The sequence below is a fragment of the Neopsephotus bourkii genome, unplaced genomic scaffold (assembly GCF_033783945.1).
Source record: "Neopsephotus bourkii isolate Nb327-2 ecotype Australia unplaced genomic scaffold, CSIRO-AGI_Nbou_v1 NB_399, whole genome shotgun sequence".
Classification (NCBI taxonomy): Eukaryota; Metazoa; Chordata; class Aves; order Psittaciformes; family Psittacidae; genus Neopsephotus; species Neopsephotus bourkii.
The window spans coordinates 45648-189826 of NW_026900903.1; the positions used below are offsets into that span (position 1 = coordinate 45648).

Consider the following 144179-nt stretch of genomic DNA (forward strand, 5'->3'; position numbering starts at 1 on the left):
AGCCAGCAGCAGCTCAAAGTAGCCAGTGCTGTATGTGCCACCAGCACCATCACAACCAGGGAGGACCCTAGACCACTCACACAGCTCAGCTCTCAGCAGAAGGCAACATTTAGCTCCTTCAGCTGTGCCACCAATGCTCCCTGGCTCCCTTGGGAGAAAGATGATACCCCTCCCCAAGCCTCCAATAGCTGCTCACACCAAGCTGATGCAATCAGCATGCTCACCTTGATAAGGAGTATTTTAGGCAGAAACCACTCTAGTTATGGGGTTACATCACTATGCAGCACAGTTATATCCTCTGCTCCCAGTCTATCTTCTGCAAAAGGTCTTTATGCTGATCTGTTGTGGCTGTCCGTTGCATATCCCAAAGGAGACAAGAGCTGCCAGCTAGCATTAAGCTGCCTCACAGCCAGTGGTGGTCATGTGGGGAGATGAGAAGATTCAGGGCTAGCTAGATTTAGTCATAAGATAATTCTGGTATTTGTGATCATATGTCTGTGATGGGCATTACTCAGAGGTACAAGCAGTGCCAAAAGGAGAGAGATCAAGACTATTGCAAAGCCCAAAACAATAAAAATAAATCTGAGTTTGGGGAAGAACATGCACACATTTCATCTTTGCCTAGACATGACTCATCAGTACTCTCCTCTCTATGCAGCCCAAAAAGCTGCCCCAGTGCTTCTCTCCCTCCTCTGGCCTCTCCCCTCTTCACTTACAAACTGCATTGAGCCACGGCTTAATAGCTGTATCACTTAGCTGGGCATATCGTGCATAATAATTCAAGGACTACCATTACACTACTGTTGAATAACTTTTTGTCTGCAAATCAGGATGCAATTGGATTAGCTTTCAGTGTCTGACCTCATGGCCACACTACCCACCCACTTAGAAATACTGCTTCATTTTCACTATAACGTTGATGCAACAGGGAATTACAACCATTTTATAGAGGCACAGAGTGATTAAGCTGTTTGCTCAGTCAGCGGCAGAGTCCACAGCTGAAGTCGTAAAATCTAAAATTCCACAACCCAAAAAATAGTGTCATCCATTGTCTGTCTTTTTGATAACTCTGATGCTATATGGGAGAGTTTCCTAGGGTGGTCATGTTCCACTGCTTCTCTCTGGCAGAAATGACCATTTCCCAGATTTGCAAATAGTAGAACAAGAGAAAAGAAATATTATAGAAGAGCTTTAAGCGTAAGAAAAAACTGCAGACTGATTACACAATAAAACCGCAGGGGATTATACAAACAAGTACCACATTGTATACAGTGAAGCAGAAAGGAAATAGTTTGTGTATGAAGGAAAAATACTTCAGAAGTACAGCTATGGTCAGAGAACTACAAGTAACTTTATTTAAAGGTATTTATCAGAAGTCTGACTAAGAGATTTTGATTACCCTGAAGATATGATTTTAGTGGAATTTCCACACTCCTCTAGCTTTTTAAAAGTAGTCCTCAGCAGGAAACTAAGAAGAGAGGCAGACCTTTGAGTGTATTCTCATTACCTCAAACTTTCCCACATTTCAGTCTCACCCCTGACAGTACATGCTGTTCTATAAGATATCTCCTACTTCAGATGAACAAGATGCTAACTCACTGTATGCCTTTCATCTCAGAAGAGCAAGTTTAAGCACCCAGACAACACCCAGTTGTCAATCTTAACCATGAAGAAGCTATTTTCTACAAAGAAATACATTAAAAGTGGGCCAGAAGGATCGTTTTCCAAATATACAGGATGTAACTTGAAGACTCCCACTGTTGTACCACATCCAAGGAAAAAAATTTCTCTTCCTCCTGTTCACTTTACAATTAGAAACCATATGATATGAGAAGAAGTTACACATGAACCATATAATTTCAAAGTAACTAGAGTATACACAGAAGGGTTTCAATGCTCTTTCCATTCCTTATGCTGTATACAGATGTGTTTCTCAGGGATTTGATCCAAATAATTTTACCTATATTTTGAAGAGGCTAACGTTTTGTTTCCATGTAATTAGTATTTAAAAAAAAATTAAAAATTACACCATTTTGAATTGTAGAATAGCTACATGACAGAAAAATGGTTTTCTGACCATTTATAGATTCTATTTTTTTGACAGATCTGTCATTTTAAGGTAGTTATTACTGCACTTAGGTTTTATAAGGTGATACATTAAGTTAAACACTGTGTTACAGTGAACAGCGTCACTGTTGAATAGAATTCAGTTTAGCCTGGCTGATCTCTAGCGATTCAGGGAGATAAGCTCATTATAACTTCAACAACGAAACCGTAGATCACATGAAAGAACAAAAACAAAAGGAAGATTTAGCTGGTGTGTCAGGAAAAACTGCTATAAGAATACAGAATAACTGCATTACATTGTTCAGAACAACGAGAAAATAACAAAGGAAAAATACCGTTCTCTACCAGAAGAAATATTCTTTTTAGGATATTTTAATGGGTTAAGAGCAAGAGGAAAAAAGCATTTAGTTTACAGCTCGCATTTGTAATTTGACATCAGGCATTTCAGTATTTTCCTGCCTTCCATACAGAAAACCCATAGGAAAAAGTCAGTTGTAAATGATACAGTTTTTCTCTCTCACACAATTTAGAAACTCTGAGAAATGCCACTGCCTACAGTGGATGCTGTTAGGGCCATACTTCACCACTGCCACGCTGAACTTCCTGCTCAAACCAGAAAAGGACACCACTCTCTCCTTTTTGACAACACAGCAACCAAAGAATAGTTTTCTCTTCCTCCCTCTGGCTGGTCTCTTTCTCACACAGACACTTCTCTTGCCCATGACACAAACTAGTGAGAAAGATCTCATGTCGAGGGGCAGTTCACAAATGAAGCTGCGCTAATGGACAGGTCTTGGTGCTTGGGCACTAGCTTGTTTCTTTTTCCATAGGGAGATCAACATACTCTTATTGTACAGTTTCCTTCACTTTCATCAGAGAAGTGCTTGCAGGTTTCAAACACACACATACGCATGTCTCCCACAACCCATTTTAAAACAATAATTTGTCTTTTAGTCTTGGATCTTTAATGTAACATTTTGATTTTTTAGGTAAAAGCAGCCTGCGATGCTGTAACTATAGACCTTAGATGTCCTCGGGAAATTCAAAGTGCTTTAGCTAAGCTGTTCTTAGTTTCAGTAACGTGGGTGTTTGGAATTAGCACTTGTCACATTTATCTTATGTTAGAGTGGTTACAAATGCATTGCTGAAACCATGACACTTTAAGAAGCTGCCAGCATACATTAGTACTACCTAGCATGTTAGCTGTGAATCTCAAAGCATGCTACAGAAGATGGCAAGCAACATGCCATTTAGCAGACAGAAAAGAGTGAGAGACAGTGTAGTGCAACTGCCTGCCAGAGGCAGCCCAGGAAGAAAGGTTCCTGGCCACTGCAAGTGGGGCTGATAACATCGTGAACAAGGATGCTCCCTGCCTGCCTGCCAGCAAACCTTCAGAAACACCTTGCATGCATCCGAAAAGCAAGGTTTCCATACCATGTTATGGAAGTTCAACTCTTGCTACTGCAAAAGAGAAAAGTCAAGGCAGAGGACTCCCTATATGAACGCATTTCCACAGATTGGCCTTCTCTTAAAATGTTTTTCCAGTTGATTTTTCACTAGGAGCGCTTTTCAATTCCAGCACCCTCCCATGTCATATTTTGAGACTCCACTCAAACCCAATCCCACTGCCAAAACCACTAGAAACCCTTCAATTTTATACCTGCAAATCAAAGTAACTAAAATGTTCTCCCATATGAAAATGACAGTAACCATTTTAAGCCACAATGTATTTATTTAGCAGATGATTACAACCAAACTGGCTTTTAGTCAATCTAGTCTGCTGTGCCATACCATATCTTCTTTCACTAGAGCAAATGGAAGCTTTTTTTAGTGAGCATGCAGTCTAATCTCTAGCACTGATAAAACACAGGTTAAGCAGCAGACAGAATAAAAAAAAAAAAAAGCATATTTAAACATTGTTTTGATAGAACACAAGAAGAGTAGTTTATGCCCATTTAGACATGGGTGGCAAAAATAGGACTATAGTTTTCGAAAGTCAACCTCTTTTTAGATTTTTATTTCAAAGCATCTCAGCGAGAAGGCTATGGCTATTTCAACTGCAGCTTTCAAGAAATAAATCTGTGAAGCATAACTGGATATCCAGAGCTGAAATTCTTGTCTACTTACAGTAGGAAGTAAATTCATAGCATGCACAGAGGACCATGCTTATGCAGTTTTGAATCCCTGTACATCTGACATGTTTGAAGGATACTCAAGAGGCATCTTGGGAGAGGACCACAGCACTATCTAACATCTTTATACATATGTGTGCCTCAGTACCACTTTTTCTGTCTCATCAACACCTCAACATTTGCTAAGGTTGGAGTAGGGATTGGTGTGACACAGCATAGGCTTTCTGTTGCCCATTCTTTCCAAGTCTTTTTTTAAGAGCTGACTCATGATGCTTTGGCCATATAACATGGTTTAAAAGTAGCTGGAGTGAGAAACAAAATCCTGATTTGCATACCAGGGTACAGAACTCAAAAACACTCTAAGACCTACTTTTGAATTGTTGGACTTTCATGAAAATGGAAGTGTTCAAAACAGAACTTGCACTTCCCCCTGAAAATTACCAAATCTAGTGGAAGGAAGAAGAAAGAAGCAAGAATGAGATACACTTTTAAAGGACAAAACCCCCCCAAAACCAAATAAACTATATTTTAAAATATATTTCATAATGATATTATATGGGGCTTCTAGATTGAAGATTTCATGCTCATATTCTCCTGTATAGATCAGTCTTCTCAGTTAGACCAAGTTCTCCTGTAGCGCGTGACTTGTAGCTCACAATGTCTGTGCTCTCCTTCCTGCTCTCCCCCGTGAAGCCCAGACAGGACTTGCAAGCACTGGAAAGAAAAGGAAACTCAGGACTTATAGGACTATAGAATCTCAGAATAAAAAGAATTGTATTTCCAACAACAAAAATAGATTTCCTGTGGACAACAAGCTTCTTGCCAAAAATTCAGAGTTTCATTTAGCCTTAGTTACAACCTTTTTATTGGTAGATAGCCAGCAGCTATTCTAAGCAAAATTCTGCAATTAATTATTACAACAACAAATAACAAATTATCTATTTAGATACTGATATGAAAGCAATATACACTTCTAAAGGAATTACTTTACAAATGAGCAGGTTAATATATTTCTTGTACTATAATTTTCAATTTGCCAGCCTGACAGATAACACACATGGAGAGAAAATTATGAATTTTGGTGTCCCGAGTAATTGTTGCCCCTTTATATTTACTGTACGTAGACACAAGTGCATGGAAAAAGTATAAACATTGTAAAGCACATTTAAAATTCACAGTCACATATTAATTTAGTATTAATAATATTTAGTATTTCATATTAACATTAACTGTCAAGAAGTGGTGAAGCTATGTATCAATATTTGTATCTGTGCATTGGTAAACTTATGCATTTCCTACAAGGTTAAAGGCTTTTTGTTTTGATTTACATCATGTAACTAATTTCTTTCAAAACTGTGAGAAACTGGCAATAATGCTATAATTTTTGGCTAAGAAAGGAACTGCATAATTGCATAGAGGAAGAAATGAAAAAAAATAAAGATAAAAATGTTATATTCAAAGGTTTTAATGGCACCTAAGATGGTCCTCAAGCCATTCCATGCTTAAATGTATTAAAAAAAAAAAGAAAGAGAAAAAAAAAACAAACAACAAAAAACCCCAAAGAAGTATTCAAAAGGACAGTATAGGATTATTTATTCCAGCAAACACAGAAGCTCATAGGCATCTTATTCCCTGTGCTAATATTTGGAAAACACTGAATTTGAGAAGCAATTCAATTCTTAAAGCCCTTTACATCTTTTTAAGACAGAGGAGGAGTAAGGAAGGGAAATTTCAGTCAGCAACATGACCCATATAAAAGAAATATAGCAGGTAAAATTACTGAAATGATACTCCAGGGATTACTATAGTGAATAGATGTTGGAATTTTTTCTTAGAGGACCAGGGTTTAGAAAAAGTGGTTCCAGGCTCACAGAATAACATTCACACTACTCTCAGAGCTACTCCTTTTTTTTTTCTCTATGCCCCAAATCGAGTTCTATAGAAATGCTCAACTTTTCACTTCTAGTTTCTCCTTTATACTCAGGGTTGCTGTCCTCCTAATCTTTTTTTCCTCACCAGGTTTTTTTTCAAATACTACTAGACACAATTAGTAAGAAATTATTAAAGTTGGAAGCATTTATTCACAGTGAAACGACAAATCTACCCAATCTACTCATCACCACAAAAGGAAAAAAAAAAAAAAAAAGGAGGAAATTAAAACATAATTATGTGCACTTTGCCAAAAATAGCTTTTTTGGCACAAAACCACAAAAACATGCTTTCTTTAAAAAAATAAAAAAAAAAAATAAGTACATACTTTCCACTGAAGGTTAGCTTTTTAAATTACAAAAAAATTCAGTCAGCTCCTACCAGTGTCAAAAGACGAAAAAACGCCTAATAAAAATTCCCCAAAAAACCCACATGAATCAAAAAACTTGACATGTAAAACAGCAAAGTAGCCAACAGCAATCACACTCTTGCAAGTTTCTTCCTTCTGACTGCATAAAGAAACCTAATCCTTTCCCAAATGTCCTTTCTTCTCCTTCAGCTCTCCTCGTTCACTTCCTTTTCCTCAGCCATTAGTTCCAGCTCAAACCCATTTAAACAAGCTTGGGGTAGGTTGCAGAAGTCACACCAGAGCTTACTGCCTTCAGATACATAGCTACGACAAGGTGAGCCTCTTTTTGTTTAGATTATTTTCAAAGCTTCAGCTTTCAGCTGGAAAGTAAGATGGATGGCAACAATAAGGGTGACCCTTTATTCATCTTTTCCCCTTTATTAAGCCCTTCTTCAGTGCTGGTGAAGAGATGCATACAGGAAAGGAAGCTTTGTACCACATGGCTATTCTCCCTGGGTAGGCAGCAGCTCAAAGCCAATGAAATCAACAAAAAGTGGCAGACACTGAATTTCATCTTTCTGGCTTTTCTGGCCTCTGGAAGGGGTGTTCAGCAAGACTCTGGTCACCTCCATTTTCCCTGCTCCTCACTAACTTCCAGTCAAGCTCTTCCCACTTGCAGTAGAGCAGTTTCTAGGCCCTGTAACTTTCTTCTGTTCTTTCACCTCCCACATGAAGCAGCAGCAGTCATATAACAACTATGTTAAAAAAAAAATTTTCAGATTAGGAATAGTAAATTGAAGTATCTACATAGTTCACACTCATGTTGATGCTGGAAGTGCCACCCTCCTAGCTTGCTTTCAGTTATCATTAAATACAACCTATCAGGTCACTTTTCCATTGGTTGCAATAATAAAATTTTAGTATGTTATTTTCATTATTTAAAATACTGAATTTATTTCTGGTGTTATTTTGCCTTGCAGCTAAAAAAGCAAACACAATCACTGCCATTGTTCGCAAATTATTACATATGTATTTGACGAGAACAGTTCTTGCCTTTGCCTTGTACTGTCTTCAATGAGAAGTACAGTTGCAACTAGCAAAAGACTTGAGAAAGCAGAGCTGTATCCGTCCACCTTTAGAAAAACAGATTTAAAGTAGCACTGATGCAGTTCAGCTTCCCTTCTGGAGGCTGACAGCTATGTAAGACGCCTTTCAACACAGTGAGAACAAGTATTTCCCCTCCTCGCTCGTACGGAGTAACCTGGAGATGTAATTTATGATGAATTCACAAACAAACCGGTCAATGGTTCAGTGCAAACCAAACATAAGTAGACACATTTCTAAACCTGTCCGTCATGCTGCTTACACAATCTGTTGATCCATTGAACAAATATATGTTGAAAGATTAGGCGGGAGTTGACTGCCATTCAGTAAGATAAATGTAGACTAGACTAATTTTCTGCCTGACTTAACACTTAAGGATTTGTATTAAAGGGGAGGAGGAGGGAATTCCAGCCACCTAGGTCTTCAGAATGAGATTACCCTGCCAAGGACCTCACACAGAGATCCCTACCAGCTCTCTTTCACATACTGAACCATCTGTTTTCTGAATAAAATTGCAAAGCAAGTGAACTGGTACTCAAGGAGCACTAATTCTGGTTATTCAGATTTTTTTTTCTTGGCAGAAGAGAAAAAAAAGCAGACAGATGAAGTTGTATGAGGTACAGTTGTAAGTTAAAAGTGCTAGCTGTGCCGTCATGGTCTTTGTTATATGTTTTTTTCACAAAAGAGTCGCAGGCTACCGAGCCAGAGAGAAAAACTGAAGACCATTAAGTGGGGAAAAGCATTCATGTTACCTAGGCCATCCACTGGCATATTCTAAACCTTGTCTCTGCTCCTTCTTAGTGACAGTCCCCTCTGAAAGCAGCTTCAATGCATGCACGTTTTCACAAGCTTACAAAAAACATCCCTCCACCCAGTGTCCAGATTTTGCATCCCACATGCTTTCAGGAATGTGTCTTTCTAGCAGCCTATACCAGGTGTCTATCTTGTGCTCTTAGATCTCCTGGCAAAGATAAGTTACTCAGCATCTCAGAGCCTTCTATCCCACGACAACTGAAATGCACTTGTAAAGATTTTGGGACAAGTGATAATTTTCTAAGCATCATAATTCTAACCTGTAAACTCTTGCTCCATTTCTCACGTAAGACAAGATTTGACAGAAGCAGGTTGGATATATATAATTATTACATAACCCCTTGTCCTGCTCTTGGACCAACACTGGCATGTTCCCTTGATATTTTGCTACCTCACAAATAAGAACAGACATCTTGTATGCCCCAGTGCCTATTTCTCTTATGTTACAGAAAGTTGCTCTTTCAAAATTATCTTTTTTTTTTCTCTAGAAAGTAGCACTTAGAATGCTAAAACATGCTTAACCTAGGTCACCTCTCCACCCTTCCAGTTTGTTTAATTTACTGCTTCTAAAGCAGATCCTGTAGCCTTTAGCATAGGATGCCTTTCTGTTTGTTTGTTTCAATAAATGGAGGCCAATGGAGTGCTGATCCCTACCGGACACTGCTGTAACACTGAAAGCAGCACCGCATTAAAATACGCAAACCTACTGCATACCAGATACAGACTAAACACTCCAAACATTACTCCGGTTGATTGCATCTCCCTGATTCATCTGCAAATAGTAGTCTCTGCATATTTAAGTCCAAATTCATCCTAGAAATTGAAGCATTTTAGAAAGCACAGGTAATTTTGCTTAACCACCTAAAACATACGATAACAAAGGCAACCATACTTACTTTTTTAATACATCTGGTATTACTACAGTACTCCTACCCCACCTCATAATCTGTTCATCCTTTGACATTTGACTCACTGTTGTGAAATCATGCACATAACAGATAGCTTATGTGGTCGCAGGTACTATTGTGCTTTATTTTCCAGCTGTGTTTCTACAACACAATGCAATTCTGCAACAGAAATTGATCAGACTTTGGCCTGTTACTGGGCTGTGAAGAGTCTGATGCTCCACTGTGAAGAGATGATGCTCCACTGCATTACTATTATGATGCATATGGGGAAATGTAACTTTGCATCTGGTATATTCAAGGGCATTCAGAAAAATAGTAGAGGCCAACAATCAAGAGTTTGAAATGGATGGACAGACACCTTCAGAAGACATGTTTTACACCTGCTGCAATTGTTTTGACAAGGAGAATACAACTCTTGTTTCCAGCACTCAACAGCTTTTGTTAGAATTCGATCTACTTAATTAATTAAGCAAATGGAAACTTAATCCTATGATTTCCAAATTATATATATTTATTTGATGCTTTGTCAATGAATGAATTCAAATTAGATAGTTCAGAGGACATGATCAATTTAAATGTCACACCCCTCGCAAGAAATACTTCCTTATAATGAAACAAAGATCAGAAGAAAAAACATACAATCTTTGTCTCCTTCCCATATGAAGATCGGCTGAGAAAGTTAGGGCTGTTCAGCCTGGAGAAGAGAAGGCTGCATGGAGACCTCATAGCAGCCTTACAGTATCTGAAGGGGGCCTATAGGGATGCTGGGGATGGACTCTTCCTTAGGGACTGTAGTGACAGGACAAGGGGTAATGGGTTAAAACGTAAGCAGGGGAAGTTTAGATTGGATATAAGGAGGAAATTCTTTCCTGTTAGGGTGCTGAGGCACTGGAATGGGTTGCCCAAGGAGGTTGTGAATGCTCTGTCCCTGGCAGTGTTCAAGGCCAGGCGGGACGAGGTGTGATATCACCTTGGGTAATATGGTTTAGAGCGAGGTGTCCCTGCACATGGCAGGGGGGTTGGAACTTGATGATCTTAAGGTCCTTTCCAACCCTAACTGTTCTATGATTCTATGGTGCGTTAGATGACATCAGTCGACTTACTCATGTCAGTACTTCTCCCATAAACACAGAGAATAGTCATACTATTTATTGCAAGCAACTTAAGACAATGAAGTAGCAGTATGATACTATTTACAGACTGAAAACTGCTCACTATAGGACCATTTCTCATTGTAAACGGGCAGAGTTCAGTTCCTTCATCTTTCAGGAAGTATAAAATAGAAGGATTAAAGCTAGTTTTATTTTTAAAGTGACAGAAAAAAAAAACAACAAACAAACCAAAACCCCCAAAAATACAAAGTAGTGAACACCCAGAACTGTCCTTTCTATACTGTTCTTTCCCAAGTTTAAAAATAGACAAAATAGACACTGTCCCTTTACAGATAAGTCAGTGAGTATCTTATTATTGTCCCTGTATCTGTTTTTTCTGTTTCATTAGAAAATCGATTTCCTGGATTCTCAGAAAAGTTGCTATCAGAAAAGATCAGTAAAACTATCAGAAAAGATCAGTAAATAACACCTACTGCTCTTCCATAAGACATCTGGTGCAAAGTGCTGGTGGGTTTGGGTTTTGTTGGGTTTTTTACTCAAATATTTTTTTTTTACATCACTAGTCATAAGTATTAGAGTTTCTTTAAGGCTTTAATTCTATAAGAAATAATTTGTATAAAAACGGTTTATTTAGGGTCTCAGAATTGCTTCATCTTTAACCTACTTTGATTGAACAACTAAAGAGCAACACCTGTCCTAAATTTGGGGTAGTTTAGCCAATCTTTGAAACAAATAAAATAAAAAAAAAAGCAAACAAGCAGAATAGCATATGAAGAAACATTCTGGAAACATAGGTAGTCAGAGATATCTAGTTAATTAGCAATAATGTTTCTTATTCAGTAAATAACCCACCCATGATAAGAACAAGGCAGATACCCTGCCTGAATACATTAAAACTACAGCTCCTTGTTATTCAAACATCTAGATAAATTCAAGACAAAAACAGTGTATTAAATACTGTCCTGGGTTCAGCAGTAGCAGTCATTTTTCTCCTTCTTAGTAGCTGATACAGTGCTGTGGTTTTCACTTGGAACAGCACTGATAACACTGATGTTTTAAGTTTCTGCTCATTAATGTTTACTCTGACCAAGGACTTTTCTGAGTCTCATGCTCTGCCAGGGAGGAGGGGAAGCCTGGAGGAAACAGAGACAGGACACCTGACCCAAACTGACCAAAGAGGTATTCCATACCACAGCACGTCATGCCCGGTATATAAATGGGGGGCAGTTACCGGGAAGGGTTAGATCACTGCTCAGGTGGGGCTGGGTATCAGTCTGCGGGTGGTGAGCAGTTATATTCTCTTCCCTTGTTATTTCCCTTATCATTATTATTATTGGTGGTAGCAGCAGTGGGTTTGTGTTATACCTTAGTTACTGGACTGTTCTTATCTCAACCCGTGGGAGTTACGTTCTTTTGATTCTCCTCCCCACCTCTATGGCAGTGGGGGGGTGAAGGCAGGGGGAGTAAGCAAGCGGCTGTGAGGTTCTGGGTTGCCGGCTTGGCTTAAACTACGCCACTACTCCTAGATAACCTAAGCATTAATTATCATAGGCTTAATAAAAAATAAAATACAAAAAAATACAAAGGGGAAAGAGAAGGGGTGATGTATGGGAAAGAAGGAGAGATAGAGAGGAAGGGGGGAGAGGGAGAGAGAAGAGAAAAATGGAAAGAATTGTTCAACAGTTTAAACCTTTCAGGAAAAAACTCCAAACAAAACAAAACAAAAACCCAAGCAAAAACCAAAAGAAAACCAAACCAAACCAAAACCAAGCAACCAAACAAAAAGTCCCCAAACAAATAGGCAGTTGAGATTAGTTTGGCAGTCCCAGGCTTTTTAACCTAGCAGCTAAATTTATACTAGAAAAGAAAGTTACAATATGGTTCTAATGAATTCACTAGAGACAGTTTTTATTTTAAAGAAAATAAACTTGACCATCTGGATTAAGTTATGGCAGATTGCTGAGTATTTTTCTTCCTTCAGTCCCACGTATATGTCTAGCGACATCATATTTGGCACAGCAGTGACCTGTGATAGGCTCCATGGCTCTTTTGAAAGTCTGCTGGTACCTGCTCCAAACTTAGGAAGTCAAATTGTAATCATCATGATAAATGACAGCCAAAGAAAGCTTCATTTGGTATTTTCATAAGCTTAAGATAGCCACTACCATTACTCTCTCTTTTTCTGATGCCATAACATGTACTCAGCAAGCAGCAGCTACAGACAGCCAAGTCAGTCTATGAGACCAGTTAGTTACTATCTAGTGCTTTACAGCAAAAAGAAAAAAACAACAAAACAAATCCAAGACAAAATGAGTACCTGCCCATAAGACCCCTGTTATTCATAAGCTCCTAGGAGTGCAAAATATGCATAGCTCAGAACTTACTTGAATTTAACACACTTCCTCCACTCTTCTCAAGTTAGATGCATGTTCCAGTTTTAATCCCTACTCACCTGAAAGGAGGAACAGACAAGCTACATTTTTTATATTAGAATCAAAAAACAACAAACATGGAAACCAACAAATAAAAGTATGCAGACAGTACATAAGAAGTGGTGAGTGGGAAAAAGAAGGTTCAAAGGCTACTGAAGTAGCTCAGTGCTGCATTCAGCACAAGGTACTTTCACCAAGCTCAACAAATTTATGTACAACTTACACGCGGATCAGACTCATCTCCAAAAAAATCCTTTAATTCTCCTTCCTGCAATTAGCAGATGAGTTTGCTGAAAGCAGGAATTTTACAAGCACTATCTTACACTGTACTACACAAAGATTTTGAAGGTTCAAACACACTTAAATGCAACTTTTCAACTAAAAGAACTCCTGTTTTGAAACACGGGAAGTTAAGACTTAAAGTTTTGTCCAGAGAGGGAATCCCACAGTGTTTTAAAATATCTGATTCAGCAGAAGGTAAGCAGCAGCATTAATAATACATTTATTATGTCTTGAGAACATAGCACAGGTCACCCCTGCTTTCTGTTTACACTGCAGTGACCCCTGAAGCTTCTAGAGCAATTTGTTCAGCTGTGTATACAAGCCACATTATGTGATGCATTTCATCTGGTAGGTGACATTTTATCTTATCATCAATATCCACACACAGTTTTTGATCACATTATAGTGAAAGAAGCAGCGTTTCTGCTCACAAGAATTTTGCCTTACAACTGATAACTAACAAATACAATCTGTGTATCTCAATGCCATGGTAGAGTATATGGTGTCTAATTGGCCTTCACAACAGATTGAGATTACAATTGGCTGAAACATGAGTAGGAGGAAAAGAGTGCTCTTAGGATCTTCTCTGGTCCATCACACTGCATCTGGACACATGTGCATACCTAACAGCACGGACAGTAGAGCTGAGTACTCCCAGCTCTTCCCCAGTAAGTATGCCCAGAGGAAGATGGTTATGAAAAGGTTGCTATCCTTTTGAATCCACATTTTGTACTATTGCCACTAGTCAAGCTTATTCCAGCACATACAATGTTCCTGTGACTGTTCAGGTTATACAAAGAACATTTAGGAGAATTAGGACACAATAACAGCACATAAAGCTTTCTACAGCTTTTACAGTTCAACCAGAAGTAAGTCCTCCATAAATTCAGTGCTGCATGCAAATGCCGCACTTGCAGTTAAGAAGTCATCTCAGCTGCTGCATGGGAAGGAGTGATTCATATACAGAAGAGCTTTAACAGTTCTCAAGGATGGAAAACACAATGGTATTTTTAAGGTATAAATTCCTTCCTCATCTAATGAAAGGGAAAAAAAAAAAAAGAAAACCATGACAAGATTTTGCAGCCCACTCAAGACTGAGTCATGTCCATGGAGAAGTTAAAATTACCATTTATTCTTTTTCCCCCACATAAGGTTGTCTTTTCCAGCTCCTCTCATCCCAGCCAGCTACCACCTGCATTGCTGTTTCCCCATGTCCATCTAAGCTACTCTCCTTCTACTTCATCTCATTTATCTTCTGCCACCCATGTGAGTTATCACTTGTCCCACTCTAGTACATGAGAAATACATACTAAGAACTGAGCAAGGACTGCAAGTGGAACAACGAAGAGGAGGAAAACAGCCTCTTTTCTCTGAAAGAGCGCTAGTCAGAAGGAATAGCCCACAAATCACTCTGCCTCATCAAATTTCTCCAACTCCATTTAAAAAAAACCCAAATCAACCAACCAAAACCAACTAAAACCCAAAACCAAACCAACACAACCCCCCAACCAAACAAGCCAAAAAAACCAAACAACCCATACCTCATAATGAGAATTGTTAGGCACTGCAGCATGCTCTCCAGAAAACCTGTGATATGTCCATTCTTCTAGTTACGCAAAATTCAAATGGACGAGTCCCAAGCAACCCAGCCTAACTTTGAATATGGCCCTATCTGAGCAAATGTTGTGCAAGACGATCCCTTCTGACCTGAATTTTATTCAGTGATCATATAAAAGACACAGACTTCCTGAGACTTTCCAAGCTATATCAGTAACATTGATAAGAACCAGCTTTGTGGGAAGAGGAGCTGGCAGGAGGTCAGAAGCCTTTATGATAAACATCTACATAAGGGTTACGGTTCCTCCTTGTTTTTACTGAAGTTACTCTTTTACATGAATAGGGACTAGGAAGTAAGAAGAAATGAAGCTCGAGGCCTACACTAAATATTTTATGGGCAATTTTTAGGAGACAATACAAGAGAAGCTTCTGAAAAATAACTAGATTTTAGCAAAGGCTGATGCAGATGTATAATTGAGGAGACCTATGGTGGATGTGCATGTGTCAAGCTTCACTTGGTAGAGCAAGGAAGTCTGGTACCTTAAGAGAAAGGTTTTTTTTTGCGGTTGGTTGTTAGTTTGTAGTTTTTGTTTTGGTGTGTTTTTTTTTCCCCATTAGATTTCCTGCTGGATGTCTGAATTGATAGTTATGAGACAGCCTCCTTCCATCCGCAGCAGGAAATCAAGCACATATTGATTGCACAACATGACATTCATTGCAAAGCTAACAGAAACAACAAAACAGCTTCTTCCTCCAGTACAAGAAGATACTGAACACTGTAGCCTCTTAAACTGCCAAGCCCAGCAGACTGGGATTTAATACTACTTCCAACTAGTTTCATCCAGAGAGATCAGTCCTGGTTTACCAATTTGTGCAGAATAGCCCAGCAGCCCAAACTGCTCATCACACTGGTTCCTCAGGACTGGATAAGAAATAGAAAATCGCTTATGTTCAATCCCAAAACAAAGATCAAAAGGAAAAAAAAAATAGAAGAGATGTTAGGCAGGCCTTTCAAATGCTCCCCATCTCCATTTAGAGGCATTCAGAAAGGAAATGCTAGCTTTAAAAAGCTCAAAACTGCAACAGAAAATAAATCAGTGAAAGTAAGATCAAATTAAAGTTCTTCTAGAAGAGGAAACTTGATTGCTGTGGGATATTCAGACAATTGTTCAGAGCTGAAGCTGTTTTTTTTGTCTAAGTGCTGTTTTCTTTCATTTTGCTTTTGTAACATGAATTTTTTCACATTGGCGTAGAAGCAAGTTACCTCCCAAGGAGCTGGAGAGACAGTCAAATAACTGGCAATGTTTTACTTTTGACTGAATGTCTTGCTTGAGGCGTATTTTCAGGCTTTGGATGAAAGCATGGGAAATTGCTGTGATAACCCTCAGACTTTAAAGTAGTGGTGTAGTGGGGAAGACACTTCGCTATAGCACAGATTGTGGAACATTTCAAAGCAACATAGCAGAAAATTATTCTGTTCCTGCAGAAGATTCTGTTACTCTATATGAGATTAACAAAACACACACAAATATAAAACCCACTTTTAAGGATTTCTATAGTACCAGCCCTAGAAAACCAACAGTGATTTTGAATGATACCTGCAGTTTTCTGTGTTCTTTGCCAGTTTGCAAAGATTAGAGAGCAAGGAATATTCAGTAGGACTGCTAAAGCATTTTATACTTTTTTTTGGAGATAAATGGCATACAATGTTCAGCATTTTGACACTGGCCTGTATTAGTTCCTAACAGGAACTCTTAATGGTGCATTGTACTCGCCCATGCTGCAAAAGGCAGTGGCTTCACCTGGGCAAATACCTTCTCCATTCCTGTCCTATATCCAGGTTCCAAAGTCTCCAGCATGACTCATCAAGAGTTAATCATCAACATATTTTGCACTGGAAATTTTCAGTCTTTTCTAGATATGATGTTCCTGAACAGGAAGGTGAAATTCCTTACAAGCAAGGTGCTTTCCTGTGAACAGAGAGAAGGACCTCTGGTGGTACTTATATACAGCTTATTTTCATTAGAACAATTTCAAGCAAGCTAGCTCAAACCAGAACATTAAGGTCTCTGCCAAAAGTACATTACATTTTAACCACAGTGGTTAGCCACCACCTGGTTGGATAAAACCATTTCTCAGGACTTATCAAACATGCAGATAAACATTTGCTTTTATATTTGCTCTTTCACTGCCTTCTTTCCTGAGGGTACTAAGAAAAAACTCAGAACAACCAACAGTGTGTTCTGGCCTCCCTGTGCTTCGTTCAGTAACACAAAAGTAATATTTCACCCAGATCTCTTCAATCGAGTATAAAGTCTTGGCTTACCTTTCTGGTGTTACATCTTTGTTGCTGCTTGAATGCGCTACATCTAATGTATTTCCATTTCCTCTGTAAATGGAAAAGTCTTCCCTGCTTGCAGAAAAATAATGTTCCTTTCCAATCCACAGTCACCTTCCTTTCCAGTAAACAAGACCCAGATAAAGCAGTTCTTCGCCCTGGCTGAAGAGAGGCAGCAGAGCCAGGGTGTGCAATTCTTTCCCCTCAGGTGCATCAAATCTGCTGCAGGCAGCTTGCTGCAGGGAGGCGAGGAAGATGAGAAGTTCACTGTTAATTTAGTGGACACCCCACAGGTGGAAGCAGCCACAAGCCAAACACTTGATGTCACCTCAAGAACCCCTTTCTTCCAGGACTTTTTTCTTCACTTGCCCCCTCACTTGCTTGACCACCTTGGACAAGCCCAGACCCAAATGAGCGTTTAGTGATGGAACCATAAATTATTTATTCATATATTTGTTAGCTCATTCTCATTCACAATAACTTTATCTATACTACATCTTGTGATCCAAATTTTCCACTGCCCACACCACCTCCCTGAATTTCCTCTGACAACCCTTCTCCTAGCAGGGCCCACATGCCAGTTGCCCTTCTTCAGCTCCCCATTCCTCGGCTCCTTGCCTAGCATCCAACCCCCTTCCTAGCAGCACAGGGGCTGGCTGGGTAAGCTGGTACCCCACCCACCCTACCCTGCTGCTTCACCCTAAAGTCCCTGACATTACTGGGGGTCCCACCAGAACATGACCTAGCGCCTCCAAACCATTGTTGGCAATGTCCTTGAGCCTACCTTCTTCACCGGTCTCTCCTGCCTCAGGGCCAAGAGCTAATGAGAAAAACCTAGTCAAATGGGAGGCTTTGCTCTTCATCTTCCCCCCCTTCCTCCCTATTCCAACCTGTCTCTGACCCCATCATGGCACCAAAAGCCTTAAGGGCTGTGATAATGCTATATGCCTGTTTAGTGCCTTTTTATAAGCAGAAGGCTGAATCTTTATGAGGATATAAAAAGCTTTAGGATATTTTTGGTTAACAGGACCTAACACTAGAGGATTTTGTCTCATAGTGGCAAATAGTGAGTACTAGGTTGGTTTACTCTCAGCTGGAGTACCAGAAAGGTACAGTGCAGGAGAAAGGATAGTTTGGTAGAGCCCATCAATGCTCAGATCAACTATTTCATAAAATAATAAACACCAAGTGAAAAACTTTGATGGAGAAGCTGAAAAAAAATGTGAATAGTTTGAATGACCATGAATATGCCTGCAGGTACAACAAACTATCCACTGTTTAAAAATCTTTGCTAAGGCTAGGAAAAATGACACCAGCAAAACATTTGATATTCAGCAGCATACTGCAGTAAATTGGAACCATTTTAAGACATTTTGAATGTTGCAAATCTGAACAAAGGCAAAACAAGTTGCATTTTCCTAGCATAGCAAGTGAGAAGAGTTAGGAAGACAAAAAAAAAAACAAAACAAAAACACACCAACCAACCAAAAAACCCAACCCAAATCAGGCTGATTAAAGAACTCAGATTTTGCTTTTCTGATGTGTTATTGGCTGTATTTATGCAATATGAAAAACAGCCTGACCAAACTCAGACTGATCCAAACTTAGATATTGACAACAAACTCTTTTTAATTACAGAAAAAGAAAGCAAACGCAGCTTAGTGTCCTGTCTTTCACTGGAGCTCATGAGCTGTTACAGGATGAAGGGTGCTACTTATGGCTTGCACACCTTTCCCAGTAATTAAGTTTTGGCTGAAAACTCATTTGTCCAAACTAATTTTTCCCCACTAACTCTCTCTTAAAACATCCACTATCTACAGCAGCATTTGGTGCAGTTCAAATCCCTTACATCCCAGTCTGAATTTTTGTTCTTTCCATAACAAAGCTAGAGCTTGCAACTTCAAATTTAAAACAAGAAGCATCTGCTTTTTGTAGTAGAATGATTTGTTACCTCCTTTCTCTATGCAGAATAACGGGTTTGGCCTCATTAGCCAGGAGTAGGCATGCAATAACAGTGTTCACATCACATCAGCAAGGAGATATTAATTCCTGGATACTCTGTCACACAATTGTCTGTGTTTGTTACAAAAGAAGGTAAACTCAGTGATTAGCCAGGGCAGATTTTGTGTCCTATAAAACGGACAGATTTTGTGCACCCTTTAAATGTTCTTTGCTCACCTCAATATAGGTATTGCACTATACAAAAGCCCCTGCGTTTGTTACTAAATGGAAAGGTTTATTTTGAGTATGCAATTAGTATTTAATTGGGAGATGAACAGCTACTGCAAATACAGAACAAAGGCTAAAGCATAGCTCTTCTGTTCCTGTATTTTTCTTCTACAAGATACATGGCACTAAGCTGTGTAACTTCCATAAAAGGTGCTATAACTAATCTAGAAAGACAATTCTTCAAAATATCAGCACTTCAGATAGACATAAGTGAGCATGTAAAAGAATTCAAAATGGGGGTCCAGAGACCCCTATAACATGAAGTGCTCTTGATCCCCTTCATCTGTGCTTTGAACTATGAGTAGTAGCTGTTTTGCCATGCTCCCCTATCCTCAGCACCTCTGCCCTCAACTCCATCAGGCAGGCCACTAATTTTCCCTCAGTTGTGTGAGTGTTAATAAGCCTTGTCAGCTCATTAACATCAGTGGACACTAATACAGTAAGAAATGAACATACTGATTTCACTGAGATCCCTGGGCAGCCACCAGTTACCGACAGTTCTCAGCTGAGTATGAAAACAGCAATGTTTTTGATTGCAAAATGACTTTTTCCCTGCTGCTGCTCCCTCTCCCCTCACTCACTTCTGATCAATACATCATTCTGATTCACACACACATCTTCCTCAAAAGACTCCAAACCAACTCAGTACAATTGCAAGCTCGAAGAAAATGCTGGCATTTATTTTTTATGTTGCAAACTAATTATACGTATCTCCTCTCTCAGGATTCAAGAAAATGTTGATTTTAATTGAAACTCAGGTAAAGAATAAGATTGGAAAGGTAGCTCTAGTAGAAATGACAGAGGGTGAAACTTACTGTATATCACACCATGAAGAAGACACGGGAATTTGTTTAAACAAGACAGAGGTGAGTCTGAGTCCTAGCAGCAAAGAATTTAATGCTAAAACCCATGAAAACTAATGGGTGTCCCATGACCTTTACACTCAACAGTTACAGTATAAATCAGCTCAATTTCACCATAACTGCTCCAAAATCAAATGTTTATTATGGACATACACACGGAATAACATAACCAATGCTCCTACTCTGACCAAGGGTAGACCAAGCAGACGCAATTAACAATTTTTTTTTTTGAGATTAGCTTCATAAATTACCTTTCATTTTTCTCACTAAACGTTTGCATTTCATATGTACTAACGTCATTAAAAAAAGACAGAGTAGCTTTTGGTGACCTGCACAATGAATTTCTGGATAAAGCTCTAACATTTCCCATCTTGCAATAAGGAGACAGGGACAGCAAAACGTACGACTAAAGCTTAAGCTTCCTGGAGCAGGCTGACTACAAGCATAGCTAGGATAGTAATTTGTACCCTCCTTCAACCACACATAATACAGTCTTTATTCAGCAAATAGCAAAGTCGTTTCACACCATGCCAAAGGTCAGCTTCTGCTGTATTAATAACTGCTCTGGGAGGATCAGTGTTGTGCTATCCTACATTTTTTCCAGCGCCTGGAGATGCAATTTCCTACAATCTGCAGGCAATTTCCCACCAATTTTCTTGGGGAGCTAATAGGCTGTGACAGGAGATGGAGCTAGAAAGCAGCAGGCAGCTTCAGAAAAGACAAATTGCATCTCTGCCACCTAACCGGGCAATCTAGGAAGACAGAGTTTATAGCTTTGTAGTGTTATTGGGCCCCATGCTAACAGCAAATCATTCAAGCTGCTATGTGAATTTCATATTCTTCTCCTTCTAAATTTGTTATCACCACATATCACTTTGTAGCACTTTTTCTACAAATGACAGTTAAACACGGATAATGTATGATTACTAGTTTAACTGCCTTTTAACTAGACAAGCCTTGCTAAATGCTATTCACACTTAAGAGAAATATACAGTCTGTCAAACAGTGAAATTTTAGATTACTTTCATACTTGTCAAGGTACAAAGCAGATGCTTACAGAAAGGGACTGATTTGTAAGCTACATTCAAATCAATCACACAGTGCAAACTATGGGAATATTTTAAAAAGTCACTACAGTGAGCACACCTATTGTGCTAAGAATGTCCCACTGATCTTACATAATACAAAATGAAAGCGTGAAAAAAAGGCACCAAATATAATGCTAAGTTCTCCTATTCTAGTAGTGCTTGAAACCTAAAAAAGTTAAAGTGAACAGTCTACAATCAGTTCAAAAACATCCATGAAACCATTTATCTTACAAATTTAAAATTACTTTAGTAAAAAAGAAAGTTACTAAAACTAGTAAAGCTATAAGAATGTATCACCATATCCACTTGAATGGAAACAGATTTAAAGCTGCTAACCCTCACCTAAGACACATTAAAAAAAAAAAAAAATCAATGAATTAAAGATTATTCAAAGGCACATAACACCAGCAACTACTGCAAGTTGTATCTGTCACTGTACTTCCCCTATTACAGCAAACCCGGGTATAAATACTGTAAACACATTCTAGTACTGAACCCCATATATCTGTATGTTTTTCTTCAGTACATAGAAAAACAAGTTTCTGAAAGCATGGGGATTATTAAAAACAATCACCAATACTAATGAAATTATTATAATTAGAAAAATCTGCAAGGTTAATATTTTCCTTTCCTCCCCACAAAGAATAAATTAGGTAGAGCAAAACCAATCCCATCTAAATTACTGCTGTCCACTGGGAGACAAAATTAATACTGAGAGATATAAAATTTTACTATAATTCAACCTTAGGGATTTTTTTTAATTACTTAAGTAATGAAAAAACGTAAAATTACAATTAACAAAGTGTTGAAATATTCTAACATGCATTTTGAAGTTCTCACATCTAAACCACTTGTCATTAATATCCCCATTTCATATTTGTGGTTTTCAGCAAGTTGTAGCTCAATAAAATACTGAAGAACCACACAGAATTATAAAATAGAGTACCAGGTCAATAACTTGCACTCAATAAAGAAGTGTCTACACAAACAAAAAAAAACTATGAAAACCATTCAAACCCAAGAAGTACTTCCTTAAAGAGATTCACTGATAAAAACACAAGAGTATCAAGACTCTAGAATCTTGAATTTAACAAGTAACAATTAATTTCTCTATCGAATTCTGATGTACACATTCAAAACCTCAGTGATATCATAGATTAGCAAATATTCACTCAACTGCTGTCAGAACTACACATCTCACCTAATTAACAATCAAAAAGACAGAGAAAGGTAGAAGTATTATGCATGTATACTGCATTAAAACATCTCTAAAGGATAATACATATGCATGAGGAAACATGGGGGAGCGTAGCAGTAAACTGGTCCCTGTATGGAAACTTGTTCTAGGAAGTAAATTTAATGTGTCAACAAAATTGAATCAGTCCAAAGTTTTGCCACATGCATGGCATGCTAAGCAAATACCAAACTGACATTAAGGACTTAACAGCAGTGTTTGGATGAGTCATCAACAACAAATATTTTGAATTTTCAAAGCCATCAGATTGTACATTTACTTGAAATTTAATTAAGAAAATACTCAGGTCTAACTGAAAAAAAAAAAAAAAAACCCAAAGCAAAACAAACAAAAGAAAAACAAAACAGAACAAAAAAAAACCACCAAAAAACAAAACCAACCAACAAACCCAAACAATAGCTGATAATCTTTTAAGAATAAAGTGAAGCTTCACTGCTCTCCAAAACATCTTTTTCTAGCAAAGCACAAAATAAACATTATTAGCTTACCATAACTGCAGCCAATTTTTTAAGTAATGGGGTAATCCACTTGGATTGTTGTAAGGAAGTGGCACAAAGACTGTGACGTGAAACAGATGGATTTTATTTTTAACAAATTAGGCTCACTACCAGGAAATTAACAAGTGATTTCTAAGTTTCCTAACACTATGGGTTAACTTTCATTTATGACCCCTTCTTTCTGCTTGTTAACCTTTTTAAGATGCTATTAAAACCAGACCTTGAAGGAAAACCAGCATTTATTATTTGCAGTTACAAACCATCATCTCAATTTTTTATACTAATGCCAGAGTATACAAAACAAATAACTTAACAGTATGTTTGATTACTTAATCTCCAAACTATGTGGTATCTTCACCTCTAATTCTTGGCAGAAAACAGAAATAGAAGTGAGGTTCAAGAGGTACTATACCTTTGTATTATGAACATAGCAAAGGCAATCCTCGCCAAGCTCTATGCAAAAGCAACTGCCTAGTGTGCCTTGCAGCATTTCTTCTATGAATTAACATAGCTTTAGGAGAAAAGGTCTCAAAATTTAAGTTTTACCTCAGAAGAATTTTTCTACCACTTCAGAATTTTTCTATGGAGAGTCAACTACACTGATCAGTAATTCCACATAAAATTAAAGTATGAGTATGGAACAATGATGCTATCTATCTTATATTTGGGCTCTGGCCTTGGTAAGGAAAATTATTACAACAGATGCTGGCTGATACCTATGCAGCTATCCACTAGAAGATTCAATCACCAACAGACTTGTTATCAACAAAATTCTTACTAATGCACGAGCCAGAAAGGGCACAGCCTGTCATTCAGCTTTGACTGAACTGTAGGAACTAGCAACAACAACAACAAAAAAAAAACAACAAAACAAACCCAACCAAACCACCCCCCCCCCCGCAAAACAAACAAATAAACAAAAAAAACCCACCCCCAAACAAAAAAACCCAAACCAATCACACCCCCCTCCCCAAAATAACACAAACTCAAAATTTTGCCTAGATTTGAAAATGGTAACCAATAACATTGGACCCCACATCACCAATTTGTTGCTTGTCAGTTTTCTGAGAATAGCACTTTAGTTCCAAGGAAACACAAATTCAGTGCTCCCCAGAATTAATATATCTTAGAAGCAATAGGTTATTTTGATATACAGCGTCTTTCACAACAGTCTGCCTGCTGAAGGCAATCATTCATTCATTCATTCCTCTTTCCTTTGGTGTTTTCTTGGCTTATTCAATTCATAGATGTTTTTAATTATGTATGAAGAAAAAAAAAAATAAATCTACCCCCCCCCGAAAAAAAATAAAGGAAAAATAAAAACAAAACAAGCCACACCCATGTGCTTAAAGCATGTTCAAAGCACAGGTTCTGCTCATTTAGAAAATGTTGAGTGAGCAAGCTCTCCTCCTATACAGTTGAACACGAATTTTGATTGAGTAAACTTCCCAGAAATGTCAGTAAAGTAGTCTCACAAGGCAAATTTTTAAAGCACCCAGTTTCTACACGTCTGTTTTCCCCTACAAAATCTACCATGCTGCACTAAGCACTTAAGCTGCAATCAGACATCTGGGAGCATATTGCTATCAATTGCTGGAAAGCTGATCTTGAGCTACAGAAAATACTGGGTAATGGGAAATACTGAAAACTGGCTGTGATTTAACTCTCTTTCCTCTTGGGATTAGATGACTGCTTATGGATGTCAAATAAATGCTCTCTACCACCTCCAATACACATCTCAAGTGTCATTGAATTACTATGCAGAAACACCTGAACAACTTGATGGGGACATGTCAGTGAAATATGCCATCATACTGGAAGCTCATTCTAGGTGAATTTTGCAGTTTAGATAGATGAAATCTAAAATGTATGTGTGTGCATGTTCCCACCCTTGTCCCCCCACATGTATTCCATGCCATGAACCCTTTGTTTTGGTGTTCACTGGGTCCTACTCTGATCTGCTTCGTCTTTCCTATTCTGTGGTGAAAGAACTCTCTGGAAGGACACCGTAACTCAAGTCTTGCATAGACCTACATTCTCACATTCTTTCTACACACTTGTGATTAAGAAAAAAAAAAAAACAACAAAACAAAACCAAACAAAATCCTTTGAAGAGACAGCACAGTTGGAGTAGGCACAGCTTCTCCAGTGAAGTGGCTTAACAGCTAAACAATTTATCAGTAGTGTTAAATCTGAATTCAGTACTCTTCCTTAGCCTGGAAACAATAAATTCCACCCTTCTTAGCTGCTAAAATGGTTGAAGCTCCTCACCAACTCAAAATTGTACCAATACAATAGAAAATATGAAGGAGTACTTTAACCAGATTACGTGATCCCGCAGGCTCACAAGTGCAGCAGCCTTTCACAAAAAGCCCTAAACCAAAACCAAGCAACCAAATAGCAAACAGCTGGTCAACCTGAGTTTAACTTACTTGAGTCAGTTAAGACACTTCTGAAAATTCTACCTGCACCACCAACGGAAAACTGTGACAGAAAAATTATGGTCAATTGTTTATACACAAAAGTACGCATATGATCAGATGGTAGATTTTATTTTGATGTCTGCATTAAAAAATAACACTATTTTAACAGTCTATGCACTTCATATTTGTTTCATGCTCCCTCCTCCCTTTAATGGAACAAAAGCTTTTCAAATGCCAAACAACTATGAAAGAATTAATGCAGATAAAAATTCTCTCTCAAGGCTTGTGGGTTAATGTGAGGATCCTTGCTTGGAACTATAATCAAAGAGGTATTCTGACATAGACAAATGCATTGTGTGGAATAGTATCATGATTTTTCTGAGCAACTGATTTATAAAAGGTTATGCCTGCTGCACATAAACAAAATATATATATTACAGCTGGCAAAGGATTTTGTTCAGTTGAACTGTTATTACCACAAATCTCCTTTTCATCAGTTACTGTCTGCACTGACATCTAGTACATCATTTGTAAAGACTCCCTGCTTCTATCTGGCACTAGTGTTTGCCAGACCTGCATTCAAGTATCTCTGAAGAGTGAGGGCCACCCAGAAAACAAATACTGTCCCAGGAAGGGTCTAATCAAAGGAATCTTTCAGGATTGTAATTAAATTGACACACACACACACACACAGAGATTAGCTACCTGCACCATAGTTATTGATGTACCTCTTTTTTCCATGTGCTTTTCCTAGTGCCTTTTCTGTTAATGCTGGTCTGGGTTGGTCTGCTTCTTCATTCAATATGCAGTTATTTTTGTCCATTACTTTACACAGGACTGAAAGAACTTACGGAAGTTTTAAGCTCTATTAGTTTTAAATATTGTATGTAACAGCATAGACCAACATGCCAAAATTTCACCAAATGTATCTTTTCATTAAAAATTACATCTCCTGGTGGAACAGGCTTTACTGTTTGACAAATGAAAGACAAAAATTTCATAAACTGCAAGTGAAACCTGAAAGAACATCTGGAGAGGACTATTCTATACTGCATCCCGAAATTTGCAGACCCAAAGCTTAAAGCAGGTCTGACTGGGGAAAAAAAATAATTCTTAATTTCAAAGAAATATATGGTACAAATATGATTAAATTCGTTCACACACATAAATAAAGTCCAATTCCATAACTTCTCTGACTGATGGTGCATTCTGGAAGCTAACAAGAAAAGACAAGGTATTTCATTATTTTCCTGATACGATTTTGAACTTCCTGATTGCAAAGAGTGTGGCCTTCCTAACAACCACTATGTTGCAAATTATAGCAGAATCATTATATAAATGTAGATTTTTTTCTCAAAGGTTACACAATGTGTTAGTATACTTGCATTCTTGGTTCCTGTGATACCAACTTTAAAGAAAGGCAAAAGAACACCTATGAAGTAAAAGCCAAGGTGACAGAACTGTGGCAGAAAACCAAGTCTTCCAAATTCACCACTACTGCTAAACAGTGATCGATCACTGGCAGAGTCAGACATTTGCAAAAACTTCAATATGAAAACATGGTCAGTGTAAAAATCAAGTACCCTAGTACATATTCTCTTTTTAAAATTTCTCTTTTTAAAATGGCATGGCACTTCACTATGTTTCAATATATCAAAGACAATTATTTCACCGAAAAGCATTATGATTCTACTTTTTGTGTCATTATGTGTGAAAGAAACATGACCACCACCTAAGATGGGCTGTCATTTTCATACAGATTTCATACTCACAACACGGCAATGGACAAAGATACAGATATATATGGATAGAACATTGATTTTAAATGCCTAGGAGACCAGACTATCCTGAATGGTTAACATTTTACATTCCAAATACAAAGTTAATGTATTAAGGCTATTACGATTCTAAATGTTATAAAACTGGTTTCAGTAGAATGGTCATGAAAATTGAGAAGAAAACTGATGTCTCTTCAGACAGGAAATAGAAAATTTGCACCCAGATGAGAAATTTCCTATCCAGTCAATGTATCTGTCGGTCAACCTTGTCTCTTACTAGTTACGTGTCTTTAAAGAGCACAGATATAGGTCACTGCCAAATTCTAGCAAAATGAGAAAGCAGCTCTTCACAGATGAGTCTCCCAGTTTGTGTAATCTGAATTATTTGTTCAAAGATACCTTTTCATTCATCTGTACTCTCATTTAGCAACGGAAATTCTAATTAAATTACAGAATGTAGGAAATGCATGCCCTCAGTGGTGCAATAGTTAGGTTTGTCTAGCACACAGTGGTAGAACTCGTTGATCTGAAAAAAACATGGTTAGAATAAAATGTACACATTCTCTCCTCATTTATTTCTCGAGTACACCACAAAAACTTGAAGATGCATAGCTTTGGTAACTGGCTGCTTAGCATGGCTCTTCACCAATGTTACACTGATTGAACAGTGGAAAGGACTGAAAGATTGTTCAGTACAAATATACAGACCCTGTAGGCTCACATAACATGGGACACTCAGGGAAATTAATTCTAATTAATATGTACAGTGGATTAGTTTAGTTAAAAATCAAAATACTCCTTTGTCAATATTCTCACAAGAAATTAATAAGTGAGTTTAACTTAGTTCAGGTTAATCCACTTCACTTGCATCCCTGCAAGTATTTAACATTGTTTTAAGTGATTCCCTGTAAAACTAACACTTTTGGTAATTTGATTAAATTTACCTGAATATCTAAGCATAGACAAGACATTAAAAAAGAAACGGTCCTTAACTACCACTTCTCTGTAAAATATGAAGGATGCAACTTATCTAACTTTGATTAATCACAGACATCCTCAGTTAATGAATAAAGGCTCTGATGTATTTAGTTGAAATGTAGCTCTTGTATGAATTCTGTTCAGCTGAGGGCGAAAGGTGAGGAAAGTCACCTCCTCTTCTAGAGAAATGACGAAATGAACTATGATGAAGCACATATTACTGTATCTGCCAAAGAACATACCCATGGGACATCAGAATAAACTTAAACTGCACAACTTTATGAAATGATCAATTTTTATATTTACACTATCATTAGTACAAAATTGCCTTTTAAGATTTCTGTAGCACAAGACAGTATTCTACTGGACTTGATACCCTAATATGTCAAAACAACTACTTTGAAGTATGATAAAGGAATCTAGGAAGAGTTATAAAGAATAAGACAGCATTTTCAAACTATACATAGTGTTTGCTTTTGCTTCTAAAAAGGTACTTATATCCCCAAAAGGTTTTAAATTTTAAATAAGCAGGGTGGGCGGGGAGAGGACGGGGGGAAGACTGGTTGTTGGTACTAAAGCCTTTACTGTAATAAACTAATGATATTTACAATTTATACAAATGTTTGACCTTCAACAAAAATACAAAAACAGATCACAAGATGCAAAACCAAGAAACAAGTTCATCTGAGACACCACTGCTCTACACAGGACAGAATGCAACTTGAACTGCACGGAACAGAAAAGTCTTTATCCCCCATAATCAGGCAATGAGAACAATTTGCATGAGGTTACAAAGAAAGAAAAAAAATAAAAGGCTCCAACAGTCTTCAGTAGACTCGGCTTTTAAAAACTATGGCAAAAACCTAGGCTACATCTGTCCATCTTGCCTCTGTGTTCCATTTGGTCCACGTAGCCAATATTTAGTTGCTGGATGTTGCCTTCTATTTTGAAAAATTGGAGCAGGTTCATGGCAAAGTCTGGAACCTCAATACTTTTGTTCCTTTTTAAAAGGCAAAACTTTTCTACTTCTACAATTAAGAACAATTTTGGCCCAGTTCAACTTTTAAAAGTTATATCCCCATCATATTTTTCAGTAGATAACTTCATAGACTGTAGCCTTTTTGTCTCCAGAGCCAGTGACTATGTACTTATCATCCACAGAGATGTCACAGCTAAGCACTGACGAAGATTCTTTGGACTAGAAGAAAAATAGAAATATATTACATAATTTTAAAAAAAGTCTGTTACCCTCATCTCAGCATCCCAGTTTGGGTAGAGACATAAGTGAAGATATCTGAGTCCACTTTTGAGACTCTGGATGTTCTAGTTATCTTTAAAACCATCATCATCCCCACCTGAAAAATACTGGCTCCATAGGGAGTTCTCCATGCATTAAGAAGGTTATCTTTCCCAGTACTGACAAACCATTTACCTAGAATATAAAACAGAAGGGCTATGAAAAACACGAAACACATGGGTTTTCAACTCACACCTATGAAATCTTTTATCTAATTACTGCTGTAAAAGTTCTCACTACTAATCACATACTTTTGCTTACAATCAGTGTGGACACTGATGCTTTTGTAGTGTGTTAACATGTTAGGAAATCCCTAGATTCTATAAATTGAAATGTTCTTTTACACACAAATCAACCATCACAGCAGCTTTTAGATAAACAGATGGTTGTTTGTTGGTAAGTACCTTTGAACTCATAAAGCAGAGATATTTACTCATAACCTAAGAAACTGAGATACACTCCCACTAGGGAGAGTGGCCTGGCCACAAGTGCACCTTGAGGTGCACAGCACTGACTCCTCCCCAGTGGTTTGTAGTTATGATACCGCTCTGTGCTCTGTTAATTTTTAGCCTGTCTGTGCTGAGGAACATAAAGGCTTCACTTACATTTTTACTTTGGAGATGCTAATTAACTTGTAGTACGCATACTGGAACAGGCTGCCCAGAGAGGTGGTGGATGCTCCATTCCTGGCGATATTCAAAGGCAGGCTGGATGTGGTTCTGAGCAATCTGATCTAGTTGAAGATGTCCCTGCTCATTCCAGGGGGTTTGGGCTAGAATATCTTTGAAGGTCCCTTCCAACCCAAACTATTCTATGATTACCGAATGAGCTATGACTACGTATTAGCTAATCAGCAAAACATGAACTAGACCCCTGACTGCCAGTTTTGTGTTCAGTGCAACTTACCACAGTAAGCGAACTTGAGTGACAATACACAACTCTCATGAAGGTGCAGTTGATATTTGTCTGGTTTATTTACATGTAGCACTTCCACATTGCTGCTCTCCATTCCCACAGCTAGCCATTCACCAGTAGGACAATAACCAAGGGAAAATATCTGAAAATTAAATGACACACTTATTTTTTTTCCTACAAATACTCTTTTTTTTTTCTACAGTGATTAAATTGACTGGGAGAGGGAGAGAAAGAGAGAAGAGCCAAATAAATTCACACTGTTCAATAGCAAAACTGCTGTTCAAAATTCAAGTGACTATAAGTAATTTAACTTAGAATAATAGGGAAAGTGAGTAGTGTCAGGCTATCATTTTGTTCTGGAAGCTCAGGATATGAAACCTCCAAAATATTGTGCTGCAAGCAGCCAAAGGGAAGAGCAGGAACAATATGCCAGCTGCACTGGGCTCAATCTCAGCTTTCATCCTAAATGTTTCCCTCCCACATTCCCCTCTTGCTTCCCCACACTGTAAGAAAATCCAGGTATACCTGTGATGTGAAGTCATGCTGCTGTAGCTGTCTTCCTTCTCTCAAGTCCCAGGATCTGACAGTGTTATCCAAACCTCCCGTCCAGAGCTTGGTACCATCATTAGAAATGTCAATACAGCTGGCTCCATCTGTGTGGCCCTGGAATTGCCTGATAAAACAAACCAGATTGAATAATGATTTCCTGCCAGAGCTCAAGGTAAACACTGTTGTGCTGTTAGTTTTGGACACTCTGTGTCTGCTGATGGGTAAAAATCAACCCCTCCCTCCTTTTTACCACGCATGAAATACAACAGTATTACAAAAATATTTTCCAGGTGCTAGGATAAATTAATTGCATGATGGTTAGCTGAACAAAAGCAAGTACTTTCGATTGGGTTTTGAAAGAAAAAAAAAAAAAAACAAAACCTGGGAGAACAGTAAAGTACAGTAACTATACCTAAAAGCAATTAGGACAACTCAGATTAAAACAAGTGCTGAAAGAACAAAACTCCCCCAGTTTCAGAACACAGCTTCTGTATTTTTCCTTGGCTGCAAGTCAAGATGATAAATAAAAAGCAGACATATTAATAGAAAGGGATTCAGATAGAGATCCAGATAGTTAATCACAAGCATTGCCGAGTCAGCAAAGTTGCATACTCTGTGGCAGGAGATCATAAAAATCTAAATGGTGTACTTTGTTCTAAAACCTTCTCATCAGTGATTCTTCCTTTTCAGCAATGAGAAGGTCATCTCAAGTCTTCCTTAATCCTTCGTCAAAAGCCTTCCGAGGCTCCTGCATTTTTCATTAGCAATTCGCATTAGGAAAAGTCCTGTGACTCAATGTGAAAGGTGGAGGGCGTGGGGAAAAAGACAACTAGCTTGGGAATGAAGTGTATGAATCACCACAGAAAGGTCACGCCACACATTTTGTTTTGCAGCTCTGGTCTCAAAATACCACATGTTATCAATTAGCAAGATCAGCCAGCAAGCAGTGGAACACCTACAGCAAGCATTTAAAAGGCAAGACAGGCACAAGACAGAGTGAGTGCACCTTTACAGAGACCAAGCACACAAAGGGCAAACTGAAGACTGTATACAGCTAATATCTTCTTTGTTCAACAGAAAGTAAAATTTGCATGTACATTACTACAACTCTGAATATAAATTTAGGCTAATTATTGAAAAACAGGGAGTATAACTGAAACAGAGCAGACGAAGCAAATTCTTCACTGTTTCCATTTGGAACTTTTAAATTATCATGACCTTTCCCAATTCAGGCTCTCTCTTCTCGTATGTGGTGGTTCAAGCCCAGACAGTAACTCAGAACCATGTAGCTGCTGACTCACTTTGTCGTCCCCCCCCAACTCCTGGAGGCATGGGGAGGAGAATCAAACTAATGTAACTCCCACGGGTTGAGATAAGAACAGTCCAGTAACTAAGGTATAACATGAACCACTGCTGCTGCCACCAATAATAATAATGATAAGGGAAATAACAAGGGAAGAGAATACAACCACTCATGACCTGATACCCAGCCCGATCGGAGCAGCAATCTAGCCCTTCCGGGTAACTGCCCCCAGTATTCCGGGCATGACATGTTGTGGTATGGAATACCTTTTGGCTAGTTTGGGTCAGGTGTCCTGTCTCTGTTTCCTCCAGGCTTCCCCTCCTCCCTGGCAGAGCATGATACTCAGAAAGTCCTTGGTCAAAGTAAACACTGCTGAGCAGCAACTAAAACCATCGGTGTTATCAGCACTGTTCCCAGGCTGAAAGTCAAAAACACAGCACTGCACCAGCTACTAAAAAAGGAGAAAAATGTCTGCTACTGCTGAACTCAGGACATTATCCACCCCTTATTCCACACCAGGCACATCATGTTCGGATCCACATTTTCAATATACCATCACTCTTATCTCGTATGTATACATATATATACATCCACAGAGAGAGAGAGAGAAAGAGAGATCATTCCTTAGTGCATGGACCAATCCCTATAAAGCTGCTGAGTCCATTCGGTCCATGATGTTGGACTCCATCTCTTGTAACAGTCTTTCAGAGCAGGAGAGGCTGTGTGCAGTGTTGGATCGCTGCCTGCTGACGATACCGCAGAACTCATCTGGTTTCATCAAAGTCCATTCTTTGTTGGGATGACGGTTGGAGGGAAGTCATGAGCTGTCGCTGGTGACCTGAAGATATCTGGTTGGTGGGCTACAGAAGTGCTACACAGCAGGCAACAGCACACAATTGAGTTCATTGGCTGTTTTCCCCTAAAATCAAATCCCCTTGAGGTACACATCGGCCTTTCTCATCTTCCCGCATTGATCACCAAGTATATTCGGGTCACTGAGCAAAACCAGTCCCACGAGTGAGTTTGCCTTTACCTGAAGCAGCAATAACCCAGACTGTTTTCCCCAGCAAATTCTTTATGTGCACCACAGGAACTTTGTCCCCTTTTACAGTATGTAAAAGTTCTGACAGGGCTGGGCCAGCCCTGTTGGCAGATCCTCTGGTGTTGACCAACCAGGTGGCCTTTGGTAAGTGTGTATCCCAATGCTTGAAATTTCCCCCACCCATTGCTCTCAGTGTGGTTTTTAACAGCCCATTGTACCTTTCGATTTTCCCAGAGGCTGGGGCATGGTAGGGGACGTGATATACCCACTCAATGCCATGCTCTTTGGCCCAAGTATCCATAAGGTTGTTCCGGAAATGAGTCCCATTGTCTGATTCAATTCTCTCTGGAGTGCTGTGTCGCCACAAAATCTGGTTCTCAAGGCCCAGGATAGCGTTCCAGGCAGTGGTGTAGGGCACAGTGTATGTTTCCAGCCATCCGGTGGTTGCCGCACTCATGGTAAGCACATGGCACTTACCTTGGAGGTTGGTGGGAGTGTGATACAGTCAATCTGCCAGGCCTCCCCAATATCTGTACTTCAGCCATCATCCTCCATACTGAAGACGCTTTAACCATTTAGCTTGCTTAACTGCAGCACATTATCACACTAGTGAATAACCTGGACAATAGTGCCCATTGTTAAGTCCATCCCTCAATCAGGGGCCCATCTGTATGTTGCATCTCTGCCCTGATGGCCTGAAGTGTCATGGGCCCACTGGGCCTAAAATAATCCACCCTTATGTTGCCAATCTAAGTCCATCTGAGCCACTTCAATCTTAGCAGCTTTATCCACTTGTTGGTTGTTCTGGTGTTCCTCAGTGCCCCAACTCTCGGGTACATGAGCATCCACATGGCGTATCGTCACCACCAGGCTATGCAACCGGGCAGCAGTATCTCGCCACAGGGCAGCAGCCCAGATGGGTTTACCTCTGTGTTGCCAGTTGGTCTGCTTCCATTGCTGCAACCACCCCCACAGGGCATTCGACACCATCCATGAGTCAGTATAGAGACAAAGTACTGGCCACTTTTCTTGTTCAGCAATGTCCAAGGCCAGCTGGATGGCTTTCATCTCAGCAAACTGACTCGATTAACATCGTGTTGACAGGGATTAGTCTTTATCACAGGACCTGGAGTAAAATCAGCTCTTCCACTCCATCTGGGAACCTGTTCACCAGAGACTGAAGCCGCAGCTTTCATGGGATGATCAGACTTGACCTTTGCTCTCTTCAATTCACGTACCTGTTCCTCCAGAGCTGAGGTAGGTTTTCCATCCCACTTTCTCATGTCTTCTCCATGATCACGCAGGTAAAACCATAGGGTGGCCTGTGGCGTATACCTTCTATATCTTCTCTTTCAAGAAGTAGGACAATTTTTGTTAATAGCTGAGACGTGTGTTGGTACATGTAAGGAGCTGGATAGATCAGATAGATCATCTCTCGATTATCTGAACTCCTGGGACAGTTTTTCCACAGCTGAAATAATGGAAGGGGTGAGATTGTCTTCGAACTCTCGGAGTTTATGAATCATTTCATCCACTGTTAATGGTACTATGTCATTCCAGGTTACTGTTGTCAGCGAATGGGCATATGATGATGGTGCATTCTGTGTAAATTTCCACCCCATGTGTCGTGCACATTTGAATTCATCTGGATCTATGTGTGCATCCCTGGCATTCGTCTTGATGTGACAGATCATCTCTATAATGACTGATTCCCTCAGAGACTGGATACCTTTTTCTAGAGAAGTCCACTTGACCAAACAATTCATAACATCATCCTTGTATGGAAACCTTTCTTTCGCAGCTGCCAAGAGCCGCCTCCAAAGGCTGAGGGTCTGTTTCTCTCCTGCAATTGCTTTGTCAATTCCCCCTCCCCTAGCAACTGATCCCAGCGGCTGGGCTTCCCTGCCTTCATGAACTGGAAGTTCGTGACCATCAGCCCCCCTGTCCCAGCATCGGAGCAACCAGGTAATGATATGCTCCCTTGGTTGATGGGTAAATTCTTTTTGCACATTCCATAGTTTGGTTGAGGTCTGAGGTCGAGAAGTCACCTCCTTCTTCTTCTTCTGATTCATGTGATGATGACTCCTGACCAGATGCTGTCCAGGGTAGTAAGTGAATTGCCACTGCTGCTTCATCTTGTTCCTTCATCTTGTATTTTTTTTGCTATTCCCCTTGTGTACAGGGGCAACCGATATCAGTACAAATTGGTCCTCTGGTTTAGCTGCAGTGATTATGACTGTGGTTGGAGTGGCTGAAGTATCTGCTGCTGGGGTTTGGATAGCTGCTGTACTTGTCGCTGGGGTTGGCGTAGCTGCTGTGTTTGGAGCTGGAGCAGCTGCGTTATCTGTTGCAGTCAAAGTTTGAGTAGCTGCTGTACTTTTGCTGGGGCTGGTGTAGCTGCTGTGCTTGGAGCTGGAGTACCTGCATTGTCTCTTGCTTTGCCCTCAGATGCAAGGACATTTTTTCCCTTTGAAGGTGCTGGATAGTGTTGAAAGGGCCCTGTAAGCACAGGCCAAGCCCCAGTACGTTACCATGATTTGTCCGTCTCTGGTATGATCAGGATGACAACACACCTCATTTAAGTGTTTTACTAATTTTTCTGGATTTTGCACTTGTTCAGTGGTGAAGTTCCAAAGCCCTGGAGGGGCCCACTGGCCTAGAAACTTCCCATACTGTCCCACACACCCTGCCATTCATGACTGTCCAGCCTCGGGGAAAATCTCTTGGTTCTCCTATATTGTCATCTAACCCCAGACAAGGCCCAATCCCGACTCTGCTTAATTCTTGAGATCAGATGAAATGGTTGTGCGTAAAACACACTCTGTATGCATGCCAACATGGTGATCTCCATCAGAACCAGCAGGCAGGTCTCCTTCATGGGCTGATCACACAAGGAGTAGAAAAAAGATGTGTAATTGCTAAGCACTTCTATTATATACCTCCCAAAGTACAGAGGTGGTGACCTCACTGGGAGCAAGCCAGATCAGTTTCATGATCAATGATCCTATTGCATTTTAAGTCATTACCATAAAGTACAGGGAAACAAGAACCTTAGCCCAAGGCTTCCAGCCGATAGACACACAGCAAATACCGGCTGTAAGTAAGGTACGACATGCTGAAACTGTGAGATCAAGAGCAACAACTTTGAGAGCCAATAAATCAGCATTGTGACTAGTGACTATTAATCCAAAAGAATGAATGGCTATCAAACACGATTAGACACACTCAGGTTAGATCTACTATCTCAACACTTCGTGCCCCACGTTGGGTGCCACAAAGAAGTGTCATGGTTTAAGCCCAGCCAGTAACTCAGAACCATGTAGCCGCTCACTCACTTCCCCTCTTTCCTCTCCCTTGCTCCCAGAGGGATGGGGAGGAGAATCGAAAGAGTGTCATTCCCACGGGTTAAGATAAGAACAGTCCAGTGACTAAGGTATAACACAAACCCACTACTGCTACCACCAACAATAATAATGATGAGGAAATTAACAAGGGAAGAGAATACAACCACTCACCACCCGCTGACCAATTCCCAGCTCGACCTGAGCAGTGATCTAGCCCTTCCGGGTAACTGCCCCCAATATATACCGGGCATGACGTGCTGTGGTATGGAATACCTCTTTGGCTAGTTTGGGTCAGGTGTCCTGTCTCTGTTTCCTCCTGGCTTCCCCTCCTCCCTGGCAGAGCATGAGACTCAGAAAGTCCTTGGTCAAAGTAAATGTTACTGAGCAGCAACTAAAACCATCGGTGTTATCAGCACTGTTCCCAGGCTGAAAGTCAAAACCACAGCACTGTATCAGCTACTAAGAAGGAGAATAATGACTGCTACTGCTGAACCCAGGACATCATAATAGTGTATAACACTACTACTTTGGTAAGCATAAACCAAAATTTTTCTTGTCATGAACTACACAGCTAGTTGCTCAAAGCCATTTCACATACAACTATCTTTCCTTTCTCTGTCAGAGCACTAATACTGGATACTGACCTGCCAGAAATGTTAATCTTCTACTAATATATTTATTAGTCAAAGGTCTAACAAAAGATTTCAAAAATAACTTACGTGGCAATCCATTTGTTCTCTGTGCAACCCACTCTAAAACTTTTAGAGCTAAAATTCCCCCAAAAAGCTCAAATAGCTTTTTTCATGAGTGACCTAATATCATTTCTTTATGCTTTCCTGTTTGAACTGCTTTTTTAAGTTTCATTTTAATACTTACGAATTTATGAATATGAACTGAAAATTTTCTTTATTACTTAAAGCTTAAGACAAAGGAACATAGCTCAAAGAGTTCCCTAAGTTATGTTCAGTCTACACCAACCACAAACTAGCAAAACTGCTGACTGCAGAAACCTGCAGAGAAATCCCAACTAACCAAAACCAACAAACTTTCAGCATGCTATGGTTCAAACCTTTAGGCAGGCCCTGAAGCGCATCTTCCAAGACTAGGCTGACACTACCAAAACCAGTTTCTGCTCAACTCAAGTAGCAAACCAGATTCTTTGTATAAGAAATACTATTTAGTTTGCTGTCATGAACCATTATTCAAAAAGATAAATATTTATGCAGCTGTCCAAAGAGTAACTTCCATCAAAGTTTTCTGTAAACAAGTAATGACTCACCTGACCAATGTCTGATTGTGCAGATCCCACACTGCGATGTTCCCATCACTGCAGCACGAAAAGCACACCTTGGAATCAGGGCTGATAGCCAGAGCATAGCAGGCAGGGGCTGAGGATGTCAGCTCTGCTTTTATACGAGGAGTTGGTGCTGCCAGGTCCCATATGGATAATGTGCTGGCTTCTCCACCAACTATTAGGGTGCATCCATCAGGCAGCAATTTACAAGAGCGGATGTAGTTATCTCTGTTCTGTACAACACAAATCACCTCAGTCATGTTAATACATGCCTTGCCAATAATGACCACTAATACAATTCCGACTGCATCCAAGTTTTAAACAGTATGCAATTTTTTCCATTACCAGAGTACTGAAGAGGAACCAGGAGATTCTAAAAGGCTTCAGACACCTATTTCTCATCACTAACCAGAGACTGCAGCTGCAGAAAACAAACTGCAGACTTCTGCTGTCACAGTCTACTCTGTTTTAAACATGATGAATGATGAGTCTGCAGGCTCATTACACAAAAACAGAGCCAAAGTAAGCTTGCGTTTCTGCAAGTGCATTCCACCAGTGAAGGTCACCAACAACAGAAATACTAAAGCAAATGACCTTTCATTTGGTATTTATGCAACTCTATGCGAAAGTGTGCTTCAAGTCTCATGCCCTTCAGGTTTTGGAGTTCCTTTCAAATACTATTTTGCATTCACCACTGTAAAGTTAAAATATTAAGTAATCCCATAGTGTTCCTGAACTTATGTTGGTCCTTGTTCAGCATGACTCTTATCATACTTGTATCAGTAGTTCCACATTAGCAATACTATTGCTGACTGAGAGGTACTACACGGGTTTTAGAACTGGAAAACATTTCAACCTTCACTTATTACAAGCTTGACTTCTTAAGTATACTGGATACCCACTTCTCCGTAACAGTTGCTGAATTAACCAACACTTCTTTAGGAAATGGAGGGTTAAGATCTGTAACTCAAAACATATAAAAAAACCACAGCAAGAAGTAGTCAAGAGCATTTCTACTACTATTCTCTTTCTTATTAACAAAAAAAGGGGCAGTAATTAGTGCAGTTGGCTTAGTCTTGTCAGTCATTACTGTCCCATAGCTAAAATGAAGGCAGCTAGGACTTTGTGTTCAGGTTCATACCTGCCGCAGAACAGGATACATATTCAACCATACTTTTACTACTACACAACTAACACAAAAGTAGCATTAAATAAAGGGTAAAGGCTAAAAACCTCAAATTAAACCAAAACAAAAAACATGCTACATTTAATTGGATCAACACTGAATCTAGAATTATTTTCGTTCAGAATATATATTACTGTGCTTTGTGATAGTAAGTCTTCTTAAAATTTCACAAATGTTTATGCTGCTTCTAATATGAGAAGCGTGTTTAATTGAGCCATCCTTTTTTTTTTATTTTATTAGCTTTTCTGCTACCTATACTGATGCACTCAGTCCCTTTCAGATCCTGCAGATGTAAGAACAACCAACCAAAATGTGTAACTTGTGGATCACCAACAAAAGCACAGAGACTTAAACTGACCTTCATACTTTGTCACATTATTTCATTATGTGGTTGCTGTCCTCTTACACAAAAACCGAGGTTGTCACTACTGGTGTGAGTAAAACACCTAGGAAAGTTCTGTGCAGCCCTGCATAAGCCTGGCTACATTCCTTTTAAACTCATGCACAAAAATCATCATCATGACTAGAAAGGAAAGAATTAAAAAAGTCAGCTACACTCTCTACTCAGAAGTCTTATCTGATCTGCTACTTGACCCCTAGTGATGGTATTTATCCCTAAACAAACCAGAACTCTTCTCCACAACTCCACCTGTTACATGTTAAAAAAAGACAGCTAAATACATAAATCAAGAAACAGAACTGCCTGCTATTTCCATGTAATATGAACAGAATCCAGACAAGGCCAGCTATTTCCTTATTGAGTCTCCAAGTAGAAGGTACCCTTATGTACAAGTTCCCGTTGACCTACCAGGCAGTCCAGCTGGGAGACAGGGCTCTTGTTGCCAGGTTGGCTGATGTCCCAGACTTTGACGCACCCTTTCCCACCTGTATATACGTGTCTCGTGGGGTTGCTGATGGTAACTGCACACACAACTTCCCCATGGTTCAGAGTGTTGATCTGACGGGCATGGCGAGGGATTCCTGGACCAATGAGGGCATCAGGAGGGAAAGGAACTGGCTGCATCTGACCATCTGCAGTAACATGAAAGGAGTAGGCTCTTTTGGGGAAGAGAGAGAAGACAAAACCAAAAATATAATAATCAGCCAGTTAGAGTGGCATAGTGCAAGAAAACCAGTATTATTTATTTGATCTGTCAATCTTTTTTTCATGATAATCAGAGCTACAGTGCCAAGTCATGCATGCACATGAAACCTCAGACGGAGACAAGGACAGGTATTTTCAGCTTGCCTCACCTGAAGCATTCGTGCAGTGGGGAAACACATTAAATTCTACTCTTAACTCTGTGCACTAAGGTCATGGCTGGTATTCGTCAGCTACCTGGATAATCAAAGGATCTTTCAAGCCCTGGTTTCTAGCCAGCAGTTCCAAGTCTCAGCCTGCAAGTCCTGCAGCAACAAACCCTCAGCAGGCACTATTGCTCTTCCAGTGTTCTTCCATGAGACCTGCACCTGTTGTCCTGCAGAACCATTAGCCAAAGATCAATTTTTGCTCCATTTCTGTACCTCATCTTAAACAGCAGCACTAGTTGTGCTCACATGCCTCTCTTTCCAGCTGGTAACTAGCGCTTTAAACAGAAAATAGAAATTTGCAGAGCGGCTGCACACACCTTTCATAACGAACTTGATACCATCTTCCCAGAATTATATTTTCTTGAGTTTTTCAGAAAAGCTGAAACGCTTGGTTTCCCAGGTATTTTTGGCACTTCTGTAACACCTTTTATTTGTATTCAGTGCATGATTTCAAGTATATGAAACTGAAGTTTGAGGAAGTAAATCCCAGCACTGAAGAAAAACTCTTCTTTAGGGAAAGTACACAAAATTATTTCTTCATGTTTATGGCAATGCTGAAAGTCAGCTATACTTACAGACCAGAGCACAAAAGGTTTCAAGTGCAGAGGGGGATTCTTCATTTGCTTTAAATAATAATGAAAATACTACTGCAAAAGGCTGATTTTTTGTTACACTGGTGATCTCTTTTCGATTCTTCCGTTTTAAACCCATCCATAGCAGATGTTTTCAATGCTGTCGTTACATTAACATCATTATTCAAGAGGCCAAAGTGGATAAAAAAATGTTGAGATCCTTCCCCCTTCTTCTCCCCATTAATAAGCTATGGTCTTTGTAGTGATGACTTCATTTCTCTAATACATTATTGTGTTCAAAGTTGTCCTTTCTTTTCCAAATGTACCTTCTTCCTCAGAAATCTTCAGTCACTGTAGCTCAATATTAGTATTGCATCCCTCTACCAAGGACCAAACAATAGACAATTCAATTTGATCTTCTGTTCTGAGCTCGTATTTTCGAAGTATTTTATTGCATGTTACCAAGTACTGCACAGTTTGAAAGGAAGAACAAGAAAGATGACTGGATCTGTAACAGACATCACAAAGCAACTGAACATGCCCAGGAACAGAGCAGAAGATAATTCCTTTGAAAAACAGTGAGAAGTAGAGAGCCAAAAGAACTCCACAGTTCCTTCAAACAGATGGTAACAGTGGAAGCAGGCCCATGCAATACCACAGTTTTCTCAAAAGGGTAAAAATTGGTTAACAAAATTAAACAAAAGAAGTTAATAAGCCGGCTCAAAGAATAAGCACAAATGGAGGACAAAAGAGTGCAAAAGGTGACAAATCATTTTGGTCACATAAATGTCAGGAATGGGAAATGCAAGATAAGAAAGGAAGCACAAAATTCACTCCGTTACATGTATACAAGATTCACAGCCTACCAAAAGTATTTCTTCCCACAGGACCCTTTATCTTTACTTGTATGAAGAATTACAGTAATGATAAGGGCTTAACTAGAAATTTGTTTAATTTCCATGAAAAGGAGTACAGACAGGACTGTCCCAAAGTAGTTACTCACTAAACAGATGATGAAAGAGAAAGCAGAAAAGGAGTGGCAACAAGACTAGTCAAGGCTCAAAAACTGCTCTGGTTCAGGTTCAGATTCAGAATCCAGCTAAAGTCATAGCACTTAAGATGTTGAAAAGATGGGCCTGATCCTGGGCTCCAGATCAAAGTCAGTTGCAGAGTATTTGTTAGCATTAAGAGTATACAGATCTGCACAACTCTGAAGTCTCAGTCTGTCCTGCTTTTATCATGGACTGTAAAAAATAGTCAAGCAGGTATTATGCCATTTCTTCCAGCATAAATAAAATTAATAATCTACTTTACCTGACTTTTTTTCTTTTAATGGAAGACTGCAATGTAAATGTTCTGTTCAATTCAAAACACCTAAATAACTGGTATTTTGAAATGCTTCTCTGCATACACAAGGCTTTTCAGTTATTGCTGAGATGGGGTGGGGGGAAGACAATAGGAATATTTTTCAAGTACTTCATGCATACTGTAGAATTATGATGGCTCTTCTGCTCTGAAACACCACAGACTTATGCAGTGTACTTTTATTCTGATCACACAGAATTTCAACAGTGTGCCCGTGTTTAAAGTGAAGTTATATATTTATCATAAGTGTAGTCGCTCTTTTTTATCATCCTGAGTAGGCATTTGCTTCCAAGACCAGCTGGTCAGGACTCAAGATGACCGAGTTTTAGGGCTTAACAAACAATCTATAATTTCTTACAAGCCAAGACAGCTTTTTCTGCAGTGCAAGTTATTGGCAATCCACTGTGTAAAGAAACGGCTACACACTGTCAAATCCTTCTGTCCCTCCCAAGAGAAGCACACAGAACAGCAAATGTTCCTATTTGCATGAAGATGTGAGTCATGCCATGTTAACATCACCACGGTCAGCATACTTCTGTGCACTAGTAACCTGTATCTAGTAGCTATTATGGTACAACCTTGCATTACACATACCTTTCACTTTGAAAAATCTTTCATCATTTGCCAGACTGACACTCCCTGGACAAGGAAAGCTTCTGTCTCCAGAATAACAAGTACTGGAAACAGCCTTCCATTAAAGCATTCCTCATTGTTCATTCACTGAACAAATGTGAAGGTCAGTAGAACTGAAATATTTTTTATTTTTGCTTTGAGCAATTCACTAACAGCATGCATTCTTTCAAAAAACACATACAAAAGTCAGCTTCTAACTAGATGTTTAAAGAGTTAACATTTACCACGTGGAACTTCCTTTTCCCACTAAAATGAGAAATGTGTATTTTCAGCTCTGTGTCTGTAACACCTCATGCTTCAATTAAAACCACATTTAAAAAAAATACTGGGAAATAAGTTTGTTCTCAATGCTACCATTAATTCACAATTTTAAACTGCAGGGAAGCAATAATGTGGATGTAAATCTTCTCAGTGAGCTTGAAAATCTGTGCTTAGTGCACAATTCAGCTATGAGAAGGTGTGGTTCACATCAAGGAGAAATCCATAAGAACATTAATTTAGCAGCTATAGAAGACTAAAAGATAATAAGTACCTTGCTATGCAAAGCAAAAAACATTTTTACAAAAACACACCAAGAACTTGCAATCCAGGGCACAGTTAATTCTATCAGAATGACAGAGTGCAAAACTCTGACACCACATGTCCATGTCCAAAACTAGACCTCACTTCCCACCCACAACCTAAGACAAAGATGATTATTGATTAGGTGATATCTCAAGACAATCTGGAAGGAAATCCCCCAAAAAAACCACCACCAACAAAAAACAAACAGAAGAGCTCCTAAAACGACAATAATCTACTACTGATGGAAATCAACCTCAAAACCAAGAACATGGAAATTTACTTGATGCACATTCATATAGACAAGTCCTTGTCTGCAAAATTAATTACTGAACTAGAAACAACTGAAGAGAGAAAACAACTAACATGAGATCATATCTGCATAGACCAAAATATCAAAGCAAAATGTAAAACCTGAAAAGCCTTATAGGAAATAACTAAAAAGAAAACAAAAAACCCAACACAAAACATCCACGCAAAACAAAAAAGACAAACAAAACAATTACACACACGCACGCACACACACACACACAAAACCGAAACCCAACTCACAACCTGCTACCACATGCAAAGACTAGCTCATTTGTATAATTAAGAAATTGCTGAATACACTTTGACTTTCTAGATTGCTATCCAATCTCCCAAGTACATTTATACCACTTCTAACAAATTACGACTCTGCAAAGAGCAAAACTGACAGATTAACATTCAGGAACATATACAGATGACAGAGAAGACTTGCATTTAATGAAGTTACAGAGGAAGGCAAGAAAAAGGCAAGCTTTCCAGATAACAGTCCATTGACAAAAGGCAGACAGACATGTAGGAGTGGGTACTTCAGCCAATTTTTCTAACAGATCTCAGAATACACAGGGGTTAAAAAAAAAGTGGGTGGTAATAAATGTCACCCCCTTGGAAATAGTTTAATTTTCTCTTGGAAGAAAAGCTGAGCGGAAAAAAAAAAACCACAAAAAAAACAAACCAAAGGAAAACAAAGAAAGAAAAGCCCTAAAATAACCACTGATAAAAACGGTGCAGCCGTAAGCATACACATATATCTTGGGATCCAAAGGTTCAATTTGAAAATTAACTGTACCACTTGCAAAACGAGACTCAATCCCCACATCTCATCACATCAGTGTGGCACCTTAACTACACTCTAGGAAAAGGCAAATGATGTAAATGAACCAGGAATACTCCACTAGTTTTCATAATTATATAACCCATGTACTTGGTATAGGAAACACAGTTTTTGCCTAGCATAAGTAAGAGATACTCATCAAAGATGCTGCAGGTAACAGCACCTAGCTAGCTATAGCAATCAACAGTAAAACAAGATTGTTCTAAAGCTGTCAATGGAAAGATAACAGATCAGTTTATGGAATGTTAGGCTTGCCTCGCAATAAAGATAAGAAAAGAAGTCGCTTTAAGATGAAATGACTGACTCAGCCAAAGTAACACAGTCACAAAAATATATTAGAGATCACATTAGCAAATCAAGTGGAAAGTAGAGAGTATGTAGCAACACTGTAGGTGATCTACAAAGCAGTGTAAATAAAGTGCTGAAAATACTAAAGATTAAAAACACCCCAACCAACCACCAAACAAATGAAAAACAACAAAAAAAAACCCCACAAATAAACCACGAGCACCCCTCCCCCACCTATAACAGCTATGCAATCACAGGATACAACGTATAGCATCATATATGCACTGCTTTTGTGCCCTGTGCAACAACTAGAACTCGGCCACAGGAAGTTTCTGACTGAACAAAAATAGGGTCTCATAGCTTATAACATAAAATATTGAGAAGCATTACTAATGGAATAAGTCACTGGAAGCTGATGAATATACGTGTTTAAAGGTAAAAACTTACAGCCACTGGACTACACAATCTCAAAAAATACTTTCTGTGAGTATGCCAAATTCTACTGAAGTCACCAAGAGCAACCCTGACCCTTAATAAAAGAACATTTTGAGAACAAAGCCTGTTCCTTACTGCACTAAATTTAAATATACCACCATGTGACACATTACACCAACTCACTGAACCCTCACTTCAGGAATCTTGTCAACATACAACCAACTTTTCTTTAAGTAAATCCTTAAAAAAGATTTGACAGGTTTTTCATGCTGCCAACAGATAGCTAAATCTGTTTTAGAAGCACAGTGGGTAACAACAATGAATGGCTTTCCTAATCTAAGTCTGCTCTTTTCCTACTGCTATGGAAAAAGAGTAGAAGAAAAAACACACTTTTTTTTTGCCTCTAACCTGGTGTACTTTTAAGGATGTCTGCATGACAATCATTACAATGTATCACTAACCATTAACAGGAGTTCAAAAGGAAGACAAAGGGTGTATAACTTTCACTACAGCGTGTCTTATAACTTAGTATTCTAAAAACAAGCTTCTGGCTTTTTCCTGAAGCTGCAAAAGGAAAAATTAAACCATGATAGACTGGCAAAGAAGACAGCATGTAACAGGAACACCCAGCACAGAAAGTGCAAAGTGTTAAGTGAATCTCAGAATTGTAAGTACCTAAACAGAAACTAACTACAACTTCCAGTTGAAAGAGAAGACAGGACTTAACGCCAAGCATGAAGGGATGAAGAACAGGTTGTACAGAGTGTTGAAAAACCTGTTGCAATTTTCTCTGCCCCACTCTTTCCAAGAAAACGAGTTAGTCAAATTTGCAGTCTATGCTCTGTTTGTACCTGTATAACTAGTTGTCCAGAAATACTTAAAAAATAATCACTTTTTTACCGTGACATGCTCATGAGCCTACCATGCATGTGTAAGCTAAATCTCAACAGTCTGCCAAAGCCAAATTACTGAAAAAAATGTTTTTTTGATGAATTCGTTTTATTGTAACATCAATGAGCCACAGCATAACACAAGTATTTTATCTAACCACCCTATCTTCAGTAATTGAAACTTTTCAATAAAAGAACCTATTGCAAAAGCTACCTTACATCTATAAACCACCTGCTACACAACTGCTTCATCATTCCTTTTGCTCTCCAGCTGCACACTCACAAAAACATTTAAAAGAGCTTTCTCTATTGTGCAAGGTGTGCATCAGCTGCTAAAGTAGCTGCTTCAGACACCCACTGTGACCAACAGTTGCAGACTCTCATGCCTGTGCCAGGCATGAGTCTGTGAGTTTGCAATACATATTCACACTCAACACAGTAAAAAGTTTAGTTTCAGTAAGTTTTATCTTACGTATTTTACCACTGGCTACCAGTTTGCAGTCCTCTTAACTTCTCCCAGAAAGGAGGAAATAAAAAAGCCTTAAAAGTATACCTTCAACAGCTTTTACTTCAAAATAACTATATGTACACCTGTTTCAGGATATGACAACTAACATTTGAGAATCTACATGCTGTACCTCTTGCCAGGAGAAATCTAAAACAATCTCCTGGGAACAACCAGACACTGCCTACTTTAAAATTCTTAATTCACTGACGCAAGATAACTTTATTCTCTCCAGATATTGCAGATGTTACCAAAATGGTAAAAGTTACTTACGGTTTTCCCCCAGGAATCCCTGCCAGATTTGGAGGAATTCCAGGTACTCTCATGTGAGGAGGAGGATCAAACCCAACCTGACAATGAAAAATGAATTAATCTCACACTTGTAATTTCTAATTCAACAAACCCCTTCTCTTCACTCCCAAGATACTTGCATTTAACCAAAACGCGTCTTTTATACCTAGTATTAGATAAGTGCACAGCCTTCATGGGCGGTGGAACAAGACATTTTCCCTAGGAATGCTTCTGCTAGACATATTTATAGGAGAACAGAAAACCAGTAATGTTTACCATGCATTCACACCACTGAACACAAATACCCCTGTGTGTAGCCACGCCAGTGCTCTTAAACTCTATGACAGCAGTGTGCGCCCATGCAGGCACAGCAAGGTGCTAGAAAACAGCATCAGACCCACGCTAGAACCTGCATGGCTCCACATTGCACTGTGTAGCCAACATCAGCTAGGAGCTCTCTCACGTATCTTAAATATACTACGCTCCCTTTACTTTTATATCCTGGATGAGTATATACATCAAATAATACAAACAGAAATTCGGGACTAAACAGACCTAGTTTTATTTTTCATCCAAGTTAAAATTCCTCTTGCTTTAGGGAGCACATATGCTATTTAGAATTTCCACATTTTCTGCCCTAATGAACCAAATACAAGCTTAAATCCAATCTTGCAAATTTACAAGTAGGTAAGGTTGTCTATGCAGAAAACTGCCACCAAGCTCGTGTTTACAGATTCAGGCCCCTAGGTTGTTCTGCTTGACAACATCTCTAACTGCTATGCTCCATTTACTTGCTACACCCACAACTATACTTAACACACCTTATCACAGAGCTCAAGACATGTACCAAGTAACTTCCACAAAAACCAATATACAAGGAAAGAGACAAAATTAAGATTCTTCTACATGCTTCAAGATTAATTTGCTATGTCTGCATGGAACACATATCTGGTTCAGCAAGAGACAAGACGATGTCCACAGCAGCAATGAAATACTTCATAGCTACCAAAACAACCTTCTCAAAGCACAAAATTTTTTTTTTGCCATTTATTCATTAGTCAAAGCACTGATGAAGGTGAAGAAAAAAAGGGAAATAAATACACTGAGATTCTTGGTTTTCAAGGTGCAAATTTGTTTACCTACACAATAAAATGAAACACAGTGAAGCTGTCAAGCCTCTGGCACTGTTATAACTTGGGAATTCGACAGTGCTAAATGAAGCATGTAGCTCTTCTCAGTGAACCACGGCGCACAGAACTGAGATTGCATGCAATATGTGGCCTACCATAGGAGATCTTCCATAGGCAACCACAGCAGCTGCAGCAGCAGCAGCACTCATCTGGGGTGACATATTGTGCAAACTGGCATAGGCTGCCCCTGGACTGGTTAACTCTCCATTCATGCCAGCATGAGGTACCATTCCAAATGGAGCAGGGTACGGTCCTGGTACTGCCAATGGTGTCCGCAAACCTGCAGCTATGGAATAATGAAACAGTTTTATTTATATATTCCCACACACATGGAAGAATCCAGTCCATTTTTTCCACATAATACCTAGCCTTCCCCTCTCACGTATGCACATTGTCAAATGCCATAATTTATCAGTACTGCCACCTCTTTTCACTCAGTGTAAATAGGATCTACTGAAGTCTGAACTTGCTGATTACTTCTAACAATCTCTTCTAGCATTACCTATTTCCATTGCTGTCATATTTCCCTGTTTACGTTAGTCTCTCCTTAGCCAAATTAAGCAGTAAAACTGACAGACATGGTTTACACAGCTCATGTCTGAAGCAACTGTGCTGTACCAGCCTGAATAGCAGAAGTAAACTTCCCCCTTGTACTTGTCAAGATTTACATTGCCTGAGTCTACTAATATTCACTGCAAAGAGCTGGAGAAGAGACTGCATTCAGAATGAGCACCAGAAACTTCTGAGAAGTCTTTTTATATTGCATTCCGTCTCTGGATTATTTGCAAAAAAGATAAAGACAAAAGTAAACAAAGAAGGATAAGACACAAAGATATTCAAACTCTTGATAATCCAAACATCTGCTTCTCATCAAGCCCTCTCTTGATATCAAGGACAAAGCAATATATTTAGTTAACATTTGCACAGAACTACGTACATAAAAAGATTAATTTTGGAACCATAAAAACACGTGAGGTAATGCATTACCAGCTTGGTTCACCAGAGGGTCCATTGTTGGAGGCTTGCCAAGGCCTGGACGAAGTCCTGGAGTTGCACTAGTGCCTGGGGTTGGCACATCACTTCGAGGAGTCGGTGTGCTGGATTTCAGAACAGGCGTGCTGGCTTTTTCATGCTGGTATCATTAAACAAATTAAATGAGTATTATTTTTAATCCAGGCCATATTATACAATTTATCACAACAGCAGCTGGGATGCTGCGCACCTACTATCTAGTCCCTCAGCCAATTTTCATAAATCCAGGCAATGCTGACAACATTAACTTGTGAGAGAGAAATGCTGACCTTCTGACTGCTGCCAAAATTAAGAAAAAAAAAATTATTTTTCCACTAGCATTAAAAAAAAATATGCCTGATCTATTTTTTTTCAGGAGAATATACTATGCATCACCAAATTATTTTAGCTTGGAAACACTAATCTCAATTAACACTAGACACAGCCAGTCTGAGTACAAAACCAAAATACCTCTACAGCTCATAGTACCAAAAAATTGTGACACAAAAGCTACAGAGAATCTCATCAAGCTACTAGTGATACTGCAGCAAATATTTTCAGAGAGTAACAGCTTACTTAGAAGAATTTAACAAAAGCCAGTACGACTTCTTGGTGTCTATGTTCAGACTATTTTAAACCATAGCTATTGCTCATGAAAAAATAAATGATGCTTAAACACTGCCTGGAAGAACAGTAGTCTATTTCAGCTTCAAACATTTAGAGCCATGTACTTTCTGCCACAAATAGTGGCAAAAGAATGGAGAGACAGACCTCACAAGAAAGAACAACATATCTGGGTAACAGACTGCTACCCACCAGGCTCATTTCTTTGGATTTGAGGGAAGTGGAACTTCCTGAAGAGGCTGTAGATGCTGGACTGCTAGAGGCATCTTTCTTCAGCAGCCGAGTTTTATCTATACCATTTTCACGTGGTGAATGAGTTGGGCTTGCCCTTGGGGAAGAAGGATCCTAAAACAATGGGAAGGGAAGAACAGCACAGAACCCTGTCACAGACTGGTACATAATCACTAAGGAGTCTATGGGAAAAAAGCTAGAAAAATTTTAGAAGCAAGTTCAAATTACAAGACATTTTGTTATATCTATAGAAAAAAAGCTGAAATCCCTTCATCGGTTTAGAGACATAGTTCATATTGTAAACAATCTGGTTTTATTTTACACTACATGTAATCATAAACTGTTTCCAAGCATAAAGCTTGCTATCTAAGCATATCTAAGTACAAACTAATGCAAGCACAAATGACACATGGTAAAAGCAAGAAAGACCAACAGTAATGCGGTAAATTTACACTGGTTTTATTATGTACATTCTCCACACACTGCTAGTGACAACAAAAATACCAATAATCTATTTAGGCCATACAAACCTTGCTCATCTCTATCTTCAGATGAAGAAATAAAGAAATGGTTTTTATGTCTTAATATCTGTCACTTCTTTCTAACTACCACTTCCAATTGCCTTGCTACTTGAACCTACAGGAACACCTGAAATCATCTCTCAGGTGATTATCCTTCTTCCAGAGGTACTCTCAGCATTTACTTTAATTTGAAAAAGCCAGCTCAGTTAAGCTACCATGCCATCAGTCTGCAGGTTCTCCATGCTCCTTTGGCTCAGGAGAATAGCAGCAGGAAGGAAGCAGTCCTCACAAGAGGAAACTAAGTATACCAGCTGATTACTGAGCAATTTCATCCTAAATAGGGCTTCTGAAAGGATTACTAAAAATCCCTTGTTTGATACCTATTTTGCTACTTGGCTGAAATCATTTGGGCACTTGGACCCACTGAAGACACTTCTCTGTCAGCTTCTCTCCCTGTGCTTTCTACAGAGAACATCGCTACCATATTCAGGCTTCCTAAATCTCTTTGTTGCATGAAATAAAAGATTTTAACAAGATAAGGCACATCCCTTCACTCTGATGTGACTGAAAAGCCTCTGCCCTGAAGGAAAAAAAAAAAAAAAGTGATACAACCTCTGGAAAATACTGTGAACTGACTGACTTCATTCTGACTTCAGCTGACTTCCCTCCAAAAACCAAACATTTCTGAAAAATGTTGTCTTTAACATAGGACATTAAAATAATTATAACTTTTAAGGTACAGAAAGGTTTTTAATAATACTCCTACTACTAAATACAACATTAGATAATGTCTTCCTTTTTCATTTGAAGATAGTAGTTTGAAAAACAGAGCCCTTCACCTGCATCTCACCACAACTCTCTCCACAACAGAGCAGCTGTGAAGCATCAGAACGTAACTGCCAAGGGAACAGACCTGGACACAGCAGCAGAAGGAAAAGCTGAGAGGGCAACCAGATAAAGCTCTGAGGAAGACATAGTGATTAGTACTAGCAAAAAGGAGAAGTTGTGAGTATTTTAGAAGAAAAAGAATCCTCTGTGTGGATATGCTAGCATCTAAATGCACTTTTCCTTTAACCTTTGGGCAAACGTCAAGACTACAAAAATGAAAAAAGTTACCTCATTGGATACATCTACAACCAAGTTATCGTCACTCTTGTCCCCATCACTGTCCTATTAAAAATAAATAAATATAGTGTTCATTTAAATTAGTACATTAAAAGCCCAGAGAGAAAGACTATGTATCTACTCAGACATTTTGTTTTCCTAAACAAAAAGCAAACAGCCTTTCATTATCAGTAATAGGGAAAACAATGAAAACAGGAACACAACACCTTATTTCTGCTTCAGTAGTAAAACCCAAATAAGGCAGAACTAGTTGAAAGCTGATGGTCTCAGCATCAGTGCAAGATGGTCCAAAGCTCCTCCACATAACCATCATAAATTATCACTACTCCTAAAAGAGAAACTCATTCTGTTCATATGCTAATCTTATGTGTTAATCTTATGGAAATTACTACTTGTGCGTACCTAAAAAAACCCTCAACAGACCTCAGAAAACTGGAGCTTTTTGGCATGTGTTTGATGAGCGATCTTCCTCAAAGTGATAGGACAATTTTTCTCCTTTTCCAGAAAGGAAAGTTTTGAAATGAAAAATTCTGGGGAAAAAAAGCTTCCAAAATGCCAAGGCATTTCAACATTTCTAACAAAACCAAAATACTTTGACATTCCTGAACAGAAATGATTTATTATAGCTTGTCAAGCTGCATTTTGACTGTTTCACGTAAATCTGTTCACCTGAGCTGCTCTAGTGCCTCACAATAGCTGTTACTCAAGTATCTCCTGGTCCCTGTCTCCAATACAGGCAGCAATGTCTGTTCTATGATACACAGTGATTTTCACAGTCCACTGTGGTGGTTCAACCAGAAAGTGAGACTTAATTCACGAACAAATCAAGTGAATGACAAAACTTAAAATTTTCATGTGGACAAGCTGGACATTTCCAACAGAAATTGTCACAGTTAAAAGGTTTCTAGGCAAATAAATCAGACATACAAGATTGATCAAACTGTCCCGCATCTCCTGCTTTCAACACGCCTGGGCTATCCCACTTTAACAGTGGCAAAGTGAAACACCAGTTCTTTTTCCTCACTTCAGGCCATAAACATTTAAAACAAGATGCCACCACTATGAAAAAGAAAAAAAGAAACCCCACAAAACAAAAAACCAAACATAACCCCTGCAAAACAAACAAAAAGAAACCCAACACAAATAATATTCACAAAAAAAACCCAAACAAAACCAAACCCAAACAAACAGAAAACCAACCCCAAAAAGGTAGTGTCTTAACCCTTCCCTTCTGTTTTTGTAGATGAATATTGGTCCATGGAATACTGCAAACATATTAGTGACCCAATAGTGCCACTGAAGACAGAATGGTGGCTCTTTCTGCCACTAAGGAAGCTGTCCAAACAAAGGTTGCAAAAGAAGGAATAGAAAAATTTTACCCCTGATTAATCTGCTACCTCTTGAAAAGTATGAAACATCCAGAAAGCAATAATAGGTTAGAATACATCTGAGCATGTGGGACCACAGTGGGTGGGACACTTGTTCACCAGAAATACCACTCCTGAGGAGGGCAAAAATAGCTGCCGAGCAATGATTAAATGCACTTCACTGACTGTCATCTTGAGAAACTGAAATTTACTGGGACTATCAAAGGCATGTCCTATAGGTACTATGTGGTATCAAAAGATCTCCTCACTAACAAACCCACAAGTTGAAACTATGCAGGTCTTAACACAGAAATCAAAAGAAGAAAAAAAATAATAATTGTGGTTTTGCATCTTATTTTCATTAATGACCATTCCTGCAACTTGTTTGTCTCCTTCTCCCAAAAGTAGTACTTCCTTGTCCCTAAAAGGGTCTAATCTAAAATGAGCTGGAAATCAGCAGTTCTATTTGTAGAACTGGGGAACCTTTAAAAATAAAAGATCTTCTTCCGGATTACAATAAACCTGGAACCTTCAACAGCCCTTGTTTTGCTCAATTCTTTGATGCTGCTGTTACCTGTATAATCCATTTCAAGCAAAGAACAAACAGAACCACACATTTAAATGTGGATTAAAACAAACTGCTTCTACAGTGCAATAATATCCTTTCCATCTCTTCTTGGCAGAAATCCAAGAAAAACAAACATGGTAAGCTTTTTCTTCCTTTTTTTTTTTATCAAGCATAGTTTAATAATGCTTAGTGTTCAAACCTTTAAAACGAAAAATGCCCATAGAATATCAAAACCTCAGAGTTGAGGGAGTAACATGGGGAAGTGTGCCAAATTCCTCTGTAATCAAAACAAGATTAGAAAGTGGTGGAAATACAACTTGCAAAACTTTAACTGTACTACAACACCACAATGTGCATGCAGAAAGGGGAAAGTAGTCCTAACTACTGTCAGTAGCTCCAGGGATATCCAATAGCTACTCAGAGATATTCTGAGTTCAACTGGAGAGAAATTACCCTACCAAATACCGAGGAAATAAAGGGGCACCTTATTTTCTGTTGGGTTTCAGTAACCAGGAAGTAATTAGTGATTGGATTCATATTCAAGCCAATTTGCCACATTATCGCTATGTCAAAGAATAGCATCTTCTGATAGATTGAAGTCATGATTTTTCTGTACTTTCACACCAGTCTCTAAAGCCTGTTCAAGTATCATCCTGTGATTTGGCTCAGCACTTAGACTTGGAAGTTGAAAGCCTGTATGAACCTCTAGAGATTCACGTATGCCACACTGTTGTAGTGACATGTCTCTTGGAAACCAAGCAACAAGCAAGCTACTCAAAAATGCAGAACACAACCGTGAACGTTTATAGTTCAATCTGTTTTCTGCTGAAACTGCCGTATCAGCCAAAAGCAGACTTCAGTAAGATAGTACAGCCTCCTAACTGTAACGCAACAGGTAATAGCTCATATCAGAAAAATGTACCAAAACCCCATCAAATCAACAAAACCCTTCATTTCAAACAAATCTGCAAATTTTAGAGCAGTCCTGAAAGGATCTCTTGCTCCAGCTCTGAGAAATATCCCAGAAAACTTGTGAATCACAAACAGCTACTCCTGGCTTTTATTCCCTGTTGAGGAGTATTACTTGACAACAGCTCAAACTCTTCCCACAACATGAATAATGGCCTCTCTGACACATATATTCATGTACTACATCAGCCATAGGGAACACATTGCCTCATTCTTCTCAGCTCTTTTACTCCTCTTACAAGCACAGTATGTGCAAATAAATTAATTATTTCTTTTTTTTTCCTTTGATTTTTCAGATTTGCTTACATAGTGGCTGGAATCCTTATCATCCACCTTTCTCTTTTTGATGTCATTGGTATATTCAGGGCCATTCCTGCGTTTATCTGTGCTCCGCAGACTGTCCGGGACCAAAAGAGAATTACTCTGTAAAGACAAAAAAACAAGGTAAATCAAAAATTCCTTTAAAGGTTCCTTCACAAATGCTTAAAAACTGGATCTGATAGATACTTTAGAAATGTGATACCTACAAAGTCTTTCATTCCATTTAATTCAACTCAAAGTCCTCCAGGCAAACATGTACAGCTTCATGCATTCTAAGAAACTTGGCATTTCATTGTTCAATGTATCAAAAGTTTAATTCACTTGTCAGTCACTATTTAATTAATTAATTAAAGTGAATATATTCTTTGGGAGAAGCAGGCTTGCTGTTTATTCATGAGCAGGTAACAATCTTTTTTTCTTTTTTTTTTTTTTTTTATATTCACATCCCATTTAATGAAATAGACCTCCTAAATCTAATCTGATTGATTGCTCACTTTTAGATCATCATAAATAGATGATGATTTGGTACGTTTACATCTGCAGGCATGGGAAATTGCCTTTAACTCTTAAAATAAGTATTTACCAAATAAAGTGATGCAGTAATCATTCTTTAGCTGTGGTAAACTCCAATTGGATGCCTTCAATAAAGGTATGGCAAACAAGGATCAAATATTTTTACTTCCAGCGTAACATTCACTACTAGTGTGAAATTCAGGCTAAAGTGTTATTTAATCAGATTTGACCTGAAAAACTGAGACCAACACACACAAAAGACAAAAGCAAAGACTAATCTTTTTCTCAAACTACATGGACTGCTTTCATTCATGGTAAGGTATGCTAAGTACAAACTGTTGACCCAAAGAGAAAGGCATTTTAGACATTTTTTAGTCACATGACAATTTGACATGCCTGCGATTCCCATCTCCATCTCTGCTCCAGCTAAAGCATTAAAACGTGTTACAATGAGTTCTTTTAAGTGCAGGATTAGCATATGCAAGAGAGCAATTTGTTCAGTGATGTGTTAATGCTGTGAACAATACTGAATGAGTTGAGAAAAAAAAGATCTCCTTTCACAAAGACTTGGTAAGCCTAGTTCCTAAAAGCCAAGTACATGCTTACATAAATAAATATATGCTCACACACATATATAAGTAAATACTTATTTACATGCATACACATATCTCTCAAGAAAAACCATAACACATATTCAGTAAGTGTAAGCCCTCAAAGGAAATACTTAGATCTACCAAAGAGTTAGAGATACTTACTCTTAATATATCATAACCATACTAATACCCAGTGAACTGTGCACTGAATGGCTTTCCCTTTAAAACCTGAGGACAACTCAGTAGTTTTGCTCATTGTTTAGTCCCAAGAAGGAAAACAAAACAGGGTACATAAGGCAATCTGAATCCTCTTTTTCCTACTTTAGAAGCTGCACTTTAAAGCCAACTCTAAGCTCTTTTATTCATGACTATTCAAGCTAAACAAATGCCAAGGGGCTTACATAAAGCATACAGGAGAGTCTAACGAAATTCAGTATAAAGAAGCTCAAAATAATGTCTTTGCTGAAATGTTTTGCAGCTAAAAGGTGGGCTTGTTGGATCACTGAACTAATTGTCTTGACAAATATAGTCCAAATTTAACCCCTTATCTCCTCACAGATGCACACAAACTCAGGGATTCACTTGTTTGAAGAACATTAAAACACATCTTCAAAATATTAATATATTAATAATATTAATATTTAATACTGTGACATTTTTAATATATCATGTTTGTAGCAGTAGAATAATCTTTAGAAGCTGCCAATTCAAACTTTACCACAGATTTGAGTACTGTAAATGTCTTTTCTTGAAAAAGGGAGAAAAGTTTTTTACTTGATACTTCCCTTAACAAAAAATCATTTAAAAAAAAATATTTTACTGCCAAAGACCCTAGCATAAAACAAAGACAACAAATGTAGTAAAGGGACTGAACTCAGTTTCTCATTTTAAATTGTTAAAATTTATGTGTAACAGAAAGACAGCCAAGGGGAAACAGCTGGGAAAAATTTAGCAACCCTGCTATTTGAAGTTACCACACAACATCAAATATGTGTAACTGTAATTCCTGACCTTTTTCCTGGTTTAATGTAAAGTCTACCTAGACAGTGCTGACAACATTCTGTACAGTTTGTCTTGCAGAATTTAAACACTGTGAAACATACCTAGGAACTCTTAGGTACACCTAGTTCCCACTGTGTACTAAATTCCAAACCAAGATTATCCGATTTTTCTTCATGAAACTGGTGGCTTAGCTATCATATAAGCGTATAATTACAACAGTAATCTATAGTCCTTATAAGCCAGTTCTGCAAAACATCTCCCCTATGGTCTGCCTTTCTCTAATTTACCACTTTCATTTAAAGGCACTGTTCTCTGGAATCAGAGTAACAAATCCAGAAGCTGTTGTAGACCAGCTTACTTTACAATAGCTATACCATCAGTTGCAAATAAGATCATGCTGGTTCTCTGGCAAAATTTACCTGCAAACTCAATAATTAAGAAGTTACAGCTTTGTTTCCCTTAGGAGTATAAAGAAGTTCTAACAACTGTGACTAAAATCAGGTAAACTACAACTTTCAATGAAAAAAATAGCCTTTCCTCATCTCAACGCTGGTAAAATTTGTATTTGCTGTATGTTCACTATCAAGCACAGGGCCACCGAGGAGACAGTAGTAACAGCTCCACAATGATAGAGTTCTCCCTGTCTCCTCTATAGGAGGAAAAAAAAAATCTGCTAAGCTCTTCTACCAGGGCTACTAATATCTGACTTAATTTTCAAGTGGGTCAAGTATTTCTATTTTAGCAATTTTTTTTTTTTTACTAATACTACAGAAATTTTCAGTTGGGATTGATCTTCGATAATAAGCACTTTGTACAAAAAAATATAATTGATTTCCTAAAGAGAAACTGCATGGCATCAGTTTTAATTTGTATTAATTTCAACAGACTAGATACATAATTGGGGATAATCCTTACTTTCATAGAAGTTCAATTTATTAGGGATCATCAGTGCAACACCTGCAATCATTAATGTCAGTTCAGACAAAATGGTCAAAATCGATTTTATGAGTTTTCTTTTCCTTCCAATCATTCAAAATTTATCCACATGAGTTCCTTTTCTTCAAAAAGTCCCAGAAGAATTTAAAAAAAAAAAAAAAAAAAACACAAACCTGATGCAGCACTGCTTCCTGTCAATTACCGGACTACGTAAGGGCTTTATAACAGGCAACTTGCAATCCTAAACCATCTTTGCTGCCAGCATAACCCAAACACTGAAGCCAGCAGCAGCAAATGTGAAACGAAAACCTAATCACAAGGCACAGAGAAGGCAGGTTCCCTATTAGGAATACAAGGCACGTTATTCAAACACACTTCTTCAACTGCCGTGCCGCTCCTCACTGCAACTACTTCCAAACCACAGGTATGAATGCCAGAGGTACAGGCTCAGAGCCCACAGTATCTCATTTATCCTGAGTTATAATACAGCACAGACAACTCCCCAGAACATACAGAACTGACAACTAACTTTATGCTGATCATTACAGCAATTAAATAACAGTACTGACATGACATCACATCTGTGCTCATGGTTCAACTACACCTGGTCCCAATTAACAACTTCTCTAGTGCTGGGCTCCTTATCCCTCTCCCTCCCTTCTCTCCCAAAGACACAGACATGCACTTGCTCTATGCTTGGCCATTCACTGACTCCCTGTTAATCCAAACCAACTGCACCCATCTGCCATTACAGCCACTTACTACATCTAACTTGCGTCTGCCCTTACCATCAAGCAGGGCCCCTGAGTTTATTTAACCACTACAGAGGACCTAAGCACCACACACAAGTGCTATCTACAGACACCCATATGCAGGCAGGAACAAATGCAATCCCTTGCTGAGTAGGTAAACAGGGTCAAGTCTAACATCTACAACAAAAACATCAGTTGCTCAGCATTACCACTGCTCACTGTCAGTACTCATTAACAGGAATATACTTGACATTGGAAGAGGGACCAGTGTTTTCTCTACCGCCTCGCAAGACATAAGAAGATCACACTCAAAGTTATTCAAGTCAAGAATCATTAAGTTCCATTTGTTGAATATGCCTCCTGCAAGCACATGTCAGCAACCCAAAAGTTGACTTATAAAAAGTCAGCAGGTTTCGTTTTAAATTACCAGTGACAGAAAGCTATTGACTTGCCCTCTTTTTGTCCACCATTTAAAGTTATATTTAGACTACTTTGTATTAGGAGCAAGGAAATCTAAAGCCTAAATGGATCTGAATCACATTCCACACTGACGCAATAATCAGGAGACATCAACAGAGAATAAGGCTTCTGTTGATTTGTTTTTTCTAGTTAATGTTTGCCAGAATCAGGGTATCCATGAAAAGTTATACCAGACCACCCTAACCCTTTCATCCTTCATCATCGGCCTCATGTTGCTTTGTATCAGCTACAAACTAAACTGCACCACAGCATCCCATAGCTCTTCTGTATGGGCAACTTCTGCTGAAGCTGATTTGTGGTTTGCATCCATAAAGACTGAAAAAATTCAACTTCTTCTTAAGTTGACAAAGCTAACAAAGAAAATACTTAACTGATTAAGGAAATTAAAGTTTATCCATTACATGCTATATAACAGAAAATACTACCTTCCTCACAAAGGCAAAGAAGCATACACGTGCTACACTGAAAAGTACCCCACATTTTAATGTAGCGCCTTCTACTATTACCCAATCACCCGATTTAGAAGAATTAAAAACCAAAACAAGAACAGCTTGCATATAATATCAACCAAAAACTATCATTCAACTGTGCATGCCCCCTTAGTCAAAGACTAGAACAGGACAGAAGCTAAGGACATATTTACTGCTGTTAAAAAGGACCACTTGCTTTACAAAACAATACCAGTATTTATGCTTTAAAATGGAGGAAAAAAAACTTCTTGGAAAATTTGTGAGTACTTCCCAAGTACTAGAAAACAAGCTCAGTGTTTTTCATGAGGACAACCTCAGTGTAAATCCCAAGCACATAACGGAGTCAGAATGCACTGTCTACAAATTACTACTGACACAATAGAGGACTTCAGAACATTTGCACTTCTATGTCCTGTCCAAACTAGAATAGTGAGAAGATAAATAATAAATGAACACCCGAGTTTGAAAAATGTTGCCAGTATGTTCCCTAGAGCAAAAAAAATGTAGACATCAAAGATGTTTTGTACTGATGTCTCCCAAAACTTTTGTACTGATGTCTCCCAAAACTTCAGCTGCAAAACTTGCTTACTTTGTCTGGCTTCATTACCTGGAGCCAGGCTGTGTCACAATAGTAGGAATGCCTACATTCCCACAGTAACATCATCCAGTTTTGGATGGTTAGAGCTATATCAGCTAAACCCCACCTGCCATTTCCATATAGTCATATAATTTAATTTTGACCACATAATTTTAGCAGTTCATGTATGAGGTATATTATTACTATATACTATACTATTACTATAATATACTATTATTACTAACTTAAATATTTCACAAACATGTCTTTACGAAGAACTTTCCTTCATATTGCATCCCAAAAATTTAAGTAACACAACAAATAATAAAGTAGCTCTTGCCATTTAGATATAGCAAAAAGAGGTTAAATGGACACTGATCACAATCAAGAATAATGAAATCACTGGCTCTTTATATTCCTTTATAAATACATGAGTCTCATCGTATTACAAAGTCTTACTAAACACACAATAAATAAAAGCTTACGCTTATTTGCCTAAGGACATTAAAAAAAAAAATAAAACCAGATCTCATTTAAAAATGAATATACCTAAATAATACACCACAATATGCTTTAACTCAAAGTTATTTTAAAATCAACTTAAAACCAAATAAGCAAGTGCTTTACTGTAGTCTTTCCAAGTTGCACATTTAAAGTCAGCTTCTACTGATGATACTGGAAGGTCACACTAGATGCACAGTAATACCAAATCTCATGGCTGATTTAGGCAACCAACAGACAGCATGGGGTTTGGTGTCTTGGGATAACGAAAGCAAGCCTTTGTCAGGTTTTCTAGCAGCACAATTACACTTAAAACATTACTCTGAAAATCAAATTGATCTTATTTCGGTGACTCAAAAGTTATGAGCTAATCTGCCCAGTAAGAGTCTACTGCTCAGTTGGAACCACACATAATAATTACACAAACCTGCTGGTATGTCTTCAGGAAAACCCATCTTAAAATTATTTCCACAGTTACACTATCATTAATAACATTAAGTGAGCGGAAATGAATACATATTGCTTCCAGTAAGTAAATGTCAAGCCCTATTCTTAAAAAAAAAATATATATATAAAAAAATAAGGCAACAAAAAACAAGTGTCCACTACATAAAGATATGTCAAGTAATTTTTCCTAGTTGTTGTATTTTCTGATTGAGAAAAAAAAAACAAAACAAGAGCCCAAATTCACCTATGAATTCAACAAGCAGAATTAGCTTTGTTACTTGAAATGATGTGAAAGTTGCCATGCCTATCTCCAACAATTTGATATAGCAGTATCTCTCAAAACACAACAATATAAAATGTTGTTAACGATGTAGTTCTTTGGCTGTTCTTGGAATAAGACTGCCTTAGATTAATTCTACTACAGCTTATGCATAAAGGGGAAAAAGGTACTGCTATGGAAGTTATACTTGAAACACAAATTAAGCAATAAAAACATTAGTAAGGCTCAAACAGATTCAGTTAAAGAAAATACTAGGACCAAACACCGTCATGACACATGAATTTTAAATTTCTCACCTGTTCTGCGACTTTAATTCATGAAAATCCTACAGGAAAAGTCTTAACTCTAATAATGTTATACTATAATTTGCAGTTAACGTTCTGTTTGAGTTGCAGCTTCCCCCGCACTTCTAATAAACAAACTGAAGTTCAAGATTCCCCCAAATCATTCTGCTCAGAAACAAACCTGGTTCACACAGTCCTCCAAATAACTGACAGTGTTCTGCATTAACCAAGAGTATCTGAGCAGAAAACGCATACGTGGCATGAAACTGACTAAAAGGAAGATAAAACACACAAACAGTGCATGTTTTGATTATTAAATTTTGTAAAAGTGGAAACATTACCAGGAATGTTGGTACTTACTGTGCCCGGCTCTCTCTCTGTTCCCGCAGTAACCAAGAAATGCACAGACATGCCCGTTCAGACACAGAGGCAAGAACAGAAATAAAAAAGGGGGGAAAAATTAGAACACAAGCCGCAAACAGTTTTAAAATGGCTTTTATTTATGTAAGTCATTGCACATTCCTAATACAGTGATTTCCTGAAAATTACAGTGTTGTGTAAACATGATTTACAGTTTAACCATACACAAAGCCTAGTTTTATTTCATGACAGAATAAATTATTTTCTTTTCAAAAATTAGTCAAGTGCAATTTTGCCCAATACTTGAGTACTAGAATTTAAGCCTATGAAACTAAAGTAACAGATGCAATTATCTAAATTTCTTGTTTGAACACATTCACTTCAAAATTTTAACTTTTCATTCCCCCTACCTTCCCACCCACCCATTTAACAACATTACTTTCTTTAAAAAAATTACCCATTATGCAGTTTAACAGTTTTCCACAATATGGTGCAGGCCACTGCTATTACAACTAAGCATTTACCAGGATGTCAAAATGCCCTGCAAACTATAGAGCAGGTGACACCTAGTGATCCCCATTTAAAATAGTGAAAAATTCCAAGCTGAATTTTGCTTCAGTGGTATATATGCAGACATTTTTAAGTTTGCCAACAGTTTTTTCTCATTCTATATAACTTGGAATCTTTAGAGATGCACATAATTTGCAGCAATGCGCAAATGTGACAATGTCCTAATCAGGCCTGCCATGCCTCTCACCTCTGTGGTGGTCTGCATCGTGATGCTTCTTGTCATCTTTTATTGCCAAGTGAGACTGCCCACCCAAAGCACTAGAAAGGGCAAGAAGGCCAGCACTGCTTCCAAGTGGAGGGATTCCTGGAGGCTGAAGTCCTGACGGATGCGGTGTTAGAGGCACTGGAGGTCCATGGCCATGGGAGAGATGTTGAGCCTGCAACTGCTGCTGCTGTTCCCAGTGGTATCATCATCCCCAGATGAACAACGCATAGCACACAGAAGGGGAAGGAGAAGCAAGAAGTTTGGTTAATTACCAGGAATCAACAGTGGACTTTTATCAGTTGTTTGTTTGGTTTAAATTTAACCTATGCTTTCTGTCCCAGCTATACACATACTGCATTACACTCTGTGCTTGTGTCCCATGAACCAAAAAAGGCTCGCTGCATGGTTGTTCTGCAGCCCAAAGAATAGTTTCAACTACCTGTAGGTTGTTCCAGGCAGCTACTGCCTGTCACAGGATCATGGGTGACAAACAGCAGCAGCAGAAAGCCCAAATACCATTCCCTTTCTCCAGAAGGAGCGCAACTGCTCTGGGAAAAAAAGTAAGTTTCACTAGCAAGATTGATTCAAACTCACATCCCTCTCTTCCCCTAATCTGGAAAAAGTAAGTACATTTTTATTTTGAATTTTAAAAAACTAAAAGACAATGCTCAATTTCATATTTAGAGTATTAAATTTATGTTTTATTATAGCCAAACTTTTGGAAAAAAACGTAATTATTCATGAACTGACACGATGTTTATGAACCAACTGTAAGTTTAAAGTCCAGGTATTCCAGATAGCATCAATAACGTCATGGAACTCCCACCAAGAAACATGGTATTAATGAATTAAAAATACCTCCATCTGTTTCAAAAGCAGCTTGCAAGACTGGTATCGTAATGACTAGACATAAAACCCTTTAAGCAGTCTGGCAAAATAACCTTTAAGCAATTTTATTAGAAGCAGTCCTTACAATAGAATGCCTTCCCCACAGCTTAAATATCAATGCATTTTTTAGTTAAAGCTGTTATGGTTTTATTAATATTTTCTAAGTTCAGCTAATAATTAATTTGTCCAAAATGCTAAACACAGATTTATGCAGAAAATTATGCTTCAAAACAATCTTTAGCTTGGTCATAGCTCCACTTTACTACAGGTAAACAGATTTTCTGACCCTTTCCTCCTTCCTTGCACCTGGTCTTACAAACAGAAGACAGAACAAACCTCTCCACCTTGGCCATGTTCCACCATCCCTCTGACGAAGGTAGGTATCATGAAAAAAGCTAGAGTACCATTCAATTTATGGGATCAAAGAGAAGACAGATAAGGAAACGTCTGGACAGGATGAGCTCAGCTAGACATGAGTTTGACCTCGTGCATGCTAGTGGTGGTCCTGTAAGAGCAGGCAGAATTGTTACAGTACTGCTGACAGCTACTGAAATCAAACCTAAAGCCCACAATATTTCACAAGTTATTACAAAATAACTCAATCCAAAAAATATTTTACCTGCTTCCATAGGTCCCAAGCCTCTTCAAGACAAGCTGTCAACAAAACCTGCGAACATCTACTGGCATATGAGTGACTTAATTTATTACTGTTTATATAACTACTATGCCCTATACTTCTATTTCTTACAACCCCACCCCAGGACATGCCTTGAGCGGTTTATAAATTTATGTAGACACAAGTGACAGATATGAAGAACTGTGGACTGGACCTGGTAATCTTTCACTTTCTTACTATTCCAACTGTAACACTGCCATCATGTACTTATTTTTGATACACAATAGAAATAAGATTTACCACAATCCCTTTAGTCAATTCTACATGCTTAGAGGTTTACCCGATCTCTCACAACCTGCATCAGGATTTTCTTTTCATATGCTGCATAAAAAGCCTTGCTAGTCTGCACTGTAATGCATATATGTCTGATCGCTATACTCGCCAATTTTTAAGTATGCTTAAAAAGCAAGGTAAGAAAGAGGTAGTTCTTATTCTATTTTAATATGTTTTACAAACAACCTGAAAAGCACCATTTCAAATGAAGTATTAAGAATTATCTTTATTTGAAGTAGTTAAAGCAGTAGACCAGCTTCTACTAAATCAAGCAGCTACTACTATTTAAAGTTCATTTAACTGAAGTATCTGTAAAGAGCAGTGCGAAGTCTGACAGGACTGCAGGGCTTGGGGTTTTTTGTTTGTTCATTTGTTTGGGTTTTTTTTTTTGATCCAGCTTCTAAGGAAAAAGGCGACATCTCTCTTCTCACTTTATGAAGTATAGACTTCATGAGGATTATAGTAGTTTCCAGCATGTTTCCTCAAATCAGGAAATAACCTGATGTTTTGGCAGGCTCTCTGAGAGAGACAGTATTTCACTTACTCCCTTTCTCATTGACGGCCTTAAGCCAGGTCAGTCATCTGCACTTCGCTATGAGACAACATACATCAGCAGTACTGTATGGCATTCATAGCATTGGTCTTACTTGTCCCCAGCTGCACTATCACACTGGATTACCCTGCTGTGGCATTCACTTTTGGCTAAGAAGAAAATGTCATTTATCCCTTCCAAATTGGTTTTGCAGAGAAAAACCCTTCTCCCTTCTCCAACAGTGACCTCAAATTAACTTCTACAGGGCATGGGAAGGTCAAAATAGGGAAATAAAACTAAACTGTTTCCATTCTTGTCCATAGTCCTTCAGGGAGCCTCTGAAAATTTCCTTTATTTATGCCTCTTGCTTGGTTTAATTACCAAACAAGTTAATCAGCACAATTTCAGTCTTTAGAAAGCAAACTGTTAGGGACATATTACGTACAATTTCCTTGGTTTTGCTTTGTAGCTTACACACATGGTATTCTGAAGGACACGTAACTGAGGACCAAATGAATCCCTTATAAACAGGTTCTGAATCTGAAAGAACACGTTGAGAAGAGCTATGGCCTCTTTCTCCGATGGGACTATATACAAATGCTGGGAAACAATCCCCAGTGTAAGGTGTAGAACAGAGTATGAGAACTGCAAGTGGAAATGCATCACTTCGCATAACATTTTTGCAGCTTTACCAAAAGGTTACTGATGGTAGCAGAGGAAAATGGTACCCCAAAATGGTTAAATATCCAACTACAATAAACAGACTTAAGACTGAAAACCTGATCATGGTCTTTTAAGTTGAAGGTATATTGTGAATTAATGTTTGTTATATGAGGCTCACTGCTGTTTAAGACTGAAGAATATTGATTGATATATATTACCCATTCATAATAGGTGTAAAGTTCTCCATAATACATAAAGATGGTCTTTTCCAGACGTTCATGATCATTTTATTTAAAAAAACTTCAATTTTAAGAAGTATTCTTTTCCTAGAAGTGGAAAAAGAAATATGTGCTGCACACAAAGGAAGAGGGAGATAGGTAACAGCAGCATTGACTAGATGTATTTGGTAACTAGACATTTGCCATAGTAGATCCTAGAAACAATTATGCTATGCATATAATCACCTTCCTGTCACTTCAAAGACACTAATGCTTGCTCTGTCACCTTTTAAGAGCTCAGCAGCAGTGAGATATAAAACGGAATAAGTTGGCAGCAGTATCATGGTCTACTAGGCATGTTCATTAGCAGTTAATTAAAAACTAGACATCTGCCATAGGAAATGTGCTCAAAAAAAGGATGAGTAACAGATCTTACTACCAATTATTATCATTACTTGCAGAGCAATGGCTGTGTCCACTTTCAGAGGAAAGTGGGAAGGTAGAGAAAAGTGCAATGATGCATACATAAGTGACTGCACTGAGATAATTAGCTATAGCAGTGACTTTAAAAGCATCAGTAGGTCACCCACCATTCTGTTGCCAAACTAGAAGATCTTCATATTAGCAAAAGGACCAATGGAATGGCAAATTCAATTTACTGTACTTCCAGATGTAGGTTTTCTTGCCTCTGTTTTTTTTTCCCAGCATCCCTCTAATCAGGCCACAAAGGCTGCAAAATCAACATATGAAAAACAGAGCACTTGCTTTGCTGAGCGAGCATCGTCTAAGAATTTTTAAAGCAGTACAGTTTTTCACCTCAAGCATCCTAGGCAGTTTCCAGCTATAAAGAGCTCTTTAACAGGGACTTAAAATTTGTAATTAACTTTCAATCTCTGCCAGAAATCTCTGCCAGAGACAGAATAAATCTTTGTGAAACAGATTTCCTGTACATAAAACAAAGGCACACCTCCTTTAGGCTCCTTACCAAGAATGAGCATGAGCTCCTACAGTCCCAAATTCCCACCTTAAAGTAGCTCTGCTGAGGTCACAAATACCTATGGCTTACTTAAAAGTCTAGTTTTGAATTCCTAGTATTAAACAGATAGAATATTTTTCTGTTCTTCAACAGATGTGTGATGTGCTATTCAGTACGTGTTGAAAAGCGCCAAATTAAAAGTTCAGATATGACTACATGAACAGCAGAAAAAAGGTTATACCTGGTCCCAAAGCACAATAGATGACTTCTCTCATGCCTTTTTAAACAAATGCCTGAGAGCAGAAAAAGTTCTCAGAAACCTGTTCAGCACTAGCACCAGTATTACTGTCAAGAGATTCCCCCAAGCTCCATCGAGGTGTTGTGAAAGAAAATCTGGCAAGCACAAGTCATTTAGAGACCTGAAACTTGAAGGGCATGATTTCATGTTAACTTCTGTAAAACTAAAAGATATAATTTTGTTAAACTCAAGCATGCAGACAGTCATGAGAGAATTACTGTGTTCAATTTCACTGTCATATCCTCTCTTTCCCAAAGGGAAATCAGGGTTTTTTATTTTCTTACTTCATTAGCAGAAGGAAGGAAGAGCCTGCATCAAGTATCTATGATCAATGAACATGTAAGGGCTAGTGTCTGAGCAGATACCACCTAGCCAGCCAAGCAATAACCTTCTCCCTCACTGTTTAGAAATACTTACAGAACCAACATTGCAAATGTAACCTTCAAAAAAAAAAAGGAAAACAAGATTATACTCCTGTCGGATCCAGTCTTCTTTCTCATTCTAAAATAACCCAAAACCCTGCACACACCACCCACACTGCTAACTTGCAAAACTAGCAGGAGTAAACTTATTTAGACAGTTTAAGCCATTAATTAAAACTCATATTTAAGTTTCTGTAGGTATTTTCAAGAGTATTTCAGTTAGCCAGAAGAACTCACCACAGGATGACAACCACCCACCCTTAACTATATATCCACATTCTTCTACAATGACTTGACTACACCAGTGGGCATGGGAAGAGCTATAGGCATCATCTACTTAGACTTCTAGAAAGCTTTTGATACAGTCCTTAACAACATTCTTGCCACACAATTGGGAAGCTATGGGGTTGATGGATGGATTATTAGATGGCTGAGGAACCGACTGGACGACTACATCCAAAGAATCAATGAGACTCAGTCCAAAGAGTCAAAGGCTCAATCTCCCTGTGGAAACTAGTAACTACTTGTGTCCCTCAAGAGTCTATAATGAGACCAACACTACTCAATATCTTCATCAGTAGGCTGTGATAGTACATACAGTTAATAGCATTAATAGTGCACCCTCAGCAAGTCTGTAGATGACACCAAACTGAGTAGTGCAGTTAATTCACTTGAGAGAAGGGGTGGCACCAAGATGGACTTTTACAGGTCTGAAGAGCAGGACCTTCATCATGTTCATGTGAAATTCATTCAGTTCAACAAGGCAAAGTGCAAGATTCTGCACCTGGGTCTGGCCAATCCCCAGTATCCCCCTGACTGGAGGATGAATGGACTGAGAGCAGCCCTGTGTTCACTTTCTGTAAAAAGACTTGGGGGTACTGGTGGATAAAAATTTGGACATGCAAAAGCAATGTGCACTTGCAACACAGAAAGTCAATCATGTCCTGGCTGCACCCAAAGAAGTATGGCCAGCAGGCTGAGAGAGACTATTGTCCTCCTCTACTTCACTGTCTTGAAACCCAACCCAGATTACTGCATCCAGTTCTGGCATCCACAGTGCCAAGAAAGACACAGACCTGTCACAGCAGGTCCAGAGAAGGTCTGCAAAAGTGATCAGAAGGATGAGGCACCTCTTCTACAAAGAAAGTCTGAGAGAGCTAGAGTTGCTCAGTCTGGAGAAAGAGAAGGCTCTAGGCACATCTTAGGCAGCCTTTCAATATACAAAGTGGGCCTATAAAAGAGATAGAGACTTTTCGTCAGAGCCTGTAGTGACAGGACAAGGTGAAACAGCTTTAAACTGAAAGAGGTCAGGTTTAGATTGGAAGTAAGAAATTATTTACAGTGCAGATGGTGAGTCCTGATACACACCAAGTTGAATATCAGCCAGCAATATGCTTTTGTGGTAAAGCAAGTGAATGGCAACCTGGACTGCGTTAGGAGAAGCACTGCCTGCAGGCCGAGGGAGGTGATCCTTCCCCTCAGCACTGCTAAGGCCATACCTGAATTAGTGTCCTGTTCTGGGCTCCTCCGAGAGACACGGACATACTGGACAGCATTCAACGATGGGTATAGAGAAGGCTAAACAGTCCCAGTTCTCTCAGCTTGTCCTCATATGCAAGGTCCCTTAATCAACTTTGTGGCCCATCACTGGATGACCCAACAGCAGGCCAAGAGGTAATGGACACAGACTGAAACATAGGAGGTTTGTCCTAAAGCTCAGAAAGCACTTTTTTCCTGTGATGGTGACAGAGTACTGGCACAGATTGCCCAAGGAGAGGGCCAGTAGAGTCTCCCTGACTAAAGACAGTCAAAGGCCATACAGACAAGGTCCTATACAACTGGCTCTAAATGGTCCAACTTGAGCAGGGGAATGGACCAGATTACCTCCAGGGGTCCCTTTTCCGTGATTCTGCAAATATGTTTTAGAAAAATGAGAGTCAGCTGCTACTATCATGGCTTCATTTTCTTCCCAGTTCCTTTGAAACATCTGTATTTATTTTGTTTCATTTGTTTCCTTACTTCCTCTTCTTCTAAATGTCCAGATTTTATTCTGACAGATAGGAAACTGCATTATACCACAATAAATAAACTTGAAAGTGCACACCACTGAATCTCTAGCCACGAGGCAGAAAATGGAGCCTTTGTAGTTTTGTAGAAGTTATTTGAAAACTATCCATTATGACAAAAAACCACAGTGGCATGGGCACGGAAAGTGAATGCCCTCAGAAACAATGAAATAGTGTCTTCAGTAAACCTCTTCCATCTATAAACCATGTAAAATGCCATTGTACTATGGAGACTTAAGTCCACAGAAGGACAGTAATGGCAAAAGCTATCCTAAGCAATATACTTCATATATATAAAACCTGTGTGGTAGCAGCATGATTAAAGGCCCAACTATCTCATAGGAAAAATCCCATTTCTTTTTCATGCTTTATTACAGAAGATGCAGAGTACAGTGTCTTTAGGTCTTACCATTTATTTTCACCTCCACAAAAAAAAAAACCACAAACCAAAACAAACAAAAAAACCCCAAACAAGCTTTTTACTGTGTACAGAATTGATGTCAAAGCAAGTATCAAAGTCTGAAAGAAGATGAAAAAGTTAACTTTGTTCTTTGATATTATTTTCTATGTGGTGATTTGCTTCAAACTAATGTTAAATTTTTGAACAGAAGGCTCTTCAAAGTTTTCCACAGCTCAAGTTTCCACTTGTTTAAACAACTCAGACCATATTAGTAAGTCTAAGTTGCACATCAACCTTTTCAGAGCAGTTAAGGGGTTGCATAAATAGCATCACAAACCAGAAGAACAATGCAATAGTGGGATAAAGGCAGCTTCCCCCCCCCCCCGCCCCACCCCCAACACATACTCCCCAAGCAGTCTTTTTGTCACAAATTGACATAATCTCTCAGGTAACTGAAATGAGGCTGTGAAATTGTATTTCACTGCTCTGCTGATACAGTGATTATAAGAACACTAAGAAACTAAGCCCTTTTGCCATCTTATCTACTAAAAAAAAATAATCAGACGCAACACCCTTAGCATGTCCAAAGCACTCCATGAAGTTACTGCAAAACGACTGAAGTTTACAGTTCTAAATTTGTCTTTTCTGTTTTCCTTTCTTAACTCCTGATTTTCCTGCTCTTTTAATTCCTTCCTCCCTGTGTTATTATCTTCTTTTCAGAATTCGCTTTGAGCCCCCTGCTATGGGACCCTCCTTTAGGAATCAAGTCTTCTCTCTGCTCTTCAGAAAAACTCAAAATGGGAAAAACAATGTTGATTTCAACTGGCTTATGAAGGTTAAAAAGACCACTTTATGCTCCAGTGCTCTCGTTAGTTTTACACGAATGCATGCATGTTTTACTATAAATTTAATTTCTTCTACAAATTCATGCTACACATGTTTGGCAGAGCACAATAAGCCTGGCCAGCACTAGAGTCGGTCCTTCTTCTTTTTTTCTCCTAATATTAGAGTAAACCGCATTATTTAGTCTTACTAAAGTAAGGCATGCTAGCATAAACACAAGCTTAATTCCTTATATACTTCCTCTGTGAGGCTAATAGTTCTATATATAAAGAGAGAAAATAAAAACTAGTTGCAGTCATGAAGCTGCCACACTAACTTCTCTGAAACAAAAATGTATATTTATTGTTTGGCGATGTAGCTTGAGAGAAAATCTGATTCCACAGAAAAAAAATTACAACACAGGAAGAGAATACAGATTCTAATATGAGGCTAACGAACCCCCGGTGTGCACGGTTCACCTCCAAAGAGCCCACAGAGTCAGCAAGCATCAAAGCAGTTACACCAAAGCCTTCATCTACCTAGCAAAACTCTAAATTTCATTTTGCATTACTACAATAGGAAATTTTTTAATAGCTCCTTAAAATCATTATATGACATAAATGCTAAATATATTCTTCAGGTTGTATTTTAGAATATATTCTGTATTTCATGAGGATATTTGATTATTTTTTTTAACATGAGAAAGGCTTGGGTTGTTAATTTGAACTACACAGCCAGTACCAGCCTACCTCCTAGTAGACACAGTACTTCTGCTGAATCACAAGATCCCATCTTCAAGTTTTAACACTGTAGTTAGCTTTACACCTACCGAACTGAGAAACAGGTCTGCCGTACTCCCCAATATAACAGAAATATCAAACAAAAATAATTTTCAAGAGCAGCCTATTAATCATTGATTAGTTCTCACATCACCATCTTACACCAGACACAGACTTCAGACAGCACTCTCTTTTCCATAGCACTATACTTAGCAGCGACTCTTTATCTTCGCTATGCCTTTCCGTCTCACTTTAAACAGCTAGGTTTCTCTCACCCTTTCTTCTAGCATTTTGGAGGGCAAGCCCAAGCACCAGAATTAGAAAGATAAAGAGATAATTACACTTCAGGAGTCTTCAGAAAGATCACTCTTGTAAACTGTAAGGACAGATGTGGGTGATCCCACCCAAATGAATTGTCAATGCACCCAGTGAATAAGCACATCCACTATTTTTTCCGCTAAAGTGATCAGCAATTAACTCTTTAATAAAGTTTAGTGATAATTGTTAAATGGCAAGATTTTTAACATCCCATTGACATAGAGGGAGTAATTTTATAGCACTGCCAGCATGACTAGTACTTTCACAACAGTAGATCTGAACTAGCAGCTTAGCTACACTGTGGAGACTGCAGATCATCCCATGCTGGCAGAGCCCTGCAGCAAGGATGTCAGATATTGCCAGCAGATGGAATTCTTCCAGTTCAGTGACATCTTCTCCCCAAGGTGCGTTAGCACTCCACTGGTGTAACTGCATCCACATAAGACCTTTTGCCAAAGTGAAAAAAAATTTCTTCCCTCCTCCATGCTTTTAGGCACTGTAAGTTAACCTAAATCTTAGGCGCTTGTACCAAGTGCAGACACACTGAAGCATGACTACTGCTTGTATCAGCAGCTGTGTAGGCAACACAACAGTCCACAAACTAAAGTCGTATTGCTAGCGTAATTTAACAAGTATATACACACTTATAACATTTTATGTATCATATGTACACAACTGTACATTTTTATATTTTAATATATTGCATCATTAATATATTGCTATACACTACATATATGATACACATATATAATATTCAGTATATATTACGCATACACATACATTGCTTACACTAAGATGAAAATATTTAAGTTGTTCTCTATGTTTGTATATACAGCTTTTTCATTGACAGCCATTCTTCTAAAAAGTATATTGCAGAGCTGGCTAAAGAACAGTTCCTGTCTCAAACAGTTTCTAATAGAAAAAGAAAATAAAAACAAGTCAGAAGTTCTAAAGGCCCTTGTATTAATGATGTTTGGGTTTCCTCTTTTTTTTCCCCTTAAGTAATGTTAGTTTTGTTTTGGGGTAGTTTTCACTGTTTTTTTGGGGGGGGGATGGGGTGGGGCTGGAGGTGGGTTTCTTGGGGGGTTTTTTTGGGATGTGGATTCCCTCCCCCCAGCTAAATTCTGAAGAAGTAAGGGACAAACAGCAAAGCTGAAGTTGCGCTGGAGGGAAAAGATGGCAACAATGGAGGAACCTTTATGAAGGACAGATGCCACAGGGCAGAAGGGAGTGGAGGGGTAGAGTCTGAGTACAAATGGAAAAAAATGATCCTTGCACAGGAAAACATGTCTTCACCAAAGGACTTCCCAGACTCTAAAGGAAAGTAACAAATTCAGAACCACATTCTAAAAACCACAGAAGAGGAGATTAACTTCTCTTGGTCCAGACAAGACAAAGGCTGGTTTTCTGAAAACAGTTACATTCATTTGACCACTGTCACTTTAAGTCAGTCCAAGAACAAAGCTTTTCCTTAATTTCAGACAAGTAAATATTGCTTTCTTTGAAGACTCAGATGCAAGCCATAAGCCTCTAGAATAAAGCTGTCAGCACATGTTGCTTCTGGTCTGCAGAAAATGCCAAAGCATGTTTTTTTTCCGAGGCAACCATAAAAACTCACCTTCTAACCTCAAATCTAAGTATCTGCCTTTTTTAAACTACTGTTAGCATGCCACTAGCATCCAACAACACCTCAAAAGCATGCTCCTGCTTTGGCTCCTGCAGCCAAAACCAACTGGTTCAAGCAAGTACGAATTTGGAAATTACTTAAATATTACTTTAGGGGGTTTATTACTGACCTATGATTATCTTGAAAAGTATTTATTTTATTTCCAGGCTCTTACAGTCTCCAGAAATTTAGATCTTGCCGAACATAAAGATAATAATGCTAACACAGAAAGGCTTTTTGGAAAATTAAAATCCAGGAATTTAAATTGTGCTCATCACACTTTTGTCACAGCTACTAATAGCTACAAAAATATTTCACAATATCAAAGAATTAAAAGTTTGCCAGTAATGAGAAAACCATTACACTGATTTTTAGCTACCGTTCCAAGCCACAGACCAAATACCAGAAATTTCATATACATCCTGTAACAACTTCTACTTACTAAATGATTACCACTTCTGAACATGCATTTGAGCAATCCACTTCTGCTAATCCTTGGGTTTACTACCTCAGTACTACTGCTTGTAAGTATTCAATTTAAAGAGTGACAGCCAGTACATTTAAAAACAGTACTGCGCATTCTCAGATATTCAGTGGTTATACAAGACAGCAGCCTTGGTACCTCAGCAAATATTCTAATTAAAATTAATGCAGTTACCATAAACTCTTTATTGAAAAGTTACAGCAAACTTCTGTACAAACTGTCTTTGCACTGCCTGTAATATTTGCTAAAGTTACCACAAATGGCTATGCCAGCCTCACTTTGTGGCTGAATAACGGAAAACAAGCTTCTTTCCCTTCTCTTTCACACTTCCAACACAGCCCCCTCTCTGAACAATCTGCCTTGTTCTTCCCCATGAAAAACTGTTCTCTTTCACATTTCTAATGTTTAATATTTATGTTACTTGTGTCCCCTGTATCTTCCTCCACACCCTCTACTACAATCACTCTGCACTCTCCTACTCCATCTTTATTACAGTCACCCACTTACAGGTATATTTCGCCTGTGCAGTACACACCACTCCCATCCACACATTGACAGCTCACCTCAGTGTATCAGTGTTTGATTCTCAAAACAAGACCTTAGCTCCTTTCTGATCAACATGCTTCATTCTTTGCCCTTCTCCTACTACACAGCCGCCCAACTTAGTCGTACATCATTCAACATGTGAACAACCAACACCTTTCTCTCTTCCCACTCATGTTGCAGGACAACTCCATGACTATGAATGCTTTGCTTCATTCTTACTCAAATAACTTCCCTGCATTTGATTTCACCTTATGTGTAATCCCAGCTGAGTTCCTCTTTTGTCCGAGCCAACCAATTCATTCTTCCCATCAAACTTTCTTCCTTCGCCAAATCTACCTATCTCAAACTTCTTTCAAGAGAAGCACTGAAGGTCACATCCTGTTTTTATCTGAGCCTACTGACTCTTTACTTACTCCAATTCCCCCACTTGTCTAGCTTCAAGTATGAATGCAAAGGAGGTATTTGTAAGAGAAAAGGTACGCTTACCTTTTCAGATTGCCTATTTTTACTTCCTTGATAACTTAAGGGAAATGTGGATAATACAAGAACTATCTTCAAATATGGAAAGCTTTTCTGCCTGCATATGCTTTAATCAAGAGAGCTACTTTTAATCACTCTTTAGAGGAAGTAATCCTTTCCTCTGGGATTAAATAACCTACCCTTCTGTGCCAGTGACTTCATATATATATTTATATACACATACACATATATATATATACACATATAAATACATATATATACATATATATATCAACACCCCTCTGCCTCAAACACCTTCAAACGTAAACCCATTCCTGACCCCCATTTTGTCTTTCTGACAGCCCTTCCATGTTTTCTTTACTACAGCTCACTGAACACTTCCTGTAAATTCTTGCCTTGAACTGTAATATTGAAGCACTTTGACTCGTTTAGTCCTTTCCATTCCACTGAAATTATTCCTTCCAAACCTGCCTGTTTAACAGAACCATCTGGACCGAAGTTCACAAAAATAAGGAATTATCCCTGCTAGCATATCAATCTTCTCTACCTAACTAGCCCTTCCTGAAACCACATTTCCCATGGACTTCTCTGGTCTTCTGTTTACACATATACAAGTTTTTCTAACCTTAGCAGCATCCCCTGCACCTCTCTCCTGCTGCAAAGCAGACCAATTTACAAGCTCTGCACCCTTCAACATGTACACTCCCTATCCCCACCATCTGCTCAGTGGACAATAATCCAACAAGTAGTACCAACTCACTGTTGGTACCTCACATAGTCATCAGAATCTACCTTCCCTCTGCATTCTCAGCTGCATCTGCGTATCTTCAGGTTTGAGCTCCATGTAACCACGTTCTTCGCAAACCATCTCCCTTTCACACCTTTCTTGAAAGCTGTTTAGCTTCACAAATTTGTAACCATGTATTTGGTCTCACCTTTGACTTGCACCTTAGACATATTAGGTGGTTCTCCATCTAGATCTAACAATTTTTTGTTTTTCAACAACATCCAAGATGCAGCTTTTTCAATGCAACCACATATGAAACTTTGCAAGATAGGAGAGGTCTGGGCTGCTACTCAATTACATTTGACTTTTGGATGCAATTTTCCCCTCTCCAGAATGACTGAAGAGTCATTCATGAGAATATTTTGGTTTCCAGGAAATGTGTCATTTAGACACTGCTCCCTATATTGTTTCTCCAAGGTTCTCTGTTTCCCCACCGGTATACAGTGTGCACAAAAGGGATGGGAGGATGTCAAGTGGAAAACAATTCTGCTTAATACTATCTATTCATCCACATTTTACACGCCTTCTTTTCAGGTTTCCTGTTTTGAATAGGACAAACTACCAAAAACATCAATAAGACTTTCTTGTTTTTCCTCAAAACTTAGTGACACAAACAACAAAAATCTGACCATTGTTCAGGAACTAGCATTCTGACAATACGAACTGTCATGCTAACAAATACCTTCTTCCTTTGCTATCTATTTTAAACTTAGTTTACAGCTCTGAAGCTTTTTTATTCCAAATCATCTACTGTGAAGAACCCTAGTATGTAATTAAGGTTTCTGTGTATTTTAAAAAAGGCGAAACATGAAGAATAATCCAGGATATTGCCACACAGAGTTCCTATTGTCAGAGCTAAGTAATTCAGACCTGGGGTTAGCTAGTTAACGTTAAAAGGGAGGATAGTTTTGTGCTCACTACATCTCATTTTATTTAATTTAAAAGAACTAGGCAATTTCCCCTCTCTCAGCACATAATGCAGATCATGGCTGAGGAGATCTAAAGTAATGTTACAGCTGCTTAGCTCTTCCCTTGCACTAAGTTTTGCATTCATTTCTGCTGTAGTCTGTATTTCTATTTTATAATGAAACATACAGCCTAGTTATTTATAGGCTTTCTAAGGATTAACTGCACTCATAAGAGCAAACCCTCAAGAGGTTACCTCATCCTCTTAAACTTCACACACTACAATCCCAGAGATAGCTGGCAAGCACAGCCAAGAGAGAAAAAAATAATCCCACATCTTGCTAATCCTTTAACCAATCACCTCATGCAACAGTGGAGAGGCCTCTCCAAGGCCTACAACGCTAACTGTCTCAAGAGTGCTGTCAATCCAAAAGATACATATTTCACAGAACCATCAGCAACACACCTCAAAAGGCAAAATAAGATAGCCAGCTACCCAGTGGTACACCAAAATCATGCATCTAAAATGCAATACTACAAAATATCCAGTTTGCTGCTTGTATTCCCCGTTCAAATACTTGCATATTCTACTCATAAACCTACCTAGTTTATAAATTTGAAAGCACATCTAACAAATTTTGCATTGTTTACATCTAGATAGACCAATTTAGCTGTCCCTTATACTTCCTACCACAAACTTTGAACACCTTTGATTTTCCAGCCAAATAATCTCAAAAAACACCCCAAATAAACAAACTAAAACCATAAAAACACACAAAAAACCCAAAACAAACAAACAAAAAAACAACCCCAAAAAACAACTTTAAGTTAAATCATAATCATTTTTTTTATATCATAATTTGGATTCTCCCTTAAACCCACATATGGATACTGCCTGCAGCTGCAGCAGTATCAGGGATTTAAGAAGTGCACTCATCTCTTGGAAGTTTTCTGGTTTGTTTATTCTTTCTCTAGAAAAATTGCTACTCATTGAACTTCAGTATAAAAGCGGTGCCATAAAATAAAAATAAAAAGCCAGGAGGTTGTTTAGCCACACTGCTAAGCCCATGGTTGGAAGTTAAAGCCTCCAAAAACATGCAGCAAAAATATAAGGCTATGACTGCTAATAACCAAGTACCATCCACAGTTCTTTCCTGAAGTAAGAAGTTTTAAACAACACAGAGGATTAGCACTGCTCATAAGCTCATTGAGTCCAACTGTATTACTTTTTCTTTTTTAATGTGTCAATTAATTCTCTTTTGTACACCCTTAATATACACCAATTCCAAACTTGCTTTTGACTTTGTAGGTAAACTCTCTGAAAAAAATCTCAGTCCCACGAGACTACAGAGTTCCTGTCTTCACAGGCTGCCATCTAACAGGCTTCCACCTTTTCAACTATAAATAATAAAATTTAATAAACACATTGTTATGTATTTATATATATTATCTTAATACTTAAAGTATGAAATAAATATAGTAAAAAAATCATCTTGTATTTCAGAAAGTTTTTCCCACTAATTAAAGGCTTTGTTCCCTTCCAGCAGCAACAGGAATTGCTGTAACTCAGGCAAGCCAACTGCGAATCTTTTGAACCCAATGGCCCATAAAGAGAAAGCAAGGAGGGAATAAAAGTCAAACCCTAACAAAAATGCAGATTTTATCCAGTCAAGAGAAAATACAAAAGTGAGTATCAGCTATGAAAATTAAACTTTCTTCCCATCTCAAAACTTATTGTACATAAGTATTCTCAGTAGTATGATCTCAGAAGCTGCCTGATTGCATCTCCTACTGTTGGCCCAGCCTATCTGCATTCTGAAAAGAAGTTTCTTGATCTTTCACTGCCACAATAGATGTCTAAACTGTTAAATTACTATTCTCTTATCTGAAAGACTTTGCACTTTACCAGCATGGCCCTTCCATTGTTCTTTATGCTTAGCCGGATCCCTGAACAATACTGACAGCTGCTACCAAACTGGGGTGTGCTCACTCTCAGTGCAGCTGCCGCCTGTAGGAACAGACAGGCTTCTGATGCATCCTCCCTTCTGAAAGAGGGCTTGACACACTGTGTGCTCAGTGCAAGGGAGCAAAGGTCCACTGAACTGTCAACCCAATTTTATGCTATTCAAGTTTTCTAGGATGAACACCGTCCCTTTCAAAAAAATCAAGCATATGTCAGAGCATGAAACTTACTGTGCAGTACAAGATAATTACTGATCACGTAAGACTGCAAAAGATCACTGGGCCATACATCTAATTTTAGCATGCATCTTTTTTTAGCATGCATGCATATTCACAGGCAAATTCTGTGCACAAGGTACTAAATTCCTAACTTGTAGTTTGGGATTTGTACAGCATTATTCAGAAGTATTTCAGAAGACACAGAAAAGTAGGAAAGTATCTCTTCTACTGAATCTGAGGCATCTGAAAAACAGAAAAGGTGGAGGCATAGAAGCTGGCTCCCAAAGACCTGCCCACTTCCCCTCCTCTACACCCCCTCAAAAAAAAAAAAAAAAAAAGAAAAAAGGGTCTTAATTGCATGTGGTACTTGTAGATCCTATAGCTTTTAGAAGACTGTATCATGCAGACTATAAAAAGGGGTACGTGACATGCCTGAGATGATAAAATTTGGTTTGGCTAACTTGCACTAGGTCCCACATTGATGTTTTAGATGTATTTTAATATGTATTTACTACATAAAATATTCTTTAAAACTAGTTCAATAAAAAGGTTTTTCTTTCAATTTTTCATCCTGAAGAATTAATTAAAAAAAAAGGCAAGAAAGTACATTTCTCTAATCTTTGCTAATCAAATACCACAAATCTACATGTGTTGTATTTCAAAGATCAAATCAGGTGCTTATACAGTAATTCATTAAACAAACAAAGCATAGAGGAGATTGTGATAAATACAGATGTAATTGTGTGGGTTTCTAAGATGCGATTAGCAAATCAACTGAGTAATAGTCAAAATTTGATACGAAGGGGAAAACCAGCACATATTTAAAGGGCGGGGGTTATGTTTATGCAAAACTAATCTGTCAAGTGTAATAAAGCAGCTTGAATAAAATTTAAGATGAAAATCCACTGAAGCTCCCCATTTCAGGAAGGAGAAGGTATTAAAGGAAATGAAGTTCACCCTCCCAGTTTATTTCACCTAATTGACTGCCAATAGCTTACCACAGGCAAACCAACTGCAGATCTGCAATTGAGAAACTGATGAAAGGAGCATTTTCAAGCTGAGGCTCATTCTTTAATCCTCCCTCACTCCTCTTTTTTTTTTTTCCCCATCTCCAGTTGGGATGCAATTTTAAGCACAGATGGATTAACTGGTTCCATTGTCTGTAGACGTCATTGGACTATGGCACTGTTAATCCATACAGCAGCATGTCTAATTACCATTACAAAGTGTCTGAGGGAACTACAAAGACCAGCAGGGCATCTTCTCACAAGCAATTAAAATAAACTGATAAATGAGTAATCTGAATCCGCTCAAGGCGCTAACATATGAATAAAATCAGAAAGCACGGGTTCTTGTTTCGACTACTTCTTTCACTTAGTCTGGAAGGGCAGAAAACATGAGAAATATTCTAGACTTAGTGGTAGGGGAAATGAACTCATACAGTGGAAGGAATGTATGGTTTGAAGTTCCTTAATACAAACCAAATGACTTGTGATTGACAATCAGTCACAGGCAAGTAGTAGCATATTTAGAAGCACATACATGGTGAAAGGCTGTTAGAACACTGTGTCAAGACAATTAATACTAGTTCAAAAGCAAGTGAAGTTTCTTTTCAGTAGCTTGCTAATTTAAAATTCATTAAAGATTCACAAGAAAGGGAAAGAAAGAATGAATAGTTGTACAGGCTCCAAGAACTCAAGTGTCACAAAAAGTATGAGGCAAAGGCAACTAGATCAACTGACACACAATACCTACAAATAAACAAGCAATTCTCCTAATCATTATATTTCTTGCAGAAAATGTTTTGTTATGCTCAGCACTGCTGTACAGAGCAACAAAGTAAGCTGTTAACTTTATTCCTGCTAAAATCTATGTGTAGCAAGGCAAACACGTCACCAACACTGAGATATCAAAATATCAAGCTTATTTTAAAAATAGCAAAGCAATAAGATATGAAAGCAAGTTATACACACTGTAGGAGGTAGACCTGGAAGGCCACGTACCCCGATGATGGCATTCAGCTCAGCCATGGTCACTTGTTTGGCACGTTCTACAGCTTGGGCCACTTGTTGCTGATGCTATTAAAAAAAAGAAGGGGCATGGGGAGGAATTTGTGTTAAGGTATTGTCCACATCAAATCAAACCAAAGTAAGAAACACTTGAGTAACTCCAGAAACTCAAGCCATCTACTGCAAGACATCTTGCACAGGTAAAATGCAACAGTGCCCCATTTCTCACCTGTTCGAAATTAAACAACAGCCCTGAAGGCAACCAGCTCACCTCTTTCCCCATGCCACTTCAATATTAATTTTCTGGCAAATGAATGATCACTTTCTAACTGAGTTGACAGGACAATAATGTCAACTTCACACTAGTGTCAGTTTTAACACTTAAATATTCTGTGGCCATACAGCAAAACCTACTGAAATTTCAAACAGGGAAAAAAAGTGCTGAACTAAACAAGAATTACAAATATTCTTCCTAAACTCTAGAATTTGAAAAGCCATAACCAAGATAATAGGCTTCAAAATTTAACAGCAGCTGCTCACAATACACTACAACTGCAGTCATTCAGACCAGATGCAGTTTGCAACCTTAAACGATATTTTGCATCTGAGCTAAGTACACACCTTTACAACTGAAATTTGATACAAATTATGTCAATAAGATAAGCATGCTTATTTCACTAGCTTCACATTTGACAACTGAATATCAAATAACTAATCACCATGATTAGAAACTAAAGCATCTTGTCGCACTGGTAATATTTTACAGACTCCCACTCTCCCCAGGCAATGGACGAGGCTGAGCCATTGTCACTAGTTCGAACTCAGATTTGTTAGACCAAATTAGCAGGGGGTTTGCACACTTCAGCTATAACAGATGTTCCTTACACTTGTATATTGTGATAAAATTAACATCTTAAAACTAGCTAATTTGCAAACAGAAAAGCAACATAATTGCACTTAAACAGCTGAACAGTTTTACTTACTTCCTGAGACAAAAATGGGATGACTTGTGCACAAATTGTATTCAATCTCTTGGCGATTTCTGTCTATAGAGGAAAAGTATTTTGATTAAAACTGTGGTTTAGGTTTTTTGACAAATAGTAACTAGTGTACAAGATTATATTAAGTTCACACAGTGAAGAAAGTAACAGAAAATCCACATCTTCATTCTACTGCAAATATAAGTTAACATATAAGCCCATGTGAGGAGAGAGATTTCGTAAGCTACTGTAGGACATCTGCCATGTCTAAAGCACCTAATCTGTATACACATTTAAGCACAAATCTGGTCCTTGTATATTGGTCATTAAAAAATAAAGCATTTTTTAAATCTAGTAAGTCCAAGATAAAGCCTTTTAAAATGTAGATTTGTTATTAGTCAAATTATCAAGTAGCATAACATGAAGATGACAGGCATGGATGAAAAATATTTGTCACAATCAATTTTATCTGCCTATTAGAAGCTAAAATTATTTTTGCTGACAGAAACAGACCATCATGAGTACAAAAGAAATACCAAAACAGAAGCAAAGCAGAATGAAGAAAAAAGATACAGACGTCTAAAACATCCATATTGAGAGAGAATTAAAATAATGCAGACAAGAAAGAATCGGATCAGAAAACGTTATAGTCAATAATAGCAAATTAGTGAAACCATGAGTAACAGGAAAACTATAAGGCTAGGAGCCATCAGAGAACGGAACAACCCTCCACTGAAACAAGCAGAGAAGACAGCAAGTCAAAGTGTTTGAGTCTCACTTTTTGACAGCCTTATCTCCCCCTTTTGGCCTGTACACTTCAACACAAGATTTCTGGAGGGGAATGGGGATCTTTTTCTCTCATTATTCAGTCTTACCTGTGCTTACAGATTTTTCAGGCCTATACATCTGCCTACTATTCAAAACAACCCCTATAACTAACCCTTAAGGTACTTGCACAACTCCTACAGTTTTTCTTAAAAACATCTGCAGCCTCTGTAGCACAGTTACACTAAATCAAAATTAGCATCTATATGTGAACACAGTCTGTGTACAAAACACTTTGAAGAGCTCTTGTCAGTCTATCATTAACCCATATAGGTATTTCCTGGGGTATCTGTTTCAAGGCATAAGAAGAGATCCCTGCTGAGACTTGTTAGGCCTTCCATGAAATGACATGCATAAACCTGAGCAAACACAAACTTTTTCCAAAGTCAGATGAAAGCATTGCTAACTTGTCAGACAAACCCTTTCCTGAGCATTCCCATCATCCTGAATTTTTCAGGAAGCCACTGTGATGTGCTGATCCTTACACATCAGTCAAGCAGTAATCAGGATACACCCTCCACAGTATGTTTCAGCAAACAGGTGATTGGGATGTAAATACAACTGGCAAGCTTTAACACCTCTTTCCCCACCTCTGACAGACACAGGGGAAAATGCTGTACAGTCCTGAAATGTGTAAAACACTATGCTCTGACATAACTCGAAGTACTCCACCTAACCAAAATCTGGCATTTGACACTGGCATTTGACACATCCACTCAAAGTTTTGCAGAGACAAGAGTCTCCAAAGTAGTTCTGGGACATATTCACCCCAGGACAAAATGGTTCTGCTTAAGTAAGGGCAATGAAGTGACAGTTGCCTTACAACAAACCTTGTTCCTCCGCGACACAGGGAACAGATTCCTGTTCTCAACAGAAACAGCCCTATTTCACAAAGTACCACAGTGGCCTGGTTCCTGTTTTGTTTGGAACACAACCACAAAATATCCATCATCCTGGGCATAGCCCTTATTACTGGTACTACATACCTACCAGCAAAGGCAATTAAAGGAAGTTACTAGCTTAACTATTATCAGTTACCAGACTTAACTATCACCAATTCTGTTGGTACTTTCAGCGTCTGTTAACAAGTGGAGGGGGAAAAAAAAAACCAACAAAAAAAACCACACCAAGAAAACCCTACAAAACCACTACACACACACACACATACACATAGTTCCACTCCTGAACTCCTCCACCCCAATTGTGAGAACCTATTTGCTGAAGGGCATTTTTTCACATGCTTAGTATGTCTCCCCAGAAAGCAAGGTATGTTAGCTATGGAAAGGAAGTCTGTTACATAGCAATCTATCTGGCTGATGTTTAGCTAAAATGTTTGAGGTCCAAGAAGTTAATTGCCCTAGACCAATGGGACTACCTTTGTTTTCAAGACAGAAGCCAGGCTGAATCATAGCAGGTGATAAAGAGGGGAAAGAAGATTAAAGTACAAAACACAAATTGGCTTCTGCTGAAAAGTTCTTTGGCCTGTATGGCCTACACAAAGGTCTCCCTATTCTGTAATACTGAGATAAGTATCCTTATTGTAGCTGTAAGGAAATAAAAAAATGTTTCAATAGAGTCTGTAAAATACACAAGTTGTCAAATTACTGGATTTTCCTGGGCAGATCCCAAATATCTAAGCTTCACAGTGACAACACTGCATAAAGGATGGCACACACTCAAGAAAACGCAACATTGCGCGATAATTACCAGTCCCAAAACACAAAACAGTTAGTTTGTTGGGAATTTTACTTGTTTGTGGGGTTGTTTGTTTAGTTGTGGGGTTGGTTTTGTTTTAGTGTTGTTCTTTTTTGTTGTTTTTTTTTTTTTTTTGGGGGGGGGGTGGTCTTGGTTTGGTTTTTATGATTTTCTTAAAAATAAAGAAAACAAACAACTTTCCCCCTTTCCCAATCAATCTTATTTTTAAATTACTGTGTATATATACAGCATTAGAGTAACCTATATATCCCAGATTTAGGGCTCATATATTTGAAAGTCTTAAAAAAGGTACTTATCAGTTACTACTACAGGCCTCCCAAAGTAACACACCTATTGTTTAACTGCTGATCTTGAGACAGATAGGGCAAGCCAGAATAATGAGTAAACTGATAGTACTGAGCACAGGTATGAAAAAAAAAAGTATCTTTCAGAGTTTTTCTTTACCAAAAGAGGGCATCACTGATAATCATATACTAATAACACCTTTAATATCCATCCACAATAAATATAAATGTACATGCCACAAATAAGTTTATTTCAAAATTCCTTGCTGCTGTTCCAAGTGCCAGTTAAGAGACATTTACACTGAAAAGGAACTGAAAAGACTACATACTACATAACAAAAGTCTGCTTGCATTTAAAAAGCAGTTTGCCTACCAGAGGTATTTCCCTCACACAATTAAATAAAGTACTTAAAATTATTTATCCACTATGAGATTTCATACATATCCTGTTTCCTGGCTTCAAATGTTTAGTAGAAATTATTCACAAGCATTTTAAAAAATATTTTCATTCTCTAGTGAGTTATGAAAATCAAAGTTTAATGCACAATTCACCTAATCTTGCCTATTAAGAGTTCAAGAGGTAGTTTTTGGAATAGAGAACTTTCATTACTTTAAATATAAATCTAGCTATTCAAAAAGAAATATATGTTCAACTTTCAAGGTGAAATTATCTTCAAGTTTATATGCACGTGTGTGTATATACATACACACACACACTCACGCTCATTCTTGAAAGCAAAAACCTCTTCTGAAGGAATACAGAAGAGCTTTGTTAATCAAGAGTAGACATCAGTAATTGGTAGCATTAGAATAAGCTACATATTATGGATTTGGGTCTCATGCATTTGAAAGTCTTAAGAAAGGTACTTACCAATTACTACTAGAGGCCTCCCAAAGTAGCATAGCTATTATCTCAATGCTGATCTTGAGATACATAGGGCAAGTCAGAAGAATGAGTAAACAAAGAAAACTCTGCAGAAAGCCACTTGAGCATAGACAAACACGACTAAATGCCCGTTTTCTTTGGCTCCTTGGTAAAGCAGAATGTGGAAGCCTGCATCTCTCATGAAACCCCTCCTAGCTCTATGACAGCTCTCAGCAAAGCATCTGAAGTACCCTTAACTGTTTGTGTTCTTAATGCAGAGCCTCTTGAATGCATTCATTTTTAACAGAGGACCTGAGAGTGGCGCACATCAAAGCATGACAAAACTACATCATTCACTGATTCTTGCTGTTGTAATGATTGTCTTTTGATTTATTTGCAAATGGCAAGCTTACTAGACCCCTAACTGAAGTACTACCATACTTTCTGGAATATTATTAAAAATTAACATGACAGAATTCAGCTGCAAATTATAAACTTAAGATGAGCCAATGGATTTTTCTTCACTCTTATTTTTTTGCCTCACTTCTATCTAATGAAAGACTTAACTGTTTTGAACTAACCATTGCCAAACTCAAGTGTCTGTACTTTTGTCCCTTGCTAAAGTGAATTCTTAACATGATGACAGAGAACAAAGCACCCAGACTACTAAATACATATTCAAATAAGTAATTTTACTCAACACATAACACAGAGCTTAGATACACAATTTTACTTTTATTTCCTTCTGCCTTTTTGAAAAAAAAAAAGCATTAACATGTCTTCCTCTACGGTAGTCTATTCCAGATTATTTCACATTTTGACAACCTGTACTTTCCAAAGCACCATTGAACATACCATATTTAAAATTAACATGATTTTTTTAACTACCAATTTGTACACTGAAATGAAAAGAAGTAAGTATAATACAAGTAATCAAACTCTATTTCTCATCACACCTAACACCCATGTGTATTTTATCACTAGCGGTGGAAGCCCTAGTCTATGGGAGCCACCAGTCTCACTTCTGAGTGAAGAATTAATTAATCACCTTCCAGCTTCAGGGGGTTCCAACAATAAGAATTTGGGGTTTGCTCCATCAGTACCTACCACACATGTCCCAGTAGTGACTTTTAAGTACAGCATCCATGGTCATCTAAAGCAAAAACTCCATCTTACAACACATCATTTTTAACAATGTGTTGTGATAACCGCTATACTATTAGTGAAGAGACTCCCGAGAGCTGTCCAGACCTTCCTACCTTCCCTTACAAAACAATGCTCTGCTAAAAATGTCCATTTTATGTCTAAAGCTTATTATTCTTTCTTGAAAACTGCACTTCCTATATCATAGAGATCAGTATCTGAAAGCACTCTATCACAACCTCTTAAGGACAGACTTATGTATTCTCATTTATTACGTTTTTATTTAATTATTTCAACCCAATTTTGACAAGCACATTTGCCATTAGACTGGGAAGAACACGTTTTAATATAATTAAAAGTAAAGCAAGAAAACCAAAAGTTCTGATGATACCAAAAAAGCATGCCCTGATCCACTCTTTTAAAGCAAACAATTCAGAGAATCAGCCTTTAATTAACAGAAAAGAATATACTGTAAGTTCACATTCATAAAAACTCTAGAACGTCAATTCTTCCGTATTCTGCCTCCCCTTGCAACATAAACAAAGACAACATGAAACTCCTGGAAGAACAAAATGGACTCCCTGTCGTTTACAGCATGTAACACAGTAACCCACTAGGGAGTAAAGGTCTGTGTTGCACTTTTGGTCATTACTGAATCATTTGAGGCTATCTGTGGTGGGGATGAGAAGAAAATCGAAGGCTGTAAGAATGCAGCAAATGGTTTGACCTTAGACTAATTTTCATTTCCATCTGTCTAGCAGACGTGGATAAAAGCCATCTTTATAGGTCATGCTTGACCATTTTTTTAATCCCAGTTGCAAGACAGGTTATCAGTTAAGTATTATATTTCAAAACACCTAGGGTAAGAAACTGCATGCGTATATTTTAGTCTTGAATTAAAGTTTAGTACCTATTTAGCAGAATCACAGAAACAAGCAGTACATTCGAACAATGTAGCCTTTATTCTTTTTATCATTGAGATCTTCAAAAGCAACAAAAAGCACACATATTCACAAAGCAATTACAAAAAAAAAGAAACATTTCACTGTGCTTAGCACTCTGCATGCTTTGTTAGAAGTTTGCTACAGAAGGACTCAAGCCTTTCCAAAAATTTGTTACTAAGAAGTGGGGGGGTGAGGGGATGTTGGAGGTATAATTAAATCTCAAAACTTAAATATTCAAGAGCCTCAAATGATTAAGGCTAGCATTCTGTGAACTTTGCTGTTCATGAGTTCAATCCATGTTGAGCACAGAGATACGCATATATTATTAGTGCCCTTTCACTTAAAATGAATATGCTACAGTCTGTTTTGGCAATGGCTGAAATGCTAAGAAAAAAAAATAAAGGCAACATGGCATTTAAAAGCTTAGCCCCCCCACAGTATATCAATGTCAAACAACTACGTGTCAAGCTAAGATTCAATTCAGGTAAGTGCCACTGACAAATTTTCTTGTTCCCAGACGTGCTTTAAGATTATTTTATTGCTTAAAATTTAATTTGTTCCAACTCACATCTCCATGACAACGTTGGCTAACTCTGCAAATCATTTGGGTAATTGGGTATCTTATCTTTCTATTGCTCTGAAATCGAATGATTCTGCTAGAACTGCAACAGCCAATCAAATTTACAGGCCTCCTGAGTAATAGACTCGCACAAGTAGCCACATTCATCTCCCCTTTACCGCCATATTAACCACCCTGTGACAAACAGTGGAAGTTGGCCTTCAAACTCTATTTTAAATTACAAACACTGCCATTACTAGTATTCTCACCAACAGAAGGGGGTGGGAAGGTTTATTCTCAACAGATACTTTAAATTCAATCTGACAAGTGGCAATGAGTCGTATTCATTTCTGCAACAGGAACAATCTCTGTATTTTTCGGTGTACACTGTCAGTTTACCATAAAGCATCATTAACGAATACAGCTCTTCCTTTGCCCCACATGTGTACTACACATTTTAATTGCAAAATCAGTTGCCCACAAGATGATATTAAAACTCCAAAACACTGGCATAAAAAAATCTTTAGCTATGAAAAAAAACCCCAAACACCTCCATACTGCAAGTAGGAGTGTGGGGAAGTAACAGAAATATTAACAGAATAAAAACTCAAAATGATAAAGCCACAAAATACTAGATAGTTTCCAAGTTGAAATCAGTTGGGTTTTTTTAATTCAGTACCTCAAGTGTATTTATCTGAATCATTAGATGTCAATTTAAGTTACAGAAAGGTCATGTTAATTTAAACATAAGCTACATATGATGAGCAAGTCAACACATACACTTGCCAGACATCTAATACAGGTTTGGAACTCATTCAACTGTAAAGTCAAGTGACCGGATATATTTCAGATGTCTAATTTAAAAGCGCTCTATAATAATAAAGGCTGCTGCACAGCTCTCAAGGAAATCACTGTACAAAACTGCCCATCCCATATGCAGCTGTAAAACCTGCTGAACCCAAGCCAACTGGCAACAAAGAAGCTGTTGTCAGGATGTTAAAGCCCTCCTTTCACAGATCCCCACTATGTCAAGACTCTTCTTAACCTAGGCTAAACAGGACAGTCACCACATTTCTCCTTTAATCCAACTTCAGCCCATCTTGCTCAAGCACTCACAACAGGTGTGTTTATCCAAATTTTAGTTCCACAGCTTAGTTTCCATGCCTAACCTAACCTTTGGTACGCACTGAAGTATTTAAATCTTTGAAGTAAGCGAACAGGTTTAATTTCTAGTTGTTTTCCAGCACACACAGTTCTCACCTTTAGATACCATGAGATACTGAGGGAGTTGGAGGCTGACTCCAATTCAGAAGAGGTCTTGCCACCTTCGCTTCCAGAGGTGCACTTTCTTCAAAACATTCTGGAGATATTTGGACTTGTCCAACATCTCAACTAACTAGTCAGGCAGAAAACATTACTATAGGAGGAGGGAAAGCACCAACTTAGCGGACCATCACTTCAGTAAGTTAAATAAGGTCACAGGAGGCATCCCTCAGGTAGCACAGCCCCACAGAGTACTACAGGAACCAAGCTAGGAGTAGAGGATTTGTGAGGAAAAATAAGCTGTAGGAAGAGAGGAATTCATCCAATAAGACTGCACTCTCTAATGGTGACTAGAAGCAGCATGATCTTCAAAATTATGCACCATACTCCACATTATTAGCTCAAGGACATTAAAAACTTAATTTACTCTGGGCAGCTGAGCAACACGACAAAGAATAAGGAGATAAAGAGAAGAAAAAAGGAAGGAGGCATAAAATGCCCCAGTATCTGTTAATTGCTATGCCCCTATCAGAAAAGAGCCCTCTTGGCTTTTCATTTCATTCAGGGTATGATTTTAAAGCTACGTTCTATTTTGCTCCCCCTTGCACAAGCCACATCCAAATTTCTGCATACATCCTTGCAGCAACAAACTACTAGGATGACAACGCAAAGTCAGAACTCTTGTACAGCTGAAGATGTGCCTAGAACCACAGTTAATGCTTTAATTTTTAGAAAGTTCCTCAAACGAAAGCATTTAATGTCAATAACAAAACTCCCAGTCAGGATTCAGTCCTTATCAACATTCAAGTAAGACTGTAATAGCAGGTAGAATCTGGATTTGACAACAATAAGCATGAGATTTAAAAAAAAAACAGAAAAAAACCCAAACAATAAAAAACCTCTCACATTAATACAAAGATCTGGGGGAAGGAAAGGAAGGGGAATCAAAGGGGAACAATATACACTACATTCGCAAGAAATTTAGCAGTTAACTACATAATTAAACTTACCAATAAAGTCACACGCACTTCTGTATCTTAAATACGATTTTACCATTTCACAATACTTATCCAGAGCTACATCCAGAGCTCAGTTTTAAAAATCTGTCACATTGGAGAAACAATTTAAGGCCTTAAAACTGTGTTCATATCAGTGCTTCAGGTGCCATCAGGTGACCCACTAATAGAGTAACAAGAGGACTGACAACTTGTCAGCAACTAGCAGAGCTATCTGCCACATTTGGGATTTGGGAGGAAGGTGAAAATAACAGATTTTCACTATGTGGGGAAAAAGGTTTGAAAATCTTTCAAGCAAAATTTTGAAAACTTGTCAGCAATTTCTTGCCCATTTCATTTGGTTTTATATATATTCTGTTGCACACAGAATAGAAAAAAATAGTAATTACAGTACCAAGATTACATTCTAAGAGAGAAGACCAAAGTGAAACTGTCCAAACAGTAACAACTTTGATAAAACCCGACAATCACGGCAGAGTTTACCATTATGCGGTCAAGAGCAAAGAATGAGAAAAGCCAGCAAGACTTCAGGAAAGCAAATGACAACTTGTACAATCAGCTTTGTACGACTCATTACTAAGGAGGTAGATAAAATGGGATTATAAAGAATTCACATTTTCTTTATGGAACAATACTAAGGACATGGATGATACTTAATACATCTGAGAATGGAAGAGGAAGAGACAGAGAAAAAAGGGAAGGGATGGAATTGTGCCAACAGGATAAATCCCAAATTCTTAACTGACATATAGGAAATGTGCAGGAAGTGTAAAATAGGTCAAGTGAGGCAGTACGAGCACACACATACAAGCACATAACTATTTCCCACTAGTAAGTGACAACTGAAGTAAAGCTTCTGCTCTACGGATTGGAACAGTTGGAGGAGAACAAAAGAGGTGCAATCCCTTCAATTAGAAAAGATATAATCAAGGGACACTGAGAAGGCCAGAAAGTCTATACATTCTTGCATCCATCTTAACTATACAAGAACTACCACCAAGCACATAATTAATACAAATTGATAGTCATGTAAGGTCAACACTGCAGCTTAAGCAGAAAAGCAATAGGTCAGAGAGTTCCAAGTAAAACAGAGTCTTCAAATTGACTAGGCCTGATGAAATTAAAAAAAAAAAAAAAAAAAAAGGCAAATTAGAGAAGACTGTGGACACCTTGCAGAACCTGTCAATGTCAAGTGGATAGGAAATTATGAAACATCAGTGCCTAATGGACAGAAAACAGCAAATAAAGGAGCCAAGATACTCCAGCTTAATAACTATTCCTCAAGTTTGGGGAACTGAAAAGCTTCTTATTCATAAACATCTCTGTGAAACAGGGATATAAATCTCAACTCATAATTACTTTTAGGATAAACATACTTATGCAATGTCTGAAAATTATGGCTAAGAGAGGCAGATAATGTTAACATCTTCACTAAGAATGACACTGGTAGTAATATTAGAAGCAACACAAACAGCACAGCCCAGCTAAAATTTTACTCCGTGGGAACAAGTAGAAAACTGCTTGATAATTAACCTATGTATGAATACATCCTTCTCTTCTGCAAATTAAGAACATCTGCATGCATGATAGGTCCAGTATTTTTAAGTATTTCCCACTAACAAGAGTAAAGATCTCTTCATTTGCCTTAATCCTTAATTTGCAGAGAGCTTCAAGCTGAGACAGAATATGCTGGAGAATAGCTTCAGAACTCACTTTGCAGTGAATGGGAAAATGGACTACAAAGGAGAAAAAAGGATAGGCATAAATGAGGATAAAGGACCATAGCATGCCTAGACATGAACATAAAGGAAAACGAAATAATGGGCCAGGAAGGAATCTCTTGGTCACAGTGGATCAGAAGCTGAATGTAAGTCAAAAGCATGCTGTGTCAAAAAAGACTGTCACCACAGTAAGCCATACGTTAAGTAAGCTTTCTATGCTGCTCAGCACGGCATTTCCTCCCCTGGAGTACTGCACTTATTTCAGGCACTGTACATCAGCTGGGCAACAACATTCAGAGAATGAACATTAGACTGCACAAGTATACAAAATGGTTCTGGAAGGCTCTGGAAGGGATCTGCTCTCCCTACCCAGGGTCAAGAAAATGAATAGTAAAGAGCAGACTGAAGCTGTAACTGAAGCAGCATTTCAACAGCAAGGGCATAAAAGCATCCTACTACCTTGAGAGCCTGCAAGTCATCCCTGCTGTTAAGTCTTTGCTAACAGATAGGACAAGCACCCTATTAGCAATGACACTGGTTTAGCCAACCCTGCTGGGACACAGGGTGCAGTAGGTCCTTTCTAGTGCTGCAATTCTACAGTTCATATTTCAGTTTAAAGAAAAAACCTAAGAGCTTCCCATTGGCCTTGTTAACTGAAGATTTTGTGTTTGCTTAACTGGCAGTTTATGTCCATCATTTGAGCCCACAGACTGCTAGCTGTCTGCAAAGTAACAGCTGGAAACGTGACAACCAATTGAAAAAAACAGAAATTCAGAGTGACCTTACACCCAAACTCACACATGAAAAATAGCAGTAAACATTTCAAGTTTGTTCAGTTTTTGCGGTTTGGCTTTGCTGGGTTTTGGGGATTTTTTTTTGGGGGGAGGGGCAGCATGATAGAGGAGTTAGTTGTGGTTTTTTTTTTTTTCTTGGGGGGGGAGATCATGTTAACAAAGCAAAAAAGTTGTGAATGAAAACTGTTGTGGCAATATTGCAAAAGAATGATCTGTTAGTAATTTTCCCAAAGAAATCATGGGATATTTATTCCCCCCTTCCCCCCCCCCCCCCGGATTTAATTCAAAGTTTTACATTTAAAGTTGAGATCATCATACCATGAAGCATAGAGCACAGCAATTCAGGGGGTTTAGAAGACTTAAAACCAATTTCATGAATAGGCAGATTTCCACAGATCATAAGCCCTACGTAACTTCAAATGTCCTTTCCTTTTCTTGACCTAACAAATACAGGTTTCCTCATAGACTTACCACCTAATCATGATGCAGCTGAACAAGCATACCAGTTCTTGCTCCCAATCTCCAAAAGTGAAAGCTATCTTTTTGGTTTTGCTTGCTAATCCATAGAAGCCTTTAAAATGGCACAAACAGAGGCAGCAGCACTTTGTTCTCTAAATCAATTTTATCCTCAGCCATCAACTAGATGATCCAGCACAGAGAAAGAACAGTCCTTCCCTTCTAATTCAAAAATCCATACTACCATTGCCCTTGCAAACTGCTAAACAAGCAGTATCGGCAATTCACTTGTGTTCTGTAATATATTTACTGCAAATCCCAACAGCTTGCCTCCTAATGCAGTTTTCTATTCTGTCTGTTCTTGTCAATACACTGACTGGTCACCTTACAAGTGAGTTGCTTTGACCGGCTATTTACACAAACATCAAAAAACTTCAAGAGGAATAAGAAAAGACTGAACAGAAAAAAAACCCAACATCAATACTGCCTGGGGAGGGGAAAAGGAAAAAAAAACCAACCCTCAACCAAAAACCAAATGAAACAACAACTAAGAAAACAAAATAAATTAAGAAAAACACACACCAAAAACCCCTACATCAAAACACAAGTTAACCTCAGTTTCTGTTTTGTTATCACATTGTTAGCTCTTTGGATCACCTAAGTAGGAAACATTTTCAGATAAGAACCCTACACAAAGTTTACCCAACACCCCTCAAAGAATTTTAATCTGCAATTTGATCATCTGTGCTAATTTGTTCACGCATCTGAGAATATAAAGAAAAGGTGAATGCTACTGGCTAACCCCCAGTTAAAGATTGGACCATCTTTAAACACTGTGCAAACCATCATTACCCAGAGAATACTACTGTCATTATAAAAGTTCAATGAAACCTACCAAACGGGTTCATTTTCTGAACTGTTTCCCCCACACTAGGAAGTATGTTTAGTAACACCTAGGCTTGCTAACAACTGAAATACTCAACACAAGGTTGAAGTACCACTACTACCCTATGAAATAATGCTATAAACCTTTCTGTATTCCAATTTCATGTAAATACACTGTGATTATGGTTCCAACTGAGAGAATTCAACATTATTTCAATTTGTTTGTATGAATCTTGAAACAGCAACAGAACAGGACATTTTTCTTAAGTACCAAAAAAAGGTGCATCACTAGGCCTTCTTTAAAAGAGACAACCTCAGGAAATAACTGATTTTAAAACTTAGTCAGATTTAAACTAGACTTCGGTTAAGAATAAATTCAGCTTCAGCAAGCTCTGCTCTTCAGTCATCTCCAGCACTATGCCATCAACAGGTCACCAGTGGAGCTTCACTGCGGCCTTTACTGTAATCCATTTAATGAGCATGTTCAGCCGTGAACTGAAAAATACAGACAGCAGTAAGACAGCTTGCTCCATAAGATAATTCATTCAGAGTAAAAACAATGGCTGAAGTCTAAGTGGGCAATTAAAAGAATTTTATCTAAAAGTTTTCACACAATGGGAGTAGCCATCCCTAGCCTCAATGTGAAATGATGGCTCCTGGGATTAAAATCATCCTTTGTGAGTCAAAACTCAAATGTAAAAGGGAAGTCCAGCAGTTCAGCATTTCATGGCAGTCTAAAGAGAAATAAAATGTTGGGAAATTTAAAGAAAAGGAGGGGGGGGAACAAAACAAAATTAAAAGAAAAAAAAAAAGTAAAAGCATACAGAAAACAAAATTATGTGATAATATAAATTTCTGGTTCACCTGCACCTTGAGAACTGCATGTAGTTCTAACCCGCTCATTTCAACAGGCTAAGTTGAAAATTAGAAAGGTTGAGGGAAAAGCAAGGAAGATGACCAAAGAAAGCTACACAACTGTGTAGGCTGGGACTGCCCGACCTGAACAGGAATCAACACAGATGTGTTACAACACATACACCAAATTTTGAGTTCAATGAAAAAAGCAGGTAGGCATCAAAGTCTTCTGTATTCTGAGAACTAGGGACAACCAACCAAAGTTCAAAGCAAAGAAAGGCTGTGTTTTTGCCTACACCTGGGCCAACCTCCTCTCCACCACAGCCAGGGTGGAAACACACTATAAAGCAATTATGTAGAAGAGGTCAAGAGGTGTCCCGGTTCTTGAATACGCATCAGCCCCTAACCCTCATGCTGGTGAAGGCTACACCGCATATTAGAATGCAATAGTATGACTGCAAGCAACTAGCTGATTAAAATTTAAAAGTGTTCCCGTTGTTTGGCAAAAAGGAAGACGCTGACAAAGTGAAGCAAGTCTCTAAGTGACACAAGTACGATGATCAGGCAATCAGAGCGTGCAATGTACCAGGAAGACGTTAGATTTGTTCAGTTTCAAGAAGAGGACGAGTAATGGGAGAGGCGATTTGATTGCTGACAGAGATGATTATGGAGAAGACTAAACCAGACTGTTCTGAGAGGTGCTCAGCAAGATAACAAAAGGCATGCAATGATCACCAGTGCAGAAATGCAAAGTCACAGTTAGCAAAGGAAAAAATTCTTCCCTATGAGAGTGGGTCAAACACTGAAAAGTGTTGCCCAGAAAATGTCACACCGTGCTACCTCCACAAAATACTTAGACGGAAACCTGATACTTGCAGAAGGTTGTTTGAACATGGGACCAACTTGCTAGTACTTCAAAAGCCATAGCCTACAAGTAATCCTGAGGACTAACCAATTAAATTGTCTGTTTTGACATATAAATGAGGGAAAACGGGAACTTCTCCCTGTTAGCTGTTGCTTTTCCCCTTTCTGAAACTACATAAGAAACTATTGCTCAAATAGCTACATTCAGAGCCCAACTCAGAAGTGTGATGCAAAAGACAAAAATAGCAGTGTTTAACATAATTGCCATTGTATTTCCCTAAATCTTACCTCAAGTGGAAAGATAACCTCACCCAGTTCTACTCAAAGCTGTTATTTTTTAAATAACAGTACTGTGCAGTCTTTTGGTCAGAGACAGTTAACCTAAGCTGTTTTTAAAGGCTTTTACTGTATGCCAGTGGTGACCTACTGTCAACCCTGAAAGATCCTCTTTCATTTTGCACAGGAGACACAATGCAATTTTACTGCTTGGCTATGAACACCTAAGTGCTTGAGTAGGGTGGGAGGAAAAGCAATTCAAATGCATAGCTTGATTTGGTGCAATAACCAGCAGGAAAAAAAGCATTAAGCTTTTTTCCCTGGAATCTGTTCAGACAGAAGGGTACTACTATACATTCACAAAACGTCTTCCCTCTTACTCCCTTACTCATCTTCCTACCACAAAAATTACCAGGGCTTTTTTTTTTTCCCCACTTGAACCAATATATAAAGTATATCATCAGACATTTGGTAATGTACATTCCAGCAACGCAAAGAATGAGGAATGGTAGAGGAACACGTTTCATCTCTCTTTCCAGGGTTCTGTGAGGAACCGAAAATCTTGTCGATCAAGTCTAAAATGAGAGATAATCAGGCAGTGTTTAACGTAAGTACAGTTTTTACACTGTGACATATTTTCTGATTAAGTTGTATATGAAGTTGACATAGGAGATAGTATCTGACAATCTAGTTATCTACAAGCCACATAGAGATGTATTTCACACAGTGCCCTGAACCTGTCAGATAATTCCTTCACAATAACTCTGGCCTCAAGCTTAAAATGTGGTTCAGAAGTTGAGGTCATTAGTCTTTTCTCTACATTCAAACTGGCAACTCTAGCTGTGGTAGAATAGGCTGCACTGCTGGTACAACCATACTCATTTAAAAAAACAAATATTTGTATAATAAGTACAATTTTTTGAGTGAAAAATGTTATGTTCCAATCAATCTTACCATTTCCTCTTTTAAATAGAAACAGGTTTTGCACATCTTATGTGGCAGTGCCAACTGTAAAATGTTCTTGAAACACCCACTGCACACCACCAAAACCTTAATGATTCATTAAGTCTTTCATTCCAACAATTAAGACACAAGTAGTAAGAAAAAAATTTATCTTTAAACCCCTTTCCACAGCACAGTCATCCTACTCAGAAGCTGTAGAGAGCTAACTAAGCTCCTTAAATCCCTCCTATTTAACCCACTCCTAAAGAACATCATGATGTTCTAATGAGGTATCAGTGTAAGATTCTGTCCTTTGCTGTAAAACACTAGCAATTATTCCACAAAACAGTTCAGGTTAAACCAGACTTTTGCATAACTGGTTAACATAATGGAGTTTTAGAGTTTGTATACTCTTCTACATGAGGCAAGGTACTGAATGACAGATCTGCCTTCAGGCAGGTCACAGAGATCACAATAACCCACCCAAACAAAAGGAAACCTAGCTGTCACCGCTGGGATAGCAGAAACCCACATACTGTAGTAGTTTATACAGTCTGTCAGTTGGTTCAGCAGTGATGAATTTCTCTTTCTTTGGCTGCCTGCCACTGAACAAAAGCTAATCTTTCACCTAAACAATCAAGGCATTGAATGCACAGGAAGCCTTATCTTCTGACTTATGACATAAGATCACACACACAGCTGGCGAAAATAAAGAGGCGCTGCCCTGAATAGCCAAGCACAGCAACTCCTTAAGTACAGTGTGATTTTTAACACCCAACCAACTCCGCCACTTGGCACTAGCAGCTGATGCATCTGTTTTGCCAGCCACAGATGTCACAGTGGAAAAATCTGACTCGAACAGTGTAACACAGAAGAGAAATTTAAGACCACGTAATATATCCTTAACTTATTCGGTCTTCTTGACACATACGAAAACCATATTTGCATCTACCCTAAAAGAATCTTCAGGTGCTTGTTTCTGTTTCAGGTGTGCAAAACTTAAGTGACTATTCACCTTAAAATAATTTATCTGTAAACAAGATAGAAGAATCCACACACATTATCCTCTTAACAGCCAACCTCTGAAATCCCTTAAAAAAAAAAAAAAAAAGACAAAAAAACAACCCACCAAAAAAAAAACCAACTCAGAGAAACTAAGGAAAAAAAAACACACAAAAAAAACCAAACTAACAAACCCACACACACTAAACCACAAAACCCACTAGCCACAAATATGCCAAAAACATTATTTCCTGACCACTGTTCAGCCAGCAAGCTGAAATGCAGGAGCAATACCTCAATTTAAGTATGCAGTTAAGCAATTAAACACTGCTAAGATACAAAGCTAAAGTTGTGAAGGAAGCCTTATGTGGCCACTTCTGGACTCAAATGCCACACATTCAAGTGGAAAGCTCAGTAGGTATGGAAAGTTCACCTCAGTTTAAATGTTTATAAAGACATTTAAGTCCCAAATAACTTTGTTTCACCGAAACGATTACCACATTAAATGAAGAAGGACTGGCTGATGCCACTGTATCAGTACAAGTCAACCCTCTCATATGCAGGTGAACTGTGGCTTCTTCATTTTATTCACATGACTCTACCTTAACAATTATTTACACACCACACTGCATAAGGAAACACTGCTGCAGTCTAATTTTTGGGTTTTCACTCAGCAGCCCAAGTATTCTGAAGGGCTTCACACAAACTAAGTGCAGCATCCACATAGCAGGCAGGCCTTAAAAACATTAAAGCTTGTTCAGTGGGAAGTTTCCCCATCACTGCATTTTTCAGTAACAAAGATGTTGTCAGAAATGGCAATTTTTCGTGTCCCTTGATGATGCCTTGCTAGCATTTGGTTATAAGCCATAAAGCAGGAATAATTTCAGCCTGTCAGGAGTCTAGCTAATGCCCACTTTCCCCTAGAGAGAATTCCTGTCAAATGTAATGAGAGCTCCAAAGGCCCTCTCTACAACATAATGAGCACTTAGGCCATGCTGGTGATCAGCCAGCAAAAAGCATCAATTTGAGCCCGGCTACACCCTTGGGGCTAGACGTCATCAGTTTTAATAAGAATTATGATTACTATCTGCCAAAAGCCTCCTCAAAACTTATTGTTAACGGTGGAAATACAGAAGAATGTCACTGGTAGGGTGTTTTTTTTCTTGTTTCCTGTAATCTAAGACCACCTACACACTGGAACTGTAACACCATTTGGCATCCTCACTGCAGGAATCTAAATCAGGAGTCTTTAACATGAAGGTGCTACTTTTATTGGAAATTAGAACTACTTAACATGTAAAAGCATAGTATCTAAGACTCACATGCAAGGAAATGTATTATCCCTTCAAATGCTTATTATTACTCTTTTAGCAGCCTACACAGAGCAAGGGTGCTCTGCTCTCCTTGGCTAGGACCCATATAAGTATACTTGCCTGTCATAAATCTTAAAAGCTCCCAGAGTATCACTGCCTACTGGCTACGGAATTATAGCTGCCATACATACAGAACATTAAACCCTTGCAATACACAGATGTTAAGGTCAAAGTGGAAACCTCAGTTTCCACTCTTTAGTCCTTTGGGCTAAATTGATTTCATCTAAAGTTAACTCCCAGTACATTTACTGAAGTCACATGTTCTCTTCAAATGTCTTCTGAAAACAACATCCACTTCACACCAAACAAGGCTCCCATACAGGTGATGTTGGCTTCCTCATGGGATACAGTGTGCCAGAAAGTTGTTTAAGAGAAGGAAAAAAATAAAAAAAAAAAAAATTCAAGACAGAAATCTCCAAATCACAAAGCCTGGAAAAGTCATATCACAGAAAAACTTAAGTTATTTTTGAACATTAGAAACATGAAGACTAATGCAGCTACAGCAGAGAACAAAGTCAAACACAACTGTAGCCGCTCTGCCTTAAAAGAACTCACCAAAAGAGGTTGTCATAATATTTCTTTTTTCACTGCCATTTTGGATTCAAGCAAGTGTACTTCTAAGAACCAAGAGAACACCTACTCAGCTTTGCAGACAAGAAGTTGTCATGGAATTACAATACCATCTTACCAAATACAGTATTTTCGGGGGTGGGGAAATATATATATATATATATATATATATATATATATATATATATAAAAAATTAAAATCAAACAGTCCACAGTTACAAAGGCAAAATTCAACTCTGCAATTCACTTGCTTAATAAAAGTCTCTGAATATACTGAAGATCTTAAGCCTGAACTAATCAATTTCTTCGCTGTGCCCTAGCCGGTCAGCCATGCTCTTTAATTTAATGAAACAAGAGTTTTAGATGAAATAGCACATACACATCACGAAAGAATTGTATTGTTGCACTTTGAAATGTGTCCAACTGTGCAACTTCATCTAATGATAATTTTTTTTAAGAGGCCATCGATTTCTGAAAGACTTATTGTACTAGCATCTTGATGAAAAAGTGAATGTCAGCATATCTACAGAATACTTACACCCTGCCATTAATGCTTTATTTGGCAGACAATGACTACTCAATTGAGGGTCCTCTGGGCTGAGCAATCATTTAGCTTTTCTTCTCTTTTGAGGTCCTTAGTGTCTTGTTCCAGTTCAATACTCTTTTTATTCACCATTATAGTGGCCATAACTGTGAATTTTATGGGAACTTGCAAGCTCATAGTCATAACTAGAGCTTTCCAAGTCACTAATCTTTTCATACTTTTAAATGGCAAGGATTTGAGCAACTGTCAATAGGTATGCTACTCATGCTTAAGAGCAGTTCTGCACATCAAAGGCTCTATCACTAACAAAATAAAACAACGTAAAGCACCGAATTGTATTTTGAAGCTTCAGACACAAGACCTTTCTTATTTTTGCCAACATCTTACAGGACCAATACCAAGAAACCCTTGTTGCTCAACCTAATCTATACGTCATTTGACAGCAGGTAGGCAAGGGCACATGATACAGTCCTTTGAACATAAACAGAATGGCTACATTTAAATGCACTAGACTGAATATTTTGTGGTTTAGAAAACAAAGCACCTTACCTGTTTGTGCATTTCAATGTTTAATCCATACGACATTTCATAATACTGCAAATAAAGGAGCATACGTTATCTTGTTATGCTGGCTTACACTATATTAGGACATATTTACTGAAATAAAGAAAAAGCAAATATACTTACCATCACGTAGTGCCTCTGCATTTCTGTCTTTTCACTTGCCAGTTTCTCACATTCCAATTTAAGGCTACAAAACAGATCACACTTTAATGTAACATGTCATTTGTTTTGACATGTACCCACTTTATTTGTATTTTGACAGAAGCAGCTAATTAAAAAAAATCATAAACTAACAGACACAGACAGAAAAACTTAACTCACATAAAACATAAAGGCTGAACAGGAAATTTAAAAGGTATTTTGTGGGTGCTGTGTGAGACCCAAACTGCCTCCAGAACTCAAATATATCCAATATTCGTGTTTTGACAGGGGAGCTGCCATGAAGTGGTACAACTTTCAAGCTATAAAAGGATGTGAATTTCTCCCAAGTACTACTTCTCAGTAGTCAGAAGCATTTCTTTGTACACAGCATTTAGTAAATTACTGCCAAGTAACACCACCCATGTTTAGAATTACAACTGAGTATGTCTATAATTCTTAAGTAATCTCAAGCCAGCTTTATCTTCCCCCAGTTTGAAAATAAGTAACTTTGACTATCAATTGATAGCAGGTTTGTTTTCTATTTTTGCTTCCATAAATGAAAAAAAGTTGAATTTGGTACTTGCATATCTCATCACTAACCACAGCACAATTCTGACTAATTCCACTGAGGGCAAATGCCTCCATGGTCCCTTTGATCTCCGCAAACTATTCTTGTTTTGGGTCTTTTCCTGTTGTTTTGGTTTGGATATTTGTTTGGTTGTGTGTTTTTATTTGTTTGTTTGCTCGTTTTTAATGACACTAGTAAGCAACCACGGGAACTGTTAAGTAAGTCAGCATTTTTCACTTACCATTGCAATACGAAATGTTTACAGTTTACACTGTATTTCTAAAGTAATAAATGATTCTAACAAGCTAACGATTTTAGGCAAGACTAAAAATGTAGCATCTCAGGTAATAAACAGGAAGCCCAAGCAACACCAGGCTATTTCTACCTGAGAAACCTGCAAAACCTTTTATTCCTAGCCAGATCTTGCTGGTCCATGTAAGTACAAAATTAAGTAAGATCAATGCCTTTTAATGGCACTTGCCCTGTGTACGCCAAGAACCAATACCCTAAATCTCTATACGGACTTAATCAGCAAGAACACAAAACTCGACAAGAACACCTAAATGACAGCACAGCAGTCAAACACATGTCAGTATATTCACATCAACTCTGTGTTAGTACTCCAGTACTTGCGTGCTTTCACAATCCTTCTCGGCTCTTTAAGCACCCTATGTTAGCATTTTATTAACCTTTCCATTATCACCGCACACAAATAAGCAAACAGGAGAATTTGCCTCCTTAATGCACTATGCCCACAGAATTAGCGCAGGTCTTCTCTCTATACTTTAAAAAATCTTCCACGTAAGGATCCCCAACAAATAGGGGGGTTTAAGTGCATACAAGCGCCAACCGCTCCAGCTTCCACGGTACCACCCTCCCTTGGCTGCCCGGGCCTCAGCTCTGCGGGACGAACCCTCAGGGCATGGGCCCCCCCCCCCCAACTCCGAGCTCCCCGGACCCTCCGCCGCCGCTGGCGCCCGGGCGCCTCTTGCCACCTTTGCGCTAATCGACGCTGCCGGGGGCCGGGCCCGGCGCGCGGCGCGGCTGAACCGCGACGCCACCGCCTGGACGCCGCCGCTCAGTGCAGCCCCCCATGCCCGGCCGGGGACAGGGAGAACAACCCCCCCCCCCCGGTCCGAGGCGGCCCGCCGTCCCTCACCTGTGGTACTGCGCCTGGAGGAACTGGAACTCCTCCTTGATGCGGTCCAGCGACTCCGGAATGGTGAATTTGAAAGGCTGGCCCGCAGCCTGGTGCGGGGTCTGGCGCGGCGGCGGCCGGCACGGGAGAGAGAGGCACGTTCAGACACGACGCGGCCGCCCCGCGAGAAGAGGGGAGAACGGCGCTGCCCGCCGCGGCAGGGCCGCAGGGATGCGATGAAGCAGAGAGTAAAGCGAGGAGGCAGAGGGGAGCCCGGCCCGGCTGCCGCCGCCCCGGGGCGCTGCTCACCTGTTACCCACCTTCTCGTCCCTCATCTGCGAGGCGACGCTCGCCACGCTCAGGGAGCCGCTCGGGCCCCGACCCACCCGATCCTGCCGCCACCGCCTACGGGAGAGCGGGGCGTGCCGGCTCCTCCCCGCCGACCCTCGCCGCAGGAGCACAGCCGGGTGTCGCATCCGGCAGGCATGGGGGTGCTGCTGGGGTGGGCGGCGACCCCCCGCCGCATCCCCAAGGCAAATTAAGTTGCCCGCGAAGCAGAAAGGATAGGGGGAAGGGGGGGAATCAGGGGAAACGTCCCCTCTCTGGCCACGCCCGCAGGCAGGATGGGCCGCTCCTCCCTCGAGAGGACAAACTTGAGAGGGCATCCAGCCACTCTGACCCCCCATTTGGGTGGGGAGCTGGGGGTGCACACCGACGGGCAGCGCCGACAGCTAGCAATGCCCAGCCCCGCGGAGGGGCGCCCGGGCAGTACTTACAGGGTGCCGGCTCTGGGGAAACATGACTCCGGTCGCGGAGGGTCTCCCTCGCAGCGCGGCTCTGGCGGGGAGCCCCCCGCCCTGGCCTGGCTTCACGCCCGGGGCGGCGAGGGGGCAGGAGCAGCGACGCCCGCCAGCCGCCTTCCTTCTGCCGCGCCTTTCAGTGGCCGCCCCGCGGGAACATCCTCCGGCCGCGGGGTCTTTTGTTGCTGCTGCTCTGGGTTGGGGGGCCCGGGAGAGGTGGGTGGGCTCCGCTGGGGACTGTCACCGCCGCTCCGCAGCGCCTGGGTGCGGCGGGACAGGAAGGGATCCGGCGTAACGAGGGGGTACAACCGCCGTCCGGATGAACGGTCCGCTCCCCTTCGTGGGCTCTGGAACTGCAGATGTAGCTGTAAGGCTGGAAAGCCCGGGCGGAGGCAACTCCTCTCCCCACTCCTGCCCCTCACCAAGGGGGGGGGGGGGGGTGGTGTGAGAAATCCAGCCGGGAGAACGCGGTGTCAGCGGCGGGACCGTCGCAAACGGTGGGGGCGAGAGAAAGTCTCCGCAGACAGCCGCGCTGCTCCCGAGAGTCGGTGAACGGACGAGGTCATCAGCAAGACACGGAGCGGCGAACAAGGGAGGAAGGCGGGAGGCGGCGGGGGAGAGCTTTGCGCAGCCGGCCCCGAGCGGAGCCGCTCCAGTAGCTCATGCACGACAGGCAAGGGGGCAGGGAGGGGGAGCCACACACGCAGCCGAGACTCCTCCGTTACTTGCAGATAGGTCCCTCGGACAAAAGAGAAACGAAAAAAACACTTAGCGCTAAAGCCCGCTAGCCCGAATGGCCAATCCGTCCGACCCGTCGGGTGAGAAGAAAAAGAAGAAATTTAACACAAAAGCGTCCGTATCGGGGCTAGTTCAGACGGGAAGCTCCTTCGTGCAACGGTACCACTACAGCCTCCTCTGGGCGGGCGCACATCGGGGAGCTGCGTGCCTCATCAGAGCCCCCCGAGCGCGGTACATCGCGGCGGCACCACCATCATCATCATCATCATCATCATCATCGTCGTCGTCGTCGTCGTCGTCCTCCTCCTGGCCCTGCCCCACCGCTCCCGGCCGGCTCGACCGAACGCCGCGGGAGCGCTCTGGGTCGCTGAGGGCCCGGGCGCGGGTCGGGCGGCCCGGCGGCAGGCGCACGGCGGGACGGGACGGGACGGGACGGGACGGCAGCGGAGCACACCGCGCTGGCCCGCGCCGCTTACATTAGCACGCGGTTTCACACTCCGCCAGCTAACCGGCCGCGCGGCACCGCCCACCCTTCCGCGCGGGGGGGCCATACGGGGAGAGCCGCCGCCGCTGACCAATCGGCGACCCCGGAGGCAACGTGGGGCCGTGATGCGTGGGGGCGCCGCGGACCAATGGCGAGAGCTCGTCTCCCACCGCCTCTCAGCCTTTCGCTGGGAGCCGTTTGTGGCGGAGCGGCAGGGGCTCTGCCAGCCAACCAATCGGAGGGCAGGAAGCGCGCGGAGCCTCTGGGAGGGGGGAAGGTCGACGGGAAGGAGAGTGGAGAGGTTGAGCTGTCAGTCAAAGTAACGTGGGGCGGGAGGGGCGGGGAGCGGCGGATGGGGGGTGCGGGTCCTCCTCGCCGGAGCTGGGGTTCGCTGTGCTTCTGTACGGTGCCAGGCGGTCGCCGTTCTTAGCTAGCGCGGACTCCGCGCTTCCAGCGCAAGGGCCCCTTGGCCAAAGGAGTGCTGCCCTCGCCCGCGGGTGTTCACCCAGCGCGAGTCGGCGTCTGCCGGCCGTCCGCACTCGTGCCCAGGCTTCCCCATCCTAGGAGCCGGAGCTGTGGGTCGGGCAGGCTGTCATAGCCGTCCTGCGTGCACGGCGGTGCCGGTGCGCGCGGTAGGACCTGCTGACGGTGCTGCTGGCAGTACAGGAACGTTGTGTGAGGAACAGCCTCCAGCGCGTCAGCTGAAGTGTGGGTCACAGTGACCCCCTATACGGCGGACGTCGTCCTTTGGGGGAAAGTCGTTTTCTGCGTAAGAGGGGTCTCACAGGCAGGGGAAAGCTGTCAAGAGCTTTGCTGCAGTAAGTGTTTTATAGGCCCACTCGAGGTTGGTGAGGGTCAAGCAAATCCCACAGACTCTGCGTGTGGCGCTAATGAGATGACAAACGGCGACGCAGCTTGCAGTGGGAAGTAAACTTCAAAACATACTCTCTGTTAACAGCCACCCTATTCGTACCAGAATTACGCGGTAGAGTGTGAAATACCAGTACCTTCAGACTTAATGCGTTAAAATGTATTTAGGCTGTTAGCGCGCCTTTATAACCTCCAAAAAGAGGCCTCAAAATGTTGTATCACATCATTTAAAGTCGATAATTTTTATAATTTGCTTTTTTTTACAATTCCGCATTAATGTTTTCTAGACACACTTATTTAGAGTTGTATTATGCTTCGTCTTGTATCCTAGGGAAAGAGCAGTCTTTCTTTCAAATTTCATACACAATTCGGTATGTTCCCTGCTCATTGCAGTGGGGTTGGACTAGACAACCTTTGAAGGTCCCTTCCAACCCAAACTATTTTATGATTCTGTGTCGCAATGTCAAGTTACAGCTTTATTTGTTCAGAGTCTTATTTCCGTACAACATTATTCCCAGTTTTACATAGAAACGACCAAAGGAAAAGAAAATTAAACTTCCCCCAGTCTTTTGCAATGAAGTTTTGGTTTTCGCTTGGGAATCCAAACTGAATGAATCCATGTATGCTTGAGTGCATGTGTTTTTGTGAATTTATATGTGCATGAGTAATAGTGTTTGTACCTGTGAATATGTGTGTGTGTGTCTATATGTATTATACATTTATGCATACGTGTTTGTGAATACATGAATAGATGTGAGGCCTTTGAATATATTGGCTCTTTTTTTTTTTTTTTTAAGAGATGAGGCAAAATACCCTTGATAGTGACCTTTGATAGCTTCTGGTTCCCAGGAAGGGAATGTGAACTTGTCTGGTGTTCTGCCTGCATAAGTAAAGCTAAAAATCTTGCTTTCTGTTCCCAGCTCTTTCCTTGTAGTCTTGGACAAGCCAAATCACTGATCTGTTCATGGCATTGGAAAGCTTAATTAGTTAATGCTTATAAAGTACTTAGATCTTCAGATCAAAGATGCCATAAAAATGCAAGGTATTATTATATACTTTGTGTGTGTACCTAGTAGCTATGGAGTCTGTAATAATGTAACACTTACCTAACTTTGGTTGTACTTCGCTAACCTGCCAGCGCAAGTTGTTAATGAGATATTAACAGATATGACATTACAACAATGTTTTGGAATGTAAACAGAAGCTTTTATTTTTTTTTTCATTTTGATTGCTTGCCTATATGAAAGTTGAAATGTCTTGTAACCTTTATTTGTCATCATTAAAATGTCCGAGGCATGTTTTAACAGAAAGAGTATTGCTGTATTCTACTGATAGGTTTTAGGTTTTGGTTTTTTTTGTTGTTTTGTTGTTTGTTTGGTTGGTTTTTTTAACAAGTGTTTTTAACCTACTTAGATTCAGAATTCACACACTTCAGGGCATTTTGAATCTTTTTTTTCATTATAATCAAGATAAAGAGCTCTAAAAGTAGTAGTGGAATCAAATGTGATTATTTTTACTTTTTTTTTTTTCCAAATGAGAGCCACTGACATTACATGACATGAACCATAACCAATATGATCTGATATTTAATTTATAATGCATCATTGTTGGCTGACTAGAGCATAAAAATTTCCTTTTTGTTAGTCACATATAAATCGAGGTTAGTCTTGGAAAACTGAACATGCTCATTCCGTGGCAGTACTCACACCAGTGAAAAACAGGCCAAAATATGTCCGAGCATATAGTAAAGAGCCTTATTCAACTGAAGGTAGCATTTTATACCAGATCATTATACCACAAAACTATACGTCTTCTACAGAATTCTCTAACTGGATTAAGCATAATTGTGTTTAAACCTTTGTCTCATATTTTTAAAATACAATAAAAATATTGCATTCAGTATTAACCCCCCAAAAGCTGTTCTGTTTAATTATCCGTTCAATTCTGCTGTTTGAAATCAATTGTTTTTCACTGTAAGCATTTTAATGTAGTGCCCCTATCTCATATAGCAAAGGGCCTAATCCTGCACTGACTATGTAATGGAAGCTCACACTGGAAGCAGCTGGAGCTTTGAGCCAAAAAACAAGTACTGGTTTCAAAATGCAGTTTGAACGTATTGGAAGGGTTTCAGGTATAGCATCTGTTCTTTAGGGAAATGACCTATTGTGTGACGTTCTGTTTACCATACTGTTTGGTTGGGCTTTTTTTCCTTTGCTATTAACAGGACTATTGCACGCAATATTTTTTAACTTCCCACAGGCTGGCACATATAATGAAAATGTTGATGATGTTAATCACTAGGAGTTGGCTGCAGGTGGGCGGGAAACTATTTAGCAAATTTGTAATATATCCCACTGTTCTACTATCTATACAGTGAGAGAAAATCAGTAGGGGAAGCAATTACAGAATTCAATAGATTTTACACTCTCAAAATTTTAGATTGAGAGATCTTTTGATTTTCAACTGAAAGAGAAACAGTGTATGTTTAAGAATTACGTTTATGTGCATGGAGTATGGGACTGTTCTTTCTTTATTAATGGCAGGATGGCACAGGTATAGAATAGAGTTAAAAATAGTATCTGAGTTATAGAGTGCATGTGGTATAGTAGTGACTACCCATACAGCTGCAAGAATAATAATTATTGTGAGGGCATGCAAAACAATATCACTTTTAAAATATTTCTTTATTTATGGACTGCAAATGATATGAGCAGGGTAAAGCAATTACATTTCTAATTATTAACTATCTTTTGGCTGATAGCCATTGCATACCCTCTTTGTAATTTGATTTCTTTTTAATTAGTAGCTTTCCTTGAAGGCACGAATGTTCAGAAAGTTACACTAGGTCATTTCACCATCCCTCCCCCCATTCTTTCACCCTTAAAAATTCCCTGAGTTGAAATAAAAAAAAAAAAAAAAAAAAAAAAAGTCAGTAGCAGATCGTACAGCAGTAAACCTCAAATAAAATCAGATCTGAAGAATCCCTTGTGGTTTCACACAATATGGTAAAATTAGAGATTGCAGGAAACCAACAAAATTAAACTGGGAACATTTGAAGAGAAATGACCAGGCTTTATGAAAATGACACATTGACTGGCCAGCACGTAGGGTTGTTTTTATCAACAATTTCTTTGTTGAGGCATGGATCAAAGAAACCTGCATATGTTTTCATTTTGTTCTATGTCTAACTAGAAAATTACATCCAGATGTTTAATAGGCATTCTGTTGGTTTTTCTGCATTGATTAGATATGTTGGTACTGTTTGCTTACAAGTGTATTCGGATCATTAGCTAATGCAAAGAAATGTTTGTAGCGAGTTGCTAATTAGGTCTTTTGGAAACTCTCCATACTCAGGAACAATTTGTACAGTGGCCAGAAAAACTTGCGGTACTTGAGAAGTCGCTTTCCCTTCTGTGTCTGGGAAAAAACAGTCAGTTGCTTTCCCTAATCTTCTTTTGCCTACAGGGATTGCAGCTTGATCCCAATGGGTGGAACTGCAAATAAATTAAGAAGAGACCACACACACGCACGTGCATGTGCGCACACACCCCGCCCCCCCCAATCTGCTGTTTCAGTCAAAATGCTTTTGTACAATCTTTCAGAAAGCTAGCCAACATGGAGTGTTTGAAACTAAAATGTGTTAAATTCTCAACCTTCATGTTATCAAATACACAACATTTTTGAGCATACTTTAGAGACAGATGGGGAAGCCCTTTATGATAAATGAGTGTACTTGAATTCATTACTGTGGTACTTATAATTAAAGTATCTCTCTCACAACTTCACTACTTCTGCAGGGTACTTCAAGACAAAGCTTAGGGGAAGTGTATACATGGATAACAGAGGGATGAAAGACACTCAGAAGAACTTCAATCTCCGGTGTTTTGTTAGGTCTAAAAAGGGGTCAGAGATATTACCTGTTTACAATGTTGTCAGAGAAATTGTTGTAGACTTCATGGCTCTGGCCTGATAACCTTCTAGCTGCAATGTCACCTTTCAAAAGGTGCTTGACGATGTCAATGACTGTTCTAATAAAGACCACCTGCCAACATATCACACTTCAGTCTGTTTCAGAATGAGGTCTCCATCACAGGAGGCAACAGCAAAAAGAGCAACGTGTATCTACTTTGTACAGTAAACAGGGACACATGCTCATACCAGCTCCCCAATCCTGTCATCACACACATGACTAAGCTTATTCCTAGTAACAGTCCCCTTGAAGTCAATGGCAATACTTACATTTAAAAGCATGTCTTTGTGTCAGATTTCACCAGATTAGGGCCATGCATAGAGAGTGCGTAGGTTGTGAGTGACATACGTATGCAAAACATGTGTTTTTTACCAAGTAGGCTATACAAGTATAGAAGACATGGTTTTATCACCTTTTTTAAGAGTTACCCAAAATGGAAGGGAGCCACAGAAGAACCGTTAATGATTTCACTTCAGAGGACTAGTCATGGTACACTATTTTTCCTTGACTTGCAAACTCCTAAAACTTTTCCAGCCTCTTTTAGTTTCCTATATACTGACTTTTGACATAACTAGTAGATTTTTTTAGGTATCTTTTTTCTAAGCTGTCAGTAACGTCTTAGAAATTGTCTACAGGTCACCAAAGATCCTTAGGCTTAAAAAGCCTGGGGAAATAGCATTGACACAAATGCTCTTATGGAAGTGTTGCTTCCACAACATTTGTTGAAATGACTGAATGAACCTTCATCTTAGAAAGAAAGCAATTATCTAAGAGGGAGAGATGGCTCCAGATGCAGTAGCATTTCAGGGTTAAGAACAACAACTGCTTGCTACTGTAAAGATACATGAAGGCCTGTGCTTTACCCTAATATCTGTTCTCCCAACATAAAAGCAACAGTCTTGAGGGACCTTTTAAGTATAGATGTGATACAGAAATATTGTGTGCAAAATCATGACTGTCAGCCAATAGGAATTAGGTTCATCTGGAAGTTGGCTGGAATTGGGCAGCTGTTTCTCTAATACTCCTTCCTCTCAATTCTTCAGAATTTGGGTTCTTGCCTATACTGAGATTGTAAACCCCATATGAGCTGCTCTCATACCAACATTCTACTCCAGACTGCAGACTTCAGTATGGTGGAGTCTAGATGAGAGCAGATTGTGCTGTCCTGCTGTCTCTTCATAATGCGGATGCTGTAATGCTCTGGCATGCTATGGCTGCAACATCTGCGGAGATGCTCTTCCAGCACTGGTGGCACAGAGGCACTGGGTTTGTTTCCAGCTTTCCCCATGCTGTAAAAGCTCTGGGCTCCCATATTCCTGAGGGAATGGATTTACTAATATATCTTTCAGGAGCCAATGGAGAGATTATGAGAAAGAAGTTGCTAGACAGGGGTACTGTTGGGGAGGAAAACTGGAGATAGGGAAAGTAATTATACAGGGAGGGAACATTTCAGTACCAATATGATGCAATTCTTAACAAATGTAGATATTTCTGTAGGAAATCACCACTGAACTTCAGGCAAGACTGTAAACAGTTATAGTTGCTCACCGTGTGAAAAGAAAATAATTAAATGTCTCAGTCGTAGAACACTGTCCACTTCTATGTTTTATTTCTCACTTTGAGCTTACTGTGCTTCCACTACTTTCAGTGCAGGTGTCTCAGTTTATATCCCAAAGGGCTAATATGTAATGACAACTGTGATTATTAATAAAGCATATCCATCCTCCAAAATATGAAATAATAATTTCTACAGTTTGACATACATCTAGGACTGTCACTAACATGTATCATCACAAGTGAGTGCTCAAATGAAATATCCTACCAAATGTCTTGCAGCTGTTGATCTTTTCTGATACACTGGTATGCTTGTGATCAGTGGCATCACCCAGTAGAAAGAAGAAGAAATATATATCCACCCCATGCAATTCCACTTAAGTATTACTGTGTCTAAAATACCAATAAATACTGCAGAAAACCACATGACGTGATTACATAGACAGTAGTCTAACCATGCACCAGTAATCCAAATATCTGAATATTTAGCCATTAGAAAGCATGATGAAGAGTTACAATTAATGCTGGTTGTTGAGGAGAGGGCAGTGAAAGTCACTGAAAGGATATTGTTTGTTAAAAAAGAGGCCTAATGAGAACAGTATAGATGGGATGTTGTGTGTGAATTGCTTGTGGGGATAGGGCTGGTTGCATGAGATTTTTTTCCTTGGGTTTTGGGGTGGGTTTTTTTTTGGTGTTTTGCACAGGAATGATTTACCATCTATCCACCTGAGCTCAAAAGCAATGAAAAATATGCACATATTTATAATTTACCATTATAAATTCAATAGTTGACAGTGAGATATTTTCCTATCCAGCCTCTCACATTTTCCACTGTAGCTTTACTGTCTGTTAATGTGCTTATGCATACTCAGGTGCTTAGCTATCTGGAGTTAAGTGGCATCCATGCAGAAGAAAATCTTGGTGTTACATGACCTCAGGGCATAGTTCAGGAGAATGTCTGTGCCCTAACACTGACACTAGGTTGGGAGCAGACTGGATCATATAAGTGGAATCACTATATCTTCATTAATTTTGCAATAAAATAGTTTGCAAATCTCACAAATACAAACCATGAAAAGCAGGGAGTAAGTAGCACAAGGCATACAGATGTGCATATGCACCATTTAGCATAATTATACATTGGATTAATGTTGTCATATTGCCCATATGGATGGATAACAGTTAAGTATTTCGCTTTTGAATTAAGGTCTTTCACTTAAATGAAAGAGGAATATGATTAGTCTTGTGAAAGTGATTCAATACAAGAGCACTTTTACCAGTGCTCTTCACATCTGCAAGTGAGATGTCCTTGAAAGACAAGAACAGTATTTGGCAATTTGTAGAAAGCCAATTGTGTTGATCATTATTAATGAGGTCTTGTGGAGTCAGGCACCTTTTCCGAGAACATTCTGTTGCATCATAGCACACTGATAATCCCCAGATTTTGCTTTTAGCACAACAAAGGTGAGTAATATTTGGTTAACATAATTAAGAAGTGGGTTACCATTTAGGGATATTTTTCACATGCCTTTTGTATGGCAAATTCTGCAGAACAATTCAGAATATGGCATTTAATATTCAGGAAAAATGTACTGCCTGCAGTGAGAGCAGTTACTTCAATGCAACTCTTCTAAAAGTGAAAGTATTTCATTCATTTAATTAACCTGGTAAAGCTTCATCCATATTGTTGTAATTTAAATCTTTTTCTCAGGAGCTTGATTTTGCCTGCATTTCTTATAAATTGTGGTATGTCTGAACATTTATCTCAATTTGACATTTAAGTAAGCAGATATTTTTATTTTGAAAGCACACGCTCTAGTTTGAATTAGAGAGTTGTACAATTTCTTTTCTTACACTGTCAATTCTACTGGAGAAAAAAAATATGTAGGAAATAAAAACAAATCACAGGGCATTGTTCAACTTTTGGTCTGTCCTAGATGAAGATTCTATGGAAAGAGAAGAGGCCATGTTCTAAACCAGTTTTCTTTAAATGGTTCAGACAGAGCTCCTGCTGAACTGGCCGGATGGTGCAGACAAGGTCACACATGTTTTTGAATAATTTTTGAATATTGGTCGGTCCTCTCCGAACTAGCCAGCCAAACCACAAGACAACTTCTGAATCCTTAATTGAGCAAAACTCCCAGAAGCAAATTGCTCAACAAAGCCTGGCATATTTTGCCCCTGTATTTTAAAACAATAGGAATGGGAAGCATATTTCCCGACTTCTATCCCAAGCTGTGAGACACCTCACAGAAGGCCCTAGGAGGGGAGCAGGTCATGTATAGGAGAAGGGTTATAGCACAAGGATGATTGTCTCCTAATGGTTTCACTTGAATGTGGTCTGCCAGTTGCAGCACAGCCATAAACCTGGTTTCCTTTTCTCTGTGCCACCCATTTCTCAGCCCACCTTATTTAATATCATAAATCAAGCTGACATACATCCCTGTCACCTGGGTTATAAAGTATGAGAGACCCTCAATGCATTACGTACAAGGCCAACTGTAGGAATACCAATGGTGCACATATCTTACTGTACTCAATATTCACCAGGTCCTGTTCATTTCATCCCAGGTATCTGACACATCTGCTAAAATGCATTGACTATCCTAAGATACACTGGTAGTTTTCTTCCTTGGGGTATAAGAGGATTGATAAGAACAACTATCCAGAGTCACCAATCTTACCCTAATTGTCAAGCATAGCTGTCTTCTCAAGAAACCTGTGCAACTGCAGAAATGTTGCCAGGTATGGTTTGCAGCATTTTAGTGTGGGAATATTTGTGCCTTTTTGTCCACTTTTTCTTATTTTAAAGTATTTCATAATTTTGTTGCCCTGCGTGAATGCTGACATCTTTTGCCTGAAAAGGACATCTGGGACTTGTTACCTGTACAGAGAAGTGCTAGAATATAGTTTATCTGGAATATAGTACTAGAAAATATTTAATCAGCAACTGCTGAGTTCAGAAGAAAACATGTCTTTCTCTAGATAGCCTTTTCTCACTGGCTTTTAAATCTATATATATTTGTACATATATTTTATATATAATATGTATTATATATAATGTATACATTACATATAAATAATTATAAATAAGTATAATAAATGATAGTGTGTACATATCTATATCTATATTTATTTTTTTTTATTCCACAGAATTTTTAAGTTCTAGTGGGAATGTAGTGAAATTGAAAAAATATAAACCTTCAAATCAATCAGCTTACTATGTTGGTGATCCCCTGGAACATTGCTATATTATTGCAAGAAGTTGAATCTCTGCAGTAACTCTTAAGTAAAATCAAAGAACACACTCATCTGAATAAATAAGTATTTGAAAATCTTGAGAGAATGGAAAATAATGCTTAATTTTTTTTTTAAGTGCAGAAACCATTACATGGAGTCTTGGGCCTCATTAGATATTTTCTTAATGAGTGGAAGATTATTACACAAAAACTGGACTACTAACATCCTGCCCAAGCCAGAAAGATTATTCTTTTATAGAAAATAGACTGTATTGCCTTAAGATTCTGATTGAGCTCCATTTTCTATCTAGTATGTGACTACCAGTTGCCCAGTCATGAATAAGATCTATCACTTTTAAAGTGCGACTTGAATGAAAAAGAGAATATTATACTTTCCCAATTTTTCTGAAAAAGCACGATTTTATAAGCATCATGTACACACAAAATAATAGCAAAAATTTATGAATATCCCATCTTTTTCTCACATCAGCTAAGAAGGAAGAGAGACACACAGGCACTGTTTAGGACACTCAGTGTGGTATATACTAAATGATGGATATATTACAAAAGCTTGCATGATACAGGGTATAATGTGTTTCCTGACTGTTCTAAAAAAAAAAAAAAAAAAAAAAAGTTTTTCACTTAATCAGGAAGTTATTTATGCATGAATACATATATATTGGTAGTTTACATACATGTACAAAGACGAGTATACATATACAACAGTATGAGGTAGCAACTAATTTGTTCAGTTTCCAGGCAGGTCATTCAGTGAACCAGAAAGGTTGGGAAGAAAGAACCTGATCCAGAGTTGTAAAACTTGCAGTTTGTGCTGTAACTAATTGAAAGTCAAACCAAAGTAATCTCACTTTTTGCCCCCCCCCATCCCTGTTCCAAACAATTATTCAAAATGAATATAGAATGCTTAAAAATGTCCCCATTAAAGTATCAGATGCCAGGGAATGCTGTCTTCTGCTTTCACCATTTTATACCTTCTGTTCATCAGTATAAATGGCAAACTGCAACTGGCACCTGAGAAAGTGTTAAAACACACTGGAAGATTGGAGTGATGTTGATAAATGCAAAGACCTTGCTGACGGAATACCACTTTAATTTAGATCATCTGTTTTCAAATGTGTATGTCTGTGAAAACAGACATATTAATGTAGCTTTTACCACCAAATCAATACTTGGAGAATAATTTAAATGAAATCAGAAACATCTGTTGAGAGTTTAAGAATTAAAAAAGCTCCTTAAGATAATTCTGTAATTAAGAGTCCAAAAGACCTTAAGTTTTTATCATGCTAAAAAATTATGAAATATTCTTCTTGCAGCGTTAGAGTTTCTGTTCTTTTTTCTTCACAGTGTTATAAAAAAAAAAATAAAAAAAGAGAGAGGAAGTATATTTCTCCCTTCCAGTAAAGAATTTGGTTTTATTAAATGCAAGCTCAGCTGTAAAAGTGCTGCCATGTTAACTGATTCAAAGTTGTGCTTTAGATTACTTTGTTTTATTATTCCATTTCCATTTCAAGCCAGTCTGTCCCTTTCTGGGCCAACATGCTTCCTTCAGATAGGATTTAACGTTCACTTTTTAAACTATGGGAATGAATGTTCAATTTTCTTTGTCTGTCTCCATAGGTACACATATGCACACTCATACATATTCATATATTCACATAAGCAAATACAATGCTAATCAAAAGATGCTTCATGATGTGCAGTTGGAAAGCCACAGGGATTTGTGATCCATGTATGCAGATCAGAAGGAATGATAAAACGTATTTGATTGTATGCTGGTGTAAAGTATATCCTAGCTGATAAATGCACTTGGTTCTTTAGATTATTATATTGAGGCTGACATAGCATTTTACATTTATAAATAAGAAGCAAACAAGCTGTGAAGTTACTTTCATCCTTGAGTCTGGTAAAGGAGGCAATAAGAATAGATGTACCTTTCATCTGCATACAAAGGGTAAACTGTGAGAACGTGTAGCTAAATTATGTATGGTTCACACTGGATCTGGTAGGCAAGAGCAAAGTGACTGCCTGCTATACTTGGCACCAGACTGACATTTTAGTATCGTGAAGAATGACATATTAGAGCTCATATGGAGTGGTGATATTTCCTCTGTTAATTTAAAACTGTCAGATACTGGTTTTAGAATACATGATGCTTTTTCTGAGATGACACTTTTTCTGTTCCACACGCCATTCCCTCATTTACCATTTGCATGCCTACTGGTGAGAAGGGGGAAAAGATGTGTCTTGCAAGGCGGCAGAGCATTACATTGGGATGTGCTCAAAAGTTATGTCTTGCTCTCCAGCTGCTGTGCAACAAAATGAACAAGTCAGTGGTTTGTTAGGTCAATCCAGCAGCTTCCACTGTGGCATACTTTTGCTTTACGAAAGAATGCTAGAGCCAATCCAGAGATGCCTGTGCTACTTCATGTATACAGTCGTGTTGGCTTGGTCCCACACAAGCACCACTAGGTGTTTGAGGGTTTTTTTGACATGCCAAGTAATACGCCAAGGATTCAGTGTAAAACCAGCCACAATTATGAAACCCTGTTTCATCCATTCTTGTAATTGCAGATTGGAAAAAATGTTTGGTTTGATGTCTAACCCCTTTACTTTAAAAGGAAGTGAAAATGTTTCTGTGAAGCAAAACAAACAAAAAAAAATAGTCAAATACATTCTTTTATTGTATTCAAAATTAATTCAAAATTTTGGTTTTGTTAGTCTAGATCAAAGAGTCTATTGTTATGTTACTACTTAATACTTATCTGTTGATTCAATCTGTTGAATATTTGTATGCCAGAGGTATTTAAAAAAAGGGCTTAGCCAAGTGGCATTGTTAATCCCTTTGTTGCAAGGTAGGTTTGGCCCTGTCAATAACCTGCTTGTCATAAACCCAGCCTTTTATCCACAGGTATCTGAAGGACTGAAAGGTTTATGTCACTGAGGGTAGGGCTGTTTATGTGCCCAGGGATTCAGTTCAGTGAGGACTTGCAGGTCCAGCTACAGCTCATAGCTAAAAGACCTCTCCTTTTAATTTAAAAAGAAGTCTGTAGTTTGGAAATTAAGTACTAGGGTTACAGTTACATCTGTGGGTGTTGAAGGTTATTAAATGGAAGCAATCACATAAGCAAGATTTTTCTTTTACCAAAGAGAAGTCACATAGAATTTTAATTTAGGGCTGTATATTTGACAACTATAATTCATTAAAAATGTTGGCTAAAAGAGCAAGTACTTACTTCTTTTAGGGTATTTTTTAGTAATTGTTTTAGAGTATTTTTCAAAGTGCCTAGGTTTTAGCTTCACCTAGCTGGTTATTATACCATTTTTTGTAAGGAGGGGGAATAGGTTAGGAACACTAAAAACCAAGTAATACATATATATTTTTTTCTTTCATGTCATCAGAAGTGAGCTTCTAAGGGGCAGAAACAAAGGTTCATGTGACCAAACCCTATTTAAGATTCTGCTTCAAAATACATGGGTCTGTGCTCATAGACTGAGGAAATATGAATGTGTGCTAATGCTATACATTAAAATCATTTCCAAAGAGCACACTCAGGCTTTCACTGTGAAAAAAAACACAACAAAACCAAACCAAAACCCAAACAAAAACTAAGTCAAAACATTGATTTTATTTGTTTGGCATTTATAACTGCTGACATACAGGAACAGTAACCCTACTTTACTGATCAATGGAAACTGCTGGAATGACACCAGCACAAAATGATGATGTGCCAACATAAGAGAGGAGCAATGGCAGCCATCATGGACCTTGTCTTACCTTTCCATAGAACACCAGAATAGCCAGTTAGTACAAAAGCAACAGGAAAAGCTTGCTTTTTCAAAGCAGAGTAGTGTCTGCATTTCTTTTCAAGGAATAGTGCCCATGGTTTCCTTCTCCTTGTGTCAGGGAGATGCTATTAGCAGATACTTGGACTTGATAGCTGCATAACAGCCAATCCAGCTCCTTCTGTGCTGCCATAATTTCCTTCTACTTCTTGAAGAATTTTGAGTGTGTAGTCAGATATGATCACAAAGATACCTCACTTCTTTTCCTTTTGGTTGAATCGCTGTTATGTGGTAGAAGTCAGAGGCAATTATCTTTAAATTCTGCAGTTCTCTATCTACCAAGACACTGTTTCAAACTTCTACCACGTGTCCTTCTTCATTTAGATTCTCACAGCTGAAACCCAGCATAGTGAGGAAAAGCAAAGAGTTAGTCTATCTTGAAGGAAATCAGACTCTTTCTAATGGTAAGAAATACCTCTCTATCAATCATGGACTATATTTTCTCATGGCTGACACATGCATTTTGATAGTGTTCTCAACTGGAATTAGTAGATCGATCAATATATGGTCACAGTATTCAATGTGCTTGACTGCACTTCCTGGCATATTGTTGCTATATACCTTAAGAGTTACTTCCTTGTCCTTCAGAAATCAACTATTTTGGTTATATTTATAAAGAAACCATGGTTTGTTATAGAAATGCAGGTGCATCCAAGCTGCCTGAAAGAAGAGACATGCAGTTTCCACATCTTGTGATGTAATGTTATTGCTTCATTATGGTGTATTCCCACTATACCTATCAGCAGATTTGCACATAGGGTTGAAAGCACGTACAATTTAAAACTTATATTTAAAAATACCAGTTGTCCTAAAGGAAAATACTTTTTTATTGAAACAATTTGTTAAACTTCAGAAATATTGATGTTCCCTTGAATCATCAGCTGTTTATTGCATGCAAGCTTATTGCATGCTACAAATAAATACATAGAGATACCCAGGAAGGACCATCAAAATGTTATATTCACCCACTAAGAACCTACAGCAACATGTGGGTGCTTCTGTGAAGGATATCCAGATCTGCAGGACTCTTGAGTAAGCATGCTTTCATGTCTCAGCCCCCTCGGAGGGGGGCTGGTGTCTACCTGTAGGAATTCCAAAGCAATCTGTCAAGAAAAGGGGCTATGTAAAGTAAAATGCATTCTTAAAATCCAAATATATTTGGTTACTGACTGGGCAAGGTGGGGCACTTGGCTCCCACTTCTGCAGACCTTGACTGTTAGATGGAAGCACTCCCTTGAGAAGACTGAGAAGGGCTTATGCAGAGAGGGCAGGCAAGTCCCAAAGACAGACTGTGTGGGCAAGCCTCAAAAAGAAGAAGTTCAGTCACAAAGTTTCTGGACAACGTCAAAATAAGGAGTAATGGAAAAACTGCTTATCATTCTGAGGAATATTTAGCATAGAGCCACAGAACCTGTACCCAGGCACATAACTGGCAGACAAATAGCCTTGGTTTCTTGTGGCAGATCTGTGAGAATAGAATTACTGGATGAGGGGATCAAGAGCACCCTCAGTAAACTTGCAGCTGACACCAAGCTAGGCAGGAGTGTTGATCTGCTGGAGGGTAAGAAGGCTCTGCAGAGGGATCTGGACAGGTTGCATCAATGGGCTGTGGCCAATGGTCTAAGGTTCAACAAGTCAAAGTGTGAGGACCTGCACTTGGGCCACAACAACCCCATGCAACGCCACAGGCTTGGGAAAGAGTTGCTGGAAAGCTGCTCAGTGGGAAAGGACCTGGGGATGATGATTGATGGCAGTGAACATGAGCCAGTTTGTGCCCAGGCAGCGAAGAAGTCCAGTGGCATCCTGGGCTGTATCAACAATAGTGTGGCCAGCAGGACCAGGGCAGTGATTTCCCCCCTGTACTCTGCACTGGTGAGGCTGCACCTTGAATCCTGTGTTCAGTTCAGGGACGCTCACTGCAAAAGAGACATTGAGGTGCTGGAGCAGGTCCGGAGAAGGGCAACAAAGCTGGTGGAGGGTCTGGAGCGCAAGTGTGATGAGGAACGGCTGAGGGAACTAAGGTTTAGTCTGGAGAAGAGAAGGCTCAGGAGGGACCTCATCGTTCCCTACAACTACCTGAAAAGAGGTTGTAGTGAGGTGGGTGTTGGTCTCTTCTACCAGGTAACAAGTGGACAAGAGGAAACAGCTTCAAGTTGTGCCAAGGGAGGTTTAGACTGGATATTAAGAAATATTTCTTCACTGAAAGTGTTGTCAATCATTGGAATAGGCTGCCCAGGGAAGTGATTGAGTCACCATCCCTGGAGGCATTTAAAAGATGTGTAGATGTGCTTATGGATACAGTTTAGTGGTGGACTTGGCAGTGGTAGGTAACGGTTGGGCTTGAGGATTTTAAAAGTCTTTTACAATCTGAACAATTACATCATTCTCTTCCATGATTCCACTGCCTTTAGACCTCACTAGAAAACTTTCAGTGGTACAGTATTTTGTCTCAAAATGCTGATTCTGCAAGAAAATATTTAAGTGAGAACATGTTGCTTCTGTTGTAAGGCTGAGTGGATACCTGGCAGACAGGTAGTCCAGAATTACTACTGGGTGGGGAAAAATCTTATGCAGAAGTTCAAGCTAGGTGAAAAGCAGTATTTCCATTTTGTGGCTAAGATTCTTTGATCTGTGAAGCTTAATGTGCACCTTTCCTTGAAACAAAAGTATGTTGGACACATTGTGCCAAAATGTTCCACAAAATACTTCCTAAAACCTATGAAAGAGAGCGAGGACAAAATTTATGTTGTGTGCAATACTGATTGCTCTTAGTCAATGATTGAGAAGATCTCTGCAAAAGGCATCCAGTAGAATCTCTTCTTTCAGTGTTTTCTTTTGTAGATATCACCATGGAAAGAAAAGCTATCTGTTTTCCTATATGGATTAATCCCATGACTGCCACAATTAATGACAAAAAATTGTATTAAGTAAATGATGAGGAATGAGGCTTTCAATAGGTTAAAACAGGTACATGTTAAGGTAGTTTTCAAACATTGACATATAGCTCTTTAGATGAAAAGGATTAAACTTTAATTGTACATTTTATGAACAAAAGTTAACACATTCCCTCTTACATATCAGCGCTAGTTTGATTGTTAAAAAACCAAACACAAATTTCTGATAGCCTGGTTCAACTGATTTCTATAATCAATAAATCATATCATGGTGAGGTTAAATTACAAAATAGCTTTTCTTCTGAAAATTGTGGCCCAAGTTCTTGGTTAGTGCAAGGGAAGCGATTACATTTCACTTGAAAGAGAAATGTTCACTGGTAGGCAAGCCCATAGATATTTGCCACTGCAAAACCAGGAGCATGGACTCCATTCACTTTTAACCAGTAACTGGTTAAAAAAAGTAAGAATCTGTTTTATTAGCTAGACTATTACCTTTTATCCTTTGTTTGTGGAACGTGTGATGTGCTGCTTAAATAGAATATTTTCTTTTAGATTTTCAGGTGGTGGTAACTAGGGTATAATTTATTTTATTAATCCTTTCAGTTTCCCTTGTTTACATGACTAATGTTCCTGAATTGTGCATATCTGATGACAACACATGGCTCTGTTGTCTCTTTGTCTTCTCCACTGAGCTTAAAATCAGCAACAAACTTTTCTATCTTTCCAATCTTGGATTTCACCTTACATGCCATTCAGCTTTTAGAAAGGGTGTAAAACTCCTTTCAAAACAAAGTAGTAACTCATATTTACCACTGCAAGAAGTAATTACTTGTCTCTCATTTCCAGTAATCCACTTCTATGAGTAAACACTGTTTAAAAACAAACAACAAAAAAACCCAATCCAACAAAACACAAAAACCTTCATAGAAAGTGAATAACTTCCTTACTGCTCAAAGCCTTTTATTACACCTCTCTGTTTATATTCTTTGTATCTATGTTACCCTTACTTCTGAAAAATATAGATATATATTCTAGAGTGTGCAAAAGCAGGTGGTGGCTAATGACATTTCCCTGAAGCCTGGCTGTTTGGCAGGCTAGTAACCAGACTGCCAGAACAAAAGAATAAAGGCACGTTCATTCTCTGTGCTCTCCACCACTAAAGGAGCAAGAAGGGAAGGGAATGGGAAAGGTTGGTAGGTGAATATGGCAGAAAAGGACTTCTTGGGTCAGTGACTCCGGTCCCTTGCTTCCATATGTGCCGCACATAAAAATATGCTTGCATGAATTGTAGCAGTAAACTGTCTGCCTTGAGAATTCTGTATTTAATAGTTAAACACACAAAAATACCCGCATACATCTTTTAGTTCTATCACGGGACTTCATTGTGTTATATTACAATTGAGTTTTGATTGATCCTTAAAGGAAGTTCAATTTACTTAAAGAAAGTATTTGAGACTAGAAGATGATTCAATTTAGAATACAAATTTAATAACTAAAAAATTCCTTATGAGCCCTGTATTTACCTTAAACATTTTTTCCTAATTATTTTCTTTTAATTACTTTTCCTTTAAATATTGCCACTCAGTTTTGGCTTCTTTTTGGAGGTAATTACTAGACCGTCACATTTGCCATTTCCAGTACATGGGGCCCGTTTTTCGTAGGTTTGCAATTGGCTAAATTAGTTTATACTGGAACTATTCATATTTTAATTCACAGAGATTTTGAATACTTTTTGGGTATTGCAATGTTCCTGAACTATTGGTTTCTCTTGTTTTCTGAAAGTAGGAATTGTTTAATGCTGTAAAAAAAAGAATGCACTCTTACATGGGTGATAGTCACTTTACGCTGAAAAATTTGTGCTCATACTATTGTGCCTCTGTGTGCCTTTCACAGAAAATCATTAATGTCTCCTTAGGGTTAGGTAGGGACTCCAGGTGAGGTTTGAGATCCCTTTCTGATACACACAACACAAAGAAAAAACAAGATACTTCTTTTCTCAGAGACTTCTAATCTGAAATTACATCATCCCCCTTTGAAGATGTTTTACTAACAGATACACAAAATCTGATCTACCTTCTTTGCGAACTGAGTGATTGTGAAAGATGCAATGCAGAAAGAGAAGAGGGAAAGGTGGGCTCTACTGAAGTGTCTTTCTATGAACTGCACAAAATAAACGCATGCCAAAGTTCTGCCTCCTGCTGTCATGGACAATTCAGAAATGTACATAATAAATAAATCCTGGATAAACGCTTTAACTGAACTGAAAACACAATTAATGTCCAGATGAACAAATACGATGAAATTCAGTGGCAAAACATGTAAGTGTAATCCAATACGTAGGTTAGCTTTGAAAAACTATATGGAGGAGTGGAATTATTTCTAGGTGGAAAAAAAGCAGGATAGCAAAAATGCTTCTGCAGACAGTCTGTACTGACTCTGCCTTTTGCTAATTTTACAAAGTTGGTCAGCTACTGCATGGAGACTAAAGCTTTACCCATGTCAAGGTCATTGTTTTTTAACATCACTGTTTAATGTAGCAGATGCTGTGTCGGAAGTTCAAGGCCTATACAGTCAAATGTCTGATGAATAGTATGCTATCTAATGAATAATATCATAAATTATTCTTTTCATCACTCTTTTTTATGTGCACATGAATGCTCTTGCATTGTTTGGCCTACAAGAACTAGTTTAAGATTGTTAAGGAGATTTGCTTTTGTTTAGTTTTGATCTGTGTCAGCATATAGAAGGGAAGTAGTTTACTGACTTTAATTCTGCTTCTTCAGGGCTTAAAGCAAATTTTAGAAGTCACTTTACGTTAAATAAAATGTAATGGTAGTCTTATGCAAGACATACAGAGTAAACACCCACTTTTAATAGTGTACACTCATTCTGAATAGTATCATTATAAGGGCATTCAGGCAATGAGCATGAGACTGAACATCATAATTTTCATTTCTTTTTGCATGTCAGCCTATCAGGGTCATGTCAGCAGTAGTGCTTGCCTTGCTGCATGACATGTGCAGAAGATGAGTGGAAAATGGTAATACTGCTCTGAGGCAGAAAGCTGACACCTGGGATTGCATTTCTGGCGGATAATAGATATTTTTTATAATTTTCTGCAGGCAAAGAGACATTTGAACAGAGGGACAAAATTTAAATTTTGTTGCATGAACCCTTCCAGTTTTGTCCCCACCCACTTTCTTATAGGAAAATGTCATTGATCCTCTTAGGAAATGTGAAAACAATTTAAGTTATTTTTGAAGACAGTAACAGTATTACATATGAGACTAATTGTTCATAATTAAAATGCGCTGTTTCTTTTTAAAGTAGTACGCTGTTACACTGTACCAGGACTGCCAGATGGTTATTTTTCACTATGACAAGGCTAATCTTGGTTCTGTGCAATGTAGTGCTTGGTGTTAAGATGAAGGCCACAGTTACAGAGACTTTGAAGAACGTAGGAAGAGGAATGATTTAAAGATCCTGCTGGGTTAAAAAATTGTTCCGATATTTTTAGTTATGTTTTCCTCAATTTCAAGTAAAACGAATGCCTTACTCCTAGTGCAGCTTGATTCTTTGTTGATGTGTGTAGGGATATGGTCAGGCCATGAGCTGAGGCCCTGGTCCATGTGGGGATCTAGAACTTTTGACAAACCATGTTTTTAAGCACTCATCCCTCATACTCCATGGTGAATGCACAGTTTTGTGTTATGCATTCAGGCTAATGGTACAACGCATGTGAAGGGTGAGGTCCCTTGAGTGCCTGAATAGAAAACAGAGCTGCCTGAACTAAGATGTAGTGAAATGTCAGAACAGTGGATGTCTTAATTTCTATCTCAGTCCATTGCTTAGGCTTGGGACTGTGGGGGGAAATGTTTTACAGGAAGCACCCTCCTTCCACAGCCCAGGGCATTAGCATTTTCTTTTGACAGTTGAGCAAGGTACAGCCTCTTAAGTGCATTGAAGAAATAGAGGGGAGAGAGTGGAATTACTCCCTTTTTTTTTCCAGCATATCACCCTGTTTCAGTTGAGTGCCAGTCACCAAAGTATTCTCCTGGGAAAGGGTTCAGACTGAAAAATTCAAAGTTATTCTTTGAGGATACTTTCTTTTTTTCTGCCTTTGCTCCAGCATACCTAAAAGTCCTGTGTGAAAAATTGTTCAGGAAATTGATAAGTAGGGAAAACCACATTTATTTCTTGTCAAGTATTCAGTTACGAGACTTCACTCAATGTGCATGTTAGACAATTATAAAGAAAACAGTCATGAATTTCAGAAGTGATGAAGGACATCATCATGCTTACAGTGAGAAACCTGACTTGGAGTTTCTTGACCTATTGGACAGCCAGAATTTCCACTTTCAAGTATATTTTTTCTATGTATTTTATTCTTTCCTTGGAGTGAATCGAAATAAAAATCCTAGCTACAGTTAAACCTCTCAAAGTATTTCTGCATCTTGTGATGAAATATTGTTTCATAACCACAACAGCATTTTTCTGAAGATGTCTCTTACCCTTCCACAGGTAAGAATGTATCTCAGAGGACTTTTCTAGTTCACATATCATCAGACCGAACAAATGAACCGTTGTAACAAAACTGCTGTTCCTGTCTACCACATGACTAATAAACTGTTACTAAGGGAATGAATTTTGTTATAAACCTCCAGATAAAACCTTGTGAAGAAACTTGCCTAACATTCTAGGTACAAGATGGTGCCTCAAGTCTTCCACTATTTCAGTAATAATGATAACTGTGGAGGCCCAGTAATGAAGGTAACAACAAAAATACGCTCCTTCAAAAAATAGTCTTTAACTTTACTAATGTGTGTGTTTATTTTTTTAATGACTGTAGTATCAATCAAATAGCAAGTCTACTTACTAAAACGAGGAAGTACATACTGAAATAAAAGCTGGTGTGATAAGTGTATTGCCACTGGCTCCTATCAGGTTGTCTTAAGGCTTCATTTGTGCTGAGTTTTAAACTTCATGTGAATCATGAGCTCTTAAGGCACTGAAGGACTGTGATAGTTTTAAAATCAACTCTGTCCTATGTCAAAATACAGCATATAAGTAATAGCACTTCAGTTAGTGGAAAAGAGTTTCTCCCTTTTGTTCTTGAAAGCATATTGCCCAGATTATGAAAGTTAGTTTTGTGAGCTTTTACCCACTCCGAGTACTTTATAGTCTTTTCTCAGAACAAGAAACTGAAATACCATCTGTTTTTAGCCAGCCTTGTCTACATTTCAGTGATTTAGAGGTTTTGTGACATCTCTTTATAAATTATATACTAATAGAAAATTTTCACAGAAGTAATCACATAGAATTTCTGGTTCTGTGACTGTCCACACTTCAACCAGCAATCAAGTGTATGTGTCCTATTGCCAACCCCCTGAATGATGCAGTCCCTTAAAATTGATATATCGTACTTGTCATTTGTAAATAAATTTCAGTATTTGATAATAGCTCTTGGCAGTGGCATGACACTATGGTAAATTAAATATATTGAATCAGTTTCGTTACCCTTCTTTGTGTTGAATGAAGCTATTATTTTTAAATAGCTGCTCTAGCTTTAGTGGGATTATCTGTAAAGTAGAGAAATAATGTAAAGAGGAGGCAGAAAAAAATAATAGTCACCTTGAAGTAGACCACAGTAGTAGCTTCACCTCCTCTAGGATTTTTATGCATTATGTTCTGTAAAAAAAAAAGAAAGAGCTTGCAATTTAAGAACATAACACTTCCTCTCCACCTCCAAAAAATTTGAATTTAATAATTGTGTTCTAGGGCTACTTGCTGGTTATCTGAAGCACTTAATCATACGTGTTGTTATTTTATACTCCAGTATCTTTGTTAAAATCTACAGGAAAGGGCTGCTCTTCATGTATGGGAGCTGCCCAATATAGCTAAGTAGAAAATATATGGGAACAACACTATTGATCTGAAAGTAAAAAAATATAAGCAGCTGTTTGAGTACAGCTGAGAAGTGAATCTGACTGCTACCCTGGCAAAATAGCAATAATCTTCATCCTTCCTTTTGCAGTAAAAACCTATCTTTGTAAGTAGTTAATTTCTTAAATTCCGACAAGTGTTTATGCCATTTGCGTATTTTAATGTGTAAAATGAAATTGGCTCAATGAAGGGAAAAGGTTTTCCTGTTTAAAAACTTCCTGAAGACCCTTTCTTTATTTCTAGGAAAGGTGAACTGCAAATTTCTGTATTTGTGAGGCGAAGTCAGAGACCAACTCTGAAAGCAGACTGTTCAAGCAGACAAACAAGAAAAAAAAAAAAGCATGGGAGAGTGAATCAATAATAAAATATAATTTGAAGATACAGTTCCATTTACCGCCATCACATTAAATCATGTTCAAATTAGAGATAATAGCCTTGTTGATAGAGTTTCAAACGCCACCACCATGAAATAAGCTATAAGCTTTTTATCTTGTAAATGGTTTTAACTGTAGTTTTTCAAACCTGGGTGTGCACATGAGGATGTGATCAGATTCCCTCTAAGCCTCTTAAGAGTACTCTCAGAAGTATGATAGCTTCTGCTGAGGTGCAGAACTGCCAACATGGCCTTACGGAAACAGTTTTAATGTTTAAGAGAGAAAGATGCTGGCCCGTCACCTAAGCTGTGGCCAAGCTGAAGCTTGCAGAAGTTTGTGAAAAGGAAGGCAAGTAAATTTAGCTGTGCAGTGCATTAGTGGGCAAAGACTCTATGGACTGCATGCAAGAATCTGCCTGTGCTGAGAGCCACAGAGACAGGCTACATACTGCAGTGACCCAGGGAGAGAGGAGCTGTGGGAGCTGCCTACAGACAAAAGATGTATCTCTTTTTCTCTGAGGGATGGGGAAGGCCATGGTGTAGAGTCCTCTCAGTAATATGAGGAGTGTGGCTTATGATGAGAAGACTGAGCCAGAAAATATTGCCCCTGGAAATTTCCAGTTATAAGGAAACCTCCTCAGAAGCCTGTAAATTCAGTTTGCATGCCACTTTATGCCACAGGGGTGCCGGAACTGGTGTGACTCTTTTTCCATTGCTGGTTTGCAAGTACAGGCCCAAGCGCAAGAATTCAAAGTTGTAATTAAAAAAGAAAAAAAGAAAAAAAGAAGAAAGAAAGAGAGCTTTGATGAAGGCAAACACCCCCACTGTTTCCAGCAAAATTCAAGATGATTCCATGAAATAATAAAGATTTTTATTCTGAGGCAGTTAAACTGCCAACAAGCTTCTAGCTAAAATCCAGACACAAATGCAGTCAGCATTGACCCTGGATCAGAAGATTAACTTTAATGGCAAACTATTGTTCTGCATTTGGTGCTTTTACTGGCCAATCCCTTTAAAAAGCATTGTATTACAAAATCTGTATTTGCTTAGACCAGCTTCTGTTACTATGTGGTATGTGGCTATTTTTATTTTTTTTTTCTTAGATAAATTTTAGAGGCAAATCTTTTTAACTAGAGATAATATCTGTGGTTGTATAAAGTGTGCGATTCTAATTGTGACCGACTTTACAAGTTACTTAAAACTAATGCTAAATTTCAGGGTCATTTGAAATGGAAATCCTACTTCTTTGGGTATCACTGTAAAGTCTAGGACATACATAACTCTATCAAGTTATAGAGAAGGAATTTCAGTAAATTTAAAAAGAAAATAATACTATTAGTTATGCTTTCTGTCACCTTTTCTTGTTTTATATGCAAGTTTTTGCTTAATTTTTTAATACTATGGCAGTTTCTTCCCACTTCCCATCCCCTTAGGTCATAAGGGGAAAGAACCACTAGGTCCGCTTCCAGAGAAATGAGGTAAGAGGCATATCCCAGACTATACACACATATGAAAAACAGGTTTAGTATTCCAAAGTCTGAGCTAAACAAGTTCTTTTAAATGCTTCATTGTAGTTATTCTGGTAATCATACACCAAAATGCCATATGTTGCAAATAAATAAGACTTCACTAGATAGCCATTGTCCCCTACAAGAGACATAAACACTTGTTAATTAAACCTAATTAAGCCAATAGCATACATATTGGAAACACATGCTGACCAATTTACTAACCAAAGTTACCCTGGCCAAGTCTTCAGCTTTTGGCAGTTTGCTGACATCTCAAAGCCATGTGCATTAAGAAAAAAGGCTATTTGGGAAGAGAGATGTGTAAAAGGTTTTTGTGTGCAGACACAACCCTCATGTATGTGCAGATGTAAGGTTAATTTTCTCTGTGGCCTCAAAGCAAGTGACATTTCCAATTTAGCAAATTCAGTCATGAAATGTGTCTCAGAGAAAAGAGAAATCACATACACCTTCACCACCTTGTTGATGGCTATGGACAGGAAACACTGGTGGATATATGGCCAGAAGAAGCATTGTGCTATTAAAAACTCACAGACAGCTGTGTTGCACCTCCCAGTGCAGGTGTCAAAGGCTGTTTCCCCAAAGTACCTACCCATGAAATACTGCGACCCATTCAGAGGACACTAAGAGTTTTTATAAAACCAGGAGCAATATATTCACAGATGTCTGCGTACTCTCAAGGTCAGGTAATTTTCAGGCTTTTTTGTAATTACAGGAATACAGTACAAAGTCCATCACCCTTTTATATATTAGCATGATGTGAGAAACAGTAGGAGAACACTACATAAAGCTATGTTACAGCTGTCATTCTGTTTTAGAGTTAGCATCCTATTGACACAAATATTACTACACTTTATAGTCCCCTCCTCCTTCCCGATTTACCATTTCAGCAGTCTGATTAATGCCTTATTAGTCTAGATATTTCAGCTGGTACTTTTGTGGAAAGTCTACCTGAGCTCTATCACCTGCGACAGTAGGTGCAGAGAGGAGCACAGGTAGTTACCCATGACAAAGCCTGCAGGCAAGGGCAAAAAGGCTGCCTGAAGTGTTGGTTCACATTTAGTGGCTTGACTGTTAGTGGCTTTTTTAGCTTAGTGTTGAAGATACCTGGCGGTTGCTGTACAGTTGTGTTTTTTACAAAGCATACAGCATACAAAAGAGTGCAGTGGGCTTGCATTTTTACAAGGTTATTGTCTTATTTTAAAATAATCATTATTTTGGCTAGAAAATTTACTAGCCCCGTATCACACCTGCTGCCTTTTGGAAGCTATAAGCAGTAATATACCATGAGCAAGCTGAGGACATAACTTTCAACACAACAAATACACACTGAAATAGAGGCATTTTTAGGAATATTGACAGGAAAAAGCATGAATCTGTCATAACATGATTTTGTTCTAACTGCCAACTATTGCAGTTTGTTATACAGAGCTGTTTTTTTTACAGTATGAATTGTAAATAAGACTGAAGAAGAACAATATGATTATGTATGTTCTGATATTCTTAGTTGCCTTAATCTTGCTGTGCAAATTCATTCACTTTTCCAATGTCTCGTATGACTTTTTAAGCCAATGAAATAAAAAGAAAGCACCTTAATTTTTTATTTAATTCAAAGCAAAATTTAATTCAGATGTCTCATATGCAACCAAATATTTGTATGAAATACCCTCAGTATATGAATATGATATTAGGAACACTTATTAGTTGGCAATTTCAATTAGCCTATATTTACATATGGAATATTAAGCCACAAAATTGCGTAAGTTTCCAATTATTAGAAAAGAAGTGAAATTATTTAGAATGTTTAAAGTAACAGTAGGGAAGTTATTGTGTTGGAATAATGGAACAAGAACTGGATTTTAAACCACTGCAATATCTATGGATTCCTCAGAGGGCTGATTACACATAATTGCCTTCATCATAAATCAAAAGAAATATCACAGTCATTTAAAGTTTAGAATATAGTGCCAAGAGGTGGTGAAATTATGATCAGATGATGAATTAGATCTCAATATTACCTCATGCAGAGCAGTGGAAGTTTGCAGGGAAATGTGCAAGCCATTCTGCCTACTGGAAGTCAATTGAATTATTCCACCTCCTACAAAAGGGAGATAAGAAGAGGTCCATGGGTTTCTGCTAATTTTCTGGTTGCTTAGCACTATGCGAGATCCACTAAATGAATGTATGTACTTCAGGAAAAATTAATTTATTGCCAATAGTACTTTTACCTCTCCTGTTTTTTAGAAAGCAGCAAATAAAATCGAATAACTTTTCCAGACTTTTATTTTCTTCCTTTTGGTAGAATGTGAATAGAGTCAAGGCCAAGCTTAAGATGCCAGCATATACATTCAAGGTCATAGGGAAAACATTAATTCTTGTTGCTTTCTTCCTCAAAATGGTAACTGAGAAATAAATCTTTAACCTCAGCTACGATATTTTCCATGGATTAAAGCAAACAAACATTTGACGTGGACAGTCTAAAATATAGTCTTGTTTATAGAATTAGTAACTAGCTACTGAAGGTGTGGCTTTTAATGTTCTGGAAACAGAGACATTCAAACCAGTTATGTCCATCAGTTTTTTTAATGAATGTTGCATGAAGAGTTATCTGTTTTACTTCATTATTTAAATGTGCATCATATGTATACAGAGGTTATTTTCAAATTAATTTCAAAGTCTTTGAAAGTCTTTTTAAAATATGCTGCATTTAGTTTACATGAAGGTTCTGTGTGTCCTCTGCAAACTATGTGTATGACCAGGTTCATGAATCCCAGAAACTGGGCTTGCAAGAAAACACATTTTTTTAAATGGGTTTTGCAGATACAATAAGATATGCTAACAACTCTATGAATTTTGCTAAACTCTGAAGAACTTTTATAATTTAAGCTCACAGAAAATCATTTGTTGCAAGCAGATGCAAGTAAAATACAGCAGCTTTCATTGGGCCATTGGTGAAATGGCCATTGCAAGTCTCTGAAGAGCAAAATTGGATTTTCATTAAAATAGAGGATTTTTCCTCCTCACTGTATCATTTTTATCTTGAATCTGAGAAACCAGAGAAATAGAGTGCAACTTGACAATGTTAGCAGATCAAAATCCAAAATGAAAGCAAAAAAAGGCAAAACTTTAAAATTCTTGTGGGAATTTTGTTACCAGCAGAAACCGTGTAGGAATTCTACTGTTCTCCAGAAAATTTGTCATCACTTTTCTTAAGAACAACATAAGAGATATTCCTCAAAGTGACTACTACATTTCTTCATGTTTTCATACACAAGAATGCTATACCAGCCCTTTGTCATCATAATCTGGCTGATGGTGGTAAAAGGTTCACTGCCAAACCATTAAATTTAGCTTGAGTAAACCGCTTGATCTTCCTGCTTGTCAGTAATTTCCTCCATGAAATAAGGTAGTAGTCTTTATTTCATAGATGCTTGTAAAAATAAGTGTGTTTTGGCTGCTAGGTCTTTGAAGATTTCTAAGTATTGCTAACAGATCTTCGTACTGTATGTGTAAACTCTATTGACCTACTAAAGCCTGGTCTTTCAAATACTTGCCTACGAAAGCTCATTGGGTTCAGTGAGAATACTCTTATGAGAAGAATTCTAAAAAGGCTGGCTATAGAATCAAGCATAATGACAGTCTTTAATTCTTTCTTTCCCCAACTGAAAATGTAATCACCCACAAAGTCTGATTTTAAAATAATTAAGTCAGTGTAGAAAAAGACAATATGGATTAGGTTGGGGGTGAGGAGAGAAGCACGAAATATCCAACAAAATTCATTTTGTTTAACATAGCTATTTTACCATCCGTTTGTTATTTAACCTGTGATGATGCATAAAACTATGCAAAGATAATCAAGAACCTAATTTGACATGACAACCTTGATTACTGTGGCTAGAACAGCAAATAGCTTTCTGAAGAGGATTACATTAAGCATAGGCTCTTTGTTACCAGTCACTTTCAACAAATCTGTTAACCATTTTATCGCCTTGCTTAGGTAGGAAGTTCAGCTATCTGTCTGCTAGGAATATGAATTTTACAAGAAGGTGAATAATGGGATGTTTCCTCTCCAAATGAGAGCAATGTTACTGTCTTAATGTGTTTCTGAAGCAGACCAAGGAAAGAGATACACCACAATGTAATACGTTCTTTTATTCATTATGGTTTAGGTAACTGGCAGAAATCCTTGAACCAGACTGATAAAGGATTATGTTTTGTAAAGCAGTATTTTGAATAAGTTTTTCCTAGGACTGAAGCTGTAGAGAAACTAGAACGCATCAAAGAAACCAGAGTCCTTTTGAGTGAAGCATATTGTATAGCACATAGTCATGATTGCTGATAAAAGAAATGCCACTAGATAGTATTATAATAGAGAGAAATTATTTGAATGCACTACACATTCTGCCACCTAACAGTTTCAATGTTTGTACTGGGTCTGGCTGGGATGGAGTTAACTTTCTTGTTAGCAGACAATATCATGCTGTATTTTGGATTTGTGACTGGAAGAGTGCTGATAACACACCAGTGGTTTATGTATTTCTAAGTAGTCCTTGCACAGTGTCAAGGCGTTCTCTTTTTCACATTCTAACCCCACAGTGAGTAGGTTGAAGCCAAGCAAGAAACTGGAAAAGACACAGTCAGAACAGCTGACCCAGGCTGACCAAAGGGAAATTCTGTGCCATGCAATGGAATGCTCAGCAGTAAAGCTGGTGCAGCAGAAGAAAAGAGTTGTTTGGGGGTTTTATGTTTTCCAGGGTGGCTGTTCTTCAAAGACTAGCTGAGCATCAGTCTGCTTGTGGGAGGTGATTGATTACGTTTGCATCACTAATTTTTTATCTTCCTTTCATTTACTAAACTTTTTCTACACCCATGAGTTTTGTTGGTTTTGCTCTTCCTGTTGTCTCCCCAGTCCTGCTGAGCAGGGCAAAAGGGAGCAAGGATCACTGTGGATGTCTAGCTGTTGGCCATGGTCCACCCACCACAGGGTTATACCTATAATAGTTTTCTATCACTCTCAGTCGCATGTATTTTTATTGGAGAAATAACAAATGCTTGTTTTTTAAAAGCACACAATGTACTTCTGTTATAGGTTATGGCACATGAATGTTACCTCCTTTCTCAAGTCTGAGCCTGTATGACTTCTCCCCAAACCTTACACACGTATCTATATGTATGTATATATATATATTCATAAAAACTATTCAGTTGCACTGCTCAAAGTTCCTACATCCCTGCATCCAAGTTTCATGAGAAACAAGAGATTCTTGGCCCAACTACAGTAACCCTTAATCCCATGCTTACTTTGACTGATGCAAATTTACCCACTAGAAATCTACTAAGCTGGATAAAGAATTTCCTGGCCTTCTTTTTTCCTATCTTAAATTTGGAATTATTTTTTTTTTATTAATAGGTTGACTCCAAAAGAATTCCCCATATCTAAGCAAGCTCATATGTATTTTCACTGACATCAGGAAGTGTTCCAAGCATGAAGAACATTCATTTGATTTAGAGATTTTATTGACTATAACTAGTCTTGATATGTATTTTTTGGCACAACATTCTTGGTGTAGTGGCTTTGTGGTTGAATTCTACAGACTTTGTGCAACAAAATCCCCATTTAATGGTGTAGTCTGGCGATATTTCAAAACCAGACAAAACATGTTGCACTTTTATTTTGTAGGCTTCTTTTCCAGTTTTTGTCTTTCATTTGGAAAATTTTATTCTTAAAAACAGTATGCTCTTTACATATGTATGGCTTCAGCCTGCTAGGAAAGAATGCTTTTTACAATATTTGGTGTCAAAAATGTGTTTACATGTTGCTCTAATAATTTTAAAATCTTGAATATCACTGTAATGACTGCAATAGTAATCTAACTGGGGAAGCTGCAGCGTAGCAACAATTTTTGTGAAGGACATGAAGAGTCAGAATTTAAGAATCAGTAAATACAACGGGATGATCTGTAGATTTTCTATTACACTGGGAGATGCAAGCAGGCACCAGAGATACAGTTCACCTAGACGGCTTACAGCATGAACATCTTTGTCTCAGCTAGGAACCTCTGAGGGTCAACGGAGAGAAGCTGGAACTTCTAGAAGATGATTCATGTGATTCATTTCAAATCAGGCTGAGAGAATTCTCTTTCTCTGCTGACTATCAGGAAAGTCCAACAAACTAGCTTATAGGTTGTCATGTTGATTTGAAGAACGTAATCCTCTCACTATTTTCATTTTCGAAGATGCAGGATCCCTGTATATTGACTTTATTTCTAACATATTTTTAGGCATCTTGACACCTTTAAAAAGACCTGGCCTGCAGCTCCCAGGGAACTGGCTTAGATAACTGCACAGGCGTTATTAAGCGCCATGATTCCTGTCCTCACAAACATTAAAGAACTTAAGGCTTACTGATCAGGTAGGTCCCTTGATTCAGGACACTGGAGCTCATTTACCTCAGTAAGACAAATATAGCTATTTATATATAGTTATATATTTATATATAGTTATATATATATAGTAATAAAGAAGAAAATGTAGCCTAACAATTTAACAATAGTACTCTGGATGTTCAAGGGTGACCTGGAGAAAAATATTTGAAAAGCAGTGGCATAGTTCATGGTTTTCTCAGTTGCTCAGCTTTAAGTCCTGAGTACAATTCACTACCATTTCTGATATAAACAGAGGTGTTTGTTTTGTATTAGGTTTTAGTTTCTCATTGCATAATTACGCTGTGTGCACTTCAAAACTATTTTGTGACCTTGAAAGAAGGGAATTTCTTACAATGCTGGTGCTGTATTTTTAAATCAAAAACAATGGACAAAGGCTGATGTTCTTTTTTTGGAGACAGCCTGTTTTCCAAAGCTTTCACGATACTTTACTTAAAGTAAAGTAGTAAAAAAAAAAAATTTTTATTACTACAGAACATGAAATTTTTGTTGTATTTTACATCCTATTACTTTCATATGGAGGCTTATAAGAAAGAGGAAAATCTGATGCCCTGCCTTGTAACTTACACATTATAGCTTCAAAAAGTATGCAGTTCAGACACAACAGTCAGTATAGTTCACAGGAATTCTCCAAATGTCAGTGACAGTAATATGAACAAGTAAAGCATGGAGAAAAGCACAAAAACAGGTACTGTTCTTATAACAGGTACTGTTCTTATACTTCTCAGGCAAAGCATCTCTGGTGTCTTGCAATTCTTAAATAGTCAGGCATGCAAAGAGAACCTGTGCCATATTCAAAGATGTGTTGTGCCAACATAGCACAACATGGCACCTTGCAAAATACTTGCTCAGCCATGAGCTATGATGCAAGGAAGTGACTGCACTGCTTAGGTTCAGTTTCAGAATAATATCTCTGCATGCCATTGCTTCAGACTTTGCAGAATAACCCTATCAATGTATCATTAAGAAAGTATGTTCACTGCCTTCTTCATTATTAGACTTCTATGAAATAAGATTTGCCCTACCTTTTACAATACACTGGTGAGCAGAAATAGGCTAAGGGCAGAAATGTAGCTTCCAGGTAAAGGCAGTACAGCTGGATAAATGACCTAACACTTCTGCACTTTGTTCTTATATCTTTCTCTTCCTTAGATATGTGAATTGCCTTCAGCTGGTCATTAAACAACCATGAGTAATAACTTCCATATGTGGTTTGCTCTTACCCTTCATCTTATATACAAAATACAGTATCCTTTTTTTTTTTTGTTAGAGTTCTATTTATTCTTATTGTACCCATATAAACCTGTGTTGTGTTAGTGCAAGCAAAACACTTAGTCTTGGAAGCAGGAGTAGAAATGGTAAAAATTGTTAAGACCTTTAATTTACTTTCATATTCCCACACTATTTCATACAAAAAGCATTTCTGTAATGACTAATAGACTTTAAAGTTGCACTATGCTAGAGATACTGGCTGTCAGTCATGGTCTTTATCCTGGAAGATATCTTTTTGATACAGATAGACTGAGCAATGGCATGATGAATATAAACATGTAAACCTTTAGCCTGTCTCCACACTCTCTGATAAACCAGCTTCACAAGAACAGTGTGTTATTTTTATGTCAGCCTGTGCAGCTAAGGACACCAGTGCAGCTTGCTTTATAGGACAGATTTCGCTAGAGACTGATGTCTTTAGTCTTGATGTGGTTTCAAAGTGTAAGGCTCTTAGTAACATCTGGCCCTCAAATGAGGGCAGAATTCTGAATCTTTCTTCATTCCATTTTTAATAAGCCTAGAGGGAAACCAGCTATAGGCAAGCATCCATTCCCATTATTGTCCTGCATGGGAATACCAAACAAGATTGGAGAGCTATGATTCTGAAAGACATCGAAATGACATAACCATGCAGTCATGCTGGATCCAACAGTTAAAAGCATAGTGCCAAAAAATCATCATTCCTATTTTGCTGGAAAACTTTTAAAAACTAAAATTAAACCCCAAAACAACTACTAACCAGAGTTCAATTTTTTTTTTTTTTTGAATGTTAACTGGATGTTAAAAAAAACCCCAAAACAACAAATCCAAAACCAACATGGATAGGAAAATCACCCATAAAAATTATACTAGTTCGGAATTAATCAAAGTAGTCTGTGTAGAGAACATGAAAGCAGAAGAGGTTTGGCGTTTGGCTCCATGAGGAAGCACGGAAGTCATGTGAACAAAAGTTCAAGCCCCCATTGTTGAGATCTCCAAGCTTCCTGCTGAGTTGCTGGGTTTTCTCAGGCTTCCAGACTCTGGTTTCACAATACGATGAGGTTCACAAATCAAGCTGTCTATATCCACAGTCCAGTGCCTTAGGGGAAAATTATATAACAGGTATGTTACTGAAATGCATTAGGTTTTAGCCTTTAAAGTAGTACAACAGGTGAGATGGCAGAAAAAATAGCTTTCCAAAGGAATGCTGATTGTATTTCATCAAAAGTTCATAAAAATGAACTATTGTATCTCCTGTGACACAGCAAAGTCTTAATCAAGTAAGTGGTCAGAAAAAAAATGCTTTGTTGGAAAATTCTTACCCAGTGTCATGAAAGCCCAAAACTGTCAGTCATGCAACAATATTTTCCAGAATTATTTTCCAAGGCTAGTGGGGATTTTTTTTTGTGGTTATTTGGATGAGGAGAAATAGTGATTTTTATTTTATTTTTTTTCCCAAATGCCCACATACACAAGTCAGCCCTGTCAACTTGCTGACTTTTGAAAAAGTCAGTCTCCAAATGGAACAATTCTGGAAAATGTTTAGGTGTAAATGCTATAAATCAACATTAAATCCCACTGAACTCCAAGCATAATAGCAACAGAATTAATCCCCCTGTTGGAGCTTCTAGTATATCAATTCTAACAATTTTTCTTCCCTGCTAAGAAAATATCTCCATCTGTATTAAGGCGGTATGTTGTTTCTTCCTTGGACTGGTTTCCAGTAATCATCCATGATGAGCACAAAATATTTTTTAGTTTCTGTGGTTAGTTTTCAAATGATCAACATATCATAACTCTCAGCAAAGTTTTCTATAGCTTTGCCATCATCACTGGTTAATATCAAAGTCAAGTAAATACAGAATAAATAAGTCTGTGGTGGCTGGTGACTGCTACTGAGCTAGAAAGAGCAGTTAAAGGTCTCTTTCATGGTGACCCATGATATGAACTAGATAAAAAATGTTGTAATTGGAAAGCAAAACAATACACAGAAGCTGACTCCATTTCTAGGCGATATGGCCATTTTTTGCTATCAGTATAAAGATTCACATGGCTTCAACAATACATATATAGTCTTCCAGCTAACCTGTAAGGCTTTTTTAATGCCCCTTGACTGAACTATAGATCAAAGAATTTGCTATTCACCTTAAATCCTTTACGGAGATATTTTCTGTAGTTATAAGGGAGTAGTAAGAGAATCACTGAATTATATTTGAATTTCATAACTGTATTTGAATTTAAACATTGAATTTCAAAGATTTATTTGAAAATGAACTGTAGGTTCAATAATTTTAAAAGTTCCCATTGATCTAAGATCTGAGCAAGCTGAGATACCTTTACAGTACCTTGGCTCGGCATTCATTCTCAGTTACAAGCTCCACCATAGAGTAAGGAAGCTTCTGACAGTAGATAAGTGCTTTCCAAAGCAAGAGCTAAATTAGTAGCTAGATATAGAATTGGTGTTATGTAGAACCTATTTGACAAAACCAGGCTTCTTAACTTGATAAATATGTTGGTAACAGAACCAATAAACATCTTTCGTGTGTCCTTAAAACTCTAAAACTGTGTTAAAAACAGGTTCACAATTTTTTCAGGTTAATGTATGTTGGTATGGACATTTTCATTATTAGCACTATCTGTTGACTCTGTAGGAGTCTTTGCAACTGTGTAAAAGGACTTAGTGAATTTAATTTTGGGATGTTGGATAAATTTTAAACTAGTTCAGTTGAATCCCAAAGGCATTGACCACATAAGCTGGGTATACAGTACAACTGCCACTTTTTTTTAATGCCTTCCTCATGGGTCTAAACAGCCTGTCTGCCATCTCTTACATTTAGTGAACTTTTTCTCAAGGGTGATGTTCTCTGTTGAATCACCACTTTTCTTTCCTTACCTCCTACACGGTCTCAGATATCTGTCTGGTTGTTTGGAGATGATAGTCAGACAGACTCTGAATGTAAATGGCTTTGCCTCTTCTTCTGATGCTTGGAAAGTGGAAATAAGATTCAATTTCTCTGGAAGGCTGTGACATGGAAAGGTCCAAGGATTAAACAAATCTCATACTAGATCTACTCTGAAGATGCTGCTCTCAAATTCTAAGAAAACAACCTTGATCAAAGTATCCCTTCTGCTTTTCCATTCACTGTTCCTATGTATCTACAACAGGAAGTAAAAGAACCTTGCCTCTCCACGTCACCTTACCTGCCTAATTGCATGCTGCAGCAAACTCAAGGGTTATTACAGGGACAAAAATAACACAACTGCTGTAGAAACCACATGTTTTCTATCATACAAGGGTTAAAAAATAAAGCCAGTGAGGGCTTGAAGGGTTGTAAAGCTTTAGTCTTCCTGAATTATTTTATGCTTGTGAAAGTTAAGCAGATGAGAAACACATTAAATAAGATGACAGAATTTAGATTATACCTCCCCCCCCTCCACATTCCCTTTCCTGGTTTTTAGCTCAGTGGATGAATTCTGCCCCACATCTTTTTTCTTTCTTTTTTTTTTTTTTTTTTCCAATTTGTTAAGATGCTGAAATCTGCTTTGTGTGATTTATGAAGGAACTTGAAGCGATTAGTTTCACAGTGCATGAAAATTCCTTAGGTTCAGAGGGATGTCCAATCTGTTACACCGTGAGCTGTTGACTGGATGAGAACATGAGCAGCTCGGAGCCATAAGGAGATTGTGTTGAGTTATTAAACACTTGTGGTAAAGCTGCTTATTGTTAATTCCCCAATGTCCTGCTGAAGCGATCGGATAAGATCAGATCAGATTAGATCAAAGAGCCTGGGAACCAGCCTTTCAAGCAGATTCATTTAATCAATAAAGAGGGCCTCCAAAGAGAGAGAGAAGCAGTACCAGGATCACAAGAGATTAGAGCAGGGAAAATAAAAAACAATGGATTATTTTCCTCTTATTTTTAAAATGTAATTCTGTAAGCCAAAGCATGATTTTGTGTGTGTATATGTATGCGTGTGTGTGTGCAAATTCTTGCAGCTAAACCAGCCAAAAGGGATATAAATGTTCCCTTAAAACTTCACTACCAGTCAGATAGTTTAAAACCAAGTATTTTGTAATACAGTAATACTTTATAAATCAAAAGACTGTAAAAGTATTATTAAAGCAATCAGTACCATGAAATACCTGCTGTGAAAAAAAAAAAAAAAAATTCCTATTAAGAGTGTTTCAGCAGAAGCAGTTTTTGCTTTAATGATTCTTTAAGAATATGGGATTCTGGAAGCATTAATCTGCACAATTTCTGATCTTTCTTTCATCTAAAATAAAAAATGAGAGCAAATCCCCAAAACAACAATAATAAAAAATAAAACCACCCACCAACATCACACTGAGGTCTGAATATATTAAATTAATAACACTAGCAGATGTTACAGAATTGTAACTTGTTACAGAATTGTTGCATTGTTATAATACGTGCAATTACAGTTCTACAGCTGCTGTTAATGCTTGTGCAGTGAACAGACTTGTGCATAAGTATTTAAAGAACCTTGCTAAATCTGTACTAAAAGCTGGAAGTTGTCAGTAAATTATGAGAAAGTTAACCCACAGAAGAAACAAAAAGGAAAATACAAAGAACAAAGGATCAGTTGTTGGTTCTTATGAAGCCATTGTATAACTCCTTTCCAATTCTAAAGGAGAAGATTTTGGTCTAAAATAATTTGGAGAAAGGGACACACTTTCTTCAGTTATTATTAGTCCTAAAAAAATTGACATCTGTTTCTTACAGATTATATTCAGAATTAAGTAAGAATACGTATCTATAAATCCCTTCTATAAAATACAAGTTTCCACCTAGATAAGCTGATGACTTCAGGCCCTGCATACCTTTACCAATTGTTAATTACTGTGGCATGGTTTAACACTATTTTCCAAATCAGCATGCATGCATAAAATGACTGCAATCTAATTTGACATATTACTAGTGATGATTATTGTCATAGATAAATTAGATTGAACAGAAAATAACCTTCATCCTTAGCATGTTTTAGCTCTCAGAATTAATGTGATTTGGTGAACACATATAAATAAAAGTCTGATGAGTCCCTGCTGACTGCAGGGTCTGCTGGTGCTGAAGTGTATCAATTTCATGCAGATGATGAATTCCTTAAGCATTCAATGATAATCATGCTTGATTTGACAAGACTTTCTCATGCTATTTTAGGGCCTTAATTTTCTGTGAAGTTCTGTCAAGTGTTCATCAAGCACCCACTTATCTCCCTATCTTAACCTGGCAGCCAATCCAAAGGTTGCCTACCAGTGCTGCTACCAGTCCCAGGCCATTAATATTCTTGCCACGTGACTGTCCAGGGAGAGAAGCCAATCAATGGCTGATTAACATTCAGGTCACATGATGCCCAAGGAGAGTAAATGAGTTACACAGTAAGACATCAAACAAATTTTCATCTTGAAAGAGTGATTGCTTTTTCTGCTGCTGTGATGTTTGTCAAATTCGCTCTAGCCTTGTCCAATTAAGCTCCATGAGCTGAATGACTAATGAAGAGATGGAGGCACTGTGCCAGTGTGACAGCTATGAGAAGTACCACTGAATAAGAACTGCTAAAAAATTTGTAAAAAGTTAAAAAAACCAAAACCCACGATGTTTTAAAGATCACATCTGGATAACTGGTGTTATTGTGTTAAATATTCAGATGCTGTTTAGAAGTCTACAGCAAAAAATATCAATTGCAACTTGCTATATAGGACATTTGCTTTCTGTCTAACTTATCATTGGAAAATGAGTTTGCATTTTCTCATAATAAAATTATTTTTGATATTTTAAACAAATATATATTAACTTGGATTATTGCCAGCAAATGTGCTAATGAATTGCCACAGGCTGACACAATGGTGACAGAAGATCTGGTCTTAAAGCATCAGCCAGCACGGATAAAACTACTCTTCACTTTATGAAAGTGAGTGGAAAATAAGGGAAAAGGAAGATATTCAACAGATGAAGTGGGGGAGGGAAAAAAGTTTATGCGGTGGACTTCAGAAGGAAGTAATTTTACAGGACAGTAATTTAAATATTAGGTGAGAATCTTAGATAACATAATCTGGCACAACTCCATTTACATCAGTTGCAGAGCTGATCCAGTATGGATTGGTTCTTTTATTCAGTTTTGTTTATATCACTACTATTTATTTGTTCCTAAATTAAAATTGCTTAAGGAAACACAAATGAATGCTTGAATAAAATTATAATCTTGTTTAGCAGAAAGCTTTTGAAATGGATAACCAAACTACATCCTGAGGCATCCTTGCAAGTCTACTTAGTCAGAAAGTCAATTGCATTTTAGTGCTGATACTGTACTAAATTCTAGTGACATGTTTAGAGACCCTATGACTAATAAAGCTTTCATCCAGTCTCTGAAAGGAGTTACAGTCACCTAATGGATTACTGAAGATATGAAAGAGCATCAGATCCTACTTATTAGGTTCTAGCATGAAATTAGTTAAATTCCCAGGGTATTTTGAAGCAGTATTTTCAAGTTGGCTTAATAAGAGTGTTAGAGCATGCCAATTAACTGGCAGCCTGAAATAAATAGTAGTTGGAGGCAGTGTTTATGTCTGCAAATTTAATG

The 144179-nt window shown here is 38.5% G+C and overlaps 1 protein-coding gene across 4 annotated transcripts; it reads right to left on the reverse strand.

The window, feature by feature from the left end:
- Nucleotides 1-26331: 26331 nt before the first annotated feature.
- Nucleotides 26332-105436, reverse strand: TLE1 (TLE family member 1, transcriptional corepressor). 4 transcript variants are annotated; one of them, XM_061349307.1, is made up of 20 exons: nucleotides 104408-105436; nucleotides 103653-103753; nucleotides 101908-101971; nucleotides 101770-101814; nucleotides 82327-82389; nucleotides 81338-81412; nucleotides 62936-63140; nucleotides 62179-62195; nucleotides 54969-55085; nucleotides 51750-51803; nucleotides 50074-50226; nucleotides 49234-49378; nucleotides 48342-48532; nucleotides 47039-47115; nucleotides 39873-40122; nucleotides 37864-38111; nucleotides 30872-31019; nucleotides 30338-30488; nucleotides 29490-29566; nucleotides 26332-29332 (listed from the first exon to the last, which is right to left on the reverse strand). In XM_061349307.1, the coding sequence occupies exons 1-20, from the start codon at nucleotides 104429-104431 to the stop codon at nucleotides 29225-29227; spliced, it is 2313 nt and encodes a 770-aa protein (XP_061205291.1). In that variant the 5' UTR covers nucleotides 104432-105436; the 3' UTR covers nucleotides 26332-29224. The 4 variants fall into 4 exon arrangements, with proteins under 4 accessions (XP_061205291.1, XP_061205290.1, XP_061205292.1 ...); XM_061349306.1 differs by having other exon boundaries at nucleotides 81308-81412; XM_061349308.1 differs by lacking the exon at nucleotides 51750-51803 and having other exon boundaries at nucleotides 81308-81412.
- Nucleotides 105437-144179: the final 38743 nt, after the last annotated feature.

Bases quoted from the DNA above. Each gene is read 5' to 3' on its own strand.
- TLE1 (XM_061349306.1), bottom strand. From the start codon at position 104,431: ATGTTTCCCCAGAGCCGGCACCCT. The intron at 30,489-30,871 runs GTATACCTGGAT...TTTAATTTTCAG, and splicing joins AGCATGACTTCACATCACAG to ATATTTTCCCTTGGTTATTG. The intron at 29,567-30,337 runs GTAAGTTGCACT...TTTATATTCTAG, and splicing joins ACTCAAGTTCGCTTACTGTG to GTAAATGGTTTGTCAGTACT.